Here is a 144,179-nt window from a genome sequence, read left to right as displayed (position 1 = left end):
TAGCCATGCTCACATTATTTCAATGTTTATTTAGCCATTAAGTCTTACCTAAATTATGGGTTTCCTTATCTTTACAATTTTGGCCTTTTAGTCCCCTTGCAGTTTGATTGTGGTGTGAAAGTTATGCCCTGCTTGCTGTGTTCCTAATATGCCCTCCTAATTGATTAATTGCCAGATTCCATCCACACCCAACACAGTATATAACAAGGCCTTCTTTACGGGGGAGCACATACAGGGGGCTGCACATACAGGGGGTTCTTCCAAAGAAGTGGGGTTCTGAAAAAAAGTGACACTTCTGCTCTTGCACTTCAGCGATTTGCACAAAGCTAACCATATTAGATTGCAGGTGATCTCATTTTCATATTATCTCACCTTCTCTGAAACATGCTCTCTTTACCTCTCCTCCTCTTCACAATTGCAGCCTCTCTCCTCAAGCTCTCTTCTCTACATCCCTCTGCTCCACCACACAGTCTGTACATATCACCCTCACTTCTCCCCTCCCCCTACTACTGCACTCATCACCTCTTTCTAACTCTAAGCCCACTTGCTAACATACCCCCCAGGATACTAAAGCATGTCCCCTCATACAAATCATATTCTCATATTACCTCCCTCACTCTTCTGCTTCTCCTAATCGCTGGAGATATTTCCCCAAACCCTGGGCCTCCCTTATTTAACTGTGCCCAACACACCCATCACCATCACCCTACACTCTCTGGCAGTAGTCGCAATCTACACAATTTAGTCTCCATTCCTCTTCTTCCCAACGCCAGCCTCCCTCTCTCCTGTGCCCTCTGGAACGCCCGCTCTGTCTGCAACAAACTCACTGCTGTTCATGACCTCTTTGTCACTAATTCCTTTAATCTACTTGCTCTCACCAAAACCTGGCTCCACGTATATGACACCCCTTCTCCTGCTTCCCTCTCCCAGGGTGGCCTTCACTGGACTCACTCCCCTAGGCCTAATGGACGCAAGGGAGGTTTAGTGGGATTCCTCCTATCCCCCCAGAGCACCTTCCAGGTTATTCACCCTCCTCCCTCTTTTTCCCTCTCATCATTTGAAGCCCACTGTATACGTCTATTCTCTCCAACTTCCCTAAGAATTGCTGTGATCTACCGGCCCCCTGGACCATTATCGACTTTCCTTGATGAGTTTTCTGCCTGGCTACCCTACTTTCTCTCTTCGGATATTCCCACAATCCTTCTCGGTGATTTCAACATCCCTGCTAATACAAACACTCCTGCTACTTCTAAACTTCTTAGTCTAACCTCTTCATTTGACCTGAAGCAATGGGTACAGGCTTCTACTTACTCTGATGGCAACACCCTTGACCTTGTATTCTCCTACCTATGCACTCCATGCAACTTCTCAAACAATCCTTTTCCTCTCTCGGACCACCACCTTATTAGTTTCTCTCTCCCCCTGTCTTCCACCACCTTTCCCTCCAATCGCCTAACCATCACCCGTAGAAACTTTCGCAACTTCAACTCCTGTCTCCTCTATTCTGCTACTGACCACCTCTATGACAAAATCTCTCCCCTGTCCTGCCCCAACCAAGCCATGTCCATCTACAATAAATCTCTGTCCTCCACCCTGGATAAGCTCGCTCCCCTCACTACACGCAGAATCAGGCCTCGACCCCTACAACCCTGGCAAACAGATGACACTAAAATTCTCAAAAAACGTAGTCGCGCTCTTGAGCGTCTGTGGCACAAGACTAAGTCTCTCAAAGACTTCAACCAATACAAATCTGCCCTCCAAATATACTATTCTTTCCTCCACACTGCCAAGCAAACCTATTTTACATCTCTTATTAACACTTTCTCATGCAATCCCCGTAAACTCTTCTCTACCTTCAACTCTCTACTTTGTCCTCCACCGCCTCCACCCACTGACTTACTCACTGCCCAGGAAATCGCTAATCACTTCAAAAACAAGATTGATACAATCCGTGATGAAATCTCTATTCTACAGGTATCTCCCCCAGCTAAGACCCCATGTCAACAGATACAACTGACACTCCCCCTATTCAAATCTACTACTACAGATGAAGTTGCTAAACTCCTTTCTATCGCCCACCTAACCACCTGTACCCTGGACCCTATTCCCTCTCAAATGCTACGGTCACCCTCTGACCCCATCCTACACTCTCTAACCCACATCTTCAATCTCTCCCTCACCTCTGGCATCTTCCCCGATGCTCTAAAACATGCACTGGTCACCCCCATACTCAAAAAGCCGTCCTTGGACCCTACCAATCTTAACAACCTACGCCCAATCTCCTTGCTCCCCTTTTCCTCTAAACTCCTTGAACGCCTGGTTTACAACCAACTGAGTGACCACCTCATTAAAAACAACCTTCTTGATCCCCTTCAATCTGGATTTCGCCCTCAACACTCCACAGAAACTGCTCTTTTAAAACTCACAAATGACCTACTAACTGCAAAAACCAATGGACACTATTCTGTACTCCTACTTCTGGATCTTTCAGCTGCCTTTGACACGGTTGACCACCCCCTCCTCCTCAAAAAACTTTACTCCCTCGGTCTCCGTGACTGTGCTCTTCAGTGGCTCTCATCCTACCTTTCCCAACGCACCTTCAGTGTCATTTACAATTCTACTTTCTCCACTCCTCTTCCCTTCTCTGTCGGGGTCCCCCAAGGTTCTGTTCTTGGACCTCTTTTATTTTCAATCTACACCTCTTCCCTGGGTCACGGCTTTCAATATCATTTCTATGCTGATGACACACAAATCTATCTCTCCACCCCTCAACTCACTCCATCAGTCTCCTCACGCATCACTAACTTACTAACCGACATATCTGTATGGATGTTACACCACTTCCTCAAACTCAACTTGTCCAAAACCGAGCTTATAATATTTCCTCCCCCACGTTCCTCTTCCCCCGACTTCTCTGTCAAGAGCAATGGCAAAACCATCCACCCGTCCCCACATGTCAGGGTACTAGGTGTTATCCTGGATTCTGAACTCTCCTTTCAGCCCCACATCCAATCACTTTCCAAAGCTTGCCGCCTCAACCTCCGCAACATCTCTAAACTACGTCCCTTTCTAACCAATGAAACCACAAAGCTCCTGATTCACTCCCTGGTTATCTCTCGCCTTGACTACTGCAACTCACTCCTCATTGGCTTACCTTTAAACAGACTATCCCCCTTCAGTCCATCATGAATGCTGCTGCCAGACTCATCCACCTTACAAACCGCTCAGTGTCTGCTACCCCTCTCTGCCAATCCCTCCATTGGCTACCACTCGCCCAACGAATTAAATTCAAAATACTAACAATAAGTTACAAAGCCATCCACAACTCTGCCCCCAGCTACATCACTAACCTAGTCTCAAAATACCAACCTAATCGCCATCTCCGTTCCTCCCAAGACCTCCTGCTCTCTAGCTCCCTCATCACCTCCTCCCATATCCGCCTCCAGGACTTCTCCCGAGCCTCGCCCATCCTCTGGAATTCCCTACCCCAATCTGTCAGACTGTCTCCAACTTTATCCACTTTTAGGCGATCCCTGAAAACTTTCCTCTTCAGAGAAGCCTATCCTGCCTCCATCTAACAACTGCACTATTTTCTCCATTAGCTCATCCCCCACAGCCATTACCCTTTTGTATCACTTGACCCTCCCTCCTAGATTGTAAGCTCTAATGAGCAGGGCCCTCTGATTCCTCCTGTATTGAATTGTATTGTACTTGTACTGTCTGCCCTAATGTTGTAAAGCGCTGCGTAAACTGTCGGCGCTATATAAATCCTGTATAATAATAATAATGTATCTACTCTTAAATATATAACAACATGCTTCAAACACTGTTGTTGAAAGAGAGAAAATATATGAAAAAATGTGTTTTTATAACAATGTAGCCACCTAAAAATTGTGTTATGTGATACAAAAAAACAACAATGTTGCTAGAATGTAAAACCAGCAATATTATCGCACCCACTCCACACACCAAATCATATTATTTAATTGGTCAATTAGTGAGAGCTCTCAAGCATATAAAAATGAAAATGAAACTCCTATTCATTATTACGTGTAAAAATGATCATAAACAAAAAATGTCCACATGAAAACATATATTAAGTTGATGATGAACCACAATCTTCTACTCTTGAATAAATTGATGTTCTTCCCTCACAAGATATGGTAAAATTAACCGCTTACCGGATCAGTTGGATCTCAGGTTATAGAGATCTTATGGGCTTCTTGCATTAGCCTGCCGGCATCAGTGATTTCCACCTGAATAGCGATCAAGGGAGATTCCTCATCCACTTCTAATGATCAGCAAGCAGGCACTTTCCTTCTTGTTTAAATCACTGATTTCCACAACTACGGAGGGGAGGGTTAATTATCTCCCCTAGACCATCCACAAATCCAGACCCCTCAATGGAAACAAAACGGGGGAGACTCCATAATGCAGATGTGTAACATTGGTTTATTAAAAAGTCATTTATAAAAATCACTTAAAAAAACACTTGAAATACTCCACAGCAATTGGTCACAGCAACGAAACACAGCACACTGGAAACTGCAAACCAAAAAACTCAAGTCGCACAGCAAATGGGAACCGGATAAAACATGTAGCTAAAAATAGCACACATGCAGCAGAGGATCAAACCGACTAACTGCATGGGGAAAAAAACATGATGGCGTCACAGCCACTTGCTCTGCCTAACGCGTTTCCCCTCAACAGGCATCCACTATGTAGTTGACTTTTATATATGTAGTTAATTTTTTTTTATATATATATATATATAGTTGATTTCCTTGACTAAAGGATAGTTTCTATTGGAATTACAGTATTGAAGGCTTTTTTCCAGTGCTGTTATCAACTGTAAATTCCTATTAGATGATATGAAAATTCAATTCCATGATAATTATGTATTTAGTGATTGATGGGTCATCTTGGTTGAACTGCTGCACAACTTAAGGATGAAGTTATCAACTGTAAATTCCTACTAGATGATATGAAAATTCAATTCCATGATAATTATGTATATAGTGATTGATGGGTCATCTTGGTTGAACTGCTGCACAACCTAAGGATGAAATTCCTGTCAAAAATAAGTGTCCAAAATGAATTTATGTGGACCTTTGTTAAAAGTATAGATTCTGGCATATTTAACACATATATATATATATATAGCATTGACTGGAAATGCAAATCAAAAATGGATAATTAAAGGTATTTGTACCAATATAAATATTTTTAGATATGTAGATTTTTTAATGGAATATATATATTTATCTTATCTTTTTTGAAAAATATTTTTATCTTTTACCTTCTCCTTTTTCTGTTCCTTTCTAATTGGATAGGGAAAGACAGTAAATTTTAAATATTTTTCCGTGGTTCTTTGAACAATTTAGGAAGAAAAATAACTGTGTGCTGAATGACAACAGGATGTAAATGCTTAAATGTCACTTCCGGTGTCTCTCCTGCCTTATAAGTATATAGACGCGATGTGAGTCCAGTTACGTCTCCGTTCTCCGATGCTTGTTGAGGGGAAACGCGTCGGGTGTTTTTTTAAGTGATTTTTATAAGTGACTTTTTAATAAACCAATGTTACACATCTGCACTATGGAGTCTCCCCCAGTTTGTTTCCATTGAGGGGTCTGGATTTGTGGATGGACTAGGGGAGATAATTAACCCTCCCCTCCATAGTTGTGGAAATCAGTGATTTAAACAAGAAGGAAAGTGCATGCTTGCTGATCGTTAGAAGTGGATGAGGACATCTCCCTTGATCGCTATTCAGGTGGAAATCACTGATGCCGGCAGGCTAATGCAACAAGCCCATAAGATCTCTATAACCTGAGATCCAACTGATCCGGTAAGAGGTTAATTTTACCATATCTTGTGCGGGAAGAACATCAGTTTATTCAAGAGTAGAAGATTGTGGTTCATCATTAACTTAATATATGTTTTCATGTGGACATTTTTTGTTTATGATAATTTTTACATGTAATAATAAATAGGAGTTTCATTTTCATTTTTATATGCTTAAGAGCTCTCACTAATTGACCAATTAAATAACACGATTTGGTGTGTGGAATGGGTGCGATAATATTGCTGGTTTTACATTCTAGCAACATTGTTGTTTTTTTGTATCACATAACACAATTTTTAGGTGGCTACATTTTTATAAAAACACATTTTTTCATATATTTTCTATCTTTCAACAACAGTGTTTGAAGCATGTTGTTATATATTTAAGAGTAGATACATGAATATCTTTCACTAATTTTCACATATATCAAATAATTTTTGTCACAGTAATAGTGCTGAGAACACGATATTTGTTAGATACATTGTTTCACTAGATACTCTGTTTGGATGCGCACTTGTCACTTTATACAACTCAATATTGAACCCTACGAACTAAGACTGGGATGCCCTTAAAGTTCATGTGCGTTTGACAATATAGTGTAAAAAATATATATATATATATATATATATATATATATATATATATATATATATATATACACACACACACTTAAGCATGTTATTTTCTACTAAAAGAAGCTGTACTTGGTAATGTCTGTAAAATGTCTATGCGCTAATAAAGTTTTTGAAATAAAGCATAAAGTATTTTCATTTGAACCATTTTTAACAGCATACTTAAACATACAGCATATTTGAATGAATTTGAAATCTTTTTTTTTTTTGGTTTTTGAATAGTGGATAGTCCTTCAAGGAGGGCTTGAGCTGTAAATGTTCACCATTTGTTTGTCGTGACTATATACTCTAATAACTAATTTCTCTATCATACCTTTCTACATCATTATAATATCACATTTTACTGTTGCAGTGCTTAGCAATGAATGGTATTTTGCCAAAAATAACCAAAGAGATCTCTTGTCTCAGCAAAGGCAGTAATAGCTCCTAAATATTTAATGCTTCCATATAGAGCATAGGCCTGCCAAATTACCAGAACTTAGAGGACCAGCTTTCTGGCAATAGTTTTTCTGCCTTAAACATTGACTTAGTTCTAGTAGTAGATACTTCTATGTACAATTATGGTAATAGATGCAAATGTATAGCATGCATTTATCTAGTCCTGTGAGAAAACGACCCTTCCAGGACAAGATCGCTTTATGGATGGCCATGCGCTTTTTTAAGCTTAATAATAACAATAAATGTATTATTAGATCATTCAAAAAGAGCTTCCTTTTAAGAAGTGAGATTATCATGAAGTTCTTGATACAGCCTCAATATCTGCCATTTACCAACCCAACAACCATCTCCTCGAAGCCTGGTATGTAAATTTCTGAAAAATAACTTTGTCGATTCCATTAGGCTGCTTTCACACTGGGGCGGTAGGGGGCGTCGGCGGTAAAACAGCGTTATTTTTAGCCCTGTTTTACCGCGGTATTCGGCCTCTAGCGGTGCGGTTTTAACCCCCCGCTGGCGGCCGAAAAAGGTTTAAAGCCACTCGTATAGCGCGGCTATAGCCGCGGTATAGCCGCGCTGTCCCATTGATTTCAATGGGCAGGAGCGGTGAATACACCGCTCCTTCACCGCTCCAAAGATGCGGCTTGCAGGAGATTTTTTCTTCTGCCAGCGCACCGCTTCAGTGTGAAAGCCCTCGGGCTTTCACACTGAACAAACAGCGGAGGCTGTTTTGGGGCGGTTTGCAGGTGGTATTTTTAGCGCAATAACGCCTGCAAACCGCCCCAAAACAGCCTCCGCTGTTTGTTCAGTGTGAAAGCCCGAGGGCTTTCACACTGAAGCGGTGCACTGGCAGGAGAAGAAAAAATCTCCTGCAAGCCGCATCTTTGGAGCGGTGAAGGAGCGGTGTATTCACCGCTCCTAAATCGCTCCTGCCCATTGAAATCAATGGGACAGCGCTGCTATAGCTGCACTAAAACCGCACCGCTAGCGGCCGAATACCGCGGTAAAACAGCGCTAAAAATAGTTTTTTACCGCCCCAGTGTGAAAGCAGCCTTAGTGTATATATTACTTTCTTACCACAGAGACAACATTTAACATATTGCTATCTAAATCTTTCATCACATACTTCAGACATGTACTGAATACATCTACATTCACTCTTTGGGGTTTATTTACTAAAGCCGGAGAGTGCAAAATCAGGCTCACTTCTGCATAGAAACCAATCAGCTTCCAGGTTTTATTACCAAAGCTTAACTGAACAAGTTGAGGTTAGAAACTGATTGATTTCTATGATTTTGCACTCTCCAGCTTTAGTGAATGTCACCCTTTAACCCAATTAAAAGGGTGATTAGTGTTTTGTTAACTTTTGCCCCGGAGCTGGGCTGTGCGTGTTTATAGGCACACAGTGCGGCTTGGGCCCGCCCCCCCCCACTCTCTGCTTACAGGATTTGATTGACAGCAGCGGGAGCCAGTGGCTCCCGCTGCTGCCTCTGTGAGCAGAGAAAGAGAAGAGAGCTGCTGCAGACAGACACAGCACTGGATCAAGAAAGGACTCAGGTAAGTATACAGTGGGGTTGGGAAGAGGGGACATTCTTTACCTTAATGCAGGAAATGTATTAAGGTAAAAAAAAGTCTAGCCTTTAGAACCACTTCAAATTAAAGCTACAAGCATTTATAGACGACATGTAACATTACAAATTACATACTAGCAATCAATTTACTAAATCTTCCCAAGTACAGCTACAAATAAAACAGTGCTGCCAAGACCACCATTCAGATCATTTTGGGATTGGAAAATTTCATTCAGATTATGTCTGGATTAATACAGAGCTAAGACATTTATAAATAATTAGCATTCTCAGTGAAGATTTACTTTTGCACTTATGACAGTGTGACCCCTTTCAAAAGACCCTTGTAACCACAGCTGCACCACTCTACTTTCATTCTCTTCTTATAATCAATGCCATCCTGTACATGAAGCAGAGTAACAGATGTGCCCTGTGCATTTGCTGAACTCCCTGGAGGTATTATTGAAGAAAGGGACATGTAAATTGGTTAAGTGATTGTCAAGCTGTCATTGATAAACGCATATAGGGTTAATTATAAGAAAGCATTTTCATGTCATATGTAAAATTCAGTCTGGCTCTTTTTTTAACCCCTTTTTATTTATTTTTTTAAAGGCAGGAAGATTATGGCACAGATGCATTAAATAGATTAATAATGTAACCAAAGGAAAGAATAATAACACAATTTACAGTATAGAAATCTATCTATCTATCTATCTATCTATCTATCTATCTATCTATCTATCTATCTATCTATCTATCTATCTATCTATCTATCTATCTATCTATCTACCAGAGCAGCGTTTCTCATCTCCAGTCCTCAAGGTGCCCCAACAGGTCATATTTTCAGGATTTCCATTATTTTGCACAGGTGATTTGATCAGTTTCACTGCCTTGGTAATTACCACAGCCGTTTCATCTGAGAGGAATCCTGAAAACATGACCTGTTGGGGTGCCTTGAGGACTTGAGTTGAGAAACACTGAACTAGAGGATGCTAAGATTCTTAAAGGCGTTGTAAACCCTCGTGTTTTTTCACCTTAATGCATCCTATGCATTAAGATGAAAAAACTTCAGACACTGACCGGCCCCCTAGCCCCCCTTTTTACTCACCTGAGCCCATTAGTTCCCTCGGCGGAGACGCGCTCACCTTCTCTGCCGGGGTTCTCGGCTCTTGATTCGATTGATAGCAGCGCAGCCATTGGCTCCCGCTGCTGTCTATCAAATCCAATGACACGGGGGCGGGGCTGAGTCCAGCATTCTGTGTCTATGCACACAAATGCTGGACTCGGGAGCATGCCCGCAAGGTAACCCCCGGGGAGAGCGCCTCTCCTAGGGGGTTTACCGATGCATGGAGGAGCCGCGAGCGCCGTCGGGGGGAATCCAGAAGATGAGGTTCGGGGCAACACTGTGCAAAACGAACTGCACAGTGGAGGTAAGTATGATATGTTTGTTGTTTAACCACTTCAATACCAGGCACTTTTGCCCCTTCCTGCCCAGGACAATTTTGAGCTTTCAGTGCTGCTGCACTTTGAATGACAATTGTGTGGTCATACAACACTGTACCCAAACTAAATTTTTATCATTTTCTTCCCACAAATAGAGCTTCCTTTTGGTGGTATTTGATCACCTCTGCGGTTTTTATTTTTTGCTAAACGAACGAAAAAAGACCGACATTTTTGAAAAAAAAAAGTTTTTCTTCGTTTCTGTTATAAAATGTTATTTTCTCCTTCACTGACGGGCACTAATGAGTTGACACTGATAAGGTGGCACTGATGAGGAGGCAATGATATGTAGAATTGATGGGTACTGATAGGCGGCACTGATATGCAGCACTGATGGGCACCGATAGGTGGCACTGATATACAGCACTGATGAGCACTGACAGGCGGCACTAATGGGCACTGACAGGCGGCACTGATGGGCACTGATAGGCGGCACTGACAGGTGGCATTGATGGACACTAATAGATGGCACCAATGGGCAGCACTGATTGGGCACGTACTGACAGGTGTTAATGCTGGGCACTGTGATGGACACTGATTGGCACTATGGTGGGCACTGATTTGCACTGTGGTGGGCACTGATTGGCACTTTATTGGGCACTGGCAGGGGGCTATGAATGGGCACTGACTGGGCACCGATTGGCAGCTTATGGGTACATTTGATGGGGGCTGTGCTGATAATCAGTGTGCTGATTATCAGCACAAACCCCCCCTCTGACAGGGAGAGCCGCTGATCGGCTCTCCCTGTCAGCGCGAACCGAGGAATGCCGTTTACCGGCACTTCCTGGTTCTCGCGATGATCAGCTGTGATTGGTCACAGCTGATCACGTAGTAAGAAGCCTCTGTCAGAGGCTTCTTATCACAACCGGAGATGCAGCATGTCAGACTGACACACAGCACTCGCGATCGTCGCACTGCGCGCCCCTGCGGGCGTGTGCCGCCATGTTATGCTGCTGAACGTCATATGACGCCCCTTCAGGATAACAGAACCACTTCCTGGCTGTCAATCTGTTATAGGCTGGGCGGGAAGTGGTTAAAAAAAAAATGAAGGTTTACAATCACTTTAAGCCTGGTATTTAGGGACCGAATATCGGTCAGTTCAACAGAAATAGGCTGACATTCGGCCTGTGTGTACACCAGCCTATACCGATAGAAGTCTACTGAACGGCTAGCTTCTGAACGAACGGGCCTGCTGGAAAACTAGCATCCGATCGGCATCTGATCAGGGCTGGCAGCCAATGGCTATGAACACTGACCCAGTGTGTTTTGGCAGGGGGGGATGAGGGGGCAGTCACCTTGTCAAAACACAATAGCTCAACACAGAGATCGCTGTACTAACATCGGATAGTTAGTACAGTGGCTCCTCGCGAGCTTCTCAGTTTTTTTTTTCGTTCAGCCCGCTGGGTTGAACAAAAAAAACTGATAGCGTGTACTAGGCATTAGCTATGCTCTCTGGAAGAAAGTTAAGATTCCAATAGAGGTGGTAATGGTAAGTATAATACAAGTATTTTAAAGGAAAACTGTCATTAGGATACAGGTATCCCAACAATGTTTGTTTAAAGAGGCACTGTCTCCTGTTCTGTTGGAGCCTTCAACAGGGCAGTTCATCTAATGGAGCAGGTATCTGAGTACAGGTAGAATATGGCTCATGCAACAGTGCTTGAGCTTGAATGGCCAATTGCCAGGTCAGTATAGTGTCATGTGATCAGTTATGTGTCAGTGATGTCATTCACCTGGGTAAGCTCTGACACCATCATATACCTGAGCGTACCCAGAGTGGACTCCTGCAGTGGGTAGTGCAAGGGAATGTGGATTGGTAAGTATACCTGTGGGGGGGGGGGGGGGGTGTAGGTGACAGTGGGTGAGATTTTCTAAAGCTGGTGCACACACAATCAGTTTTTTTTGGTTTTGGATAAAGGGAAGAGGGACTAGAACACTTTGTATTACTTCATGTGCCACTGTTAAGTAGATTCAACCTCTCTATTGGTCCTGTGTACCGTTATCATTGAAAGTGAAAGTAAAAAAAAAAAATCCCAAATTTTGGGTTGTCCCCAGAAAAGTAGTAGAGGGGAAATCTTCCAATGGGGACACTAGTCCTGGTGATCTGGGGGTCCCCAAGGAATTCCTTTAATTTGCAGGGATTTTCTCTCAATTCTTGTTTGGCTATGGGACAGGAAGTAAAAGGAAATCTCTGCAATGTGAGATGGTGAAAAAAAATGTGACAGGGATTATACTGTAACCCTCCCTTGCTCTATCCATAATGAAAAAAAAAAGTTTTGCCTATAGTTCTACTTTAAGCTTTGACAATAAAACCTAGAAGCTGATTAGTTACTATGTACAGCTACACCAGATTCTGTGTGCACCAGTTTAAGTAAATCTCCTCCATTGTCTCTTTATTTCAGTATTATTGTCCACTTTCCAGCAGATGAATAGAAGTATCTTCCCTTTCAGAGGTACGTGAACAGCAGCACAACGGGGTTGATTTACTAAAGGGAAATAGACTTTGCATTTTGCAAAGTGCAGTTGCTCTCTTGAAGTGCAGTTGCTTCAGAGCTTAGTAAATCAGTTAAATCTTGATTTTGCAAAGAATATCCAATCACGTGCAAGGAAAATTTAAAAAACAGCAGTTTTCCTTGCACATGATTGGATGATGGAGGTCAGCAGAGCTTCTGCTCATTTACTAAGCTCTGGAGCAACTGCTCTATTTGCCTTTATTAAATGGAGAAAATTGAGTACTGTCCGTGATACTTTTTTTATTTGCGCTAACATACAATTTTTCAGGACAAGCTTTCGGTGTGTGCCCTTCTTCAAGGTCCAAGCAGTACTCAAGTACTCGAGTACTGCTTGGACCTTGAAGAAGGGGACATACCCCGAAAGCTTGTTCTGAAAAATTGTATGTTAGTGCAAATAAAAAAAGTATCACGGACAGTACTCAATTTTCTCTGTCACAATTGCACTAATACGGCTACAATCAAATCAAGTATGATGGAAGAATCCTTTATTAAATCAACCCTATTGTCTCTTTCCTCCTGGCACACAATCTTTTTACCATAGCTCTCAACAACTTAAATTCCTGACTAAAAGCTTCTAGGCACAAACCCTTTTATACATCTCAGAATATAGGAACAGAGCTTACAAAGTTGGGGTGTCCCTTTTCTTCACTCTACTGCCCAGACTCCACTGAGGCACATGAAGTCTTTGCAACACAATCACAAACAGGTTCTCCAGACCCCCAACTGGAGCTACCTCGTTGCATTCTCAGCCGCCCACTAGCCCATTTGTCATGTGATTTTGGTCTTTTTTTTTTTTTTTTTTGCAGCAGACATCCAACCCAGCTAGCTCAAATCTTATAGGGCGTACACACGGTCGGACTTTGTTCGGACATTCCGACAACAAAATCCTAGGATTTTTTCCGACGGATGTTGGCTCAAACTTGTTTTGTCTACACACAGTCGCACAAAGTTGTCGGAAAATCCGATCGTTCTAAACGCGGTGACGTAAAACACGTATGTCGGGACTATAAACGGGGCACTAGCCAATAGCTTTCATCTCTTTATTTAATCTGAGCATGCGTGGCACTTTGTCCGTCGGATTTGTGTACACACGATCGGAATTTCCGACAACGGATTTTGTTGTCGGAAAATTTTATCTCCTGCTCTCCAACTTTGTGTGTCGGAAAATCCGATGGAAAATGTCCGATGGAGCCCACACACGGTCGGAATTTCCGACAACATGCTCCGATCGGACATTTTCCATGGGAAAATCCGACCGTGTGTACGGGGCATTAGAGCGGAAGACAATGGACTTCAACTAGCCCAATAGCTCTTCTATTGCATCCTAGATAGTCTACTCCTTGCACTCCCAGACTGGGTAAGATTATCATATCCTGCATGAAAACCTCATTCCTAGTTTGCTAATGGTGCTTTGACTTACCTGAAGGATGAGCTTCATGTCTCAAGTTAACACTTATCATGATAGCATGTTACACATACTGTACATCGCCTCCCTATCAGAAAGCACAATTTTTATTTTGTTGCAATGGTTAATCTGGTTTGTTGGTTTACTCTAAAACTGGTCCTAGTGTTTCTGACTGACACATTACAAACCATTGTGGGAAGGCACTGATGTGAATTGTTTAACCACTTGCCTACTGGGCACTTTTACCTCTTTCTGACCAGGCCAATTTTCAGCTTTCAGTGCTGTCACACTTTGAATGACAATTGCACGGTCATGCAACACTGTACCCAAACAAGATTTTTATAATTTTTTCACACAAATAGATCTTTCTTTTGGTGATATTTAATCACCACTGGGTTTTTTATTTGTTTGCTAAATAAACGCATAAAAACCAAAAAAAAACCCTTTCATAGTTTGTTACACAATTTTGCAAACAGGTAATTTTTCTCCTTCACTGGTGTGTACTGATGGCCACTGATAGGCACTGATAGGCTGCACTGATGGGCACTGGTGGGTACTGATTGGCAGCACTGATGGGCACTTATTAGCAGGACTGGTGGACACTTATTGGCAGCATTGGTGGACACAGATTGGCAGCACTGGTGGGCACTATAGGGACTGCACTGATAATCAGTACCCTGATTATCAGTGTACATGTCCCTTTTGGAGAAGCCGGTAATCAGCTCTCTTCTCCGTTCCTCATGCTGTCAGCATGAGGAAAAGAGTGCCGATAAACTGTTTATATTTACATCTGTGATCAGCTGTGATTGGACACAGCTGATCACATGGTAAAGAGCCTCTGATTGGCTCTTTACCCAATCTGTGTTTAGCAGTGTCCTCTGGACACTGTGATCACAGAGTGCGCCGCGCACCTGGCGCGATCATGGGAGGCTGTCATAGGATGGCCTCCAAGAACTAGTCGTCCGCGCTGTAGCTGTCATTCGGCTATAGTGTGGTCGGAAGGTGGTTAATGCCTTCTGTAAAGATCTGCAGTAGTCAGTGGTACATTAATTTAAAAAAAAGTATAATCTTGGACTAATGTAAGCATATCTCATACCCGAGGTTGTGCTTGGGAAGCTGAAAATCATTGTAGTAGTCGGTGCTACTACAGGGATAGCCACCATCTTCTGGGTCCTGTGTGAGCGGCTTCCTCTCTGCACAGTAATCACAGGTGTTCGCTCACTTGGCACTGCCTCCATTCAAAAAATGCCTTGTATTTTTGTTGAAGAATACAAAGCTATTTGTGATTGGGCAAGGTAGACATCATGATTTTAAAGCCCATTCTCTTCGCCTTGTGCAATCAGAGAATGCCTTGTATTTAGTGAAAAAAATACAAGGCGTTCTGCGAATGGAGGCAGCACCAGGCGAGAATGAACCTCTGTGGTCAGTATGCAAAGAGAAAGCTACTTACACAGAATCTGCAGAATCTGAGCAGGACCCGGAAGACCAAGGCAATCACTAGAGAAGCACCAAATACTACAAAATATATGTTTTTGTGTTGAAGCAGTATTTCTGTACATTAATAATCTTTAACATTTAGTTTGCAGTACAACATACTTTAACTAACTGTTGAGGGTAGATACTGATTGCATGTTGCTGGCAGGTTAGCTTTTCTATGATGTATAAAATGAATGCCCAGTGATTGGTTCAGAGATCAATGGGAGGATGAATTAAAGTTTCTAAAAGGAAAGGGGTGTTCTCCATTAACGATGGGCAGCAGCTGTCTGTAGCTCTCCATTAGCTGGTAATTACAGTGGTCTGGCTTGGATGTTCCCCAAGGAGGATGTAATGCATTTATGTTAGCTGCAATATAGCTGTCATCTTTTCCCCTCTCTCCCTCCCTTTTTTTCTGACCTAGCTGTCAGTCTGCTCTGGTAATATGTGTCTTTTCTCAGAAATGATGTCACACAATATCTCCAATGAGAACACAGTATTTAATGCATTATGGCTAAAGAATTCAACACAAATGACCTATTGAAGTCTAAATTGCAAGAGCATTCTTATTGCCTCCTTTAACTCAAATTTCCATCGTCCCTTGCTGTCTGTGCTGCCTGCAGATGTACATCTGGAGAGAAGGTTTACCAGAAATTAAAATATTTGGGTACTGGCCTAATATATGTTGGGGTATGGTGCATCCACTGCTTCTCAGATGAGAAACTTTAATGCAAGTCATAGTAGGCCATGACAGCCTCTGATATGTTTTACATATAAGACCTCTTTCACACTGAGGCAGTTTTCAGGCATTTTAATGCTAGAAATAGCCTCTAAATAATGCCTGAAAACCACCTCCCATTCATTTCAGTGTGTCTTTTCACACTGGGGCGGTGCGCTTGCGGGACGTTAAGAAAAGTCCTGCAAGCAGCATCTTTGAGGCGGTTTGGGAGCACTGTATACAGTGCTTTCAAAATGCCCTGCCCATTGAAATGAATGGGTAGCGTTTCAAAAGCGCTTCGGAAGTTCCGCAACATGGGCGTTTTTAACCCCTTCTTCAGGGTTAAAACTGCCGCTAGCGGCTGAAAATCACTGCTTAAACAGCACTTAAGCGCCAATAAAACTTTAGCACTAACCCACGGGCGGCCCAAATGTGGAAGAGGTCTTAAGCCTCGTACACACGATCGGATTTTCCACAGACAAAACCGCTGACTTTTCTCCGAAGGGCGTTGGCCCCAAACTTGTCTTGCATACAAACGGCACACAATTGTCGGCCAACAAACACGAATGTAGTGGCAAACGATGTGGTTTTTCAGCTCTTTAATGCCACCCTGGGCTCCTTCTGCTAATTTCATGTTAGTAGAAGTTTGGTGAGTGTTGATTCGTGCTTTTCATTTCACGCTTTTCATTTCGTGCTTTTCAGTTCGTTTCTGAATGGCCGTTCGTCAACCAGCCATGTTTCGGAACTGGAGGAGATAACATGTTATTTATTATTGGCCTTGGAGTTATTGCTTTGACCCAAGTCCAGTCCAGGAACAGGAGGAGGAGGATTTCTTGGACCAAAAATTGGTTGCTTTATTAATCGCGACCAATTATGTCATCTGCCTTTACTGCAGGAGCTCCAGGAGAATAATCCAGATGATTTTCGGAAATTATCTCCAGATGACGGACCCCTGCTTTCACCAACTCTTGGCACTGAGGCTTTTATTTTATTTTTTGGTTGAATAATGTTTTGATTTGGTATATTTTCTATATTTTTGGATGCATAGAATGCATTTTTTTGGTTAAGTTCTATTGGCAGATAGCATGTCTAATTTTATTTGTTTTCTTTTTTTAATGCACAATAAAAAAAATGTGGAGAATAATACTTGGCTATGTGTTTTACTTCAAATGACAGTTTGGAAGTAGGCAGTTACATTTAAAAAATACAATGTAAAATTAACAAGAGACACCAACATAGTTGTATCTTTGATCTTAAAAACTACGGGATAATAGTGTTGTGGTAACTTGCACACAAAAAAAAAAAAAAAAAAAAAAAAGCATAATAATATTGTCCTTGATATCACTAGAAAAAAAAGCCTTTGAAAATTAATTTGCCATAACTCAGTATTACCAGCAAAGCAGTTTCATTATTATCCCATTAAAGAAGAAGAGAATTGTGCGCTGCATTTCGAGATTTCATAATTTGCAATGTCAAGAATATTAATTCACCATACCGAACGCTAGTTTACAAGACCGACAGCTTCTGGCTCGCCCTTGCTTCCGAGCGTGCGTGTTTGTACTTTGGACTTTTGTCTGATGGATTTGTGTACACACGCTTGGAAAATCTGAAAACAGACATTTGTCCGCAGAAAATTTTAAAGCCTGCCGTCCAACATTTGTCAGCGGAAAATCTGACAATTGTCTAATGGAGCGTACAAGCGGTCGGATTTTCTGCCAACAGCCTGTCATCATTTCCCGTCGGAAAATAATAGGAATAAAACCTGTGGCCACTCATTAAAATTAGAAGAAAAGAGGTTTAACCTTTCTTTTGGTGGTATTTAATCACAGCTGGGGTTTTTATTTTTTGCTAAACAAAAAAAATGGAAATTTTTGAAAAAAAAAAATCATGTTTAATAGTTTGTTATAAAATTTTGCAAACAGGTAATTTTTCTCCTTCATTGATATGCGCTGATGAGGCAGCACTGGTGGGCGCTGATAGGCACAGATAAGGCGGCACTGATAGGCACAGTTAAGGCGGCACTGATGGGCACAGATAAGGCGGCACTGATGGCCACTGATGGGCGCTGATGGGTGGCACGGATGGGTGGCACGGATGGGTGGGACTGATGGGCACTGATAGGTACCACTGATGGGGGGCACTGATGGGCGGCACTGATGGGCACTGGTAGGTGGCACTGATGTGCAGCACTGTTGTGGGCGCTGATGGGTGGCACTGTGGGCACTGATGGGTGGCACTGTGGGCACTGATGGGTGACGCTGGCGGGCACTCGTAGGCGGCACTGCTGCCTATTGCTTTGTGACAGATGATCGCCATGAGCGGGACTGATGTCCCGATCACGGCCACCGGTGATCGGGTTTTTTTTCCTCCTCACGCTGTCAGCGCGAGGAGGAAAAATAGCCGATTACCGGCTCTGTTTACATCACATGATCAGCTGTCATTGGCTGACAGCTGATCATGTGGTAAGGGGTCGGGACCGACCACTTACCCTGATCTGTGATCAGGCGAGTCTCATAGACTCGCTGATCACCGAGCGCGCCGCGCGCACCCTGCAGGGGGCGCGCAGGCCGCTCATGCATGGGATGACGTCAATAGACGTAGTCCCGGCAATTTAGATCCGCGCTGTTGCCGTCATTTGGCAATGGCCCGGATCTGAAGAGGTTAAACTATGTAGAGGGTTCTTTACTGTAAGAGCGGCAAGGATGTGGAATTCCCTTCCACAGGCTGTGGTCTCAGCGGGGAGCATCGATAGTTTCAAGAAACTATTAGATAAGCACCTGAATGACCACAACATACAGGGATATACAATGTAATACTGACATATAATCACAAACATGGGTTGGACTTGTGTCTTTTTTTCAACCACACCTACTATGTAACTATGTAAAATCGTGTGTACGAGGCTTTAGTGTTTAGTCATAGAATTTCCTAGCAGATGTTTTGTGCACAGCAAAGGATGTGCTTTGCCTTGGTTTATTTCTGTAGCTGACGATGACCTATGTCCTGTGCTGCTATGATGCTGGTTGTACATTTGGGGAGTTCTAAGACCTGGAGAAGCTTATATATCTTTTGGTATTAAGTATTGGCACATAGAAAATGTAATGTGGTGTTAGCATGCAGGATGACGTCTCTTGGCCTGCAGCATGTCATTGTTAATCAGCGGGGCTAATCTGAAAATGCAAGTGTGACTAACTATTACATGAAATTGGAGGAAAAGAAATATTTCTGTGTTTTCAAGTATCACGTTTACTTTGACTATCTTCTAGTTTGATAAAGCAGGAGTTTTTGGTTGACATATATTGCAAAACATATTCAAGCTAGCCAACGTCATGGAAATAATTCCTTTTTGTCTAGTCCATATTCCATGAAAATTGTCACATACTTGCATGTACATAGCTTTAATTAAGATATAGGGTCATTATGGGGTAAGCTGACATAGATGGATAAAAGCTACAAAAAATGTCTGATCAATGATTTGCATTATGCAGTGGACCTACAATGGATGGAAACATCTTGCTGAAATCCAAACAGCATTTTCATATATACAGCATATGAGCATATCATTTAATAAAACACAGGAGGTAAGTGTAGGGGTCGGGGCTCGGCCATCGATCATGGCCTTACACATGTTTCTATGCAACACTTATGCATATGTCTGAATGTACATAATATTGAACAAAAGACATAAAGAAGTTATTTAAAAGAGGTGAACATTTTAGGAGTTGTCTATAATGTCTTCATGTTTATTAGGTACATTACATGGAATTAATTATTGCTGTATAGTGATTGTGAATACAAAGCATGTAGACTCTATAACTGTTGTTGCAGGAAAATATACTAAAGCAGTAGTCTGTCTAGCATGAGAAGAGATAAGGAAGAAAAGATTAGGGAGGGTGAGGCTTGTTACTACTACATGTACCATTTGTCTTGGTGCTAACAAAGGAGATGAAGGCAATGCTAAAGGAGCTTGGAGAAAAAAAAAAGGCACGTAAAAAAAAAGCCAGCACAAGGAGTTCTAATTTATTTGCTGTTTTTGTTTTTTTCTAAAAGTCAAAGAATCATACAGAGCACAGACATGACAATCAGATTATATAAATGATAGCATGATTACATAATCAGCAATGATTACGGCAAAGGCAAAAAGCAATTGAAGTGAAGGATGCCCCTGAAAAGCCTTAGTATAAGCATTCTACATAAGTATTTTTCCAATATCTATAACTTTTATAGGATTTATTTCTGTCATGTTTAGGATCTCATGCTTAGGCTGGCCATCGACAGAGTGAATTTAATTTCTGTAGCCACAGTGTTGACAGGGGAATCCCCCCCCCTCCCCCTCCGTGCCATTGTATTCTCCCAGCGGGAAAAGCTGTCCCCTCTGGGAGTACACAGTGATTGTTTCTAGCAGCTATAACTGCCACTAGTAATAACCACATGTAAAATCCAGAAGGCTAGTTGTACCCCAGTTGATCGATTGATCAACCTGGATATTTATTATTTATTATTTATTTCAGTTACTTATATAGCGCCATCACTTTACGCAGCGCTTTACATATACATTGTACATTCACATCAGTCCCTACCCTCAAGGGGCTTACAATCTAAGGTTCCTAACACACATTCATACATATACTAGGACCAATTTAGACAGGATCCAATTAACCTACCAGCATGTCTTTGTAGTGTGGGAGGAAACCGGAGTACCCAGAGGAACCCCACGTAGGCACAGGGAGAACATGCAAACTCCAGGCAGGTAGTGTCATGGTTGGAATTCGAACCAGCGACCCTTCTTACTGCTAGGCGAAAGTGGATACATTCAGCCTGCCCATACATGGTTCGAATCTCGGCCAGTTCCTACTGAACCGCTTTCTTATTTTTAATTGTTCCAAATCCTCAACTACCATATTTCTGAAGGCATCTAAAAACTTATTATCAACATTTTGGGGGTTAAAAACAGATTTATTTTTTAGGGACAAGTGGTGAAAACTACTAGCGTAGAGTTAGGGGTCTTGGATCGGGTTTAGACAAAAAATATTTCTCTAAATTCAATGTGCGTATATACTTCTGAATTTGGACATTGGTGTCAAACTTATTTCAACTTTTAATTGGTGCAAATTTGAGCCCCTTGTCCAAAAGCGTAATCTCTTCTTTAGTGAGATCTACATCACTCAGATTATAGATCCCAGTCCCTACTGGTGTTTGCTTTTTTTGGGTCCTTCTTCCTGCTCTCCTCCCTCTCTTTCTATTCCCTGCCCCCCTCTTCCATTTCCAGTTGGGGTGGGATCGTTCACCTGAGATGGGGGTCTCCCTAAAAAAAACCCTGAAAACCCTCTGGTGGATTGGATAGGGTGGAGTAGTGATTATCCACCGGTACATTATACATGTGATCATTGGTGCCAGAGGCTCCTTGAACCTGTGGATAATTTATTTGTGTGGAATTTCTCTGATCCCAATGTTCATTTGGGGGTTGGTAATAACCTGAATGATAATTCAGATTATAATTGGGGTTAGAGTGGGGATGAGAATTAGTATTGGGGTTAAAATTCCCCCTCCCCTCTTAGGTGTCCCCCTCACATTCCCTCTTCCCCTCCAGTTACTTCTGGAGGGTGTACGCTGCGGTTGGGGTTGGTTGGTATTGCTCTGTGTACCTCCCTCATAATTTTGGGGACCCACTGGTAAGGTTGGGACACCACTTTCATTTCCCCTTTGTTACCAATTTTTGTAGGCTGTGCAGTTCTCTGGGTGGATCCCTGGACTTCTTCATTATTACTACGCTGCCATTTAAAAACTTCTTTATTCTTAAAAACCCCTGTATCCCTGATATACTTCTTTCATTTCTTCTCTTGCTTCTCTTTGTCAAGTTTCTCTAGCTTTTTCATCAGCTCTCCTGGTTGTTTAACAAACTCTGAGTCATTTTTAATCTGCTCCAGTTTTTTCTTGATTTCCAATATCTGGCTCTCAAGTGTTCTCATCCTCAATTGTTTTCGTTTTAATAAAAACTCTAAGAATTACCCTTGGCATTGAAAAACAAATACCAGTCATTCAGGGAATCTTCATTCTCCAAACCATCGTTAGGAGGAAGATCCCATCTTAAATGTCTGGGTACTAAACCATTGGCAATATACTGCTCAAATGTTACTAGATCCCACCATGAACGTTTTTTTTTTCTCCATTAAGAAACCAAGTCTCTTAATGAGATGGGAGAGGTCATCACTCACTCCCTTATGTTTGTCCCCGGAGAAAACCTCATCGATTTTCACCTCCCGGCGTTCCAAAAACTGAAACACCTCCATAAATGCGGCTTATAGTAAGCCGAAGATAGATATCAAACAATAAAACAAATTTCTATCAGCTCAAATATTAATAACCTTAATAACTATGTAGTGATATGAATAATAGGTGATATAACAAAATCCCACAAAAAAACAAAAAAAATGAAAAATACCCCCCCTCCCACCTGGCTGCTGCACACACAGAAAATGCGCAAATGATAATAGCCTTAATCACTAAGTAGTGATATGTGTAGTAGGTGATGTGAGTGAGTGAGTGAGTGAGTGAGTGAGTGAGTGAGTGAGTGAGTGACTTGTATAGCACTACCTATGCGAACTGAATCGCCTCAGGTGACAAAGTCCCACCACAAACCAAAAATTGAAAAATACCCCCCCCCCCCACCTGGCTGCTGTACACACAGAAAATGCGTTCACTTCATGTATAGAATATATATAACGAAACAGTGTTGTGCTTCCTAAATAACTACCAATAAATCCCTAAAGAGAATAGATGATTAACTTGCAATAAGGCAAGATACTGAGTGCATAAAGGAAAAATAAAAAAATCAAAAAACTATGTATAAAGAAAAAATACAAAATAAAAAACTAAATGAGCAAGGCACACCAAACAGAGTAAACTACAAAAAAGTTTATTAAGCTATACAAACCCCTGGGTGGTTGTGTACACTTTTTTCTGTGTTCAGCTTTGTATAGCTTAATAAACTTTTTTGTAGTTTACTCTGTTTGGTGTGCCTTGGTCATTTAGTTTTTTATTTTTTATTTTTCCTTTATACATAGTTTTTTGATCACACCCCCTTTAATATATGTGGTGAGTACTACTATATTTCTATTCTGACGGGATTCCCATTCTTTCATATTTTTCAAAGATACTGAGTGCACAATCATATATTCATGTTCCCTGACTGGGAATAGTAAACAATACACAATAATGAAATATATGTGTTCCCTATATGGGAATAATGAACAATAAACAATAAGATAAAGTCCACACACTCAAAAAAAAAAAAAAAAGAATTGACTAAAAATAAGAGTCCAAATGCACAAAAATAATCCTCAGTCTTCTGCACAAAAACGCACAACACACCACTAGTGCATAAACGTTGAAAATGCAAGTGCTCTCCTCCACCTCAATATCCTAGCTGCTCACCTCACGTTCTGACCCCTGTTTCACCAGAAGATCAGAAAAAGCAGGTTCCCTCTCAGGGATATAAACCAATCAGCTGGTCATGGAGCTCCTATCCCATCCGTGCTGCCTCCGGCTGATTAGATGGATATCAGCCAGTACAAATTCCCTCAATGGGGTCCGGTGCACATAGGAACAGAAAAGGCAAAATCTAGTGCTCTCTGTATATCTCTGTGGGCCGGACCAGGAAGTGATGATGCAACACACTTGATTAGAGATTATTAGTCTATTTAAACAGCGGTGAGATGTCCAGTCTTCAACCCTTACTGAGGAAGTCATGGTGGCATAGTAGCCCATTTGACGTAACGTGTATAAAGGGGGAAGAAGTCGCAGTGGCAACGTCATCCCGCGAGCATCTTGACGTTTCTATGCATCCTGAGCCTGCACTGCTCAAGTGCTGCGTTTGTGAGTAACGTTTTAATGTTTTTATGAGGAAATAAACTGTTTTGATATACAGAGAGCACTAGATTTTGCCTTTTCTGTTCCTATGTGCACCGAACCCCATTGAGGGACTTTGTACTGGCTAGTATCTATCTATTCAGCCGGAGGCAGCACGGACGGAATAGGAGCTCCATGGCCAGCTGATATGTTTATATCCCTGAGAGGGAACCTGCTTTTTCTGACCTTCTAGGGGTCAGAACGTGAGGTGAGCAGCTAGGATATTGAGGTGGAGGAGAGCACTTGCATTTTCTACGTTTATGCACTAGTGGTGTGTTGTGCGTTTTTGTGCAGAAGACTCTGAGGATTATTTTTGTGCATTTGGACTCTTATTTTTATTCAATTCTTTTTTTTTTTTTGAGTGTGTGGACTTTATCTTTATTGTTTATTGTTTACTATTCCCATATAGGTAACACGTATATTTCATTATTGTGTATTGCGCTGACCGGAGTGTTCTGAAGGGGGGGCCGTCCCAACTGTCAGAACTCAAGAGAACAGCAGGGCAGATTGCTGTAATAACATCCCATAATTAGTTAATTAGTACAATGGCTCTGACCTGAGCTGTCAGTTTTTTTTTTTCGTTCAGCCTGCTGGGTTGAATGATAAAAAACTGTGTGTACCAGACTTAAGTGTCATGAGCCTTGCTAATGAAGGTGCCTTAAATATGCCTGTAATATTCATGTTTAAAGGTAAGGTCATATGAGGATTTTACCTGAAATCTTACCTGAATGAATGGTATCTAGGCTTTGTAGGTGATCCTAGAAAAGATTTTGAGAAGGTTTTGAAATTGGTCTCCCTATTCCTGTGATGAAGCTGATTCATCTCCATTTTCTTTTCACCATGTGACAGTCAGCTACTCTTGGTTGCTTATTTCCTTCATTCTCTTTGACTTTCTTACTTCTGATAAAGCCTTATTTGAAGAGTAAAACATGTTAGGTTTGGGTGATTTGATTTTGGGAGCACCTTCTGACTTTATTTTCATTTAGGTTTGTATGTTTTAATTATTCTCCTGACACGTTCACCCCGCCCCCCTTCTTCATTTTTGTGGGGTGAGACATGCCTTTTGTCAATGCAGTCTTGATTAATAGAGAAGCTTTTTTGTAGAGATGGTGATAAATGGGGCTCGTCCATTAGTGGTGGTTTGTGTCCACATGGATAAGTGTACCCGTATTACATATCTGAGACATAGATATTTTTATAGGGCAGAAGACAGATAGCCCACATCTTCAGCAAGATAGTATTTACTAGAATACTTTCTCTTTTTCTTGTTCATCTAATTTTTATATGTAGCTAATAGATGGGAGAGACAGATCCCCCACCTCCTCATACCGGCTGGTGTTGGTGAGTAGACCTTGAGTGTACATATCCTCTTAATAGCCTGGAGCCTTTAAATTGAATGTAAGAGGATATAATAACCCTCATATTGTCTATATGTGTATATCAAGGGAAGTTAGTCATGAGTTAACTTGGTAAGTGTAAATATTACCACATAGAGATAGAACTTTGTTTCATAGTGGCATTGACTTCACCATATAGGGATACCTGTTATGGTCATTTACATACCTTTTATGATTTATAATAAAGATTACGTTTTAGATAAGCACACCTTTTAGTGCATAGGGAAGTGCACCCTTGTCTAGTTCTAGTTAATTTTTGATACAGTCAAATTTTATCAATATCACAGGCTTTTGTATATTCATCTCCATTTACTTTTGTGATCAGACATTCAGCACTTCTCTATGTGAGGATCTGCTTAAACCAATTAATTAGCACAAATTTGTACAAATGTGCATAACTGTACAAATTCATCTGTAATTTACGCCAAACTTAGTAATGCTATAACTTAAAAATTTATTAGCATTATTATTTTTCGGATAAAGCTTAATAATGCTAAAACGTAAACCTATGTTATGGCTTTCAGTAGACTTTTATTTACAGTAGGTTTGCATTGCTATAATTGATGTGGAGAGCAGGTATTTTATGTTATCAAGCTATATCACACAGTACTAGTGAATTTGCTATATCATCTGCCAGGCTTCCTAAATGTAGGATAAAGAAAGTCACAAAGTTCTTTCTCAGCAGCACTGGTACTATGGGGTGTGGTAGGATGAATGCAGACACAGGCTCCCCTCCTCCCTCATTTCTACATAATAGAAACATGGTCCCATAAGGAGGGGCAGTCACTGCACAATCATGATCCAGGCTGCCTTATAAAGCAACTCACTGGAGTCACAGTCTTTCTATTCAGCATCCCAGAACAAGCAATACAAAGCATCTTTCCAGAGTACTAAAGGGCAGAGAGAACATATCTCAGAATGAGTCACTCTGGATTAAGATCCACATCATCCACCTCATACCGCCGCACTTTTGGGGCTCCTCTTCTGTCTCCTGCGTCCTATTCCTCTTCCTCGAGGTTCTCAACTGCCAGGCAATATGCTAGCCCCTCTCCTGCTGCCTCTAGCCGTTCCTCACCCTCAGCCTTCAGAGTACGGTCCAGCACTCCAGTCCGAATTGGTCTGGACCGAATGGACTTCTCAGTGGCCGAAGCCCTCAATCAAGAGTTCCTGACCACCCGCAGCAATGAGAAGGCTGAAATGCAGGAACTGAACGACCGCTTTGCCAGCTTCATAGAAAAGGTTCGATACCTGGAGCAGCAAAATGCAGTGCTGGTCACAGAGATCAACCAAGCCAAGTCCAAAGAGCCCACCAGGGCAGCAGATCTGTGCCAACAAGAGCTCAGGGAGCTCCGCAGACAGCTGGATCTCCTAGGCAAAGACAGGGACCACATTCAGGTGGAGAGAGACAACCTGGCAGAAGACCTGAACCTGCTTAAGCAGAGGTGAGAGTCTCTGGGGTGGGCAGGGTGTGTGGGTAACACTAGGCTCTTCAAAGACATCAGCAAACCAAATCCCAGCACCATGTGCTATGTATATTATTATGGATACAATTTATGTTACTATTTATTTATTTGAGGTACATATATAGCACTGTCAATTATTATATTAATTATACATTATACATCCATATCAGCCCCTGCCCTCAAGGAGCTTGCAATCTAAGATCCCTAACTCATAATCATACATACACATACTCGAGCCAATTCGGACATGATTCATGCTAAATGGATGTAATTTACACCAGCTAGATGTGAGAATTGCAGCTCTATGGGCATCAATTGTTATGCTATTTTTCTGTACACTCCAAGTTTGCTTGGACTGTTGGGATTTGCTGTTCCTCAACATCTGCACAAGTAAATTAATCAAGTGTTTTGTTTTTTTGTCCTTGTCATATTTACAACAATATCTTAATTTTATATAGTTAATTTACCGGGTTAAAAATCAACTCTAGGTAGTTATGTAAACACCCGTCAGTTTACTTTTAAATTATTTTTAAAGAATTTTTTTTAGTTTGCCCATATAACTATCACCTTTTGTATAGGGGGCCATATAGCACATCAGTGGTATGGTCATTGTTTTAGATTTTATCTAGTAAAAGTTTCAATTCATGTGTTTTAGTAATGTGTCTAACTTTTTGCATGGAATTGGTCTCTAAACTGTCCTCTAAAGGACATATACTGTATATAAACTGATAGTAAAGGTGCTTATTTAGATGTCATATTTACAGTCCATCATTTTTGGTCATTTTCTGGACAATATAATTGATACAGTTGTTTTTAGGACTAAAAACACTAAAGAGATACTAAATGAGAGTTATCCAGGCTAAATTTTAATTCCCAAATGCTGTGTTTCAAACTATAATGTACCAACATCTTAAGTTTCATAAATCTTCTAAAGTGTGTTTTGTATTTGTTGGAAATAAGAAGTGTCTTTTGGAGGTCAGATCAATTCCTAACATCATTATTAGATACCGGTAATTATAATAAGCTAGTATAACCATCTAAGGGGATAGGATGTATTATTGTTTCCCAAAAAAAAGACTGTAATTTGCTCCTATAAAGCGTAATGTAGTTTAACCTATAGTTTGGATCTGAGATATTAGAATATGTAATAGGAGAGCACCTAGACAATCATGCAACTGAAACAAAAATTAGATACAAAAACAAACAAAGGGGAGATATTAATCAGTAGTATCAGGTCTGAATGTAAAGATGTCAGGGGCCAATATAAAATAAGCATGGCTTTTACATTTATCATCTATTCGGAATAAAAAAACACGCGTGTTGTATTGATGTCTCTTCAGATAATACAGCGCTTACGTATACTTATTTTTGAAGAGGTGCATTGTGAGAGAGCTTACACTGTATTGCATAACATTTCTAGGCTTTTCCTTCAGTAGCATTTCACCAGTGTTCATTTATTCATGGACCTAATACACAGGTCAATGTGAAAATACCACTGGTGAACAACAACATTACTAAGTTGCTAAAGGTATAAAAGTAGTATTATCAGAGTAAAAACACAACTGTCTGGCACCCTTGTGTGAAATGTATCATTTCAATATAAAAAAAGAATAGAAGAGAATGTAAAAAACAGGACTAAAGTTGTCAGTCTTCCCTCCATAGCGTTCCAGCCCTCAAAACCTGGCAATAAGGTTAGGGAAACAAAATGTTTATTCCTTTATTGTAATTTCTATATTTTCTTCATTAAATCATGCACCAAGTATAGTTATTTTGGTACCGAAAGCATTTTTTGTATTAAAATTATTTAATTTTCTTTCATGGATCCTACAATTAATAAAATAATTTGTTACAAATGATCTGCTAAATTATCTATTCTGATAACTGAGAAGAGGAAATTGAACAACCTCATCACATCCCTGTCTGACCATGACCATGTGATGTAATGTATAAGGGAAAGAGCGCCCTCAACAGGTAAACCACTGACTTACCAGAAAGCTTCTTTATTGAGGGTGTGGTTCTACAAGCATATTGCAACAAGTGGTAAGTTGCTGTTTGTACAGTATATTACTTTCCCATCATCCACTCTAGCAGAGCTTGTACCATTTATGGCAAACAAATCATGAATGTATGGTTTGTAATAAAATATATTTTTTACAACTGCATTTGTTTTTAAAGAAGTTTTACTTTATGCATTACATACTTCTTTTATGGGAGTTAAATTCCTCATCTACTTCTGAAAGTCATATCATAGCTAACATAAGCAGCACATCAGTGAAAAGTGAACATCTTAACACGTAAAATATAAATGGGATGTTGGTTTGTCTCCATCAAGCCATCAGAGAAGAGTTTTTCATAGATAGGAGGAGTCTGGTTGCCAGGCATCCTTTATCTCTTTGTTCTCCTCTTTTTCCCAGGGACCACCAAGTGGAAAGCTTTGCAGCACTAGTGCAGTTTCATTACAAAATATGAAACAAATTACTTAGCATTTGGTGTAGAGCACAAGGGGGTGTAATTATTTTATTGGAACGGTTATAATGTGCAGATATCCAAAGACACTAATCCCTTTGTCCAGTTCTTTAATTGCATCAGAATTACAATTCATGTTTAATTGTGGCCAAATTATCTGAAATAAATCTCATATGGTGTCAGAGTACTTAAGATGAGCTAAAACAAAGACAGGTTGCATAAACTGAGGGTGAGAGAATAGTTGGCATGCATCCATTTCTCTGTCTGTGTAGACGCTCCTTTTGTGAAGTTGGACAGTTGAGAAGGACATTAATGGTTTTCAGTGGACTTTTTGCATTAATGAAGAAGAAAATAACAGTGCATTGTCTGCACTGTTGTGTTCAGTCTATTGCTAATAAGAGAGTTGCACATGCATTATGATATTCTTTTAGCAATACAACTTGGAAAAAATGAAACATGTCCATAGCAACCAATGCACTAAAATGCTTTCTATAAGTTCAATAAATGGCATTGTGCAAAATACTTTTTTGTAAAAAGCACAAAGTTATTTACTTAATAAACCAAAACACTTTATTCCAATAAATGCCCTAGCTGTTTTTCTATGTTGTATAGGTCCACCTCACTTCTTTACAGCTCTGCACCAAAGCCACCCAGGGCAGGATTAACATTGACCTAACCATAACATTTTATATCTTAGCAGAGATAATTGGAAAATTGTTGGAAAGTCATTTTGGATCGAATAAAGGAAAGCATCTCTTCCTTTGTCATTTCCTTTCTCATCTTATCAATGTGCTAATGAAATATTTCAATAAAACCTTTCCATTCCATTACATACTTTATTTTATTTATTGCATTGCATGATTTGCCTGACTTGCAGGGAAAGGTGATGACGACAATGGGTGTGTCTATATGCAATTCAGACAAATCATGAAATTAAATGAACAAAAGGGGCGGGCTGGGGAGAAATAACTGGATGATAATGGATTTCCTCCAGCCAGGAAAAGAAGAAGTGTGCAATGAGTAAGCAATTTCAATATGAGTCTGTTCAACTGCGGTAGACTTTTTACTGAAGATCAGATAAAAAAAAATTTTCTCCCCTTCAGCCTTAATGACCTAACTTAGCTGTAACAAAATATGTCCCACTGGATCCTGGAGAAATCTTATGTGAAGAGATGACAGGTCCTCTTCCTGGCACTGAACTTCTGGAGCTGAGGGAGTTAAGCTTCGGGTTTCCAGGCTAAACTCAATAGAAGCTCCCAATGAGGACCCACCCCCTCCTCCCCTCTTATCCATTGAGAAAAGCCTGTGCATTGTTTGCGCTGCATATACCACAATATGTGAATGAGAGGAAGAATCTTTTCATTCCTCAGACTTTCTCCCATTCACAAATTGTGGTACAATCAGTGTGATCAATGCATAGGCTTTTCTCAGTGGAGAAAGGAGGGGACGGGGTCCTCGTTGGGAGCTTCTTTTATTGAGTTCAACCCAGACACAGTGCCAAAAGTTCATTTTCAGGAAGAGGACCTGTCATCACTACACAGAATATTTCTATAGGATCCAACAGCCTGCATGGCATGGGACATACTTCATTACAGGTAAGTTAGACCACTAAAGGTGCAGAGAATTTTTTTTTTTTTCTATCTAAAGTTCAGTTTTAACAAAAAACTTGTGGAAATCATTCAGTTAGCCTATTTAATTGATATCTAATCTATCATAACTGCAGGTAGAAGCAGAGTGATATCCATCAAGTTCAACCTTACACCTGTGTGTGTCCCAGAAGACAAGCTGGCCATTCACAAAGTGCCACGGGACTTGCACATGCGCAGTCGGAAACCAACAGTGAAGCCGCAAGGCTCCACTGCCGGTTTCCCTTAGTTGGAACGGCGGCGCCTGTACCCGATCCAATATATATATTTTCAAACACCCTAGAGAATAAAACCATATGGTTGCGATCTTTCCCAAGCCTAGACCAGCTCTGTGACGTCAGCCAACAGCGGGCTTCAGGCTGCTGTCTGCTGAAAACAAGTCACATGTGTGCAGAACGGACTGGACTCCTGTGATGCACAATAGGAGAACAGCCAAACGAGCTTTCCTTAAAAGGTTGGTAAACTGCAACATATTAAATGTTTGCTTTTGGGTTTAGATTTACAATTTTACAAAAACAAAGAGGTTCAAATGACTAAATAATGCTAGGAGTCAACATAAACACAATTATTACAGCAGACAGGGCAAAGGGTCCATTTGTTGCTTGCTAAGGAAGTGTGCAGGCCTGGGTGGTATTCTCTCAGCACAAAGGGGAATTTTCATTTTTTTAAATTGGAAATCCCTTTCAATTGCAGCTGAGCAGCAATTTGTTTCTCTCATCTCTGTCAGTAGAGGAGACACCCCATGACAGTACCAAGGTAAGCAAGAGCAAACAGGCCTCTTTGTGAGTAACAAATGGCCAATGCCTCCCAACATGACAAAATCCAAAATCAAGATAACTGTACTGATGTTCCTGATCTACTGTACAAACATAATAGTCACCTTTACTTTGCCCAGATAGTGCCAAAATACCTATTTTAGAATGAAAACACCTGCACATGCAAACATTTGTGGGTCTGAAAATCAGAACAAATTTGGGTAATGTGATAAGCATCATTGTTTGTTCATTTATGTTTACAGGCTGGACGAAGAAATGCACAAAAGAGAAGATGCAGAGAATAACCTTGTTCTGTTCAGGAAGGTAAGCCATATCTTAGAAGACTAGAGATATCAGCCAAGCAAATCATAAAAAAGCAAAACAAAATGGGATGAAAAGATCACTATCAAGTTGCCTACTACTTGTCCAAGCAAGATAGAAGCTTACCAGTATGGTAGATAAGTAATCTCTTTGTTGGTTATCTTGTAGGATGTGGATGATGCAACCTTGTCTCGTCTAGAGCTAGAAAGAAAGATTGAGTCCCTAATGGATGAAATTGAATTCCTGAAGAAACTTCATGAGGAGGTATGTATGAGCCATGTCAATATGAGTAAAGCCGGGTATACACCAGGTGGGTAGACCCGCTTCTGTTGAACAGAGAGCCGTACATATATATTGAAAGTTGGCTGCTTCCAGCTGAACTAGCTGACTTTCTGTGCATGTGTACCATGCTTTAGAGTTGTGCAGATATTTAAAAAACTAGCACATACTAAAAACAAGCAATTTCCTAGTTTTATTAAAAATATGCATTCTTCAGAATGATGTTCCTGGTAAAATACCGTAGTACAAATAAGATGCAGTTTGGAGAGATACACACACACACACACTTTTGATAGAAATGGCATACTATAATACTTTTACTTTTTCACATTCCACTTAAATTAAAGAGGAAGTTCACTCCTCCCATACATTTTTTTTCTTTTCCCAATTACTTTGTCCACTTAGTTGTCTTCAAAAATCATAGTCACATGCCCAGCGAATCTGGCATTGTCCTTCTGTAATCTGCTTCTCCTGATACCATCTTCCTTTTTGAGATCAGGAATCAGCGGTCTCTTCCTGGTTCAGGCAGCTGGCCACCAGATGATGTGCCAGGTTTGCTCTCCACCAACCATTATGTTGAATGCAATGGAAGCTGATGGCTTCTGAGGTGTGATGTACATGTCCAGGAGGCTTCAGGAGAATAGAGGTGGGGAAAACGAGTCAGGAGAAGTGTAAAAGAATAAAAAATAAATAAAATGAAAAAAAAAATAAAAAATAAAACACTTTTTCAAACGCTTTGTATCATACCTCCCAACATTTTGACATGGGAATGAGGGACACCTACTACAAACATATGTAGGCATAGGACACGCCTCCTGCCACACCCCCTTAAAGGAGAATTAACCAAAAAAAAAGGTTAATTAAATCCACAAGGGATTTTTTTACCACTGCTATTCCTTTATATTGGCTTTAAAAATTTACAAATGCAGCAATTTAGAATTTGGATGGCAGGTTTAGCACTGGGAAACACTTTTTGAAAGATAAAAAGTATAAACTATATGGATCAGATCAAAATGAGGGACATATGAGGAGGAAAGAGGGACAGAGGGTCATTGCTCCAAATCAGGGACAGTCCCTTGAAATCAGGGGCAGTTGGGAGCTATGTTTGTATGAGTGAATGTCTTTTTTAATAGGACTACTATTATAGTACTGAAGAAGACTGGAAAGGCAAGACAAGTTTGACCAAATAACTATTTGGTCAAATAGTTATATTATAACAATTTTTTCTACTATATACTGTTGCTTGTACACACATACAATAAAGACATACATAAATCAAGCATTATTCTTACCAATGCTATAATCAAGCAAGGTTTCAAGAATTGCAATACAAATAGCGCAGACAAGGGGAACCAGCAAACAAACATTGTAACTGAGCTAAAGCCAGAAAGTCCAAGTTCAATAACCTGAACTTTCTGGTCCAAGAACCTGTTGCTGTGGCTTGAATGGCAAAAGCTCAGGCTCACTTTAACGATACAATAATTTAACAGTCATTGATAGATACAAAAAACAGGTTTTAAAGACAATATAACCTGTTACAATCTATAATCTCATGTTGTGTATTAAATCTTTTTAATATGTAGGAACTTCAAGATGCGCAAGCTCCAGTGCAGGCTCCAACCGTACGCATGGAAATTGAAGCTACAAAGCAGCCGGATCTTACATCTGCTCTTCGTGATATTCGTAGCCAATATGAGAACATCGCTGCCAAGAATCTACAAGAATCTGAGGAATGGTACAAATCTAAGGTATGAGGGAGAAACCTAATATGTGAGATAGACACAAACACGGGGTAATATAGGTATTTATATACGACAAGGAGCAATGAAGCAAGAATTATTATATAATAATGTATTTAGTGCTTATGATCCTCTAAGACAGTACTGCATATCATTGGTCAAGTTCTCTGGCAGAAAAGTGCCCCTGGTGAATATTTTAAAACAATAATAACCATAAGCAGATTGATTAAAGTAAGCCTGCACTCACAAATTACGTAGACTGCTATCACTAGCTTTTCCTTTAGACTTCATTTTCTGCATATTTGCTCCAGGTCACTGACTCAAAAAGGTTTGAGGCTAGTCAGAGTTCTTTTCCAGGCCCGCAGATTGATTTTAAGGCATTTTAACTCCACGGATCAACCTACAGTAAAAAAGTGGATATCTTAAATGGGGGACACCCTACGCCTTGAACGGTATATATGGCAACACAGGGCTCTTATGGGAAATTTGATAGATTGTGGGCCCCTTGGCCGGATACCCTGGGTCCGAACTTGTGTTAAATCGTTTATTGATTGTATAAAGTGTAAATTGCTATTGCTTCTACCAATGCTTGTGGGCAGTGGCGGCTGGTGCTCAAAATTTTGGGGGGTTGGCTCAAACAAACTGAAAAATTAAACTGTTAGTAATGCAGGGCTGTAAATAGCCATTTATCAAGTGAGTATATATCATTACTGCTAGATAAAACTGTGCCCATCATATGCAGCCTCACTGTGCCCGTCAATTGCAGCCTCCCTGTGCCCGTCAATTGCAGTCTCCCTGTGCCCATCATATGCAGACCCACAACGCCCCAGCCATGTTCGTTGCATGAACTTGCAGGGTAGTTGTGGTGCACCCTATTCATGGTGAAATGCCATTTAATTTTTGCTATTAAATAGCACTGAGTGGCTGCATCTCTTTTCAGGTGGGGTGGTCGGGGATGGTAAAACTTCAGCTCAACTGCCTGCTTGTACCGCCCCTCCCAGCTGTGTGAATGGGCCCCTTAGGTCTTCTTTACAAGTATGGTCTCAGATCTGGGCATTCATCTCGAAGGGTCCACGTATTGACTGTCTGCCTGACACCCTTTCCATCCCAGGTTATTTTTTATCACTTTTACCTGTTCAGCGGCTCAGTACATTCTCTGCACTCATTTAATGTGGCCATAGAATAGATGATTCCTTTTATTATTTCATTCCTAGTATGGCCAACTTATGTGAGAGCAGAGAATGTTCTGAGCTGCTGAACAGGTAAAAGAGATAAAAAGTAATGTGGGATGGAAAGGGTGTCAGTCAGTGATGGGAATGGTCAGATCTGACACTGGAGGATGCAGGGTGTGTGTGATCAGTGAAGATACATGTGAGGGGAGAGCAAACAGCAGAAAGTGAAGGGAGGGGGTGGATCGGTGTGATTGGGAAGATGTAGAGACTTCCATTACACGGAGAGAGGGGAAGTAAAGTTGGAGGTAGGGATGAGCTTCGAGTTCAAGTCGAACTCATGTTCGACTCGAACATCGGCTGTTCGCCAGTTCACCGAACAGCGAACAATTTGGAACACCCTTTAAAAGTCTATGGGAGAAATCAAAAGTGCTAATTTTAAAGGCTTATATGCATGGTATTGTCATAAAAAGTGTTTGGGGACCTGGGTCCTGCCCCAGGGGACATGTATCAATGCAAAAAGAAGTTTTTTCGGGAGCAGTGATTTTAATCATGCTTAAAGTGAAACAATAAAAGTGTAATATTCCTTTAAATTTCGTACCTGGGAGTGTCTATAGTATGCCTGTAAAGGGGCGCATGTTTCCCATGTTTAGAACAGTATGACAGCAATATGACATTTCAAAGGAAAATAAGTAATTTAAAACTACTCGAGGCTATTAATGAATTGTCGGTCCGACAATACACATAAAAGTTCATTGATAAAAACGGCATGGGATTTCCCCACAGGGGAACCCCGAACCAAAATTTAATTTAATTTATCTCGTCCCCCCCTCTTTTCCTGTGGCCTGCCAGGTTGCGTGCGTGGATAAGGGTCTGGTATGGATTTTTAGGGGGACTCCCACGCCATTTTTTTTTTAATTTTGGCGCGGGGTTCCCCTTAAAATCCATACCAGACCTGAAAGGCCTGGTATGGAATTTCGGGGGACCCCATCCTTTTTTTTTTTTTTTTCATTTTGGTGCAGGGTTTCCCTTAATATCCAAACCTGAACGGCCTGGTATGGAATTTGGGGGGGGCCCCACGCATTTCTTTTTTTTTTTTTATTTTGGTTCGGGGTTCCCCTGTGGGGAAATCCCATGCCGTTTTTATCAATTAACCTTTATGTGTATTGTCGGACCGACAATTCATTATACAATTCATTATAGCCGCGAGTAGTTTTAAATGATTTTTATTCCTTTAGAAATGTCATTTTGCTGTCAGACTGTTCTAAACATGGGAAACATGCACCCCTTTACAGGCATACTATAGACACCCCCCCAGGTACGAAATTTAAAGGAACATTACACTTTTATTGTTTTACTTTAAGTATTATTAAAATCACTGCTCCCGAAAAAACGTCCGTTTTTAAAACTTTTTTTTGCATTGATCCATGTCCCCTGGGGCAGGACCCAGGTCCCCAAACACTTTTTATGATAATAACTTGCATATAAACCTTTAAAATTAGCACTTTTGATTATTCATGTTCGAGTCCCATAGACTTTAACGGTGTTCGCGTGTTCAAACAAATGTTTTGCCTGTTCGCATGTTCTGGTGCGAACTGAACAGGGGGGTGTTCGGCTCATCCCTAGTTGGAGGTGAAAGGTGTTGCTGTAGCAGGAGTCAGGACAGTGACAATAGCATAGCAGGTGCCCCTTCTGCCCCCCAGTCCTGGCCCTGCATGTACTGTACCTTCTCTGTGTGTTTCCAGGGATCCCTCTGTGAGCACTGCTGGCTGCTGAGTCTGTCACAGAGAATGGATGGAGGACATGAACTGCTGCCTCTGACTGCTGCACAGACCTGAGCCTGCCACCGTTCTTCTTCCCCTGCTGATTCCCTCAGCACTTACTTGCTGAAAGAGGCAGGCAGTGCGTGAGCCAATTCACTCCTCCACCAGCAGCACAGGGGCCGAGAGAGCTGGGACTTTAAACTTACTATCGGCAAAAGTAGCCGGTGTAAATCCGCATAGGAGCCGAAATAGAAAAAATAGTCCCTCCAGTTACAGTCTCCCCGGCTCTCCTTATGAACTGATGCCCCCCCCCCCTCAGCCCAGGGGTCCCCCCTTATCAGCAGCCCCAGATAGAGCACTGGATGGATGGCCAGTTGGTCATCTACCTGTATGTAGGCTGGGCAGCGATTGCCCTGGTCACTCCACTGTCCAATCCTGTGTTCTCTGGGCTAGGTCGCAGCAGGCGGGGAGGTGTACAGGAGTGTCTGATGGCCGACCAGCCAACTCAGAGAGGCTCAGTCCTTGTGTTTCACCACCATGGGACCAGGAAAATTGACCAGTGAGACCGGAAGTGAAGCAGTTCAACTAAAAGCACCTTCACATCCTCCACGGCTCTGCCAATCACAAAGAATAATTGTATAGTGGGAGTGTTGGGGCGCACGGTTCTGTGTCCTGAGGAAACGTTAAAGGAAGCCAATCAAGCTTTTCCAGCTGCAAGCACATGATTGCAGAAACATCATGCTTCCCATTGACACCTATGTGTCCGGCGCTCGCAGGCACTTAAAGGAACATTTTTATTTAATTTATTTATTACATTTTTTTGATCACTAGCTTTGGGGGGGGGGGGGCGCGGCGCCCCTGGAGGGGACGTTCTTTTTGTTTCACCGAACTCTCTGGCGTGGTAATCTGCGGAGATGGCTTCTGCTGTCTTGCATGTAGTCTGCTGAATCGGCAACATGTATTCTATCTGTATGATGTACAATCTCTAGCATTGCTGCTTTTATATTTCTCTGTTCAATAAAGGTTTCTTTCTGAGAAAAGAAAAAAGGCTTGAGGCTAGAGACAGCCAAGCAACTGGCATTTTCAGAGGGGGGCAACAAGCCTTGATCTTTTGTTCAATATTACGACATGTTTCCTGTAATGATTAAGATTTTATAGTTTAAATGTTTGTCAACCATAGATAATCTCAAAACACAGCCTTTGTGTGGCACTGTAGCTTAGTGATCACTAATCAAGATATACATTAATTAGTAATTTGCTTATCATAGTACCAATGATGCACTCCGTGGGGTGCATTTATAAAAAAAATGTGGATGGCAATCTGCCTAGTAAAAATGATGGGAATGGGGAAAAAAATAAATAGTGTTATTAGGCAATTTCCTGTGCTGGACAATGTTTTTCGATGATTTAAAATGGAAAATACAGCGTTTGGCCACTAGACGGAGCGAAGTATTGTAGGAATTTTCTATAATATTTAGTGCCATCTTGTGGCCAAATTAATTTTTTTTAAATTTAAAATAATAGAAAAACATTCACCAACACAGGTAATAACCGAATGCAAAAATTTTGCTCCATGTGCACAATAAATGTACATGCACTTTCCCTAAGTGAATTGCTATGCATTTAAAAAAAATACTGCCCTTTGTGTATGTTAAAGTTATATTGTTACAGTTTTTACAGTGTTTTATTACTACAGGCTCTCTGAAGGCTCTGAATAGATAGCAATACCAGTGGTGACATTAATGAACACCTCAGACATCAATACTTTTTAAATACTTTATAAAAACAATATTATTAATATATTAACATATATTTTTTCACTCCTATGGAACAGTTTGCTGACCTGTCAGATGCTGCAAACCGCAACAATGAAGCATTGCGTCAAACCAAGCAGGAGATGAATGAATCACGACGACTGGTCCAGAGATTGACTAGTGAGGTTGATGGGCTGAAAGGAACAGTAAGTAATCTTTTGATAAAAGTTAAGTATTGGGTAATTACTGGTGACTAACATTCCCAAAATGAAGTAACCAAAGCCTTGATGATGGATATCTTCTCTCTAATATTACCTGTCATCCTTTGCAGAATGAAGCTCTGCTGCGTCAGTTGAAGGACATGGAGGAACAGTTTGGGTTTGAAGCAGCAAATTACCAGGATAATATTGGACGACTAGAACAGGAGGTGCAGCATATGAAGGAAGAAATGGCACGTCACTTGAGGGAATACCAAGACCTGCTCAATGTTAAAATGGCATTAGATATTGAGATTGCAACCTACAGAAAACTCCTTGAAGGCGAAGAAAGCAGGTGAGATGAAGTGTACACCCAAAAAACACCTAAAAACTATTCTACCTAATGATGTCTCTACTGGTATAGTCTACCTACTTATAACATGGGTGGGACACTAGAACTGATGCTAGAAGACTACAATTGCAGTATTTAAAGGGTGTATATACTGTAGTATATTTTTGATTATTTCACTTGGAAGTTTTTGTTGAAAAGTGAATCTGAAAAAAATGGTGATGTGACTTTAAAACCTTTAGATGCCTGCTGTACAATGTCTCATGATCTTATTTCACATAAAGATAAGTAGGCAGTTCCTTTGGGGGCTTTTTTCCCCCAGACAGTGCATTTAGCATCCCTGCTGACCAAAAATCAATTTCAGAATATATGATATGCAGGGGCCATTATGTCAAAGAATTCATATAGCTCTGAGCTTGCTTAGAGAACCAGTAAATCTCAGAAGAATCCAGGCATAACAAACTGTAAGCTGATCTTGCTTATGTTTATTTATTTATATTCACATACATACAGTGTGTATAACAGTTGGTTTCTCTTTAAAAAAAAAGGGATTTCATTTTGAGCTTTTGAAAGTTAAAATCTTACCTAAAAGTAAACATAAAACTTACTTGCCATTACCTATTATTATATTATTACTAGTCTTGAAAAGCCTCTTTGGGCCTGTCTCTGAATAAGTTCCACTCTGCTAAATACCATTCACCATAAAAGCACTCTGATTAGACAGGGGGATTTTTTTTTTAACCACATGAAGACCAAGCTTTTTCTGGCACTTTTTGTTTACAAGTTTAAATCAATATTTTTTGCTAGAAAACATTAACAAAACATTAAATATTTTAGCAGAGACCCTAGAGAATAAAATTGGGATTGTTGAAATCTATATGTCACACAGTATATGCGTAGCGTTTTTTTAAACGCAATTTTGGGGGGAAAATACACTTTACTGAATTTAAAAAAACAATATATGCCCCAATTTTTTTGTAACATGTGAAAGATGATGTTACACCAAGTAAATAGATATCTTAACATGTCACACTTTAAAATTGCACACTATCGTGGAATGGTGATTAAAATCTCCATAAGCAATGCTTTAAAAAGTTTTACAGGTTATCTGTTTAGAGTTACAGAGGAGGTCTAGCGCTAAAAGATAAAATTATTATTAACATTCGTGGCGATTTTTCACACATGTGGTGCAAACAACGTTTACATATGCGTGCATGACTTATGTAAGTGTTTGCTGAGGGAAAGAGGAGCTTTAATTTATTTAAATTTTTTTAAATCAGTTTTATTCCTATTACGAGGAATGTAAACATCCCTTGTAATAGAAAAAATAATGACAGGTCTTCTTTATGTAGAGATCTGGGGTCAAAAAGACCATACATCTCTTCTTTACTTTTAAAAGCAAAGCAATATAAAAAAAAATTTTGATCTTTTGTTTAAAAAAAAAAAAAAAAAAGTGTTTATTTCCACCCTGGACCGGAAGTTACATCACACGTCACTCCAGTTCTCCAAGGGCATAGAGGCAATCAGAGACGATCTTGTCTTTCATTGCCTCTGTGACCAGCCGGCCGCACTGTGGGATTGTTTCTCCGGCGCGCGCTGCTTCAAAAAGTGATCTAGTGGCTAATGATAACCCTGGTAAACCACTTGCAAACCGCAAGGTATATACACTGTATGTATAGCGGTCGGCAAATTAAATAACATGTCACGTGCAATGGTTTTGCACAGTGCAGTCCTGATCTTTTGGGGTCCTCTGCTAGCACTTCTGGCTCCTTCCCACTAATGAGTGCCCTCCCATTGCAAGCCACTTGCTATGGAGGCACTAGTATGGACTCACTCCCGAACCGCACTCTGTGTGTTCATTGACACACACAGCAGCTCAGTCCCCCCCTCCCCCCCGCCCACTCTCTCTTTACTAACTGTGATTGAAAGCAGCAGGAGCCAATGACTCTGTCTGCTGCCTCGATCTCCAGTAAGGAGAGAGAGAGCTGCTGCTCATGGGCAGAGGATGCATTAGGGTAAAAAAACCTTCCACCTTTAGAACCACTTTAAGAAATCAGACCCCAGTGATAAAGTGAAACTGTGAAGCCCATAAACTTTGTGCTGTCTGCCCTTATGGCCCGTACACGCAATCTGAAAATCGGACAAAAAATACTGCTTTCGACATGATCATACGATAATCGGATCATTAGCACAGAGCTTTCAAGAGCCGATCACGACAATTCATCCGATATTATTCGATCGGACAATCGCGAAAATTTTTCTCGTACGATACCAGATTGTATGATTTTTGTTTAGTCAGTACAGTTGTCGTCCAAAAATACAATACAAATACATTACAACACATGACATCCTATTGTCTTTTTTTTCCTGTCGTACGAGAATTTTCGTGACTTTAGTAACCTATTCAATTTCCACTTGCGACTATTAAGCGAAAAAAGTCGGACGACCTGTTGTCCGATTTTCATATCGTGTGTACGGGTGATTAGGCTGGAGTTTAGAAATAGAGCATAGGTTCACTTTGGTGATAAAATTGGCACTACTGAGTCTAATAAACAGGAGAGCACGCAGATCTATTGTGTCCTGTCACAGATGACATTGATGAAGAAATTGAGATTAAGCAGCATGGCGTCAATAATACATAATTGGTTGCTATAGGCTACTACACACTAAAGACGTTTGTACTTTTATTATATATATTTATTTGTAGATGATGTAAATGATGGTAAACTCTTAATAAATCTTTATTCATACAAATATGTATAAAAAAAAAAAATCTTCTAATGAAACTTGTCTTGTATTTCAGGATTACTGTCCCCATTCACTCAATGACATCTTATACTATTAAAAGTCCAGGTTAGTAATTCTGAATACACTAATACATCTCCATGTATATTAAAACATCTGCTGTCATGTAAGTGTGGGTTTAAACTGCTATGAAATCATTCTTTAGACCAAATGTCAATAACAAATTGAAGGGAGAGAGAGTGGCACATAATTGTGAAGTGGAAGAAAAATTATAAATGGCTTTCAACATTTTTTACAAAAAAATATCTGGAAAGTGTGACATGCATTTGTGTTCAGCCCCCTTTGCTCTGATACCCCTAACTAAAATCTAGTGGAACCAATTGCCTTCAGTAGTCACCTAATTAGTAAATAGAGTCCAGCTGTGTGTAATTTAATCTCAGTATAAATACAGCTGTTCTGTGAAGCTCTCAGAGGTTTGTTAGAGAACCTTAGTGAACAAACAGCATCATGAAGGCCGGGGAACATGACTCACAGGTCAGAGATAAAGTTGTGGAGAAGTTTAAAGCAGAGTTAGGTTATAAAAAAATATTCCAACATCTCACGGAGCATTGTTCATCATCCGAAAATGGAGTATGGCACAACTGCAAACCTACCTACCTACATGGCCGTCCACGAAAATTGACAGGCCAGGCAAGGAGAGCGTTCATCAGAGAAGCAGCCAAGAGGCCCACGGTAAGTCTGGAGGAGCTGTAGAGATCCACACTGGGTCTCACTGGGTCTCACGACCCGCTTCCTGATTGGCTGGGAGGTGAATCAGTGTGACAATAGCGAATACTCATTTGCTATTGTCACACAACTGGGTGCGCTCAGGGCGAAGTGCTCTGCGCCCGAGCCCACCCTTTTCTGAAGCCTATCAGAGCCTCTAATCACATGCTTCAAAAAAAAAAAAAAAAAAACCCTCATTGGAATCCATGCACCCGGCATCTGTCGCCCTGCATGTAGATTAGGGGGCCTGATGCATGGATAGGGGGGAAGCTCTGTTGTGCCCCTAATAGATGGACCGCCAATGCTGCAGGCAGTTCCCAGTTTTTTAAATTATTTTCATAGGCCTTGTAACAGAACCCCGTCACACTCCACTTGAGTGCCTTCTTCAGTATACAGCCTCCTCCAGTCTAAACATCAGATATCAGATATTACAGCCACATATTGTAACTAAAAACCAGCTTTCGACGTGATTGTACGATAATCGGATTGTTGGCACAGAGCTTTCAAGAGCCAATCACGACAATTCATCTGATATTATTCGATCGGACAACCGCGAAAATTTTCCTCCTATGATAACAGATCGTATGATTTTCGTTCAGTCAGTACAGTTGTCGTCCGAAAATACAATACAAATACATTACAACACATGACATCACTTCCGATTTTTTTTTTTCCTGTCGTACGAGAATTTTCGTGACTTTAGTAACCTATTCAATTTCTACTTGTGACTATTAAGCAAAAAAAGTTGGACGACCTGTCGTCCGATTTTCGGATCGTGTGTACGGGCCATTAGGCTGGACTTTAGAAATAGAGCATAGGTTTACTTTGATGATGAAATGGGCACTACTGAGTCTAATAAACAGGACAGCATGCAGACACAGGGTGACTTAGACATAGGAGGTGCATGGGGAGCTGGAACAAGGGTTTCCCAACCTCTCCAAGGGATTCTGAGTTCCATGGGCCCCCCCGGCCCAAAGTGAATCCCGTCACAGGCCTGCTAGTATTTGTTTGCTCTGTTGCTCACACCTCAGTTGGACTGCTTTGGACATCCCAAAGGTGAAAAACTTCCTGTCCCTTTCAATGAACGAAAAAATAAAATCGGATTTTGTACTTTTGTATCTTTTTTATCTGAGTCTATTGAAGAACATACCCACATGTAAACAGTAGTATAACCTGAGGGCAAAATGTCCCTCAATAGACTGCAAGAAAAAGGATATTACAGCAAGTATAAAATCCTATTATAGCATGTGATGCCTCTAATTTGATGTCCAGCTCAGTGTAGACTTTTGAGAAAAGTAAGTGAGCCAATCAAACAAGCAAGAAGTTTACTTTACTACCCCAGTTTGCCATATTTTAAATTAATAGAGGAGTTTGGCAACACTTCACTTCTGGGTCACAGGAGTACACTTACTTTTACTCTCCTGTGACCCAGAATCAGCTGAGAGCAGGCTAAACTCCACAGTCATGTTACATGTTACAGAGCCGCTCCAGGCTCTGGAAGAATCCCGACCATATTGTCGGGATCCACTCGGATGCCTGATTGGCAGCTGGCTCAGCCTTTTAGCATTATAGGTAGAACAACGCTTTAAGTAAGCTCAAGTTCCCACATTGATCATATGTATCTTTATGTATCCTTCAGGACCTGCTGAATTAGATCACAGCTCCGAGATTCACACCAGGAAAACTGTTGTCATTAAAACTATTGAGACAAGAGATGGAGAGGTAAGCTAGGCTGCAAATATCTATTGGCAGTAATATTATAGTGTGACTGGTAACAAATAATATTTTTATACAAATAAGTGACTTATAAGTATTCTTTTATACATATGACTCATTTTTATAGTTAAGAGCTACATTTTCACAACAGTAAAGATTTTTCAACATATGGCAGATAATAGTAATTATTATTATACAGGATTTATATAGCGCCAACAGTTTACGCAGCGCTTTACAATATAAAAGGGAGACAATACAGTTATAATACAATAAAATACAAGAGGATTAAGAGGGCCCTGCTCAGAAGAGCTTACAATCTAATAGGGTGGGGCAGGTGGTACAAAAGGTTGTAACTGTGGGGAATGAGCTGTTGGAAAGTGGTAGGAGATTAGCTGGAGATGTGATAGGCTTTCCTGAAGAGATGAGTTTTCAGGGATCGCCTGAAGGTAGCAAGAGTAAGGGATAGCCGGATAGGTTGAGGTAGCGAGTTCCAGAGGATGGGAGAGGCTCTGGAGAAATCCTGGAAACGAGGATGGGAGGAGGAGGTGAGAGAGCTTGAGAGTAGGAGGTCTTGAGAAGAGCGGAGAAGATGATTTGGGTGATATTTGGAGACAAGATTGGTGATGTAGCTCGGGGCAGAGTTGTGAATGGCTTAGTATGCTGTGGTTAGTATTTTGAATGTAATTTGTTGGGTGACTGGGAGCCAGTGTAGGGATTGGAGGAGAGGGTTGGCAGACACTGAGCGGTTGGTAAGGTGGATAAGTCTAGCAGCAGCATTCATGATAGACTGAAGAGGGGATAGCCTATGGAGAGGTAGGCCAGTGAGAAGGGAGTTGCAATAGTCAAGGTGAGACATAACAAGGGAGTGAATGAGGAGCTTGGTGGTTTCAATTGTTAAAAAGGGGCGAATTTTAGAGATGTTACGGAGGTGAATTCTACAAACTTTTGACAATGATTGGATTTGAAGCTGAAATGACAAGTCAGAGTCTAGGATTACACCTAATACCCTGGTGTGAGGGGAGGGCCTGATGCTTGCATTGTTGATTTTGATCGAAAAGTCATGGAGGGGGGCACGGGCATGGGGGGAATATTAATAGCTCCGTTTTAGATATGTCAGTTAGTAAGTTAGTAATGCGAGAGGAGACTGAAGGAGTGAGGTGAGGAGTAGACAGATAGATTTGGGTGTCATCAGCGTATAAGTGGTATTGGAAGCCGTGGGCGGTTATCAAGTGACCAAGGGAGGAGGTGTAGATAGAGAAGAGAAGGGGTCCAAGAACAGAGCCTTGGAGGACCCCCATAATGTTTGCGAATTGTAAAATACCTTACAGTAGGTATTGTGGGAGATGCTTAGAAATCTAGTGTAAGCTAAAAACTAGATAGATATATTTTCCTTTGTGTATTTGATTTTTTTTCACTTATTTTTGCAATAAGGCCCCATTCACACTTTGCATAGTGAGGGGACTGCCCCCCTACCAGAACACTCCAGTCTGCGCTCTCTGCTTATTGGGAGCCGATTGGCAGACCAATTTTGGTCATGTACCTCTCGACAAAAGCCGGCCAAACGGCTTCTGTCAGACTGGCTGCAGTACACATGGGCCTAATGTTGGCAAGTTTCTATTGAACCGGCCGATCCCACCCGACATTCTGCCCATGTGTACTAAGCTTTAGAGTGTACAGTATACACCAATCCCAGGCTGATGCAAAAGCAGCAAGACAGAATGGTGTTTGGCTCCTTTTTTATCACATGGATAAAGTTGGTGGATTTTTAAACTAGCTTTTTGGCATTGAATGATTGCTGCAAATAATTTGGCTACAACACCACCCTGCGTCGTTACATCACTTTACTATATGCCTAGAGCCTGATGTGTGGGGATGCAGCTATAGGTGTGACAACAAACAGCTTCTTCCTCAGAGAATGGGAGAAATTAAAGTGGTTATAAAGGCTCAAAGTTTTTCTTACCTTCATGCCTTCTATGCATGAAGATAAAAAAAAAAAAAAAAAAATCTTCTGTGTGCAGCTCCCTCTCAACCCCCTTATACTTACCTGAGCCCCATTTCAATCCAGTGATGTGCATGACAGCAGCAGCTCTTCCAGGTCTCTTCCTCCACATTTGCTGAGACAGCAGCAGGAGCCATTGGCTCCCACTATTGTCAATCCCAGCCAGTGAGCCATTGAGGAGAGAGTGGGGGTGGGACCAAGTCACATTATGTGTGAGTGAACACGCATAGCATTGGCTTGGGAGTGAGCCTGCTCAGGTGTCCCCATAGCAAGCTGCCTGCTATGAGGGCACTCGGCAGGAGCCAGGAGCGCTGGCAGGGGACCAAAAAAGCAGAGGATTGGGGCTGCTCTGTGCAAAATCACTGCACAGAGCAGGTAAATATGACATGTTTATCATTAAAAAAAAAATAATCTGCCTTCAATATCACTTTAAAGCGTTTGTTACCCTAAGAAAAAAAGATTATCCTGTCCCTTTAAGGCATGAATAACAGCACAGTGCTTGTGCTGTGTAATTTGGTCCCTTGTATCACCAGAAATACCTGGCTGATCCTGCCAGTTTCTTCCCTTCCCCCTGTAAACTGATCATGGTTTATCATGGCTGCTGAGCCCTGACACTGTGGTTAGTTTACGTGCCGCCATCATCCGCTCGCTCTTCTGTCTGCTCGCCCCCTGCCTGTCAGCTCCTGACAGTGCCCGCCCCTCCCCTTCTGCTGCTCATAACTTTATCATTTTCTGGCAATCCCCTGTGTTAGATAATGCAATGTCTCCAGTGTCTGTGCTTTATTAAAAAAATGCCCCTGTATACCTCATTTCCGAGTGCCGCTCACATGACCGGCCGCCTCTCTCCTCCTCCCGACTGACATCAGCGGGGGATTCTCAGCCCCTGCCACTGTAGCTGTCAGATGGAGAGCTGGAGACATTGCATTATTTAACACAGGGGATTGCCAGAAAATGATAACGTGGGTTTACAACCATTTTAAGAGTAAAGGTTACAGTTGTATGTCCAGAGCAGCAGATAGTACCAGAATTTGTAGCCATTGCAGCCATATCTCATCTACACAACATGTATAGATGTGACACAGCAGCTGAATTCTTCCCTGCTGCATCCATTTTTAATAGTGGAGAAATTAAAAAAAGATGGATAAAAAAGAAACAAGAAGGTACAAAATACATAAAATTGCTGCAGCAGTACACATTTTGCAACATCAAGAAACTGCCACCGACAGTTACAGTGCACCTTTTATGTATCCAAGTGAAATAATTTCAAAACAAAAACAAATCAAACAGATAAAAAAAAACTCCTGAGGTCGACGGTGATGTCCGCGGAACTTGATGATATGCACATTCTTTAGGTCCCTTTACCACTGAGGCAGTTTTCAGGCATTTTAGCGCTAGAAATAGCACCTTTAAAGTTCCTGAAACGGCCTCCTATTCATTGCAAGGGGTACTTTCACACCTGGGCGGTGCGCTGGTGGGACGATAGAAGAAGTCCTGCAAGCAGCATCTTTGGGGCGGTTTGGGAGCGCTGTATACAGCGTTCCCAAAACAATCCCGCCCATTGCAATGAATGGGCAGCGCTTCCGAAGTGCCTGAAAAGCGATTCGGAAGCACAGCAACACAGGAGTTTTTAACCCCTATTTTTGGGGCAAAAAGCGCCCCGCTAGCTGCCAAAAAGCATTGCGAAAGTGCCGCTTAAACAGTGGTAAAGTGCCACTAAAAAGAGCGGCGCTTTACCGCGAGCGCATGGTCGGCCCCAGTGTGAAAGGGGTCTAAGTGATGTTCTGTCCTGGATCCACCTAACACAGTAAGCAAAAGTGGCTGGCCAGATTAATAGTATAGACTGGCAAGACCTACCAGGACATATGCAGTTTACCTGTGTGCACGCTGCATGTGCACTGAGTGATTAAAGTGCATTTTACTTGGATTTATGTTCCACGTCATACACTCTTTAAGCTACAATAGAAGTCCTAGGAGAATTATGACCCCCCACCCCATGAGGTGTAAGCATGAGTGACATACTAAGATATTTTAGTTTTGATCCATGTAGAAAGGTGAACCTTAATCCTTTGAAGTAGGAAAATTCACCAGGTGATGTTTTTAACTTTATATGGTACCCCTGTGCATATGGAATCTGAGAGAAACCCTCAGGCTCGGTTCACACTGGGGCGACTTGTCAGGCGACCTAGTCGCCTGACAAGTCGCCTCCCGTTCTGTGCTATGGAACCGTTCTAATTGGAGCGACGCAAGTCGCTCCGACTTAGAAAAAGGTTCCTGTATTACTTTGGGGGCGACTTGGGGCGACTTGCATAGACTTCTATGCAGAAGTCGTCTCGCAAGTCGCCCCGCAGTCGTTTGCAGGTCGCCTCGCTGAGGCGACCTGCAAGTCGTGCCGCCCATGTGTGAACCGAGCCTCAGAGTACACCTTAATCTGTGTATTCACTTACACTGTGAAGTGATCTGGAACTGTTCTTTTCATACAATATTATTGAAAACGTTTTTTTTTTCTTATATACTATATTCCATTTGGACATTCTTTATTTCGATTTGTCTTTTTTTCCACATTTTTCATTTGGATAAACAAAAAGGTGCACTGCAATTGTTATTGCTGACAGTGATTTGTTGAGGTTATATTTATAACACTGAACCAAATTTTTTGAATTTTTTTTTGTGAGGTGAGATATTAATTAAAAGCGTTTCTAAAGACAATTTTTAAAAAATAAAATCCAACATTGTAATAAACATATTATACTCATCTGTTCTGTGTAATGGTATTGCACAGAGCGACCCTGAACCTCCTCTTCTGGTGTCCCCTGCCAGCGCTCTCGGCTCCTCTTCTCTGTATGACCCCATAGCATATGCTTGCTATGGGAGCACACATGCGGGCACGCTCCCGAGCTAGGCTGTGTGTGTTCATAGACACATACAGTGCGACTCAGCTCTGCCCCCTCCTCACAGAATTTGACTGACAGCCAATGGCTCCTGCTGACCTCTGTGTCCTATAGCGAGATCAAAAAGAGGGGAGAGAAGACCAGCAGCTGGCCACAGTGGTACATTGACGTAGGACTCAGTTAAGTCTTTTTGGGTTAGGTGGAGTACAGAAAGTAGCAAAATATTTTTTTCACTTTAATGCAGGAAATATGAAAAATAAAGATACCTGAGTCTGGACACAACATAAAAGAATAAGTAAAATAGCTGTTAACACAATTTGCTGGTGGCAAACATATACAATATAAAAGAAAAAGTGTAGCACTTAGTAAAACAACATGACATGATAAGATTACACCACTTCAACTTTTTCATTAAGGCTGGGTTCACACATGTGCGGTGCGAATTGAAGCTCCGTTTTCACAGCTAATTGACAAAGTTGTTGTTCAGCATATCAGGTCCGTTTTTGATCAGGATCAGGTCAGGTTTACATCAGGATCAGGTCAGGATTGTATTCTGTGCACAATGGAATGCATCTGCGAATCAGATGCATTCCCATACAAGATAACGTGCTTGCAATTCGCACTGCAATGCCCAGAAAACACACATGTTTTTTTGGGCAATGTGGAGTGCGAATGCAACGCACATGTGTGAACCAGCCTCATTCAAATGAAAGTATTTTAAAATGTCATGTGAATTGGATGCGGTGTAATCCACATCCAATTTGCATAGGTGTAAACCTAGGCCTAATCTTTGGCAGTAAAACCTGGAAGCTGATTGGTTTCTCTGCAGAGTTGCACCAGATTTTGCACTCCAGTTTTAGTAAAAAAAAAAAACAGAGCTTGGTATTGACCACCTAATTGCAAGCAGTCAAAACATGTACCCGATTTACCAGCATACACCATCAGCTCTGGGCTTCTCCGCAACAATGGATCTCCAAAGAATGTCAATCAAGAGAAAAAGCAAGGCCCTCTCATAGTGTAGTAAATTTGTTATATTAATTTAAAAAATAACTCACATGGATCGAATATAAACACAGCTTGGTATCAGTGCAGTAAGGTAATTGTTTCAAATTGATAAGATGGCCGTGCAGGGAATACATTAGGGAACAAAAAGTTTTAAGCTTTAGCATTACTTTAGGCGCTGGCTGCTAAGTTTTCGCTTTGGTTATATTCGTAAACGGTAACTATATATTTGACATTTCTGAAAGGGGGACTGTTGAGCATGTGGATAACACACAGGATTTATTTTGGAGCCCTAAAGCTGGCTATACACTAGTAGATTTTCAAATGAATGTTTGTATGAATGTTCATATGAAAATTCTGATAAGTACTTTTGATGACTTCACAAATGTCATTCAAAAGTACTTCAAAATTTTGTTTGCTTTTAAAATGGATTTTTCGAACATGTACATTGGTTAGGTTAGAGGCTTATGGACTTTTTAGGCACATAAACAATTATTCATAAAAATTGATCATTTTATTCAACATCATTTAGAACATTTTGTCACAAAGTATCAAAAGAATATTGCAAAAAATAAAATAATGCACCCAAAGGGTAGGGTTGCACCAAGATCAAAAACTCTTAGCAAGGTATTGGTTTACCAGTTCACCCCTTCTGTTTCCTCATGGTAGGGCCCGAGGCCCTCGGGCTGGTTTCATGATTTCAGGAGCTTATAAGGTGCATCTGAATAACATGAAAACATATAATCAATACAGTTTTTTTTATTTGATCTTGGAACGTATAGACTTTCCCTCATACAACTACTCAGATTGGTTTTAGAAAAATTGAACAAAATGTTCTGAAAAGGAATATTTTCAAACAAATTTCTACTAGTGTATGGCCTGTACGGATTTGAACCCTTATTCCATCATCCTGTAGTCTTCCAGAAGTATTATGTGCAGGCAGGCGTAGCTCTAGAGAAAAGTCACAAAACACACAATACCTGACAGAAGTTGCAGTCCCACCTAGAGTCTCTATCAATAGCTTGCTCAATCAGGAATGATGAAATTGATAGCACAGTTGCATTAAGATACACATAGTGAACTTTCTGACTTTAGCAAAGTAATGATGTCTTTTGAATAGCTCTTACAGCAAATGATTTAAAAATTAAGCGGGTGCAGTTGGTATCTAGGTGGTGGGCTTATTAGGTTAATGTGTGATTTTATAGTATTGCTTCTATACCTTGTCCATTTTCCATACAGCAGGTGGTGACTGAATCCAGGAAGGATCAACCATCTGATGGGGAGAAGTAAAATGCTACTTATCAGTTAAAGAGAAGAAAGGTCCTAACACCTCTAAATACCCTAAGCCTAGACCAAGGAGCGGCCTGTGCTATTTGAGTGACTTTCATTTTGGTTTGAGTATCTTATGTACAAGGTTCAGGTTTATCAATATCCACTTACATCATGGTAAACCATCTCTTAAGTGCCTGTGTCCCAGACTGTGATGTTACCTATTTTCTATTCAAATGCCTTCTGAAATGTTGTGCAAAAATGTAATATCTTCACATTCAATATATTACCTAGGAGCATTGTATCATCATAGTGAAGTAACCAACCATTTGATCAGTCTACATATATTGACACGTGTGGAGTGATATTCTGTTGGCATATGTACTAGGGAAAAGATAATCATTTGTCTTGTTAAATTATACAAACATGGCAGGTTCTTCTGTGATTAGCAGTATTATTTACCTGTGCTGGCCTTTCCTGCCCCTTTGTTGACATACACTTGAATGTCAAGCTTGCTGGTCAATTTGTTAAAGATATGATAGCTGTAAAGCGACTTTGGTGCTATAGAATCCATGCCCCTTTGTACTGGTTGGGACACTACCCGTATGCCTTGTAGCAATGTACATGTGCCATGTTTGCTTAACCAGCTAATAAAATAATTGCAGCAATCAAGCAAAGCGTGTATCCTTACTTATTGAATGTGTGTACAGTTTACAAAGAATTATCATCAATTAAAGCGGTTGTATACCCACAAAATTTTTTTTTTTTTTTTTAACCCTGTAAAGCAAAAGGCATAATGAGCTAGTATGCACCGCATACTAGCTCATTATGAAATACTTACCTTAGAACGAGGCGTCAGTATCTTACCTGGTCCACGCCGAGGGAGCTGTCATGTTGCCTCGGCGTGTCTTCCGGGTATCGCGGTTCCAGCAATGTGAGTGGCTGGAGCCGCGATGTCATCACTCCCGCGCATTCGCGCGGGAGATTTCTTACTCGGCAAGGTCCGGTGTCTTGTCAAATACAGTCCCCTATCATATAGTGTCCGCCCTGTACTGCGCAGGCGCAGTACAGAGGACAAACGAGATGCTGAAAGTCTCCGAAGTTTAACAGCTGATCATCAGCTGTACACGGCGCCTGCGCTTTTATTCTCACCCTATGTCCAGGTTCATTCCCTACTATCCAAATGGACATAGAGTGAGAATAAATAGTTGCCGAGCGCAGCGAGGCCGTGCCCGAAGCGTGGCGAGCGAAGCGAGCCCGCGAGGGGCCCTCTTACACAGCCATCACTAACAAGTGCCCGAGCGCCGTGTACAGCTGATGGTCAGCTGATCAATTTCGGAAACTTTCGGCATCTCCTTCTGCTCCGTACTGCGCAAGCGCTGCGCCTGCGCAGTACGGAGCGGACACTATCCGATAGGAGGACAGTATATGTCAGAACACCGGCAGCTGCCGGGCTTCAGCCGAGAATCCCCTGTGCGCATGCGCCGCTGCAGTCAGCGGCGCATAGCAAGGGGAATATCTCCTAAACCATAAAGGTTTAGGAGATATTTTTTTTACCTACAGGTAAGCCTTATTATAGGCTTACCTGTAGGTAAAAGTAAAAAAAAAGACTATACAACCGCTTTAAGAGTTCAGCAAAGATGATTTTTGTTTGCTTTAGCTTTTGAAAATAATTGTATACTTAAATGCTTACTCCTGATTTTGGTTGGTGGAAAAAAAATGACTAGTGGGTATGAAGAAGAAGCCTTCCATGGTAACTAGACTGTTAAAGACAGATGGTCATATCTCATATATTTTTTCATTACAGAGCAGACAAGTAGGTGTAGTTTACTATACATTGTTATACTAGCATCGTTCATTTTTTTAAATTTTAGAGCAAAAAAGAATAGATAGTATGTATACAGTCATCTACATCTATAGTCATAGCTTATAAAAAGTGCTTTGCCTAAACACTGTCACTATATCAACAGTCATAACGACTGGTACAAAAATGAGAGACTAGTGGGTAGAGGGTGTGCAATATTTTACTGTAAGCTTTTTCTCATGGATTTCAATAGAGCAGGGAAGAGTTTGAGCCTCTACCGAGTTTTTAACACTCCTGAAATTAAAGCAACATACCAGGAATCAACTGTCCAGACACACACCCACTATAACACAAACTAGGACAAAGGACAGAGTCAACGTATCTGCGGTGTGTCCCACCCCCCAAACACACCCCCTCCATTAGGGCCACAAAAAACACAACAGAATGATGTTTTTTAGCCATGCCATTATAAGTCCTGATATCGTTATCAAAGCCCCAGAAACACACTTTGGGGTTGATTTACTAAAGGCAAATCCACTCAGCACTACAAGTGCACTAGAAAGTGCAGTCGCTGTAGATATGATGGGAAGATCTGAAATGAGGGGAAGCTCTACTGATTTTATCAGGCAAGCTGTTTTTTATTTTCCTTGCATGTCCCTCTCAGATCTACAGCGACTGCACTTCCAATTGAACTTGCAGTGCACAGTGGATTTGCCTTCAGTAAATAGCCCCCTATATCCATTCCGATTCCAAACTAAACTACCTCTTTAAAAATAGGTCCTAATCAGACCATGGGTGTACAAAACATTGTTGATGTCTCTCCAGCTCAGTGCAAAAAAAACCCCCCCCCCCCCCCCCCCAACAATCCAGATAGAGGTGGACAAAAAATTTTCCAACATGCGAGAGGGAGTCAGTCTTTAATCCCTAATCTTAATTTGTACATTTTGAAAGTGGCTCTCAAAAAATGTGTTCCACTTTTCATAATCTCTGGATCCTGTTGGAACATCTACTCTGCTCTTCGTTTTTTGCTTGGCTGCTGGTTGGACCCTTTACTGACACCACAAAAAAAAAAAATACAACTTTCGAATCGATCGTACGTACACAGCTTTCATCTGAAAGTATCCAAAGGGACAAGCACGAAAATTTCTCATACGATACCAGATTGTACGATTTTTGTTTAAAGTGGTTGTAAACCCAGGATTTTAAAGCTTACCTGTAAGAAAATTGAAAAACTCCTAAATGTGCACCGTTTGAGATATTCTTGCTAGCAGCAGCCAGTGACAGCACTGGCGCATGCACTCTGAAGGAACGGCATACCCGTGCCTTTCCTTCAGAGCTGTGTGCCGTGCTAGAGACTCCCGAACCCAGAAGGATGACCAGGTGAAGATGGAAGCCTCTGCAGCGGTGACATCGCACCACAGAGGGGCATTGTTTAAGGGAAGTCTTTCATAATGTGCTAGTATGCGGTGCATACTAGCACATTATGATATTGCATTGTAGGTGGGAACTTTGTTTAACCACTTCAATACTTTCCCCCCTTCCTGCCCAGGACAATGTTCATATTTCAGCACTGTCACACTTTGAATGACAATTGCGCAGTTATGCAACACTGTACTCATTTTCTTCACACAAATAGAGCTTTCTTTTGGTGGTATTTGATCACCACTGGGGGTTTTATTTTTTGCTAGACAAACTAAAAAAGACCGAAATTTTAGAAAAAAAAAAAGTTTTTCTTTGTTTCTGTTCTAAAATTTTGTTTTCTCCTTCACTGACGGGCACTGATGAAGCTGCACTGACGGGCACTGATAAGGTGGCACTGATGGGCACCGATAGGAGGCACTGATGAGCATGATAGGCGGCACTGATAGGCACTAATAGATGGCACTGATAGATAGCACTGATGGTGAGGTACTGACAGCCTTTACTGATGGGCACTGATTGGCATCTGTAAAGGGCACTTTGATGGGCACTAATTGGCAGCTGATGGGCAGTGATTGGCAGATGTGGTGGGTACCTCTTATGGGGGCTGAGCTGATAATCAGTGCACTAATAATCAGCGCAGACCCTCCCTCTGACAGGAGAGATACCCATTGGCTCTCCCCGTCAGCACGGACCAAGGAAAGCCGTTTACCAGCACTCAGAGGCGGCTCTAGACTTTGTGAGGCCTTAGGCAAAACTTAGACATAAGGCCTCACTCACGCCCATAATGGGAAAAATATAGGTGGTAAAAATTAACTGTATAAATGCATATATTAACAGCCTTAAATCCTATGAACTATGAAATCACAGTTTCTATAAATTTCTCTGACCAATTATTCTTTAATTAAATATCATCAAACATAGGATGTATATGCACCCCTCACATTTTGTAAATATTTTTTTATATCTTTTCATGTGACAACACTGAAGAAATGACAATTTGGTATAATGCTATAATGTAAAGTGGTGAGTGTAAAGCTTGTATAACAGTGTAAATTTGCTGTCCCCTCAAAATAACTAAACACACAGCCATTAATGTCGAAAAAGCTGGCAACAAAAGTGAGTACACCCCTAAGTGAAAATGTCCAAATTGGGCCCAAAGTGTCAATATTTTGTGTGGCCACCATTATTTTCCAGCACTGCCTTAACCCTCTTGGGCATGGAGATCACCAGAGCTTCACAGGTTGCCACTGGAGTCCTCTTCCACTCCTCCATGATGACATCATGGAGCTGGTGGATGTTAGAGACCTTGCGCACCTCCACCTTTCGTTTGAGGATGCCCCACAGATGTTCAATAGGGTTTAGGTCTGGAGATATGCTGGGACAGTCCATCATCTTTACCCTCAGCTTCTTTAGCAAGGCAGTGGTCACCTTGGAGGTGTGTTTGGGGTCCATATCATGGTGGAAAACTGCCCTGTGGCCCAGTCATCAAAGGAAGGGGATCATGCTCTGCTTTAGTATGTCACAGTACATGTTGGCATTCATGGTTCCCTCAATGAACTGTAGCTCCCCAGTTCCGGCAGAACTCATGCAGCCTCAGACCATGACACTCCCACTACCATGCTTGACTGTAGGCAAGACACGCTTGTCTTTTTACTCCTCACCTAGTTGCCACCACACACGCTTGACACCATCTGAACCAAATAAGTTTATCTTGGTCTCATCAGACCACAGGACATGGTTCCAGTAATCCATGTCCTTAGTCTGCTTGTCTTCAGCAAACTGTTTGTGGGCTTTCTTGTGCATCATCTTTAGAAGAGGATTCCTTCTGGAATGAAAGCCATGCAGACAAATTTGATGCAAAGTATGGCATATGGTCTGAGCACTGACAGGCTGACCCCCCACCCCTTCAGCCTCTGCAGCAATGCTGACAGCACTCATACGTCTATTTCCCAAAGACAACCTCTGGATATGACGCTAAGCACGTACACTCAACTTCTTTGGTGGACCATGGCGAGGCCTGTTCTTAGTGGAACCTGTCCTGTTAAACCTGTGTATGGTCTAGGCCACCGTGCTGCAGCTCAATTTCAGGGTCTTGGCAATCTTCTTATAGCCTAGGCCATCTTTATGTGTAGCAACAATTCTTTTTTTTCAGATCATTAGAGAGTTCTTTGCCATGAGGTGCCATGTTGAACTTCCATTGACCAGTATGAGAAAGTGAAAGCAATAATACCAAATTTAACACACATGTTCTCACATTACAATGGGGAGGAAAAATGGCTAATTGGGCCCAATTTGGACATTTTCACTTAAGGGTGTACTCACTTTTGTTGCCAGCGGTTTAGACATTAATGACTGAGTTATTTTGAGGGGACAGCAAATGTACACTGTTATACAAGCTATACACACACACTACTTTTCATTGTAGCAAAGTGTCATTTCTTCAGTGTTGTCACATGAAAAGATATAATAAAGTATTTACAAAAATGTGAGGGGTGTACTCACTTTTGTGAGATACTGTATATACATCTATCTCTATTACAGTGAGACTGTGTTACAGGCGATGTTCAGAGACTGTATGCGGACATTGATACAGGCGATGGTCAGAGATTGTGCGGACAATGATACATGAGATGGTTTTATTATGGTAATGACAAGCAAACTCTTACCTGGCTAACACGGTAACAAACGTTGGAGCCACAGACAGTGTGCTGACAGACAATCACGCCACAAAGATGCAGGAGATGGTCAGAGACTGTGCGGAATATGATACAGGAGATGGTCAGAGACCGTGTGCGGACAATGATACAGGAAATGGTCAGAGACTGTATGCAGACAATGATACAGGCGATGGTCAGAGACTGTATGCAGACAATGATACAGGCGATGGTCAGAGACTGTATGCAGACAATGATACAGGCGATGATCAGAGACTGCGTGGAAACGATACAGGATGCTGATAGGGGAAAACAACAGAATGAGCATAAATAATAACTTATCAGTGTAATGCTTCTTCATTATTAGCAGGTTTAGAGAGGGGGTAAATAACACTGCTGTATTAGTTAACTGTAATAGAGAAGGTGGTGCACCATTCTGGCTGTACTGTCTGGCAGAGGAATATGAATCACAAAAATGGGTGCACAGAATTATAAATCTTTTAGTAGATGAAAAATGTCACATATGTGTGTGAATAGCTGTTTGCCTGACGTTCATTTTGAAAGCAGAACTGCAGCAAGATAAATTAAAAAAGCCCATTAAAAATAAAATAAGCCCTCCAGTTTGAACGGCAGCCAGCCTCATTCAACGGCCTTCCTCAAAGCCCACACTGGAATGTACATGCCCTCAGCCTGTCATTCAACAAGTAAGGAGAAGCGGCACAATGGCAATCCAATCCAGTGGCGGCTGGTGCTCAAAATTTTTGGAGGGGCACAAAAAAACTGAAAAATTCTGAAAAAAAAACATCAATTGCAGCCTCATTGTACCATCAAATACCACTGCGCCCAGCAAATGCCGCCACTGCACCCAGCAAATTCCACAACTGTGCCCCATCAAATGCAGCCTCACTGTGCCCAGCAAACGCCACCACCGCACCCAGCAAACACCGTCACTGCGTCCATCAAACGCAGCCTCACTATGCCCATCAAAAACTGACACTTTGCCCATCAAACACAGCCACTGTGCCCATTAAATGCAGCCACTGTGCCCGCCCCATCAAACGCAGCCACTGTGCCCCATCAAATGCTGCCACTGTGCCCCATGAAATGCTGCCACTGTGCCCCATCAAATGTTGCCAGGGGGCAAATTACGTGCAGCCGGTCTGGAGAGTCACCAGCCACTTATGGTGGCGCCAGTTCCCCCGGCCAAGTATGCCCATAATATTTACAAGTGCGGCGCTACATACAGCAAGCCCCTGCAAAGTGCCGCCCTAGGCCTGGGCCTAGTCAGCCTAGGCCAAGATACAGCACTGAGACAGGGTACAGAACATGAGACCGTAGACAGACAGGGTACAGACCATGAGACAGACAGGGTACAGACCAGGGGACCGTAGACAGACAGGGTACAGACCATGAGACCGTAGACAGACTGGGTACAGACCATGAGTAAGACAGGGTACAGACCAGGAGACCGTAGACAGACAGGGTACAGACCATGAGACCATAGACAGACAGGGTACAGACCATGAGACAAACAGGATACAGACCAGAAGACCGTAGACAGACAGGGTACAGACCATGAGACCATAGACACACAGGGTACAGGCCTCGAGACAGACAGGGTACAGACCATGAGACCGTAGACAGACAGAGTACAGACCATGAGACAGACAGGCAGGGTACAGACCATGAGACCGTAGACAGACAGAGTACAGACCATGAGACAGACAGGCAGGGTACAGACCATGAGACCGTAGACAGACAGAGTACAGACCATGAGACAGACAGGCAGGGTACAGACCATGAGACTGTAGACAGACAGGGTACAGACCTTGAGACAGACAGGGTACAGACCATGAGACCGTATACAGATAGGGTACAGACCATGAGACCGTAGACACACAGGGTACAGACCTCGAGACAGACAGGGTACAGACCATGAGACCGTAGACAGACAGGGTACAGACCATGAGACAGACAGGGTACAGACCATGAGACCGTAGACAGAGTACAGACCATGAGACAGACAGGCAGGGTACAGACCATGAGACTGGAGACAGACAGGGTACAGACCATGAGACCGTAGACTGACAGGGTACAGACCATGAGACAGACATAGGGTACAGACCATAAGACACCATAATCACCCCTCCAAATTATTTGGACCAGTGCACAAAGCAAGGTTCATAAAGAAATGGATGAGTGAGTTTGGGGTGAAGGAACTTGACTGGCCTGCACAGAGTCCTGACCTCAACACGATAGAACACCTTTGGGATGAATGAGAGCAGAGACTGCGAGCCAAGTCTCCTCAACCAACATCAGTCCCTGACTTAACAAATGGGAAGAATGGTCAAACATTCCATTAGACACACTCCTTAACCTTGTGGACAGCCTTCCCAGAAGAGTTGAAGCATTTATAGCTGCACAGGGTGGGTCAACTCAATATTGAACCCTACGGACGAAGACTGTGATGCCATTGTGTGCAAAGGCAGGTGTCACAACACTTTTGACAATATATAACTATTTTTGTACAACTGAAAGTAAGGTGCAAGGAGTAGGGAGCTTTCGGGCATTCAGATACCCAAACTTTTGCCTGTTCGGCAGGAGCCAAACATCATGTATAGAAATGGTATTTCTACTGCTTCTACAGTACAGTATATACAGCAGCTTCCCACTGTCAGTGGTTCCTAAGCAAATGCCATGTAAGCAAAGAGTCAGTGACATTACTTCTTAAATATGGCCACTGGCCGTATCTGCCCCATGTCAGTCCCTTCCTTTTTATAGCTGATGACAGCTTAGTACCATTGGGATTGGTTGTTTGCACCCGGTCCTTTTTTTTCCTCGCGAGCATTGCGATTTACAGCCAGGGACTTTTTTGGTAATTTTTATTTTACTAAAATGGACCTGTAACCTGCTAATAGACACTCAAATAGAAATAAAAATTATATATCTGCACTAAGTGATAGATGAATTAAACGATGTGAAAAATTTGTCAATTAATGACCTGCAGCTAAGCACTATAACTCAGATACAGGGCACAAAATAAAAATACAAAAAATAAAGTGCAGCGCTAGGTATAAACACAAGATGATCCTGTGCAAAAAAGCATATATGAAAGTAAATACATCGCTGTATTATTAAAGTGCAATATGACCATATACATTAAATAGCATACATTCAAATAAAGTGCAACTCTACAGTGCACATATTATGAATTGTCTTATACGCAACCAAAATATTTAGTTTTAGTGCAATCCCATGTGACAAACGCAAGATAAAAACAAAGTCGCACAAAAAAAAAAAAAAACACAAAAGTGCAAACAATATGCAAATAGTAAAGTGCAACACTAAATTTAGGCACAAAAAGACTATGCATGAGAACATATGTGAAGAAAAATATTTAGTTTTAGTGCGATCCCATGCGACAAATGCAAGATGAAAACAAAGTTGCATTAAAAAAAACGCACAAAGGTGCAAACAATATGCAAATTGTAAAGTGCAACACTAAGTTTAGGCACAAAAAGACTCTATGCATGAGAACATATGTGAAGAAAATATAACACAATAATGAATGTGTAATGTAACCATAATCTTAAGTGGCATAAATTCAAATAAGGTGCAACTATACAGTGCAAATGTGATGGATTGTGTTATTGCAGCATTGCATGTGTGGGATCTGTGATGAGCGAAATCATAAATCATACAAAAAAAAAAGAGGTATTAATGAAGTTGTGAAGTGAATCAATCACTAAGACAATAAGACATACATAAACCACAATTAACGAAATGGCATACATTATCGTTTGGGGGGACGTTATGGGGACATTGTGCGCAGTCTCTGACCCTCTCTTGTATCATGTCCGCCGTCTCTGACCCTCTCTTGTATTATGTCCGCAGTCTCTGACCCTCTCTTGTATCATGTCCGCAGTCTCTGACCATCTCCTGTATAATGTCCGCAGTCTCTGACCATCTCCTGTATCATGTCCGCAGTCTCTGACCATCTCTTGTACCATGTCCGCAGTCTCTGACCATCTCCTGTATCATGTCTGCAGTCTCTGACCATTTCCTGTATCATGTCTACAGTCTCTGACCATCTCTTGTATCATGTCTGCAGTCTCTGACCATCTCCTGTATCATGTCTGCAGTCTCTGACCCTTTCTTGTATCATGTCTGCAGTCTCTGACCCTCTCTTGTATCATGTCTGCAGTCTCTGACCCTCTATTGTAGTATTTTGGGGGCAGTCTGGAGCTCCTCTTTATGTTGTCTGCTGTAATTTACACTTTATTATTATTATTATTATTATTATTATACACTTTGCTACATGCAGGGAGTGTCGTCTTATTTTTTTTTTTAAGAACAGATAAAATAAAAAAAATTGAGCTCTTCTGACTGCTTGAATTTTTTGGATGAAAACCGAGCGCAGTAATCGTGATGCATCGTGATGCATAGCGGAATCGAACCGATTCGTGGACAGGATAATCGTAATCGGAACGAATCGCAAGGTCAGTGAAGATGCGCACCCCTAGTAAATACCAATCAATTCCCAAAAGACAAAACAGCGCATACTGCCATCTTGTGGAAAAAACAAGGTAATCCACGTGAATACTGTACCTAAACAAAAAATATATATATAATGGCTGAGAATAGCCAGCTGCCCTGTGTTGCCACAGGTTTACATACGACAAAACATGTACCAATTATAAAAAAGTGAGACAAGCCGCAAACCAAAATAATATATTCCTGAAAAATGGACATATAAAGGACCATAGTATAAATTATGAAAATATATAAATTCAACGATAATTATAACCTGAATCACAGTACAGAACATATTCATTGATGTTAAATGAACCCAAGGGACATAAATAGTCCTTAGGGAAAAAAAACCTTTTTATGTTATGTGGTGAATATTCACTTATTAAAGGAATATAGAAATGGGAGATTCATACAAGCAGTGGAGGGGACATCAACTATTATTGATAAAACAGTTGATGTCCCACTCAACGTTTAAGCCATTCGGCACATGGGACCCCAGTTTGTATATCCAATTTGTTTCAGATCTGGATATGGCACGTCTTCCGTTGCTACCCCGCCAATGCGGTATATATTTCTCAAATGCAATGAAAGTAGGGCCCCTGGGGTCTCTGTTGTGCTTTAGGTCATAATGCTTTGAAACACTGTGCTTATCAAAACCTTTTCAAATGTTAGCTATGTGTTCTCCCAACCTAACATGTAACATTCGAATGGTGCGCCCCACGTATTAAAGCCCACAGGGACACCTCAAAAGGTAAACAACACATTTAGTTGTACATGTAATGAAAGATCTAATAGGGTATGTAACTGCCGTGCCAACTGAGGTGAATTCTGTTATTTTTCTACCATTGCGGGCATTGATTTTTCACACTTCGCATTTTCCACACAGGTAATACCCCTTTAGATCTCCAAAGAAGGTTGATCTAACTAGGTGCTATAGAGTGCTCAAGTTAGGAGCACCCCTAAATATGACACAAGTTTGGTCATACAGTAGAGGACCTAAGACACGATCGTTCTTAATGACCAGCCAGTGTCTCCTAATAATCCTTTTTATTGCCCAGTGCTGGCTGGAGTAAGTAGTAAGGAAAGCCAAGCCAAAATCCTCTTTGTTATTCACTCGAGGGGGTCTCTCAAGTAAGATCCTGACGATCTCTATTGTTAATCTCTACTATAAAGGAGTCCAGAGTCTTACTGTCATATCCTTTATCTAAGAATCTTGTTCTCAAAAAAAGCCTCTCTAGAAAACTCATCCAAATTGTTACAGTTACGTTCTAGGCATTAAAACTGGCCCTTAGGGACCGCCGACAACCAGGAAGGGTGGTGACAGGAGTCCAAGGGAATATACCCATTCCTGTCCGTTGGTTTGAAGAAAGTAGAATTCTCTCTTCCTGAATGGAAATCCTCAGATCTAGGAAATGAATTTCAGTGGGACTTATGTCATAGCTGAGAATTATTCCCCTACATACTTCCACATCTGTATGGTGGACATTCTGAAGACATTTTTCTGAGCCAAAATGCATCATTCAGTATGTGGACGACATCTTGCTTCAAACTGAGACAAAAAAGCAGCATTATGCTCTGCTGGAGGAGCTCCTGACACTAATTGAGAATGCAGGTCTGAAATTAAACCCCAAAAAGGCACAATTGATGAAGGATTCAGTATGTTTCTTGGGTGTGATAGTTTCACAGGGGGGAAGGACTCCAGACCCAAACAAATGTGAAACTATCAGGAAATTACCAAGACCAAGCACTAAGACTGCGCTGAGACAATTCCTGGGGATGGCCAGTTTCTGCAAGGACTTCATCGAAGGCTTTGCAGAAAAGGCAAGACCCATGTATGATTTTCCCAAAGGAGACAAGAAGGAAACAGACCCTTTAGACTGGTTGGGAGAGCATGAGCAAGCTTTCACCAAGCTAAAGGTGAGTCTGATGCAGGCCCCGGCCTTGAGCAATCCGAATGCCGATTTGCCCTTTGCACTACAGGTGTATGCCTCTGCAGTAGCAATAACAGCAGTGTTGCTGTAAGAGAGGCAGGGCAAATGGGTACCTGTTGGATACTGATCCAGGGTACTAAGTAAGGTAGAGAGGGGATTCGATTAATGTGTCAGAGACCTTTTGGCAGTGCACTGGGCAGTTCTTGCCACAGAGCATGTTGTGGGATTTGGCAAAATCATCCTGCAGACACCCCATTCTCCGATTAAAATGCTTTTGGAACGTACCCTTAGTGGAGTATCCTCCCAAAGGGTAGCCAGATGGCTAGTGGATTTAACACCCAGAAACCTTACCGTGACCCACAATGCCACCTACACTCTACCACAATTGATGCAGTATGAGGGGGAGCAGCATGACTGTGGGGAGGTACATCGGACCAGAACACAGGAGGTGTTTAGGTTAGCAACAGGTAATGAAGACCTTAAAATCTGGGTGGATTGATCAAGGTACTGGGATAGAGGATGTTTTCACACAGGGTATGCCCTGTGGTGCCCCCAGACCAATGAGAGAATCATGACTAAAATGCCCGCAAAGCTTTTCTACCCAAAGAGCTGAACTGGAGGCAGTAAGAGAGGCCATCACACATTTTAGTTCAGGTCCCATAACCATATTGTCTGACAGCGCCTATGTAACAAGGTCTTTGACCGAATACATGCCTTTGTGGCACTCAAGGGACTTCAGTGATGCCTCCGGGAAAGGCTTGGTACATAGTGCGTTGCTAAGAGATATATGGGAAAGAGCGAGTGTGGAGCCTCATTAAGGTGAAAGCTCACCAAAGAGGTGGAGAGGAGGTTACCATGGGCAACAACAAGGCAGATGAGCTGGCAAAGGAGGCGACCCTGATAGGAGTCAAATGGACACCCTATGATGCTGACGGGAGGCAGGCCTTGGAGGAACATAATTTTGAGGAGCAGGAGGTGAAAGCAGGTTCTCATGAACTCTTGCCAGTGCTAAGGACGCCTACCCCGTGTTTAGCAGATGAACAAAATAAGGTTCAAGGCCTTGAGCTCAATCAAAAAGCAGTTTAGAGTAAAAGCGACAGATGCTCCCCAAATTATGTATTACAAGACGATCTACTGTTAAGAGAGACTTCAGAAGGACGAAGGTTTGTAGTGCCCTCCCAGCATCAAAAAGATTTAGCCCGTGAAAATCACAGGTTAACAGGCCACATGAATGTTCAGGGTACCTTGAAATTTGTGCAAGCTAGATACTGGTGGGAGACAATGGGTAACACAATCTCGCAGGTAGTCCAGGAATGTTTGATCTGTGCACAAATGAACCCTAGGCCAAAGGGACAGAAACTAGTATTAGCAAGGGTACCGGTAGCTAATGGACCCTGGGAAAAACTACAGATTGACTTTGTTGGTCCATTACAAAGTGCCCCTGGAGGATACAGGTATCTGCTGGTAGTTGTGGGTGTCTTTTCAAAGTGGGTAGAAGCTCTGCCCGTGAGAAAAGACTCTGCTACTGCCACAGCTAGAGCTTTATGGACCAAAGTATTTTCAAGATGGGGATTCCCCAAAGTCCTGGAATCAGATAGGGGGACTCACTTTACCGGCAGGGTCATGAAAAATATTTGTGAACTGCTGGGAGTAGAACAGAGATTCCATGTACCATACCATCCACAATCTGCTGGGATGGTTGAGAGAATGAATCGCACCCTGAAAGAGAGGCTTAAAAAGATGGTACTGCAATCAGGAAAGAACTGGCCAAACCATCTGCCTTCAATCCTGATTGCAGTACGAGGGTCTGAAGCGAAAGGTACATAATTAACCCCATATCAGTTAATGATGGGGAGAATGATGAACCTCAGCCATCCAGCAGACTCAATACTTAGTACCCCCATGAGAGAGCGTGCTGAAAGGGACACATTTCTGGTCCAGCTGCAAGAACAGGTACAGGGGTATTTGCAATTCGCTGCAAATAACATGGCACCTAAAGAGAAGGAGCAGCCTGAAAGGCCTCCCGTTAGCTTGAAGATTGGAGACAGGGTTATGGTGAAGAACTTTGTTTCCAAGTCTTCATGGGATGCAAACTGGATCGGACCTTTCACAGTCACCATGACCCTTAGTGATCAGGTGGTCAAAGTAAAGCGGCTCATTGACAACAAGGGTGCAAAAGGCATGAAAAAGAGGGAGATAGAGAAGTGGGTTCATGCCGATCAATGTAAAAGGTACTGCTGATAAGAACTGATTCCGCTCTTGTTCTTCTGGAACAAAGATTGGCAAGGTCTCTGGAGAATGGATGGAAGGATCATAATTGTCATGTTGGCGATCCATCTGAGCCATGTAACATCTCAAATTTAATCTGACGAACATTCAGGGGATGATGCGGAAAGGGAAAATCCTGAGGAAAACTATGCATCCACTTCTGTTGTGTTATCAATGTTGGACTTGGTAGGCCAGAAGGGGAGGCAGGGGGGAGTTGAGAGAAGGAGAAAGGTTTGGATTTTATCAGAGTCCTAAGTTACCAGAGACTTGCCAATGGGGTCACCATAGCAATTTGCAATACAAAGTTTCTTTTGCTTTTGGACGATTTAACATCTCGAGGACTTGCGTATAAACAAGACTTGCAAAATATCATACCGGAATCCCTCCAGTAATTTGTGGATGCAACTATATATATGAATGAAACTGGTTATTGGTTAGGGAAAATTCCCAATCTATCCAAACCTTTGGAAGCAAGGGACGTAGGGTATGGGGTTTTTGGCGAGGAATTAAAAGAAGGGAAATATATTTTTGTGTGTGGCATATATTGGCATAACCAAATTGATATGATGCAGATGCCCAGGAGGCTGACACTTAGGCATAGTAAGGTGTCTGTTGGCCAAACTAGGGAGCTCCAGATGACACATCAACGGGGTGAAAATTTCCTCGTGGGGGCGGGATCTCAGTCTTATCAGTCTTATAGAGAGGCTCTCGGTTACTCGACATGTGGGATACCAGAACTGGACATGGGGGAGATACGTCTGGTTGATGTCTCACCTGAGAAGTTGAAACCATGCACAGGTGATGCCAGTGACTACACTCAGGGGCATGCTCCGTTAGAGAAAGGGGAACCACTACAAATAGTTCTAAGCTCTTCCAAAACACTGGCTACCAGGATACAGTATGCCTTCTCTACATGGCACTTTAACGTCTCACAGTGGTTGATCAAATCCTATTACGCTGTATGTGCTGAATATACACTGAATACACCTTGGTGGTGTCTCTGAAATCCAGACACAGGAGTGGAATTATGTGGTACCGCATATTGCCAATCTGTCTGTGGATGTCAACTATAACCGCCCTGTTAGTCTGAGAGCCCTGAACCTTGGTAAGTGAATGAAGATACAGGAATGGTTAACAGATTGGGATAGAGATGAGAGCCTTATGAGGATGCTGCAGCAAGAGAGAGAGCTAATGCTACTATAGCCATCTACCATGATCAGAATAAAGTAAAGGAGGTAGTGCATTAACTAGAAAATTATGCTGGAGGATATTGGTGGGAGGTAATATTCGGACATTCCAGTAAGGCCAATAGTATTTTAAATGATTTGATACACCCCATTGTAGTATTACTCATTATTGCTGCAGTTTCGTCATTGGTTCTGTTATGTTGTTGTTATGTGTTATTGGACTTTGAAATTTATATAGGAAGGTCTCACATTTATCTATGCAAGCTGACAAATTGATGGTAAGGTCTCTTCATACAAGTTAGAGGCCTTGCTGGCAATTCAGAGGCCTGAAATACCGCTGGCGTGCCAAAATTGTGGTAGGAAAGGCCATTGTTAGCAAGCCTGCCTAATCCCAGCCCGTATTCACAGTAAAGGATTATAGGAGGTTGGGAGCGGGATGCGTAATTTGATGGGTCAAATAAATATATATATATATATATATATATATATATATATATATATATATATATGCATATATTATGGTAATGGGTTGATTTATGTTATGGTATAGTGTGACATATGTGTATTTTAAGTTAGTAATATGGGTGAGTAAGGCTCTCCTCGAGACTCTGTATTTGAAAGCTGGTTAATACGTTGTTCTGAGTGTGTGCTGGTGAATGGTGAGTGAATGGACACCCCTTGCCTGTAGTGCATGTGAAGATACCGGAAAAGAGAAGACACAGAATGGTGACATGGAAGCTGCCACTGACGAATGATGGTGGTGTGTCACTCAGTGGCAAAGCATATGTTGGGAAGCACAACAGCTTAAGACCATTACGGACGGTTCCATAGGAGCTGTTTCTGAAGTACTTGTTGGGAAACGCAACACGTTTTGAAGCACATGTTGGGAAGCGCAACACATTAAGACAGTTATGGACTGTTCCATAGGAGCCGTGTATGAAGAAGGGTGATATGCGCCCTTTAGGTGCAAAGCGGTTTATGTTGGACGGCAACATGGTTTAATATCATGTTTCTGGAGTTTCACTTCCTGGTTGATGCAGACAGGTGGCCTTTGGAATGTAACACGTTGCACATCAAAGCTTTGTAGCATATCAGATTATTCATCTGAAAAAGCAAGGCTGAACAAAAGCTTGGCTCCTGACCATCTGATGTGATAACGCTATGCAAGCGAGTTTCAAAGAGGGCCATGACTGGCTGGATGATTGATGAAGATGGGTTACAGAGATCAAAGGCATTGAAGATTGACCCATAGACATGATACATGGACAATGCTGCCCCTAGAGGCCAATACAGCAGAATGGACAGCAATATAATATATTGAGGAGGACTGCTCTGTAAATACATTGATTCGTCAAAGGTCTAGATGGGCCGGCAATAGGGTTGGGTCTGAACGCTGTATGATTGAAGTATAAAAAGGGCTGAACGAGACAGAGAGCTCTCTCTACCATTTTTGAGCCCAGCTGAGGAGACAATATCTAGAGGACAGCCTTGCGATAAGTATATTGGATGTTCTATTGTTATATGCTTTGTAATATCTTCTTGGGAAATAAATAAAACGTTGTTTTATTAAGCAGTGTGTTTGTTTTCATAGGTAACCTTATATTATTGTGCTATCAACAGTAACTATCAGTTTTATAGATTAGCTAACTATAGGAATGGACAAATTAATACATATATGGAATAAATAGAGGGAATCCGTAATCACTCTTGGATAATAGTTAGTTTAGAAGTTATTTCAATTTCAGACTATATTTCACATTGGGTCCCAACGAACATTGTTTCAGATAGAGGCGTGCAGTTCGCCTCTCACTTCTGGAAGGCATTGTGCAAGTTTCTAAAGATTGAACTGTCTATGTCCTCTGCCTATCACCCTCAGACTAATGATCAAACCAAGAGGAAGAACCAAACGCATGAGCAATATATCCGGTGCTTCACCACTTTTGTCCAAGATGACTGAGTAGCATTACTGCCCTCAGCGGAGGTCGCCTTCAACAATGCCAGTCACTCGGCTACAGGTCAGTCTCCATTCTTCTCTAACTAAGGATTCCACCCGACCTTCCTACCTGATTTCATTCCCGATTCCACGGTCCCAACAGTTCAGAACACCGCTGATTTCCTGAACCATAACAACAAATTACTACAGCCATGATCAAGGCACAGGCAACTAATAAAAGGATGTTTGACATGAAGAGGAGAGGGGAATTGTGCCTTCAATAGGGCGATCAAGTATGGCTGTCTACCGCCAACCTCAGGATGACTTGCCCCACAAAGAAACTGGCACCCAAATTCCACTGGTCCCTTCCCGGTCAAGAGGAAATTAAATGAAGTTTCATATGAACTTTCCTTACCTGATTCACTTAAAATCCACCCAGTATTTCATGTTTCACTACTAAAGCCTGCAGTGCCGGATCCCTTCCCAAACAGGGGATCGAGACCACCTGAACCAGTAATTGTTAATGGGGATAAGGAGTTTGAGGTGGAGGCCATCTTGGATTGTAGAAGAAGAGGAAACCAGATTTAGTACCTGATCAAGGGGAAGGGGTATGGTCCAGAAGAGAACTCCTGGGAACCCAAGCAGAATGTCCATGGCCAAGAGTTAATCCAGGCCTTCTTTCGCAGCCATCCTCAAAAGAGAGCTCTCCTGGGCACCCGGAGGTTGCCCTTAAGGGGGGGGGCAATGTAGGGACGTGCTGCCCACATTAGAAGATGTGTGCCAATGCGCATGCGCAAATTACGGACATTGCGCACAAATGTGTGCATGCGCACGTGTTAGATGCACTTTGGCGGCTAATGGCCTATAAAAGACGCTTCAGGGGCACTAGGTCCTTGCGGTTTGATCTGCAGCTGTTGCCTGAAACCTGACTCTGTGCTTGTATCCTGTTCCAGTGTTTGACCCGACTTCCTGACCACGCTTCTATTTCCAGTCCTGACCTTTGGCTTGTTTGACCCTGCTTCCTCCTGTTTGCCGGCCTGATCACCTGTTGCCAAACCCAGCCTGGACTCTGACTACTCTCTGCCTGCTGTTTATGTTGATTGCTCTTCTGTGTATGACCTGGCTTGTCTGACCCTGCTCCAGCCTGCAGTTCTGCATCCGTTGCTCTGCATCCACGGCATGCCTGAACCTGCTGACCTGCGCCTACTGCTCTCCATCTGCAGCATACCTGCATCTTCTGATGTGCACCTGCTGCCCTGCACCTGCAGCACTCCTGCACCAGCTGTTCCGGCTTCTCATCTGGCCTCTAAAGAGAACCCTGCAGGCACTCTTACCCCACCGTGCTCTTACCACAACTGTCTCAACTCCAGTGGTCTCCGAGCCGGGGTTGTACGAGAGGTCTCCCTCTGCACGTCAGGCTCACACCCAAGGTATGTGACACTTCCACCAAACCTCCTGCTCAGTTGGTAGGCCCTCTGCCTGTAGTGCCTGTCTTGGTGGAGGCAATTTATACAACAGCCATTCTTGATTCAGGTGCTCAGGTTACCTTGCTGACCAGAAACTTTTACAAGAGGTATTTGTCATACACACCCTTATGAAAGTTGGAAGATATAGAAATCCAGGGTATTCAAACGGAGGATTACCCTTGTGATGGATAGCTGCGGATCAAGTTGTCGTGTGATCCATTGAGGACTGGGAAGCCTCATAAATTTGAGACACTAGCCATTGTATGCCCTTGGCTGCCAGGGTCCACAGGAAGTTCATTGATCGTTGGTACCAACACAGATCTGGTGAAGCAGCTGTTAGTCCCTGTTGTTCACAGATGTGATCCCTCACCTCTTTCAGCAGAAAAGCGAGAAGTTCCTCTGTCCCCTACAGTGGATGAAGAAGGATCCACAGCAGAAGCAAAAGAGACTGATCTGCAGGAGGCAGAAGCAGACAAACAGGAAGAAGGGGCTAGTGAACCTACTGTGCCAGAGCTAGTGGAACAGAGAAAACGAAGAGTCATTCCCCAGTTCAAGAGACCAACCTATGATATGTTGGGTGAGAGCTCCACAGAAGTTGTCCACTCCCCTCAAGGGACTCTTGACATGCCTGACCTGTTTACCACTGCTTTGGTGAAGGGCAACCCTGACTCACCTCTTGGCACAAACTAGTAGGGTCACCCCTATAAAGGGTGGCCTGTGGGCAGGACAACTTCATTTCCTATGTTAATTGGTGGGAGGTTCCTCTGCCAGGTTCTTGCAAGAATTTAAATTGTTGTTTCATGAGTACATTAACCTGTTTCCTTCCACGTGTTTTTTAAAAGCATGTGCCAGGTCAAGGACTGTTACTTCCTTTAGAGGACCAAAGGTTCTTTGGTGGGGGGAGTGTATAGCGGGTGTCTCACTCTATAACCCGCAATCCTGGCAAGCTGGCCGGAACAATGTACACAGGCTTTCCAGCGTGAGTTAAGGAGAGCTGCCTGCTAGCAGTTGTAAGGGGGATTTCCTCCCCTCCTTCTTCCTGTTTTCACTGGCTGAGTTAATATAATGAGAGCTGACACACACAGAGCTCTGCATTCAGTGGCCTCTCTTGTGCCCCTATTGGCCGGAAGAAGAAAACCAATTTAGGGCACAGGTACAACAACCAATGGAAGAGATTGTACTGAACTGCAGGGAGAGCTGCAATGGATTCTGGGACATGCAGTTCCCACACAAAACGGCCCCATAAACTGGTATACAGGGAGAAATACAAATCCCAAGATGCTTTGACAGGAAAGAAAAAAGACTCAATTTTGTGTCCTGAGGTAAAGTTCTATCAGCCTTGAGGGAGGGAAGAGACCAGACCTGTGGGAAAGATGCTGTCTCTCAGATGATCTCTCTGCGCGATTCAGCCCTCCATTGCCAGTTGGGACGTCCAGCCTGAGAGAGGGGGATCCCAGATGTATATCGAGGCGCATCTCTACGAACGGTGAACTGAGGGGACTGATCGGGTCGCCGGGAAAGTCTGCCAGTTCCAGGATGTTTGCTTGGGCCCTGTTTGCAGGAATTGGTGAAAGGGCATTTCTGCCCATCTGCAGGGAACAGAGACACTGCACTACAGAAGGAGTTATTTGAACACTCTATACAAACATCATTGCCAGTAGTCATCTTGCTGCCATTTGTAGTACTACAGGGATAAAGGATAAGGCTATCCATTTCTGGGACATTGTCTACAGGCATAATTGTCCTCTCACCTCGTTGAACAAAATCCTGTCTGTTTCACTTGATAATCTGGGCCAGTTATGTTGTTTGCCCTGCTATCCAGGAGTTAAAGTGCACCAACAAAAGTGGCTAGCTGAAGACACCAAATTGTATCTTTACTTACAAAAAAAGGACTGAAGCTGTTAATGCCATACGGATCCATACACATATTCAGGGCTCTGCATATGCATTGGGTGTGTGGGACGGTTTATCTATAAAGTTAATCCATTGTTTATTGACTTGAATAGGTGTGTAAAGTTGGGCCTGTGGTGCCAGGGGACAGTAGAGAGAGGCTTGCCACAAAGGGAGTCATTCCTCTGCTCTCCTCCTGCCTGGACTCATAGAGCCTATCTGAGAAAAGGCTCTGTTTCCACTACTGCGAGTTGTTGTGCGACTTGACACATGTCAAAATGAAGATATTTGCCAGCACACCACGGAACAGCGAAGATAGCATCCAAACGTGTAATTTATTGCATGATCATGCAATAAATTACACGTTTGGACGCTATCTACGCCGTTCCGTGGTGTGCTGGCAAATATCTTCATTGTGACTTGTACCAGTATCCAGCTGGTTGTTGCTGCAGCACCCATATTCATGAGCCCATCCAGGAATGTGTGCGATGGGAATATGAAGTATTAGTAGTATTAGTATTGTCAAGTCGCCTGACAAGTCATAACCCATGCATTTCAATGGTCCCGTTCTAATTGGTGCGACTCAAGTCGCAGCGACTAAAAAAAAGGTTTTTGCACTACTTTGTTCCGACTTCTGTGCGACTTGTTCTCACATGGTTTTCACCGGTCGCATGACATTGCATTAAAAAATCGCATTGCAAAGTCACACTGTAAATTGCGCGACTTTGGGGTTGCAATAGTGGAAATAGAGCCTAAAGGTAAACAATCTTAATTTGAAGTACCATATTGTGCTTTATTTACCATTCAAGTGTGCCTCTGCTCTTGGGGACATTCTAGTGTTTGGAATCCCCTGAAAGCAGCTTGAGAGCTATATTGCTCTTAATCTCAGTTATTGTTCTCCAGTTGATTATTTTGAATATTTATTTTTACTGTTTGTACACTCTTTTCCACGGAAATATTGCAGTAAAGACAAATTTCTGTGTTTTATCATAACCTGTGTGTTTCTCACTGTTCATTGCACCTACAATAATGCCAGGGGTGCCAGAGGGGCTGAGGCTGTTATTGGGGTTGAGAGGCAATAACAACGGAATGAACTAACTTAAGCAGCTCCTGCGGGGGTATCGCTACACCTGTAATGCTGCATCAGTGGATTGCAATCACAAGCGCTGCATGCGGCTGAGGTGCTGCCCCACAGACTTGCACTGATCACACATGTCCACTGAATGCAACATGCTGTTTAATTAATGTCTGTGGCTACAAAGCATAGAATGTCAGCATGTGTAAAGCTCTGAGCAGCTGTAAGTCTGTGTTCAGGTGGGCAGTCGATGGCGATAAAAATGTGGTTCAACCCCCCACCCCTGACTGCAAGTCTGAATAACCCCTAATAGTTATCATTCAAGGCATGCCTGGAATTTAACTATTTGGTAAAACTGTTAAATTGGTGGGTTTAGTTCAGGTTTTAATATATACCTGTCTCGTGCCACTGATCTTCACTGACTACTTATACTAAAGAAATCTTCTGCATTGAATGCATTCCAGGTGTGTCTGATGTCTGGTTTCCCAGTGATCGCTGTGGTTCTTTATGTGGGCTCCTATGTCATAACGGTTCCCTGTGGCAATCAGCAGGAAGAACCACAAAGTCTAATGCCGCGTACACACGGTCGGACTTTTCGTCTACAAAAGTCCGACAGCCTGTCCGACAGACTTCCGACGTACCTTCGGCGGACTTGCGGCAGACTTTCTTACGAACGGACTTGCACACACACGACCACACAAAAGTACGACAGCCTAGTACGCGGTGACGTACACCAAGTCCGACGAGACTATAAAACGGAAGTTCAATAGCCCGTACGACACCCTTTGGGCTCCTTCTGCTAATCTCGTGTTTATCTCGTGTTAGTAGAAGTTTGGTGAGAGACGATTCGCGCTTGTGAGACTCGTATTTTTCAGTTCGTTTTAACTGTTGTTCAGTCTGTGCTTGTGAGGTTTGTATCTGCTTTTCAGTGCGTTTGGTCAGTTGGCATTGAGAAATCTTTGTTTTATTGGCCGCTCGTTCCTGATTTTCAGGTCGTTCTTCACAGGCCTTGCTGTTCTTCAGTGCGTTCTGTTTAGTGCGTTCTGACCAGCCGACCGTTTTGAAGCCATGTTACCTGTACGTACTCGTCGTAGAGCTCGTGCATTGTATGTGCTTGGTGCTGTAGTTTATTCTTCAGCCCAAGACCAGTCCATGAACAGGGCGAGGAGGAGTTCATGGACCAAGAATTGGTTGCTTCAGCGTGACCAGTTCTGTCACATGCCTTTGCTCCGTGAGATCCGTGAGAATAATCCTGAGGATTTCAGGAACTTTCTCCGGATGACGGACCCCGTTTTTGACCGTTTGTTGGCTTTGCTGACCCCCTATATCAGCAGGCAGGATACCTGCATGAGGCAGCCCCCCCTCCTCCTCCTCCTCCTCCTCCTCCTCCTCCTGCCACAACTGAAACACCAGAGCCACAGCCTCAAAAGAAGGCTACAGGGAAGGCTGCAGGGCAGCGTGGAGGAAAGGCTGCAGGGAAGAGAAGAAAATGATGACCTGGGTTCAGTCTGGTCTGACAGAAGACGCAGGCTGTTGTAGGACCACAGTCTGGGGACATCTAGATCATCTGCTGGTGCTGTTGATCTCTGGGATTCTTGGACCAGATTGTGCTCCCTCTTATATGGACTCCGCAAGATCCCAATTTTCTGGTACACCGACTTTTTACAGCGTTGACTTCCTCTTTATTTTATTTTGACCATGAATAAATGGATCATTTTTTGAGTTTAGCAAAAGACTTTATGTTTTTTCTTTGAAATCATTGATTTTACACACAATGTTAAATTAACAAGGGACAACAATCTCATTGAGTTTGAAAAAAAACACACCAAAAATACATTACTAATGTTAATAATGTTCAAGTGGTAAGTCTTGAAAATCCAAAAATTTACGTAACCAAAAACGGTGCTTTGGGTTAACTTTATCTAAAAACTAAAAAATAATCACTATAAAAAAAAAAAAAAAGAATAATGGGTTCTTTGTGGTAACTTTACAAACCTAAAAAAAAAAAAGGGGAAAAAGTATTATTAGTATGGAAACATTGTTTTTAAAATGCATACTATATCATTCATGAGATCAAAGAGAAAAAGAATCCAGAAATCAGTTTGGGAGAACTCTGATTATGAACAGCAAAACACCTTCGTTCTTTATAGAGCTTTCGTAAAGAAGAAATAAAATGCGCTGCATTCAACGATCACAGATTTTGCAGCGTGATGAATGTGCTACCTACAATACGAACACTAGTTTTACTAGACCGAGTGCTTCCGTTTAGTTTTTGCTTATGAGCATGCGTCGTTTTTTTGTCCGTCGGACTAGCATACAGACGAGCGGACTTCGGGGTCCGTCGTACTTACGACGTAAAGATTTGAAGCATGCTTCAAATCTAAAGTCCGTCGGATTTGAGGCTAAAAAAGTCCGTTGAAAGTCCGGAGAAGCCCACACACGATCGGATTACCAGCCAGCTTTAGTCCGTCAGCGTCCGTTGGACTTTTGTAGACGAAAAGTCCGACCGTGTGTACGCGGCATAAGGGTTTGTTCACACCAATTTAAGTGCTGCAAACATGCGTTTCCATGCGTGTTTCCCACATCACTCTGGAGCATGCTTGTAGGTTGGGTTGCTGGTTATCCAGGTTACTCAGGTAGGAAGGGGTTAAATCTTTCTTTGCACTTTCCTAGGCATTTTCTGGGCTTTGCCCTCCACCCTGTGCTGTATATATAAGAGAGATGGCTCTGCTTGGGGAGTGTGGAGCCTGCATGGGAAGAATCAGGAGGCCAAGATTGAGGATATAGCTACAAGCAACATCTGGATTGCACTTCCTGAGCATGGACTCTGTCTCTCAAGGGCTCTTACCTCTGGGAAGGTATGCACTGGGTAGCCTGGGTCTAGTTAGTCAGGAATGAACTGCATCGTTGGACTGTGTTTTCTGTGTTGTCCAGTAAAGTCTGTTCAACTGATTTTTGCCTGGTCTGAAATTATTTCAAGGGTTGCATGGAGGTACGTGGTGTATCTGGAAGAACAAGGCCTGAAAAGCACACATGAGGTGAAGCGAAAGGAACAGAAAGCCACCACAAAGGGTTAACTCATCCAAGGAGCTGGGGGGAAGTGTGTAGTTGCTAAGGGTAACCATAGACTAATGGGAATGTAATAGCAGCCAAATAGCAAAGAGTTCTACCAGGCATGGGTGATAGGTCCTCCTGTAGCAAGAGGGTCGGTGCTCTGACTTTATCCCTAAGGCTGAGTTCACACCTATGCGATGCCAGACATCACATGTGATTCGTACCGCATTGCTGTGCAGATTACATGTGATGTCTATGTGATGTGAATTCAGCCATACAGTTTGTATGGCTAAAATCGCATCTCATTAGCACCAAAATAGTGCAGGACCCCCTTTTTTTTTTTTTTTGTCCGCACTGGAACCAGAGCGCATGGATGTTCAGACCCATGCAATCTGATTCCATCTGATTTCACATTTGCAGTTCTGCGAACAGATTTGAGGGTGTCATTAACTTTATATTGACACCCGCAGCGGTTTGCAGAGAGCAGAGAGTCAGATACGATGCGGGAACCCGCATTGCACCAGTGTGAACCCAGCCTTACGCTGGGTTCACCAAAAGCAATCGGGACTGAACCCACAGTATGGAGACCCCAAGGACCTAGCCGCAAGTGCGGGAGAGCTGAAGGAGATAATTAAGTGCACACATGAGGTCCGTGCTTAGTGCACGGCGGGACCCCATTCTGTCACAGGAGTGAGGTGACAGAGGAAAGCTGGACTGGTGGAGCGGGACACAAGCTCAGCGCCCTCCCCCCACCCTCGTAAATGCTACATTCTGGTAGAGCTGCATGATTAATCTTTAAGAATCTAAATCGCAATTCTTTTCCCTTCCTGATCTTAAAACAGCATTTCCCAATTCTAAGTGCAGAGAGTTCTCTGACTGCTGGAAAAAAAAAAAAAAAAAAATCCAGGCAGCCTGCCAAGTTTTATCACAACATCCAGATAACTATAAACAAAGTAACATTTCATTCTTGAATCAAAGGGATGAACCTCTGTCTGTAGATGAGGGAAGTTTATCCACCTAAGGCCCGGTTCATACTTGTGCGATGCCAGACTTCGCATGCAATTCGCAGCGCACTGCTGTTCACATTACCTGCGATGTCTGTGCGGTGTGATTTCAGCCATACAGATAGTATGGCTGATATCGCACCACATTCGGTCCAAACATGCACAGGACCCTTTTTTCTGTTTGGACCAGAATCCGATCGCATGTGTGTTCACACATATGCGATCCGATTCATGTCCTAACTGTCAATTCGTAGTGCGATACGCGAGTTGAACTGGGGGTGTCGTTAACAATGTATTGACACTCCCCAGCAGTTCGCATATGGCAGTGTGAACTGCCATGCGAGTCAGTGGATTTGCAGGGTTCTCGCATCGCACAAGTGTGAACCGGGCCTCAAGACTAAACATTTTTCTAACACTCGCTGCTTACAAGCTAAAATCGATATTTATTGCTAGAAAATTAGGCAGAACCCCCAAACATTTTATATTTTTTTTTTAGCAGAGACCCTAGAGAATAAAATGGTGGTTGTTGCAATATTATATGTCACACTGTATTTGTGCAGCAGTCTTTCAAATGCAATTTATTTGGAAAAAATACAAAAAAAAACAAAACAGTAAAGTTAGCCCAATTATTTTGTACAATGTGAAAAATGATGTTACGCCGTGAGAATCATGATCTTTATTCTAAGCAAAAAAATTGTGACTACTTTTTTAGCCAAAATCGTGCAGCTCTACATTCTGGTAGACAAGGTGTGCAGCGATAAGGGATCTGTATGTTGCTACATAGCTGCACAAGGTGTATGGCTTACTTCTAATCCAATGTTAAAGCGGTAGTAAACCGCTGTTTTTTTTTGTTTTTTTTTTGGAACCTGCAAGGTAAAGTCATAATGTGCTAGTATGCATCGCATGCTAGCACATTATGTGAAACTTACCTTAGAACGAAGCCTTCCAGCGACAAGCTGTCACTGCTTACAAGGCTTCCATCTTCACCCGTCTTCCTTCCGGGTTGTGTGAGTGGCCAAAGCCACGATGACATCATGCGAGCCTCCGTTTACAGCACAGGACTCTGAAGGAATGGCCCAGGTGGCCGTTCCATTAGAGCGCATTTGCCGGTGAGGTAACCAGCTGCATGTACTATAAATATCTCCTAAAGGGCACACGTTTAGGAGAAATTTTCAGTAACTATAGGTAAGCCTTACTATAGACTTACCTATAGGTGCAAATTATACATGAGGGTTTACTCGTACTTTAATATTGAAGCCCACATGACTGCGGCCCTGTCTGGTCCCGGGCATTAGTGAGCTCGTATATGAGAAAGTTACCCCCACACGCAGGAAGAGTAGATCCCGCCCACACACTACTCTTATTATACACGCATGGGTGCCATTAATTGACAATGGCACCCCAAATGCATCTAGCAAACATGCACGTTTTTGTGCATTCTCGCTTGGCATCCCAATGAAATTAATGAAAAAATGCGCCACATTGGAACTCGCAAAAACATAGGCATGCATTATGGTGTGAACTGGCCCTAAAGGAAGATCTGACACTCTTGGAAATGTTGGATGCAGAAGATTCTTTATGTATCAGTAGGTAAGAAACTCTGCAAGAGAGTGATAGTCTATGGAAGCAGGAAGACTGGTTTTTCATTATATCCAAACCCAACTACAAAAATGTATCATATTGCAGCTTACCACTCATTCGATTTGGGGGCTACATTAGTTTTATTTTTTCCAGGCTAAATATATATATTTCAGAGATACATCTCCACTACCCAACATTGCCCTACCGACAAACAACAATCATGGCGTCTCGGGCTTCAAGAATCCCACTGAGCATGCGCTCGTGTTCATACAGCCCTTTTTGTGTGATTCCCTCAAGTCTCGCCCCTAACGGTTTCCAGGGTAATGAGATCTTTTCATTCCGATGCCCAATCAAGCTGAAGTTACGTGTGGATAACCCGCCTACTTGATGTCTTGACGTCTTTTTCGGTTTCCCATTGGTTAGCCGGACTCTGTCGCACTTAGTTTATGCTAGCCAGTTACCCAATCAGAGGGTGCTGCTTTTTACGAACTGCGAAAGTTGTGGAAGGGCCGTGTTATCAGCTGAGTGTTGGGGCTTGTCGGGGCCGAGACCGGCGCTGGGCCCGGAGCAGAGCCTGGCTCCATGTGCCGAGGAGCGGGGACGGTCCGCTGTGTATGTATTCCTTCTGTAGTGTGAGCGTGTAGAGCCAGCATGGTGTGTGTGTATATAGGTGTGGATGGGAACTTGGCCCAGGACAATGGAGCCATACCTCACCCTGCACTCATGTGGGCCCGGTATTCTCCTTCCTTCATCCTCTAGGGCAGAGCTCGCCAAGCAAAGGGCCACTTCACTGTCCTCCAGGATTCTTACTTGTGATCAGTGGAAGCAAGAAATGCCACATCATTGGATTTAATGGGAGGAATAGTGCCTTATTGATGCTGTCAGAGTTCTGGTGTAAGTGGGAGAAATAGTGCCCCATCATTGGTGTCAGCCGGAGTAGTGCCCCCCCCCCATTGGTGTCAGCCGGAGTAGTGCCCCCCCCCCCCCCATTGGTGTCAGCCGGAGTAGTGCCCCCCCCATTGGTGTCAGCCGGAGTAGTGCCCCCCCCCCCCATTGGTGTCAGCCGGAGTAGTGCCCCCCCCCCCATTGGTGTCAGCCGGAGTAGTGCCCCCCCCCATTGGTGTCAGCCGGAGGAGTGCCCCCCCCCATTGGTGTCAGCCGGAGGAGTGCCCCCCCCCATTGGTGTCAGCCGGAGTAGTGCCCCCCCCCATTGGTGTCAGCCGGAGGAGTGCCCCCCCCCATTGGTGTCAGCCGGAGGAGTGCCCCCCCCCATTGGTGTCAGCCGGAGGAGTGCCCCCCCCCATTGGTGTCAGCCGGAGGAGTGCCCCCCCCCCATTGGTGTCAGCCGGAGGAGTGCCCCCCCCCATTGGTGTCAGCCGGAGGAGTGCCCCCCCCCATTGGTGTCAGCCGGAGGAGTGCCCCCCCCCATTGGTGTCAGCCGGAGGAGTGCCCCCCCCCATTGGTGTCAGCCGGAGGAGTGCCCCCCCCCATTGGTGTCAGCCGGAGGAGTGCCCCCCCCATTGGTGTCAGCCGGAGGAGTGCCCCCCCCCATTGGTGTCAGCCGGAGGAGTGCCCCCCCCATTGGTGTCAGCCGGAGGAGTGCCCCCCCCATTGGTGTCAGCCGGAGGAGTGCCCCCCCCATTGGTGTCAGCCGGAGGAGTGCCCCCCCCCATTGGTGTCAGCCGGAGGAGTGCCCCCCCCCATTGGTGTCAGCCGGAGGAGTGCCCCCCCCATTGGTGTCAGCTGGAGGAGTGCCCCCCCCATTGGTGTCAGCTGGAGGAGTGCCCCCCCCATTGGTGTCAGCCGGAGGAGTGCCCCCCCCCATTGGTGTCAGCCGGAGGAGTGCCCCCCCCCATTGGTGTCAGCCGGAGTAGTGCCCCCCCCATTGGTGTCAGCCGGAGTAGTGCCCCCCCCATTGGTGTCAGCCGGAGTAGTGCCCCCCCCATTGGTGTCAGCCGGAGTAGTGCCCCCCCCATTGGTGTCAGCCGGAGTAGTGCCCCCCCCATTGGTGTCAGCCGGAGTAGTGCCCCCCCCATTGGTGTCAGCCGGAGTAGTGCCCCCCCCATTGGTGTCAGCCGGAGTAGTGCCCCCCCATTGGTGTCAGCCGGAGTAGTGCCCCCCCCATTGGTGTCAGCCGGAGGAGTAATGCCTCCCCATTGGTGTCAACCGGAGGAGTAGTGCCCCCCCCTCCCCATTGGTGTCAGCCGGAGGAGTAGTGCCCCCCCCCCCTCCCCATTGGTGTCAGCCGGAGGAGTAGTGCCCCCCCCCCTCCCCATTGGTGTCAGCCGGAGGAGTAGTGCCTCCCCCCACCTCATTGGTGTCAGTCTGAGGAGTAGTGCCCCAAGTGTGGGATAAAGGCAAGAAAAGGGTGACATTTGGCCCCCGAGCCGCAGTTTGGTGACCTTTGCTCTAAGGCAGGGATGTGCAATTAGCAGACCTCCAGCTGTTGCAAAACTACAAGTCCCATCATGCCTCTGGGTGTCATGCTTGTGGCTGTCAGTCTTGCTATCCTCATGGGACTTGTAGTTCTGCTAAGAGCTGGAGGTCAGCTAATTGCATATGCCTGCTCTAAGGGTTTCTTTAGGCTTGGTTCACCTCTATGCATGTGTGGTTGATGCGTTTTTGAGGCCCATTATCTGACATGCTCTGCATTTGTGTTTTTGGAAAGTGTTGATGTTGCCAGGAGGAGGTGTCTGTTATCATTATTAAAACATACCAAAAATGCATGCACATGTGTTTTTCATGCAATTTCCATTGAAGTTTATAAAGCCAAAAACTCACTGTGCTGCATGTAAAAAAAAAAAAAAATATCCCCGCATCAGTGTGAACATGACCCATAGGTACTAATATTATTATTAATATTCTACAAATCTCCAAATGCACAGCAAAATGCATAAGCGTGAACTTACCCTTAGTTCACACCTATGAGTTCAGGGTGGCCTGCGTTTGTGCGGACACAGCAACCCATTACCTTGAATTGGCTTCTGTACTTGTGGAAAATTCAGGCATAAGGTCCTTGCATCTTTTTAAAACTGCAGTTGTAGGAAAATTTCTTGGCGCTTTTGCACCATGTGATTTCCTGCACTGTGCGTTTTAAATGGGTGGGGGGGGGGGGTGCGCAATGAAGAATAAATGGCAATCCCACACCTCTGTAAAAGAGCAGCCTGTGTTGGTTATGGGGACTTTCACAGTGATGCAGTGTGGCTTTCCTGCAGCGGGGGTGCAGTGTACCCGCAGGTTACCTGTGCTTTCCCATAGATCTCTATTAGATCTAACAGTTTTGGTGCCTTTTCTGGAATGCAGGAATTATGGTGCGCTTTCAGAATATGCACCAAAACCACTGTATGCAATAGAAGTCTAAGGCAAAGTGCAGATAACTCGTGTGAAACCCACTGGATAACCGCACCGTTTCAGTATGAAAGAGCTTTAATTGTTTTATTTCAATTTATTTTCTATACTAAGTTTGATTTACATGCATTTACACATGTGTGTTCATGCATGTTTTTGGTGCAGGAAAATGCAGAATGCTGTATTTATTTATTTTTTTCACATGAAAGCACTGCAGGGTTGTAAACTAGGCATATTGGTATACATTCATTTTTCTTGGATATGTATTTTTGCTGTGTGTTTTGCCGCTTTTTAAAAACATATTTGACCGCATCTAGAGCCCTAGTAGACCGCTTCACTTTTGCTACAACAAGCCCTTGTTTATAAAACAATCACTTTGTATAAATGCACTTATTACTCCTAATAATTGCATCCCCCCCCCCTTCCCTAATTAAAGCGGTTGTATACCCACAGGAAGTTAAAAAAAAAAAAAACCCTGTAAGGCAAAGGCATAATGAGCTAGTATGCACCGCATACTACTAGCTCATTATGAAATACTTAACTTAGATTGAAGCCCCCGTATCGCTGGCCGGCCCACGCAGAGGGAGCCGACATTTTGCCCTCAGCGTGTCTTCCACATTTGCGGCTCCAGCGATGCGAGTGGCCGGAGCCACGATGATGCGCATGGGAGTCTTCTTCCCAGCAAGGTCCGGCAGCGTCCGCCAGACCAACAGCCGGGTATGCACAGCGCATGCAGCGGCTGCATGCAAAGGGAATATCTCCTAAACCGTACAGGTTTAGGAGATATTAATTTTACCTACGGGTAACCTTTTATTATAGGCTTACCTGTAGGTGTAAAAATTACAAATGAGGGTATACAACCACTTTAATACTTTGTCAATTGTAAGGGCTTGTTCACACCAGCAACTACACATGCAAGTGAGCGACGTCATGGCAGCTTGCCCATTCAAATGGCCAGAGCACAAACCTGGAAAGAAGACCAGGCGTGAATGAAAGCGCTGGCAGCGATGAAGGCACGCTGCAGGAGGGCTTTGTTTTAAAGCTATGTCTGTCATAATGTGCCAGCATGCAATGCATACTAGCACATTATGGCATTAATGTGCAGGGGGTCTGGCCATTTTTTTTTTTTTTTTTAGAGAGTACTACCGCTTTTAAGTATTAGTGCAAACCATTGCCTGTTAAAACGCAGCACTGCATGCTATCACACATCAACTCCCACGTTGCAGTATGAGCAGACTCTTAATCTATGGTAGTATTATGTATGTAGTTTCTGTAGTAGCTGTTGTCACTCTTCTATTTCTTTCTCTAAAATATTTTCCTGTTTGTGTTACAGTAAGAGATGCCTGCAAATATTTGTTTCCATTGACAACCCTATGCTATTGCTGTCAGTGTTATGAAAAGTGTACAGAGGATATTTGGAATATTATTATATATGGTTTTAATTTTCCTATAGGTCTTGTTTATTCAAATTCTTATGTTTGGAGAAGGCCCTTAGTGGCTTTTTAAACTTACTTATAAGTGGCACCTACACTGTTATTTGGAAATGCAGTCATACAATGATGCTCCCATGGATGTATCCAAAAAGCTCTCCATTGCTGAAAGAAACTGCCAGGGAAAAGGAAAAGAGAATTGTGTGACGTCTTCAGCATGTCTTCAGCAAAACAAGCAAAAGCAAACCGTACAGAATACAGAGCTACATGGGCCAACGAAAAGCAAGCTTCCAGTTCTGTCCAAAACCAGGGTACCTCCGGATTTCCAAAAGATGCATCAGAGCTGGCAAAGCCATTTTCAAAGGGTAAAATGAGAGCAAATCTAGGAAATGTTTTCAGCCACATGGCATTAATCTGTATATTTAAAGTGACCCAGTCAGCGTTGGGTCCAACCAAATCTAAATCCAGCCTGTAAAACAAGATGCCCATATAATATATTTTTTTTTTCTAGCACCAGCATAGCAGCATACTACCACAGGTATGCTGCCATGGATTTGTGCTAGGAAAGGAAAATTTGATACAATTTTCTGTTTTCCAGCATTTCATGTTTTAAAACTCTGCTGTATAGTAGATCCTGAACTGCTGCATGTATTGAGACACTACCAGGTTAACAGTTGGGGATCTACATGCAGTGGATCCCCCCCCCCCCCTTTCCCTGTTGCAGGCAGCCCCGCTCCCCCCTCACTGGCTGTGATTGACAGCATCCGGAGCCAATGGCTCTAACTGCTGTCTGAACTAAATAGGAGGGAGAGAGCTGAGGGGGCTTCTGCTCTTGCGCACACCGCTGGATTGAGATCAAGTTCAGCGCCCGTCAGCCGATGGGGTGCTGACATTGCTGGACTCCAGGACAGGTAAGTGTCCTAATTTTAAAAGTCAGCAGCTATAGTATGTGTAGCTGCTGACTTTTAATTTTTGGAGGGGGGAACTCCTGCTTTAGGTTTTTTTTTAGGTTGCTCTGATGCCACTTTTTTAAGACTGCGTACAAGTACCGATACTTTTTTTGTGTTAATATGACGTGTGACAGTGGCACTGATGGGGCATGGTGTGTATGTATGTGTATAATATATACATACACACACACACACACACACACACACACACACACACACACACACACACACACACACACACACACACACACACACACACACACACACACACACACACACACACACACACACACACACACACACACACATATATATATATATATATATATATATATATATATATATATATATATATATATATACATACTCTGCTCTAAAGACATGTGTGCATGCTGAATCATAGCTGTAAACACTTTTTGTTTTTTGCGTATTTTTGGAACTAGGAAAGGGATTTTGGAGTTGATTCTAGTTCATGTAGTTGGGATCTAGTAAGCTTGATGCCTATGTGTGTGTGGGAGTTATGTTTATATTCTATCCTTGTCCTTTATACAAGTCAGTAACTATATAACAGAAAGCTGCTGAGTCATAAGAGAGACAAACATACTTTGTCATGCCTTTTTCAAGGGATTGCTCTACTTCCTAGTATTATTTTATGACAGCTGGGAATCACATGGTTATGCCAGAATGTTTAGTGCTGCATATTTGTATAGTGACTAAATATAACCTAAAAAAAAAATGTCACTCTAAAAATTAGATATTCTCTAATTGTGTTTTTATGTCTTTCTGATGGTGTTTTGTGTTTACTTTACCCAGGGAAAAGCCGTATGCAAAAAATCTTGCACACGTCCCCAGCCTTTCAACTTTTCACAGAGGGGAGAACGCTCCCGAGTAAAAGTTCCAGATGTGAGCAATTCTGGAGCATCGTTGAGTGGGCAACCATCTTGTAAGTCTCCAGCAAGTCACAAAATACGGGAACCCCTAACAGATGTAGTTCTTGGCCAAAACAAAAAGGAATCCAGTGTTGTAAAGGGTATGTAGTCTGTCTTTGTAATGCTCATGACTTTATTACTTTCCATTCACTAAATATGAAGTATCGTTGAAGTAGCTAAATAAATAGAATAGAACAAACTAATAATATTTAGCCCAAAAGTTATCTGTGCTGCAGAAGGGTGGCTAAGTGGTTGTATTTTAGCCTCAGGATCCTGAATTTGATTTCCACCTGTTAAGGTTATCTGCTGCTGTCTCTAATTGAAAAGTGTGGATATGCATGCATTTAGAAGTAAACACTCTGAGACACGCTCATCACGATTACTTGTTACACTTCTAATTTATTTGAGGCGGTGCTAATGTTTTATACACAAAAATACCTCATTGCTGTGTTAGTCTAATATGTACATCTCATTGGTTAAGATAGAAGAGAAAATGGAGAAACTTCAGGTCGAGGTTTGGTTGTTGCTGGTTCTGTCTCTAGTTCCGCATTTTTCTGATACGTGGGATGCAGGGTGTACACGCCATTTTGAGAAGATAAAGAAACAGAGCAAATCTGTAATACTTATATAATGAGTAAGGAGAAAAACATGTATACACATAAGAAAATAGACGTTTTCAGATTATTATTATCATCTACATTACATTCGTTCACACACCAAAGACACTCCAGGTTTTCAGGCGTAATTAAACAAGCTGAAGCTGTAAGCCGATTGGCTAACATGCACAGGTGCACCAGATTTCTCACTCTCCAGTTTTAGTAAATCAACATCCATATGTGTCACGTTTTCTATGTAGTCCTTGTGTTTGCTCAGGTGTGTGTACCTGTAATAGGAATAATTATCTGGGGAATACTTATCAATTCTGTCACACAGCAAGGCATCACTATTTAGAAGCAGTAAAACTTATGCAACAGATTCATTACATGGCTCCAGCTGAGTAAAAATTTCCTTCTTTGGCTGCTCTAAAATCGCACTGCATCAGAATGAAACTTGAACCTGACCATTTCTTGCTACTTAAAGAGGAAGTAAACCCTGATGGGCGTTACTTCCTCTTTGTTTCCCTGCAAAGGTAAAGCATAATGGGCATTGCATAGTAGCCCATTTTGTGACACTTACCTGCAGTAGAAGCCCGCGATGTCCCCGTCTTCCTTGCTAGTAGCGAGCGTCCATTCTTCACTCCTCTTCCTTCCGGGGCTGCGAACTCAGGCTCTGTGACTGTAACTCCAGCGCATGTGCAGAAGAAATCGCCCTACGGCTATTTGCAAATATCTCCTAGACCATGCAGGTCTGGGAGATATTTCAAGCACATACAGGTGGTATTATTATTATTATTATTATTATTATTATTATTATTATAATAATACAGGATTTATATAGCGCCGACAGTTTACGCAGCGCTTTACAACATTAGGGCAGACAGTACAATACAATTCAATACAGGAGGAATCAGAGGGCCCTGCTCGTTAGAGCTTACAATCTAGGAAAAAGGGTCAAGTTATACAAAAGAGTAATAGCTGTGTGGGGGATGAGCTAATGGAGAAAATAGTGCAGTTGTTAGATGGAGGCAGGATAGGCTTCTCTGAAGGGGAAAGTTTTCAGGGATCGCCTAAACGTGGATCAATTTGGAGACAGTCTGACAGATTGGGGTAGGGAATTCCAGAGGATGGGCGAGGCTCGGGAGAAGTCCTGGAGGCCGATATGGGAGGAGGTGATGAGGGAGCTAGAGAGCAGGAGGTCTTGGGAGGAACGGAGAGGGCGATTTAGGTTGGTATTTTGAGACTAGGTTAGTGATGTAGCAGAGTTGTGGATGGCTTTGTAACTTATTGTTAGTATTTTGAATTTAATTCGTTGGGCGAGTGGTAGCCAATGGAGGGATTGGCAGAGAGGGGTAGCAGACACTGAGCGGTTGTAAGGTGGATGAGTCTGGTGGCAGCATTCATAATGGACTGAAGGGGGGATAGTCTATTTAAAGGTAAGCCAATGAGGAGGGAGTTGCAGTAGTCAAGGCGAGAGATAACCAGGGAGTGAATCAGGAGCTTTGTGGTTAGAAAGGGATGTAGTTTAGAGATGTTGCGGAGGTTGAGGCGGCAAGCTTTGGAAAGTGATTGGATGTGGGGCCGAAAGGAGAGTTCAGAATCCAGGATAGCACCTAGCACCTAGCACCCTGACACGGGTGGATGGTTTTGCCATTGCTCTTGACAGAGAAGTCAGGGGAAGAGGCACGTGGGGGAGGAAATATTATAAGCTCGGTTTTGGACAAGTTGAGTTTGAGGAAGTGGTGTGACATACATACAGATATGTCAGTTAGTAAGTTAGTGATGCGTGAGGAGACTGATGGGGTGAGTTGAGGGGTGGAGAGAGAGATTTGTGTGTCGTCAGCATAGAAATGATATTGAAAGCCGTGAGAGGCTATCAGCTGACCCAGGGAAGAGGTGTAGATTGAAAATAAAAGAGGTCCAAGAACAGAACCTTGGGTGACCCCGACAGAGAAGGGAAGAGGAATGGAGGAAGTAGAATTCTAAGTGACACTGAAGGTGCGTTGGGATAGGTCATTTTGTGAGTTTTAAAAGGGCAGTTTCTGTGGAGTGTTGAGGGCGAAATCCAGATTGAAGGGGATCAAGAAGGTTGTTTTTAATGAGGTGGTCACTCAGTTGGTTGTAAACCAGGCACTCAAGGAGTTTAGAGGAAAAGGGGAGCAAGGAGATAGGGCGTAGTTGTTAAGATATTGGTAGGGTCCAAGGACGGCTTTTTAAGTATGGGGGTGACCAGTGCATGTTTTAGAGCATTGGGGAAGATGCCAGAGGTGAGGGAGAGATTGAAGATGTGGGTTAGAGAGTGTAGGATGGGGTCAGAGGGCGACCATAGCATTTGAGAGGGAAATAGGGTCCAGGGGACAGGTGGTTAGGTGGGTGATAGAAAGGAGTTTAGCAACTTCGTCTGTAGTAGCAGATTTGAATAGGAGGAGTGTCAGTTGTACCTGTTGACATGGGGTCTTAGCTGGGGGAGATACCTGTAGAGTGGAGATTTCATCACGGATTGTATCAATCTTGTTTTTGAAGTGATTAGCGATCTCCTGGGCAGTGAGTAAGTCAGTGGGTGGAGGCGGTGGAGGACAAAGTAGAGAGTTGAAGGTATAGAAGAGTTTACGGGGACTGGATGAGAAGGTGTTAATAAGAGTTGTAAAATAGGTTTGCTTGGCAGTGTGGAGGAAAGAATAGTATTTTTGGAGGGCAGATTTGTATTGGTTGAAGTCTTTGTGAGACTTAGTCTTGTGCCACAGACGCTCAAGAGTGCGACTACGTTTTTTGAGAATTTTAGTGTCATCTGTTTGCCAGGGTTGTAGTGGTCGAGGCCTGATTCTGCGTGTAGTGAGGGGGTAATCTAGGCTTACCTGTAGGCTAAAGTGGTTGTAAAGGGTTTACAACCACTTTAATCTATTTAGAGTGAAAATCTCTCATCTTCAGTAATCTGTAGCAGTTGACTTGCCCTGAAATTCAGATGCATAGATGGCCAATACACTGTAAACATATTACAGAGACTTTGCAGAGATACTGGATTGCGTCTGTGTCATAAATGTCCCCTAATGTGTCTGGATTGCATTTTGATCCATGTCGGTGTAATCTAGTGAAGTTCAAAAAGTACTATAGGGTGGAAACGTGTAAGTGCTGTATTTGTGTTGTATATCTCAATAGGCTGAAGGTGGAAAAAAGACTTCAAATGAAACTTGTCAGGGTAGGGGTTTAAAATGGATCTTTGATACCTGCAAACGCAGTGATATGCTTGCTCTCAAAGAGCCGTTTGTAAAAAATCGCCTCTGCATTTGATTGCTAGTTTTAGTAATGACTTAGACCCCATACACACTATTAGATTTTCTGCAGATTTGATGTGAGCTTGTTGTCGGAAAGTCCGACCGTGTGTATGCTCCATCGAACATTTGCTGTTGGAATTTCTGCACAGAAATGTTTGCGAGCAGGTTCTCAAATTTTCCGACAACAAAACTTGTTGTCGGAAATTCTGAGCGTGTGTACACAAATCCGACACAAAAAATTCCACGCATGCTCTGAATCGAGTATGAGTAGCGCACTGGCTATTGAACTTCCTTTTTTATAGTCCCGTGGTACGTCGCCGCGTTCTTGACGTTCGGAATTTCCGACAACATTTGTGTGACCGTGTGTATGCAAGACAAGTTTGAGCCAACATCCTTTGGAAAAAAAATCCACAGTTTTGTTGTTGGAAAATCCAATCGTGTGTACGCGGGATAAGAGTTTCAATTGGTATGCAATCAGGCAGGCCCATGCACTACATGGTTTTGGTCAATCTGAAGACAAAAATCTAAGGTCCCTTTCACACTGGGGCGGCGTAGGCGGTAAAGCGCCGCTATACCCCCCGCTAGCGGCCGAGAAAGGGTTAAAAACCACCGCAAAACGCCTCTGCAGAGGCGCTTTGCCGGCGGTATAGCCACGCTGTCCCACTGATTTCAATGGGCAGGAGCTGGAAAGGAGCGGTGAATACACCGCTCCTTCCCCACTCCAAAGATGCTGCTGGCAGGACTTTTTTTCCCATCCTACCAGCGCACCGCTCCAGTGTGAAAGCCCTCGGGGCTTTCACACTGGATACAAAGCAGCGGCACTTTTGGGTTGGTTTGCAGGCGCTATTATTAGCACAATAGCGCCTGCAAACCACCCCAGTGTGAAAGGGCAGGTGCAGACCGGAACAGAGCCCACTTAACACTCCTGTTGCAGATTATGTAAGTCTGAAAAGGAGGGTTGAACACTGCTGGTATTGTCCACAAGAAACTTTATTGGCGACCGCTTCAATAGAACATGGTTCTGCCTGAGCAATGTTCAATAAAGTTTCTTGTGGCCCCCCCACCATCAGAAGTTGAGTCCTCCCTTATATCCTAGTGCACCCCCTTACTATGTGCTGCTGCCAGGATGAAGCTGGGGGCGGAGCTGGGAATCAGTGCTGGATCTGGAGGAGGACCAGAAGAGGGTTGGAATCAGCTGAATGCTGAGACCAGGAGAGGTGGGGACGAGGGGTTGCTGTGGATGCACAGAGGCACAGAAGGAGGAGTTCTGTCCTCTTCTCTCTGCAGCCGACTGCTGAGATGGGAGAAGAGACGAGCCTCTCCCTTGCTGCATGGAGAAGCGCAGGGTCTGGTAGAGAGTTCTATTCTCCTCTCTGCTTCTGACTACTGAGACAAGATTGGGGGGGGGGGGGGGGGACAAGGGGGGCTCTGCAACTACAAGGGCCACATTAAAATGGCCTGACAGGCCGTGTTTTTGACACGTGCAGTAAAGCCTCTTGAATACTTTCCAGTGATCAGCGAGGAGTGTGACCCTACTAAACAGTAGGAACACTTAAAGCATTATTAAACCCCAAAGCAAACAGCAAACATTTTATTATATTGCAGCTTACTTAGCTGTGGTGGCTGCATTAGTTTGCAAGTCTGTTTTTCAAAAGAGCAAGCTCTCTTCCAGGTGTATCCGTTACAGAGAGGAGACAAACCATTTACCACTGACGGGTGCTTACAATGATCAGCTTTTTTTTCGTGTAAAACCTTTATTCCAAAAGGGGGAAAAAAACAATAAGGTATTTTTCATTTTTTTTCATTTATTTTTTTTTCTTGTGCATTTATATCTGCTAGTATATCTAACACTCCCCTCCCCGCAGACTGACAGTGCTGTTGTCTGCTGTGCTCCTTTTGTCTTGAGTGGGGCCACTTTAATACAGGAGATGTTGCTGGCCAGATCACCAGGTGAAAACAGGGAAAAGAACCTTAAAAAAATAAATACATAAACCACTAACGCAGTCACCACATCTGATCGATGAGCTGCATTATATTACATTTTTTTTGGTTTAATTACACTTTAACAATGGAAGGGCATGCTGCTAGTACCAGGAACAAGGAAGCCTGTTCAGAAATGGTATTAGAGAGCTTTCTGAGTTGTAGAAATCCTGGGATCCTCTACAGTACATGTCAAACACAAGGCCCTTGGGCCAAATGCGCTTGCACCTCTCCTGCAGCACTCCCCTTGTCTCTGCCCCTACCTTGTCTCAATAGTCAGTAGCAGAGAGGACAGAACTCCTTTGCCTGATTCTGCGCTTCTTTGTGCAGCTGTAAAAAGGCTCATCTCTGCATCCCCCCCCTTCTCAATAGTCCACAGCAGAGAGGAGGACATAATTCCTCCTACAGATCCCAAACCTCTCTGCAGCCGCAGCCCCGCCTTGTCTCTGCCTCCCCTTGTTTCAGCATTCAGTGGACTCCGGAAGCTGATTCCTGCCCTCCTCTAGTCCTCCTCCAGACCCTGCACTTTCTTCTTCCCAGATCCACCTGCAGCTTCTTCCTAGCAGCAGCACAAGGTAAGGGGGTGCGTTGTAATGTAAGGGAAGGTGGGTGACCCTTGACTTCTGATGGTGGTGGGGTTCTTGACATCTGGTGTTAGGTGGGCTTGACATCTAATCTTGCAGATCTAACCGGCCCTTTGAGGGCAACCATAATGCTAATGCGGCCCGTGATGAAATTGAGTTTGAAACCCCTGCTCTACAGGGTAACGGTTTGCAGGCACCTGTAAGTGTAAAATTTACGAGCTATGTGCAAGCCAAGGGTTGTGTGAAATACAGATGTTGATCTGAAATTGGCAATGCTGAGGAAGTTGTTACTGGAGAGTACTTGCTCTTGCCTATTCATTTAAATCAAGGGAGCCCTTCCTTTTGAAGAGCGAGGGGCACTTTAGCGACTTGGTAACCAGTCACGGGCCACAATGAGCGGAGCATGCAGATGACAGGTCTGTGTCCACTCGGCATATGCAGAGCTGACACGAACACAGCCCGCTCTACTCTATAGGCCCTCTGATCCACCTACAGTACATAGAAAAAAGGGATGGATCCCCTTCTGGTTTTTTTTAAGCTGATCGGATTGGAGATAGGCAGGTGTAAAAGGACGCAAATCTGTTTACATCTGCCACTCTATAGAGGGGAATGAAGGGTTCAATTGGATCTGTCTGAAAAATGGACAGGCGGACCCAATTGGACCGATCCTGTGAAAGGGGCCTAAAGCTGCTTTCACACTGATGCGCTGCAGTTTACCTGCACCGTGGGTGCAGCACAGTCCACCTGTGTTTTTTCTGCTTTTAGAAAGCACACAAAACCTGCAAGTAATTTCAGAAGTCTATGCCTCAGTGCAGGTAACCCGCAGGTGCACTGCACTGCACTTGCAGATCAGTTTGAAAGCAGCTCAGTTTAATAAGTGTACCAGTGTAGAGAACAGATATGCCCACTTCTTCCTCAGGATTCCTGCAGGTATGGCTGGCGGCTGCTGCTGTCTGTCCCCCAGGCCAGATATGGCTGGCGGCTGCTGCTGTCTGTCCCCCAGGCCAGATATGGCTGGCGGCTGCTGCTGTCTGTCCCCCAGGCCAGATATGGCTGGCGGCTGCTGCTGTCTGTCCCCCAGGCCAGATATGGCTGGCGGCTGCTGCTGTCTGTCCCCCAGGCCAGATATGGCTGGCGGCTGCTGCTGTCTGTCCCCCAGGCCAGATATGGCTGGCGGCTGCTGCTGTCTGTCCCCCAGGCCAGATATGGCTGGCGGCTGCTGCTGTCTGTCCCCCAGGCCAGATATGGCTGGCGGCTGCTGCTGTCTGTCCCCCAGGCCAGATATGGCTGGCGGTTGCTGCTGTCTGTCCCCCAGGCCAGATATGGCTGGCGGCTGCTGCTGTCTGTCCCCCAGGCCAGATATGGCTGGCGGCTGCTGCTGTCTGTCCCCCAGGCCAGATATGGCTGGCGGCTGCTGCTGTCTGTTCCCCAGGCCAGATATGGCTGGCGGCTGTCCCCTAGGCCTCAGACATTGCAGAACTTCAAGCTACATGGGGTATAATTTTTGAAGCAAAAGCAAGGTGTAAACAGGACTAAGCTAACTATTTTATTTAGTGACTGGTGCTTTGACTAGTGTTCAGAGAGCTTTTAGCCGTTTAATTTGTGTTGAAGCCGAAGCAAGTGTAAATGAGCCCTTAGAGGACCAGTTGCATATAGCAATGTCCGTTGCCATACTGCACAGTAAAATGAACTTTTTAAAAAATAAATTAGAAATAAAAAGGAAATCTTTATATCTGTGGCTATGCTGACCCCCCCCACCACCACCACCACCACCACATCCTCACTACCACCACCACCACATCCTCACTTTGAGAAATATAACAGTAAAATGGAGAATTGTAGTATTCTCTGTGGGACACTTACTGGTTTCCCTGGTTTAACTCTTGCTAGCCCTGTCAGGGCTGTGTGAGCAGCAGTAGTATCTGCAATCCAATCCTGACAGTACCTGTTCATCTTTCTGCACCCTGCAACCCCTTTAGAGAGCCAGCATGAAGAGGGAAGGAAAACCCAGAAATGCCACACTCTTTCTGAAATCCTGAAGAGCGGGTTACTGACGCCTGTGGCTTGGCTGTGAATTGTATAATCTGATTAATCATCCAGCCTGCATTGACTGTTCATGGTTACGTGATAGCAAGGTGCAAGTTGTTGACTACGTGTGTTATTAGAACTGCGCACAATATTTAGAAAGTCAGTCAGCCCTTCTTGTACTTCCCTCTCAGATTTTTCCCTTTGTTTCCATATACAACTAAATATATTAATCATTATCCTACCCATAAGATTGTGATAATTCCTTGTATGAGTTCTCATGCTCTATGGGGTTGGGCGGCAGTGACCCACACTATACACATGGATGATCCCCCTGGTTGACAGTCGAGTCAACTTCCCTGTATGGCTTTCAATGAACCAGCTGACAGCTGCTCATCGTCCTCTTCCTCCCTCCTCGATCGGTGCTTGCCGCACCAATCATCCCTGACTGCTCCTCCAACCCTGTGTGCTCCTCCTCCACCCTTCCGTCCTCTCCCCGCAGCCGGCTTCCCTCCTCTCCTCTCTCACCGGCTGCGGAGATGTGTCAGGATGTCAGGTAAACCGGCCCCTTCCTAGTCTGAATTAAAGGCAGTGAGCGATCCCTACCGATTCGTTCCTGTGTCCTCTGATAACTGAGCAGAGAAAACTTTGCTTCGGTTTAGGAATGAACAGGAGCCTCTGTCTTCTGTCCATTCATCTTCAATGCTGAGGCTACAGAGAAAGGGACTGGGGAATCTGTGTCCTCAGCCCCTTTCTCTGACTCAGAGGAGATGTCAGGGGTCTGTTTAGACCCCTGATATCTCACCAAACCCGCACAACAGGGCTGAGGTTAAGAAATTAAACTGTAAAAAAAAAAAACTATAAAAAAAATAAACTACCGACACCATCCCCCACCCCCCGAAAAATAAAATGAAAAACAAAATTTGAATTAAAAAAAAAAACATAAAAATAAACTGCCCCCGACCAAAAAAGTCAATTGCTCTACTGACACAGTCTACTGGCCCCCAAAAAGCATTTTGAAAAAATGAAGAAAAAAAATACAAAAAAAATAATTTGTAAAAAAATAAATAAATAAAATTAAAGAACCACTGACACCGGCCATTGCTCTGACACCATCCTGCGCATTTTACCCACCACCATACATTCCACACTCCTCTCTTGTGCATACTACCCGCCGCCGTACACGCCACGCTAGTCTCCTGGGCATGCTACCCGCTGCCGTACACTCCACGCTCATCTCCTGCACATACTACCCACCACCGTACACTCCATTCTTGTCTCCTGCACATACTACCCACTGCCATATACTCTGCACTGTACATTCCCTATTTAACATTGCCGAATTCTGCACTCTGCAAGACGGTTATCTCAGATACTATTAAGACATGCCCAACATTTAGCACAATATAAGCCATGCCCACATTTCACCATGTCGTGCATTTTATTTTGGTCAGTGCCTAGGGCCCACTTTTTATCTTGCGCACAAGCCCACTGATTTCTTGATACGACCCTGTTTATTGGATATCATTTTTTTTCAATCATGGTGGCTCAATATCATATATAGGGATATTACAAAAGCAGCCACTCTGGAACAGCCACTTCTCAAAACTTATTTCCACCAATCAAGGAGGTTTTAGATGTTTTCATACCTCCTCCCAGGAGCTTTGAAACTGGTTAAATTGAGGCTGAGGGCTTTTGAGATGAGTTTTGAGGCAGGTTGCTGCTTAGAAGCTATGTATGGGTCCCTCTTGACCCCTCCCATCAGCCATGATTTCTCTGCAGTGCAAAGAGAAGTACAGTGACAGGGTATGAAATAAGGGATGTAAGGAAAACAAATGTTTTATTTAAAAGAGGAGCTCCACCTTAAAAAAAATATTAAAAGCCAGCAGCTACAAATACTGCAGCTGCTGACTTTTAATAAATGGACACTTACCTGTCCCAGGGTCCAGCGATGCCGAAGCCGATCAATCGCTCGGCTCTCGGCTGCCCCCCGCCGCCATCCTCGGTCAGGGAATCGGAAAGTGAAGCGCTGCGGCTTCACTGCCCGGTTCCCTAATGCGCCTCTGCACTGGTCCCCGTTGTGTTCTGGGAACTGTGTGTTTCCCAGAACACAACGGGAGGGGGGGGCATTTGCGGATATTCTGCGGCTGTCTAAGCCCGGAAGTGGCTGCAGATACCTGTATTAGACAGGTATCTGCACCCCCCTCCCCCCTGAAAGGTGCCAATTGTGGCACCGGAGAGGGGGAGGAATCCGATGGGCGGAAGTTCCACTTTAGGGTGGAACTCCGCTTTAAACATATCCTTAGCATGTAAATGAAGGGGGAAGGAAAACCCTGGTAAGGCAAAATATAGGCAGCATGAAATATGTTACTCTCAGGATGCAGTGTCTAGGCTTTGGTCATTTCCCAGGCCCAAACACTGTCATTTGTTGGATTGAAGCAGGTCATTAACCCCGTGTAAGTTGACGATGCAGTGGTAGAGGTGGGCACAGCCAAAAAAGACTTGCAGATGTCTGCTTAATGTGATTTTAAAAAAACCTGACCCGATTCCCCCAACCATACATTCGATGTGGATGTGGGAATCCTCCCCGCTGTGCCATTGTATTCTGACAGTGGGGAGACTCCCCTGCCGTCAAAATACACAAATCAGTCCTGCAGTCTATTGCCAGCAGCACTGATCGAGCAAGAATATACCAACAGGGTTGTTGAGCAGAAGTCAGTCTGTAGTGGCCACACGCGGACCAAAATTTGCCCAGTCCCTGCTGAACCGGACGAATTTCTAGCCATGTATGACCAACCTTATGCTGCGTACACACGAGCGGACTTTACGGCAGACTTTGCCCGGCGGACGGGATTTCGTCAGACAATTCGATTGTGTGTGGGCTCCAGCGGACTTTGTTTGCTCAAAAGTTGGACGGACTTAGATTTGAAACATGTTTTAAATCTATCCGTCGAACTCGAGTCCAGTCGAAAAGTCCGCTCGTCTGTATGCTAGTTCGACGGACAAAGAGCCATGCTAGGGCAGCTATTGGCTACTGGCTATGAACTTCCTTGTTTTAGTCTGGTCGTATGTCATCACGTACGAATTCGACGGACTTTGATGGATTGTGTGTAGGCAAGTCCGTTCATTCAGAAAGTCCATCGTAAAGTATGTTGAAAAGTCCGCCGGGCAAAGTCTGCCGTAAAGTCCGCTCGTGTGTACGCGGCATTAGTCTCCACAAGGTGATTGTGTAATAGGGTGATAGTGCAGCTAACACATTAAAGGGGTTGTAAACACTCATGTTTTTTTTACCTTAATGCATTAAGGTGAAAAACCTTTTGTGGTGCAGCTGCCCCCCAGAGCCCCCCTTTTACTTACCTGAACCCGATCGTTACTGGTCCTCATTGGATAGATTGACGCAGCGGGACTCAAGAGCGTGCCCCCATGGAAAGCAGCTCTCCGTGGGGGCACTCCAGAAGGGGAGCCAGGAGTGCCGCAGGGGGACCCTAGAAGAGTAGGATTGGGGCCGCTTTGTGCAAAACCCTTACACAGAGGAGGCAAGTATAACAACATGTTTCTTTAAAAAAAGAAAAAAAAAACCTTTACAACCCCTTTTAATGTTAGACTTTGTGTAGTAGATTCTATATAGGTATCTAAAAACTTTATAAACTATATAGAAAAGTTTATTTGGTGCAAACCATACTTAAAAATGCACAAGATGTAAGTATTCATGTTTCTTCAGGTGGTTCTGAGGTGGATTTTAAAGCTGATCCAGCTGCCCTGGCAAGCATCCTTTCAAATATCGGTGTGTCTGCCGCCCCTGTTGGCAAAGTTAGCTTGGCGCAAAGGGTACCTATGAGAGCTTCATCAATTGCTCATCCACTCAACAGCAGCAAGAACACGGTAAGAGAAGGAATTTACATGTTTGTAGTCATAAGGCATTTGTGTGTGTCCTGTGTGAAAAATCTTTTAATTTTGTTTCAAAGGGAGGGCCATATTTGAAAATTTAATTTGGATAGAGAGCAGTTTTTTGCATTGCAAGCTAGTCAGGCTATTTTCAGTGATTCCCTGTTCTACCCACTACTACTAGACTCCATGTTGGCTTGTTAATATGTATTAACCACTTACGGACCACCCGCCATCGTTGTACGATGGCACTTTGAAGAGGCATATCGTTGTTATGGCTAGCTGCCTAACCCCGGTATCCTCTTCTTCAGCGGGTGGTCCACTTTAAGATAAAAGTGGTCTGTGCAGCAGATTCGCTGCAAGATCACTTTTATTGGCGGCTCTCCCGTGCCCTCCGCCACTTACCGGAACCACCAGGAGCAGCGGAGGTGATCACATCCACTCCCCTCTGTGGTATGGAGCTGAGTGAGGGGAAGGAAGATGGCCCCCACCTGTCTCTATACCATTGCAAAACATCACTTCCGTCCAAAGCTGTTAAAGGGACTTTTATTTATTTTTTTTATTGCCTTTTAGTGTAAATATGAGATCTGAGGCCTTCTTGACCCCAGATCTCACATTTGAGGTCCTGTGATGCTTTTTGTGTGTGTGTGTGTGTGTGTGTGTGTGTGTGTGTGTGCATGTGTGTATGTGTATGTGTGTATGTGTGTGTGTGTGTATATATATATATATATATATATATATATATATATATATATATATATATATATATATATATATATATATATATATATATATATATATATGTATATGTGTAGCAAAAAAAATGATTTTAACTTGTAAACAACAAGTTTGAAAAATAGACCCAGTCCTTAAGTGGTCAATATGGGACTTTGTGTTGTGTGTGTGTTTTTTTTTTTTTTTTTTTTTTTTTTTGCACTAAAATGCATGTATTTTTATTCTTTGAAGGTTATGTTCACCACCAGAGTATCATGTTCCAGCATCTGCAGCCTCTCCATCCCCCCCCCCCCCCCCTTTCTCTCACTCGCTGTCACAATTTGAAAACAGCAGGGCTTTGCCCACATGGCTGTGTCATTCATTCAAAGTTCCTTTTTAATGAATGCCTACAAGTACTGTGAGCCATTGTGACTGACAGCTTGTAGTTCTCAATGAACTATGAGGGTGCTGGTGAGTGCTCTAGTAGCTCATTATTTATTTATTTTTTTTTTTTTAAAGAAGTACAGCCAAAGCTCATTTGGCTGTACTTCTCCTGTGGATCACAGGAGTGCAGTTCGTTCTGTACCCCTGTGTCCTGTTTCCAGCTGAAAAGCTGAAGCCCGCTGACGTCAGAGGCGGTCCAGGCTTGGGCAAGATCGCAACAATGGAGTCTGGATCTTCCTAAGCGCTTGGACCGGCACATGGCTAAGCTTCTGAGAACCTGAGCTGGCTGCTCCTGCCCCTACACAGCCCAGTGCCAGTGAGTGCGGAGGGGAGCAGAGAGCTGGTGACTGACAGTCACTAGCTCTCTGCTCGCAGAGCTGTAAGAACCGAGCGATCAGTGATGTTCAATCGCTCATTTCTCATTGTTAGAGGTGTCAGGGAACAGATGCAGCATCAGATCAATACTGCATCCACCTAGGTAAGTATAAATCTAAAAATAAAAAAAAAAACCCCATACATTTTTTTAAAGGTGTACTTTATCCTTTAAACATATCAATTTTAGACCCCTATTTTTTTATTATAGTAAAACTACTAAGCCGGTGTTAAAACATTTTATGGCATTTTTTTAAAGACCCCTTTCACACTGAGGTGTTTTTACAGGCGCTACAGTGCTAAAAATAGTGCCTGTAAAGCGCCTGTAAAAAGCCTCAGCTGCAAATCCAGTGTGAAAGCTCGTGTGCTTTCACACTGGGGCGCTGCGCTGGCAGGGCGTTACAAAAAGTCCTGCCAGCAGCTTCTTTGCAGCGGTGGAGGAGCATTGAAAACAATGGGGCAGCGCTGCTATACCCCCGGCAAAGTGCTGCTGCAGAGGCATTTTTAGGTGAATTTAACCCCTTTTCGGCCGCTAGTGGGGGGGGCTAAAACCACCCCGCTACCGGCTAAAAATAGCGTTGCCTGGGGTGGCTCCGTGTGAAAGGGGTCTAAAGCAGAGCTCCACTCATTTTTGTGTTTAGTAAAAGAAAGCAGCTACAAAAGCATAGTTTCTGACTTTGAATAAACACACTCGCCTGTCCCACAGTCCAGCGATGCGGCCGCCCGCCTCTCTCCCTCGCAGCGCCGGCATTGCAAGGGTGGGCATCCGGCTGTGATAGCTTGCAGCTTCCAGGTGCGCACTGCGGAGGAGTGCTTAAAGCGAAAACTTCCCTTTTTGGCTAGAGCTCCACTTTAAAGAAATATGGAGGCTGCCATCCTTCTGAAAATATTAATTGCCTTAATTTCTTTCTTGTACATTATCACACTGCAAAAATGTGAAGCTGGCCTCAAATTTAAGAAGCAAATTGGTCTTTTAAGAATTCATGCTTGTTCAGAGAGGAAAGATTGTTGCAACAACTTGAAAAGTGTTCCTTTTTAGACTGAAGAGTGTATACGATGTGTAGGTGTATCTTTCTGTGTAGGCAGGTATTATTGAATGTTATTGTGTGTTGCTCATTTTAGCACCTTTTATATTCTTTAACAATGTAGATGATCAGAAGCTCAATGTACACAGTGCCAAATTGCCAAACTGGGCCTTCAAATATGGATAGGATGTCCTGCTTTTCCAAGATGACTGTTAAAGGTATGTGGAAAATAGCGTGCATAATGGGCAACAATATATATGTATTCCAGGTAGATGCTTAAGTATTGTACATCTGCAAGTAAAGCTTCACTTTAAATTATAAATTCCATTATCTCGGGTCAAACATTGCTTTCCTGTCCTCTCTACACTGTGGCTGCCATCTTTTGGCTCTTGAGAGTGGTTTAGTAAACGCCTCTTCAGAATCGCACATACACCAGGTGACGTGTTTGTCCCAGCACAAGCAACTCCCTCATATAATGGCAGGCCCCAGCACTGGAAAAGGAGCCATCATTTAGACTTGGGGGGGTAATCATTTGACTGGTTTCATTTTAAGTAAGACTTCTACGGCAATAAAATTAAAATGGTGACAGTTGTTCTGTAGCCTACAAACTTGCGATTAATTCTTTTTTTTTTTTTTTCCCCCTTAATGTAATCTGCATTAAGATCAAAAACTTCTGGGTGCAGCTCCCTGAGAAAATCCCCCCCCCCTTATACTTTTGCCCTATCTCGATCCAGTGGGAGCCGTTGTCCTGCTGCTGTTACTCATAGCCATTGAGCCGATGAGGAGAGAGCGGTGGGAGGGGCAAGGACCAAGCTGCGCTGCATTTGTGAATGGACACTGTCTATTTAGAGGAGCTGGGCTTGGGAGCGAGCCAGAGGCTTGCTTTTGGGGGCACTCGGCAGGGGGGAGGAGCCAGGACTGCCAGCAGGGAAACCAAAAAAGAGGATATGAGCTGCTCTGTGCAAAACAATTGCAGTAAGTATAACATGTTTGTTATTTAAAAAGCAAAAAAACCACAACCTTTAGAAACTTTTATCGCTTGTCTGTCTTTTGTTCCTGATATTTTTTCAGGAGAAATAAGTTGTTTAGTCTGCCCAACCAGTGAAATGACCATCACTTGCTTGATATACTGTGACCTTCCTAGTACTGCTTAGTCTAACAGTGTTCATTGTCCTTTTAGCTTATGAACAAAAGCCTTTATTTAGAATGCAGAATAGGAACCCTATCCCTGAAACCTCTGTAAAAGAGCCTGGAGGTTTGAAGAAAGATGTGCTTCACCCACAGGTTTGCATTATTTGCTTTGAGTGTTCTTCACCTAATATATTTTTTTTATAAACTAGTAAATCAAAATTTTGCTCTTTGTTCCTTATAGGAAAACCCAGTGTTACAGCAGATGAACCCACATCCACATGTGCCAACATCTGATGAAACTTCTTGTTCACTCACCACACAAGACAATTTAACAAAACTGACCTCTCTTCCTGTGAAAACTGATGAGACCAGCACTGTACTCTCAGCACAGCAGTATGTTTTCGCTCTGTTTCCAGTTATAAGTATCGCCTTCATTTAGCCCACTGCCACGACTTTTCATGTGACCTGTAAGTTCAAAGTTGCGTGACAAGTCGCGCCCTATAACTGCAATGGAACCGCTCTAGTCGGTGAGACTCACGTTCCTGCACTACTTTTGGTGTGACTTCAGCACGACTTGCACTGACTTCTGTTAGTCGTATGCAAGCCAAAATGAGATCGCGCAGGAATGTTGGCTTCAAAGTTGCATTATAAACAAGGGCTAGAATAGCAAATATGTACTGACTGGGCCTAAAGGCTAACTCATCCAGTAGTGAGATTTTTCAGTAGGGCTGCGTTGTTGACCTGCCCATAAGGCCACCATGAAAGCGTTTATATTCTTGTTACTGGATTGCACATTTTATTTGCTTATTTTACAGTATAATCCACCTGTGGCAACATTGCGTGACTTTGTTTTGAACTGGAATTTTGGGAGGGGATATCTTGCCACTGTAGTCCCACAGCTATAGAAGAGTGTGTGTGTGTGTTTTCAACTTGTGAAAAACCATATTCATTTGAAATAAAGGTTTTGGGCTTAAAGTAGAACTAAAGGCAAAAACCCTTGATCCCACGAGCGCACGGCTAGCCAAAGAGGTTCCTAGAAACCAGATCATCTCTGATCACCTCCACGGTCTTGGAAAACTGGAGCAATGTCGTCCCTTCCGGTACAGGGCAGAAGTAAACAACTCTCTTCTTTCTTTTTTTATTTTTTTGGGATCTTTTGCTTTTAAAGGTAGAGCAGAGATTTGGGGACTTATTCAACCCAGATCTCTCCATTAAGAGGACCTGTCATTCCTTATTTCTATTACAAGGGATGTTTACATTCCTTGTAATAGGAATAAAAGTGATCACTTTTTTTTCTAAAGTGGCCTCCATTCCTCTGCGCTTGCGCTCAGAAGCAAACACATTCGTAAGTAGCGTACGCATATGTAAACTATGTTCGCATCACACGTGGGGTATTGCCACAAACATTATAGTGAGAGCAATAATTCTAGCGCCAGATCTCCTCTGTAACTAAACGGGTAACCTGTAAAAAAAAAAAAAGAAAAAAAAAAAAAAAGTAAACCATCGGAGATGTTTAAATACCGTAGTTTATCATCGTTCCATGAGTGTGCGCAATTTTTAAAGCGTGACATGTTTGGTATCTATTTACTCGGCGTAACATCCTCTTTCATGTTTACACAAACATTTTTTCTTTTCTACCGTTTCCCGTCCAGCCGCCGCAGTTACACTGCGGCAGGTTGGCTCGGCTGCGTGAATCACTGTACTGGTACAGCGGGCCCTTTAATGGCTATAGTGGGCGCACGCGCTTGTCCCAAGGCGTGTATTGTGTGGTTTTTTTTTTTTTTTTTTTACCTCTTTCACACATTTTTTGTGAAATGGTAAGGGTACATTTGTACCCCGTTACCATTTCAAACGGGGGGGCGGGATCTGGGGGTCCCTTTGTTAAAGGGGGCTTCCATATTCCAATAAGCCCCCTGCCCGCAGACCCCCACAACCACCGGGCAAGGGTTGTGAGGATGAGACCCTTTTCCCCATCAACATGGGGACAAGGTGCTTTGGGGGGCTACCCCAAAGCACCCTCCCAATGTTAAGGGCATGTGGCCTGGTATGGTCCAGGGGGGGGGGGGGGGGTGCTCTCTCGCCCCCCCCCCTCCCTCCTTTTCCTGCGGCCTGCCAGGTTGCGTGCTCGGATAAGGGTCTGGTATGGATTTTTGGGGGGACCACACACCATTTTTTTACTTTTGGCGCAGGGTCCCCCTTAAAATCTGGAACTTGGGGGGGACCCCCACGCATTTTTTTTTAAATTTTGGTTCGGGGCTCCGTTTTTATCAATGAACTTTTATGTGTTTTGCCGGGACCGACCATTCATTATAGCTGCAAGTACTTTTTAAATGACTTTTTTTCCTTTAGAAATGTCATTTTGCTCTCGGACTGTTGTAAACAGGGGAAACATGCGCCACTTTACAGGCATACTATAGACACCCCCAGGTACGAAATTTAAAGGAATATTACACTTTTATTGTTTCACTTTAAGCATTATTAAAAAAAATGGCCGAAAAACGGCCATTTTTAAAACTTTTTTTTTGCATTGATACATGTCCCTTGGGGCAGGACCCGGGTCCCCAAGCACTTTTTAAGACAATACCATGCATATAAGCCTTTAAAATTAGCACTTTTGATTTTTCATGTTCGTGTCCCATAGACTTTAATGGTGTTCGAACAAATTTTTTGCCTGTTCGCATGCTCTGGTGCGAACGGGGGGGCTGTTCGGCCCATCCCTAGCTCTGATCACTGTAATAATGTCACTGGTCCCAAAAAAGTGTCAAGTGTCCGTCCTGTCCGCCGCAATGTCGCAGTCCTTCTAAAAATCGCTGATCACCGCCATTACTAGAAAAAATAATAAAAATGCCATAAATATATCCCCTATTTTGTAGACGCTTTAACTTTTGCGCAAACCAATCAATATACGCTGATTGCAGTTTTTTTACTAAAAATATGTCGCTGAATACATATTGGCCTAAGCTGATGAAGATTTTTTTTTTTTTTTTTTTTTAATTTATTATAGCAAAAAGTAAATATTGTGTAGTGTGGGTTTTTTTTTTATTTTATTCAAAATTGTTTATAGCGCAAAAAATAAAAACCGCTGAGGTGATCAGATACCCCCCCCAAAGAAACCTATTTGTGGAGGGAAAAAAAGGACCTCAATTTTGGGTACAGCGTCGCATGACTGTGCAATTGTCAGTGACTCAGTGCCGTATCACCAAAAATGGCCTGGTCATTAAGGGGGTAAATCATTCTGGGGTTGAAGTGGTTAAAGTCTGTGTGTTTTTTGTTTTTTTTCTCAAAAAATTGCGTTTGAAAAAACGCTGTACAAATACAGTGTGACATAATATGGCCAAAAAAGTTTGGGGGTTCTAAGTTATTTTCTACCAAAAAATACTGATTTAAACTTGTAAACAAAAAGTGCCAGAAAAGGCCTGGTTGGCAAATTAAACTGTAAAGAAATTTTTATCTACTATGTTAATTACAATTTTATTCCTTCATTCCAGGTATGAAACCTCTTCCGCAGAAGTAAATGAAACTGCAGGGAAAAAAGACTTGGTAAAAAACATAGGTAAGAATTAAAATACAGATAAGTTTCCATGGTAGGGATTTTTTTTTTTTTTTTTCTTTTTAAAGTAAATGCTGTAAACTACTTTAGTAGCAAGAAATTAACATCCTGCGCTCACGACTCAGATCAGCCCCAATTCATGCATCTTCGCACCTCAGATCACTGTACCACCCTGCTCATCTGCCCCACCACTGTACCACCCTGCTCATCTGCCCCACCACTGTACATCTGCCTCACTTCTGTACCCCCCTGCTCATTTTCCCCACCGGTGTACCCTCTTCTCATCTGTGATATGCAGAGTGGTGAAAGGAAGCAGAGATGAGACACATCTACCTGTCCTGGCACACATCCTGCTGATCCAACTCTCACATCCAGCCCATGTGCTTGTGTGTGATGTCACATACAAGCATCTGGAATGGATGCGCAATGATTAGCTTAGGTCAGGGGCATTTTCTGAAAGCTGTAGGCCTGTATGCAGGATCATAAGTTGGGCTCTGCGTCACAGGAAAGGTTGGGTTATATAGATATATAGAGATATATCTATATCTATATCTATATCTATATCTATATCTATATATATCTATATATATATAATTTTTTTTTTTTTTTTTCCATTGCGCTGAATACTGCCTCTGGCTTAAGGGAACACAGAGTGCAGGGGTTCAGTAGTAAGTGATGTATAGGTTCAGGAATAATTTCAAAAAAGTTCCCAGAAGCGCAACAGTAATTCCACAAACTGTCACCTGATTGTGGTTTTCTCAAGCACAGTGAAATCTCTTCCTTCTGAGATTGGTAGTGGCAACCAAGCGAGTTGTCTTCCTCCAGATGGTGGGCAGGGCTAGCAGGACTGATTGGCTTTAGCGGTGGCCAATGACAGTCCTCCTCCTTGTAGAAACGGGGACCCCCCCCCCACAACAGAGCTGCACCCAATCTCTTCCCCATCACAAAAGCTGACGATCGCAGATACAGCAAAGTTAGAGAACAAAACAATGTTTCTTATCTTTTGCAATGTGTGGGGGCACAGTGCCTTCCCCTCAGCGCAGGTGTGGCATTGGTGAACTCTGAAATTGGAATGCATTAGTGTCTCACTGACACTTCCCTGCGCTGCTGATGGGGAGGGAGTCGAGTGCTGACAAGAGGCTTCATGCGCCTCTTGTAACACCAGTGCCGGGGGTTGCCTACCCCTGCTCTATACAATATTTTGCCGACAGAGTATAAAGCACATGTGTACTTCACAGAGATCTTTATTTTTCCTTGTCAAAAGAAGTTTATTGAGTATACAATGTTATAAAGATACATAAAGTAAGTTTACAAGGATCTATAAAGTAAGCTCATTGTTTTACAGTAGGGTTTATATAGGTAAATATCATGAAATTTCAAATATTAAACATTGGGTTCACGTAAACCTAAATTAAAGATATATATCATTTCCTTAGTTACTTTTGTCAGTATTTAAATGATTTATACCTACTATACATATTGTTTACAAGTAGAATGTATATAGGTCAAATAAATTCTGATAATGAGCTTTAATCGTAAGGTGGAGAAAAGGAAAGAGAAAGAAGAAAAAGGGTTGAAAGGTAGAGGTATGGTCCACAAGGTTGTCCCGTTCGTCAGCTTATTATTCTTTTTAGTTCTCTTTGAAGCCTTAGAATGGGTGTCTCTGTAAGTCATTTAATCTGTTACCATGGCAACAGGACAGAGTCATTGAAATTTGACAGGAACTGTTGTTTTATCCAAGGATGCCAAAGTTTTTCAAATTTTGGAATTTGATTTTGATCGATGGCTACCATCTTAGCATGGGACATTGTATTATTCATTCTGTGAATTGTTTCTGCTAGTACCAATGTAGGAGATTTCCATGCCTTGGCCACTGTTTGTTTTGCAGCCGTTATTAGTTGGATCATAAGTTTGAATTGAGAGAGTGTTAACCATTCCGGTTTTAGATTAAGTAAAGTTATATATGGATCTGGTTGTATTATTTTTTTAAATATTTTAGATGCAATCACGAAGACTTCCTTCCAGAAGGTTTGGATTACTGGGCACGTCCACCATATGTGTAAATATGTGCCTATTTCTGGGCATCCTCGAAAACAAAGAGTTGAGGTATTAGGTGAATATTTTGCCACTCTAGCGGGTACAAGGTACCAGCGAGTTAGGACTTTATAATTTGTCTCCAGTGCCAAGATGTTGGGTGAAGATGACTTAGATGTGAGCCATATATTAGACCAGTCCGTGTCTTCTAAAGTTCGTCCCAGGTCCTCCTCCCACCTCTGAACGTAAGAGGGTCTATTAAGATTTGCTACTCCATATAATTGATTATAAAGTGATGAAATTGTACCTTTAGCAAATGGATCTTTTGTACAGATTGATTCAAAAATGGATAATTGGGATAATGGTGTATCCCCCTTTAGGAATGGTGTATAGAAATTTTTGATTTGGAGATATCTAAAAATCTCAGAGTTTGGTAGATCATATTTTTCTCTAAGCGATGGGAATGAAAGGAATGATTTAGATGCTATGAAGTAATTTAGTGTCTGAATGCCTGATGTTGTCCAAGCTTTAAAAGAATTTGGGTAGATCCATGCCGGATAAAAGGCCGGATTTCTGATAAAAGAAAGGAGAGGATTGTGTGGAGATTGTAACTGATATTTGGTTTTTAGTTTATCCCAGAGAGATAAGAAGTGTTTAGTTATGGGATTATGAATTTTAAAGCGGTCTTTAGGATCAAGCCATAATAAATTTGATATTAATAGAGGGTCATTTTCTGAAGCCTCTATAAATACCCATAATGGGATTTCCTGTTTTGCATGGTATTTGGACAGACTGGCCAAATGTGCTGCTCTGTAGTAGTTAGTAAAATTAGGGTATCCCAGGCCTCCTTTATTTTTGGGAAGATGTAGTGTGTGTATAGGTATGCGTGGTTTAGAAGAGCCCCATATAAACGAAGTTGTTCTTTTTTGTACTATTCTCAAAAAATAGGAAGGAATTGGAATGGGGAGGACTCTGAATAGATAAAGCAATTTGGGTAGAATAGTCATTTTGATTGCATTAATCTTCCCTATCCAGGATAAAGGAAGTTGCGACCATTGTTTTATTAGATTTGTGATCTGTCTTAATACAGGAGGATAATTGGTTGAGAATAAGTCAGAATGAGATGCTGTTAAATGAATTCCAAGATATGGGATTGATTTTTCTGCCCATGTGAATGGGAGTGCAGCCCTAGCCGGGATCAATTCCATGTTTGTGAGTGAAATATTAAGCACTAGGCATTTCTTAGGATTAATCATAAGGCCGGATAGGGCTGCAAATCCATCAAGAGCTGGTATTAAGTTAGGACCAGAGACCTGTGGTGATGATAGAAAAAGTAATATATCGTCTGCAAATATACATAATTTGTGTGTAATACCTCCTACTTCAATGCCAGTTATAGTTTGGTTTGTTCTGATGTATTGGGCCATGGGTTCGAGTATAAGGGCAAATAATAAGGGAGATAATGGGCAACGCTGTCGGGTACCTCTTTCGATATTAAAGGCTTCAGATTTGTATCCAGCATATTTTATATAGGCTTTGGGTTTATTATATAATGCTTTGATCCATGTTAAAAAATGGGGTCCAAAACCCCATTTTTGTAATGAATATTGCATATACTGCCAGGATACTGTGTCAAATGCCCTCTTAATATCGAGAGATAGAAAACATAAAGGGATTTTCCGTTTTTTAGCAATATGTGCCAATAACACTGCCCTGCGTATATTATCGCCTGCCTGTCTATTTGGCATGAAGCCTACTTGATCTCTATGTATTAATTTTCCTATAATGCTATTGAGGCGTTTTGCTATTATTTTTGCTAATAATTTAATATCGAGGTTTAACAGAGAGATAGGCCGATAATTTACACAGGAAGTATCATCAGAAAGGGGTTTTGGGATCATACAATTGCCATTAGTGTTTCTTGCCGAAAAGAATGTCCATCTAGAAGTTTGTTAAAAGTTTCAGTGAGAATGGGAGAGAGTATTTCTGAGAATGTTTTATAGTATAAAGCCGAGTAGCCGTCTGGGCCTGGTCTTTTGTTAAGTTTTAGGTCTTTTATGGCGTTAGCAACTTCATCTATAGTTATAGGCTCATCCAAACTGCTTTTTTGATTCTGAGATAACTCAGGTAAGGTTATTTTTGAGAAGAAGGATTCAGCTTCTGTAGGATTAAATTCATTGTTTGTCTTGTATAAAGTTGCGAGATGTGAGTGAAATTTATGGACTATTTTAACTGGATTACAAGTGTAAACATTTTTTGATAATTTCAAACGTATTGGTTTGAAAGATTTGTTAGTTGAATTTAATGCCCGAGCCAAATATGTACCTGGTTTGTTTGTATTCATGTAGAAATTGTGTTTGGAGCGTTTGAGGGATTTATCAACTGACTCAGTGAGAAATAGATCGTATTCCAATCTAGATTTTTCCAGATGAGATTTTGTACTCTGAGATGGATTATCTTGAAATGATATGTAGGCTGCATTAAAATTGAGTTCTAGTTTTTTTGCTAGATTTTTGCGTTCCCGTTTAAATAGTGCCATTTGTCTTTGTATTGTACCACGCAAGACAGGCTTATGAGCTTCCCACAGTGTTATTGGGGAGATGTCTGTTGTATTATTAATTGATATGTATTCCTTTAAAGCTTGTTCAATGACCATCTGATGTAGTGGGTGTTTGAGCATTATGTCCGGTAAGTACCACGTTGGGTCATGCGCTTTTGGTATGGCTGAGGCTATAGTAGTGTATACTGCATTATGGTCAGACCACGGAATCGGAATTATATCTGATGCAATAATTTCTGGTATCATTCCTATTGTTAGAAAAATATGATCTATTCTGGTGAAGGTTTGATGAAGGTGCGAGAAATAAGTGAATTTCTTTTTCATTGGGTTACTTTCTCTCCATGAATCTACCAGATTGTATTTGGAAAGAAGTTGAGAAAAAGGTAATCTAGAGGTTATTTTGGATGGTGTAAAAGGTGATTTATCTAGAAATGGGAGGAGGACCTGGTTCGAATCCCCACACATTATCACTGTTCCTATTTTGTGTGTATTAATCACTTGTAATATATGTGAGAGGAATGGTGTAGGTTGTTTGTTAGGAGCATAGTAGGAAATCACCGTGATTGCTGTATCCATTATATAACCCATGAGTATCAGGTATCTACCTTCTGGGTCTTTAATTTCTGATGATAAGGTGAATGGTGTGGATCGGTGAAATGCAATTAGAGTTCCCCTTTGCTTGGTACAGGCAGAAGCCGTGTAAATTTGTTGATAAAAAGGAGAAATATATTTTGGAGTAGAATCTTTGGTGAAGTGTGTTTCTTGGAGGCATACTATGTGAGCCTTCTTGTTATGGAAAGTACGGAAGGCTTTGGTCCTTTTTTGAGGGACATTTATTCCCTGAACATTCAGGGAAATTATATTCAGTGGTGCCATGGCAATAGATCAAATAGTTTTGACTTACTTTTTGTTATGCAGAGCTGACTGCGCAGATCAACCTGTGTGGACTGAAGAGATGAATAGATAGAAAAGAAACCAGTGAATTCTGGAGTAAAGAGTAAACAAAAAACATATGAGATTAGATGATACATTGTATAAATTATTTTTTGCAAGTAATCACAATTTACCCGTGAAAGAGAATAAATATCTCTCTCAGGGGAATAAGTGCCTTCGTCACACTCCCACATAATATGGTTGGGAGAATGAGGAGGGCTAATGGGGGTACACGGATCTTCCGCTTACAGGAGAGAAGTTCTATGTCAAACGACATCAAAATGATGTTTCATTAATTGGAGTGCAGAATATAGTTTTTGTTGAAATTATTTATTCCAGGGTGGTTGTATATGGTTAGTCTTGCCCTAGGCTAAATAAGTCAGTTAGAAAGGTACTGTTAATAACTTTGGTATTGATGAAGATAGTTTGAATTATTTTGGGATTTTAACCCTTTTAGAGTAAACAATTACATATTTTATTCATATGTAACTGTTTAGATATGTTAACTCATAAAATTGAGGTTGTATTGCTTCAGATTAGAATAAACAAAAACATAATTCTAGGAACTAGTTAGGTAATAATATATTTGTTTTAAGAAAAGAAAGAAAAAGCTTCCATTACTTCTGGATTATTGAACATTTGTCCTAAAAAGTAATAAATCTATTGTTATTACCTGATAATATATAACTGAACAAGAATTTCCTTATTTCACTTATATATTCTAAGGCTATATGAATCAGAAGTAATAAGAAATATAACTGGAATGTAACATGATCCCACACAGTGTGTGACTATCAGAATGCAGTTACATTCAGTTATAAATACAGGTTTTTTATAGAGAACCATCTTTTAGTATAATAAATGAAGAGATATCAGGAATTAGGATGTCAGTCCATTGAATCTTCTTGGTCCATGGATGATGTGGCATAACGGCCACTTTTGTGAGAATGATGATTCCCATTTTGTTCTGAAATTTTCTGGGTGCTGCCTGAAGGTGAAGATGATGCCATTCTTCTGCGTGTGGGAGTGTTGCTGCTTGTGGGTTCTGTCAGATTTAATTTTAAAAGGGTTTGTTGTAGTTCATCTGCTGATCTGCTTCTGTAAATTGTACCTTGGTAGTTAAATCTGACTGAAAAGGGGAAGCCCCATTGATACATAATGTTGTGGCGTTGCAGTTCCATTAGTTGGGGTTTCATGGATCGTTTTTTAGTAATAGTAAGTTGGGATAGGTCAGCAAAAATTTGATAATTGTGTCCTTGAAAATTAAGTTCCTTTTTTTCTCTTGCAGCAATTAGTATTTGTTTTTTCGTTCTGTAATAATGAAATTTTGTGATTATATCACGTGGGGGTCCATCTTTCTTTTTGGCTGTGAGGGCTCTGTGTACTCTGTCCAGTTCTAAACGTTCAATAGGGATATCTGGCTTTAGTTCTTGTAATAGAGCAGTAATAGTAGATTGCAGGTCTGTCACAGTTTCAGGTATTCCCCTTATGCTCAAGTTTGAACGTCTGGCTCTATTTTCGTAATCTTCGAGCTTAGTTTGAAGTATTAAATTCTCTTTTTTTAATTGTTCCAATTCTGTTATATTTTCTTGGGTTGTAATTTCAATTTCATCCATTTTTATTTCTAAGGCTGCGGTGCGGTTTCCCAGCTCTCTTATTTCTTTGGTTAGGCTTTTTGTTATTTGGTCTGAGGTTTGTTTTAAAGCCTTATGAAGCATCTTTTCAAATTGTAATAATATTACTGGGGATGCTGAGGAGTCTTGTGGAGAAGTTTGTGAGAGGATTTGTTCTGTATCTGACTCAAATGGAGAGTCTTGCTGTGACATTTTCTGTCTGTGAGAGCTCCCTGATGCTGTATCTTGTGAGGTGACTGGAGCTGCTTCAGCTGCAGTGAGTGCCTGTGAGCTCTTTGTGAGGTGATTTTTATTTCTGCCACGGTTTCCTCCCAGTACCATATTTCCTGCCCAAACTTTCACAGTTTGTTCCCTGGGGCAAAAAGGTTCAAATGGATACCTTTTGAGCCTGCAGGCTCCACTTTGTCCTTCTCTTCTCTCCTCAGCGGTGTGGAGCTCTAACAATGCATGTCTGCTCTGCTAGGCTCTGCCTCCTACCCTCCGAGATCTTTATTTTTATGCAAGAATGAATCCTATCAGAATGGCCACTGGGTAAATGAATTCATCAGCAGATCGGAATCACTTAGTATGCATGCATACCTACATACATACATTTTGAAGTATTGTGGATGTTTCTTTGTTTCAGATACTTGTTCTGTAGATTTTGTGGCAGATTCCCAAGCTCTTGCCAGCATCCTCTCCAACACTGAAATGAACAGTACCAATTGTCGGAAACTAAGCCTGGCACAGAGAGTACCTATGCAGGGCAGAAGCTCCATGTTCAAGGGTGCGATGGTAAGATCACTTTTAAAACTTCCTTTAGGCTTTTTTTGGAGGCACGGTATCCTTAATTTAATATTCACATTTTTACTTCTAGGCCTTGTCTGGAACCTTTCTGACACAGGCGGCATCACCAAAGCCTGCCTGCGGTCCAAAGTCTAACGTGACAGTGGCACTTAAAGGTACAATGACATTTACATATTGTGCAGCATGAGAATGTGAAAATGCGCGTAAATACCCACACATACATTTTTATTTTTTAAAGTCTGAAAAAGTAGATGCTCAAACAGGAGTATCGTGTACAAGAGGCCTAAAAGTGATTTTAAATCCTATTTTATGTTTAAGATGCCAGTGTTTGGACTTGCCTCATGTGCTGCTGTGTTCTTCTGGCCTATTTGTTATTTTTTACTGGTGCCCTGATCACTTGCTCTGATTTCCATTGTAAGTGTGGCCTGTTGGCTTGCTGGGTCCTAGTGTAGCCAGACTTACAGTATGTTCGTGCTTCTTGAAAGATGACTGCAGCCCTTTGTTATTTGTATATTGTTTATGTAGTATACTGTTATAAAGGATTTTTATTATGTGTGAACGTTATCTGCTCTAATGTGTAAACCCCTGTTCACACCGGTGCAAATTCAGGTGTGACATGGGATTTACAAATCGCATCTAATGTATTTCTTTGGCGCTGTCTTAATAGGTACGGTTTGAAATGGCACGGTTTGAAAAAAATTCCTGCACTACTTTTGACGATTTTCATGTGCGACTTGCATTGATATCTGTACATGAAATCACACAGATGTTGGCAAGCTGCACATGAAATTGTGCAAAAGTAGCGCAATTTCAAAGCAGTTTTAAAGCCGCATTTAGTGTGGCTTAATGAAAGTGTAGGCTTAATGAAAGAAGCTGTTTTCAGATGAAAATTTTCTATGCTCATGTACTATATGCTTGTCCACCTGACCTCTTGTCTTCAACAGAGCTAATGTTCAGTCCTTGTCGTGTTCCTCTGGTAACTAGTGACAAGAACTCTGGAGGGTCAGCCAGGAGAGTGCTTCAGCCACAATCTTCCACTGCGGTTTGTATTCTGGAGTAATATGTCTGCCTTACACATCTATGTTTCTGTAAAATAAGCCTCCCCCTGAGCATTCAGGAAGTTCAGCACATTTAAATCCCAGATACCATTAGTCAAAAATTGGGTGATCCCTTCCAGAGATTAAATGCAGGGGAATGGTCAGGTTTAAGTATTCTCTGAATGTCCCAGGGACCCACAGTTGTTGTAGATCCAACAATGTAAAATGTGAAGACCTTACAATTTTTACAAATATTTTGGAGACATTTGAAATCTAAATAACGTAATCACTTGCAAATCCCTTTCTTGTTGCATTAAGGAAACCTCTGCTAAAGTATATAGGCAGCTACTGCTGACCTTTTCTCTGAAAATGCAAGTTTCTTGGCTGCTGATCTAGTGATTAAAATACTTTGTTCTAGGTCCGGAAAAGCAAAACACATATATGAGAGTCCCTGGGCTGCACAACCCAAGAGTATACAAAAAAAAAAAAAAAAAAAAGGAAAAATTTCCCCAGGGGATTTTTAAGGCAGCAAAAGATTAATTATGCAAAAGTCTTTTATTAAGTCAGAAAGTAAATGATCGATACAGATATACAATAAATTTGATTTTAAAATTCAAGCTCTGGTTTTCGACACAAACAACATCATAGAACATCATTCATAGCAAAAACCCCCTCCAAGGAAAACATGATTTGCCAATTACATTTACAACATTACTATCCACATGAATACCCCAATGCATTTTGACCCTTTAGTTTCTGGTATTCTTCAGGGGGATTTTTATTCTAGGGAGATGTATCAAAAAATTCTAATTAAGACATTGGCAGTATATGAAACATTGTTACAACGTTTCAATTTGTGCAAAATATAGGTCTCCATACATATAGAGGTATATTAACCATTGGGTAGATGAGCGAGTGAGGATGTATCGTACAAACCAGATTGCTAAAAAGCATTTGCGTTCAGTGATGCCATCGTCTCCGCACGTCCCCTCCGCGCCACCCAGGTGAATCCACAGTCCACCGGGCTTGCAAGGGGCCACGCTTTTGGACCTGGAGAGGAGGATGGGGGGGGGGGGGGGGTGTGAGGGACAAAGCACCTGCAATAGGATATTTAGAAATCTTAATAAATAATCATCCGGTATTCTGTGAGTGTCAAGTACTGCTTTGCGACTCCAGACTGGCTGGTACTGGGTCAAATAATAAATTCATGTTAGAGTTACCTATTCATTTTATTACATAGTCTATTCATTTGTTGGACTGATTTGTAAATTATTTTTAGTTAACAAAAAAAAAAAATTAGCATGAAATGAAAAAATGGGTATTACCTAATTGCTCAAAATATGAAGTGAATATGAAATAAGTGAGGTGGTGTAAGTGATAAGATTAGGAGTATAGGAATATGATTTAAACGTGATGCAAGACACTGGGAAACTGGTGTTGAAGAAAAATATAATAAATCATACTAGAAAATATAAAAAACTTGATGGTGAACATTTAGTGCCTTTGCTAGTGAGAAAAGCCATATGTTATGTGAACTCGAGTATAGAGTGCCAAACAAGGAGTGTGTGACGCTGTTTAGGGTCACACACTAGGGCCATGTCTGGATTAAATTAAAATGACAGTATATTAATTAGTTTGTAAGAAACCCTGAAATAGGGAAATATAAGTAAAGGAGGTATTCGCATGGAGTGCCAAACAAGCAAAGAGTGTATGACACTGGATACGAATATTCAAAGTATTTGAGGGTAAAGCCATGTCTATATAGAATTTGAATGACAGTATATTAATTAGCTTGGAAACAAACCTGAAAAGGGAAATATGAGTAAATGAGGTATTCAGTAGAATACAAATATCAGCCTGTCTGGTGTGTTCAAAACGCTGCACTTACTTGGTACTCCATCCTTATTGTGTATATTAGCAGCACTCCATAGATCACCTCAAGATCATCTGGGAGCTGCAAGTTTAAGAAAATTTGTTCTAGGTCCATTGCTGTCAGGGGTTCTGAAAAATTCACTTTGCCCACCCAATTAAAGTGGTTGTAAAGCCTAAACAGTTTTTATCTTAATGCATTCCCTACATTAAAGAAAAATGTAAAAAATTTTCAGTATGTGTATCGCCCCCTCACCCCTATACTTATCTGAGCCTGATCTTGATCCAGAGCTGTCCTGTCTGTAGCGGCTTTCTGCTCTTCTCCCCACTTTAATGGGCTTTGCTGACAGCAGCGGGAGCCATTGGCTCCCGCTGCTGTCAGTCAAATCCTTTGATGGGGGAGAAGGGGGGCATCCATTGCTGCTTTTTTATAGATCCTTTTATCTAACTGCTGTGACTGGAATTAGTATGTAAAGCAAAGTGTAGCTTGTATAACCCAAAGTTGCTTTTACATTTTGTCATTTTCTACATATGTTGCAGAAGTTTTCCCAGCCATACTCTGTCACATCAAAGCAACCGGTGTTTCCAAAAACTCCAAGAGCGCTGGCACTTGAGAAAGCAAATAAGTGTCTCGAGTCTGAGAAGACAGATGTTCAGGTATGTAGAAAAAAAAATTAGGAAGGTCATGCTTTCACTTTTTGTTCTAACAGCAAGCTGCTTTGTTTTTTATATGTAGACGTCTTCAAAGTCGATTGTAAAGTGGGCAGATGAGATGTCACCATCTTCCTTATCTGAGGTTTTAAATGTACAAGAACCTGACCTGGTGAGTATGTCTTAGGAATCTCTTATAAACAAACTGCTGTACAAATTGGAGCTGTGAAATCAGATTAAATATAAATTAACATAGGTTTGTGAATGATGCATGCCATATTTTTTTCCAAGAACACATCTCAATCGGAGAAGAAAAATTTGTATATAATGCAGCTTACCAGTCATGGATGCATTCGTTTACACCATCTATATCTCTGCCTGTAAACTTTGCATTGCTGAGAAACATTTCTTTTTTTTAAAGAATAGCTATCCTTGAACGTATGTATGTATGAACATATGAATGTGTTCTGTTGGGGTATTTCTGTCTCATGAACTTGTAAACTTGTTCCAGTGTTTTTACTATATAGGGTTCTACTAAGTGAACCTTACACAGGTGTATTTACAGTCCCACTTTTTTGTTTTTTTCTTTCCTCATGTATTTTTATGTTACAAAATCAAAAAAATAAACACCCTTTAAAAAAAAAAAAAAAGAATAGCTATCCTGAAACTCCGTGTATGAATATCTATGTATTCGTATGTGCTGTGTTTGCCTGACTGTATATCTCATGTTTGCTCCTGTAACAAGAATAATTGACTAGGACAATTTGTGCTTTTGTTATTAAAGATATGTAAACGTTTGGTTTTAAAAAAATGAAGTAAAAAGGACAAACATGTCATACTTTCCTCCTCTGTGCAGTTGGTTTTGCACAGAGTGGCCCCAATGCTCCTCTTCTGGGGTCCCTCAGCGGCGCTCCTGGCTCCTCCTGTTCTCGATTGCCCCCTTATAGAAGCGCTCTTCCTCGGGGGACTCGTGTGGGTGCGCTCCCGTGTCTTGCTGCTGCATCCATTGACAGACAGCAGGACTCGGCTCTGCTCCCACGTCAATGGATTTGATTGACAGCAGCGAGAGCCAAGGCTGCGCTGCTATCAATCTATCTAATCAGGACCTGAGAAAACCAGCTGGAATGGGTGTGCTCGTCACAGGAATGATCATGCTCAGGTAAAAGTGGGGGCTGGTGCACTAAAAGGTTTTTTTTTACCTCAATGCATGCCTTTACCACATGTGGCCACATATTTCTCTTGGATTGGGGTCTTGTTAACTAATTGGAGGATTACAATGATGCCCCCAAACCATGCAGAGCATATGTGTCTTTATTCAGGATAGTGGAGCAACAATTTAATGGGACCTGACCTTAAACTCCTGCTTAAATTTCAACTACTTTGTGTACAGTAGAAAAATAGCATACAGCTCAGCTGCATTTAATTGTTCTATACTCCATTGCTGCTCCTCCTGCTTTAACTGTAAGCAGCATGTAGTAAACCGCATCCGAAAAAAATAAATAGGCAGTTTTAAATCATAATGTGCTAGTATGCACTATGGTACTTTAAGCAGTCTTTACCATAGTGTTCAATCGCTGTGCCCTGAGGCTTTTAAATGTAGTACATCTGGGGTAGAGAGGTGTGTGTTTAGTTATGTGCAAGTACAGTGTGTGAGCACTGGTGGCAATCTGGATGTTGCAGAACATTATATACATTTTCCTAATCGTACATTAACCACTTTCCGCCCGCTCACCGTAATATGACGTCCTGGGCTTTGAGCGGGTATATCTGAATGATAACTAAAGGCAACATTATTGTTTTTTTTTTTTTTTATTTTGGATAGAATGGAGAGGGTTTAGAAAGCCTGTCTGTTCCCTCGTTAAGGAGATTCCTCCTCCTTGATTTGTTCTAATAACCATGATCATCGGAAGTGTATAAGTATAAAAATCCCAAATTTTGGGTTGAGCCCAAAAAAGTAATAGAGGGGAAATCTTCCAAGTTCTGGTGACCTGGCGGGATTTCCTCTTACTTTCTGTTTTTGGCTATGGACAGGAAGTGAGGGGAAATCTCCCCAAAGGGACACAGATGGGCAAAAAAAAAAAATCTGACGGGTTATAACCCTCCATTACTCTATCCAAAATGGGGGGGCTTTGCCTATAGTTTTACTTGAAGGGACACAGGATAAAGTAATTTTGGTACCTTTTGCTGTACTGCTACCTCGTTGTCTCTGGGTGGACACAGAGACCATGAGCCTCTGTTGCCAACTTCTGAGACAAGGTGGGGACAGAGGTGAGAGGTGTCACAGCTGCAGGGAGAGATGCAAGGGCCATATGAAATGGACTGGAGTGCTTAATTTGTCCCGTGGGCCTTGTATTTGGCACATGAAGCCAAAAGTTACCTTTGGGAACATGTTACATGTTGCACCTGTTTTTAGGGTGGAATATGTAACATGTTCCCAGTGCTGCAGCCGCTCACCGTTCCCTCTTCTCGCTGTGACAGCAATACAGGGAGAAGTTGCCCGTGCTAGCTGTCACTTTTTTGAAAGTGTGGGTGTGTAAATGAACTACAAGGCCCGACATACTTTGCGGCTGTCGGCTTGTAGTTGTCAATAAATTACTACGGTGCTGTAGTAGTTAATTGAGTCTTTCTGTTGGTGTGAAACTGCCTGGCCATACGATGTACAGGTTGCAGGAGAAAAAAAAAGTAAAATCCCTCTCCCTCTCTCTCTCTCCCCCCCCCCCCACACTCTCTCTCTCTCTCTCTCTCTCCCCCCCCCACACTCTCTCTCCCCCCCACTCTCTCTCCCCCCCCCACACTCTCTCCTCCCTCTCTCTCTCTCTCTCTCCCTCTCCCTCTCCCTCTCCCTCTCCCTCCCTCCCTCCTTTCCTCCTCCAGAGGTCATAAATGGGGGTGGAACCTCCTTTTACTTGAGCATATTATGGAGGAAAGTATTGAGAACACTGATTTTATAGCAGAGAATAGAGTTGGGAGGGTTGTGTACTTCAGGAACTGGATTTTACTTGTAAGTCAAAAATGCCTGTTGCTTTGTAGACAAAGTTCTCTTAATATAATTTTCAATCTGCTAAATAGCCCACACAGACGTAAAATAATGCTTCTTATAGTATATAATGTAGTTTGAAGCAAATGTATGTTGTGGAAAATGTTGAACTTTCAATGCTATTTATAACCATGGGATTTGTCAGGTTTTACTGTAATGTTTGAATTCTTTAATATCTAGACTACATTTTCAGGCAGACCTGGATGACATAGCTGATCTTTATTTCAAAATGACTTCTTCTGATCAATTTCCTTTTGTGTAGGAAGAAGTAGCTATGCGGTTATTTTTAGATGGAGATGGGGCAGGAGACTCTGAAAAGAAAAAGGTAACGTATTTTCCGTTTTATAGCAGGGAAATTTTGTCTGTATTGCCCATAGCAAACTGTTGTTAACTTGAGGATGAATGTGTTTACAGAAAACATTGACCGGATAATTGATTTACTTCATTGGTATGATATAAAAAGAACTTAAACTCCTAGAGTAAAGTTCAGATGACCTGTAAAGCTTTTCATCTGTTGTGAAAGTATAAACCACAAAATGACAGGACGCCCATGGTCATTTAGTTTCTAAAAGTGGCAAGGCTCAGGCAGGCATGACCTCTATCCAAGGAGAATTGATTTGCTTGTCTTTTAATATTTTGGTCATGCAGGAGTGGTACTTTTTTACATTACAAATGTGAGTGATTTTTCCCTGCACTACCCAACATGTATTAACAAAAAAAATGCAAAGAAAAACTCTTGATTGCTGCCAGCACTGGCTTGTGTTCCCACATCCACAAAATAAAATAACTAAGTGCAGCATAATCTATGTACAAACCATATTAAAGGGTAAGTTCGCCTTTACAGAAAAATCTGTAAGGTGAACTTACACTGGACCCACTCCTTATTTCCCGCTAACCTGGAGCCTGGCGATCACCCGCTAGGAGACCCCGTATAGCTGCCTCACTGGTCTGGGGCTTAGAAATCCCCTCGGCTTAATTTCCTAAACTTATCTAGTCATGAGGTAGGTATAGGAGCATTCTAATTGGTCGGCGTCATCACATGGGCGGCGCTGACCAATCAGAGCCTGCGTAGCTCGTCCTGTCGGCGAAGGGGGAGAGAAAGCCGCAGGGATTTCAAATCCCTGGACTGGTAAAGCGGCTATACGATCTTTCAGAATGCTGATCGCCAGACTCCAGTTTACCGGGACCAGCTGCAATGGGAAGGAGGTCCAGCACCTGGGCGTAAAGCGTTAGTTAACCCCACAAAAAAATATAGATTTTTAAATAACACTTTCATATCCTGGCAGAGCACACTGTACCTTTCTTTTATAAAAACGAGCGATGTAAATACCATTTTAGAGCTGTCTTCAGACCAGTCACGTGACTCTCGGCTGGTTTCCATGGCTACTGCAGGAGAGGCTGAGTGGCCATGTGATCTCCCCGGCTGATGTCAGAGGGAGATCATGGCCCCTCCTGCAGTGTCCATTCATCAGAGCTGTACAGTGGCTGCGAGTCATGTGACCAGCCTGAAGACAGCACTAAATCAGTATTTACAATGCTCGTTTTTCTGTAAGAAAGGTACAGTGTGCTCTGCCAGGCTCTAATAGAGAGTCTGGCAGAGTTTGAGTTATATGAGTTAACAAACCCTTTAATAAAGCTCAGATGAAACCAAAATTCCATTGTAGTGCAGTATTTTAAAACTCCATCTATTTTATTTGGCCACAAAAGGCGAGAATTAGAAGGAAATCTAATCACAAATACAGCACACACCTCTCATTTGCACTGGAATTATTTGCCACTTTACCAGTACATTGCCCCCTTAAGACATACGATCAGCATCATCTCCACATATGACAGAACCTTACTTCTGGTTGTGCGTGATGATGTCATGTAGCGCCCCTCTTGACGTATTTCGCCATGCCCCTCACAGCTTAATCATGGGGAAATGAGAGCTGTGATGTCTGGCTTCTCTATATATTGCTAGTGGTTGTTTACTGTGTAACCATTGCATCCCCGGCCTGACTATGGATCCACGGCTCTGTCGGCCATCTTGGAAGAGGGGAAAAACCGAGCTAGATGATCGCACATCATTTAAATTAAGCTATGTTTTTGTCATGTGGACCTATGTTAACCTAACTGAACCTGTTAAATGATTTGCAATACTACACACCTGTAAACCTTTCTCTTTTTATAGGAACCCACTGCAGTGTCTGATCCTTTGATAGTGTTAGAGCGTTCTTCAACAAAAGCACCACAGCAGAAAGAACTGGTCCAACCTGCTGCTCATAGAGCTAATGTTGGAGATTCTCAGAATTTTCAGCTGCACAGTCAGATGCACCTTGCACATTCATTACAGCCAAGTGCCAGTGACTCCTCTTCCAGCATTTTGTCTGGTATAAAATCCTCTGTGCCACTTTCTTTTCTTGCTCACCCTGCTGTAAAAGCTCTGCAGTCTTGCACCTTGGGTAAGAAGTAGTGTTTGGTACACACAGTAACTTGTAATAGTTTGATCCAAGCTAACAATTTTTAAATTAAATATTTCTAACACGTCATTATCCTTTACATAGGTCCTTCCTCTTTACCTGATATTGCACGATTACGATTACAAGCTGCAGTGTCTGCCAAGCAGAGATTTTGGGAAGCGCGTCTCGATGAGGAATGTGCTTTCTATACAACTCGAGGTGTTTCTGGCTCTATTAGAAGCTGTAGGGACCCCGTATCTATCTTTCTAGAGAAACAGGAAGACATGGTAAGTGATTGGCATGGTCCCGAAGCATACATTTTGATGTAGCAAAACTTAAACGTGGTTTCAAATTGGTGGCCTTGTATGGACGGTGAAACCCAAGGTGTCCCAAAGCGCTTCAAAGTGGGGATTATGAATAGCAAAAGGGACCAGATGAGGATCCCTGGTGCCATAGGTGGCTTGACATGGAGGTTCTATATGGGTCACCAGGTGTAGATTTGAGAAATCGGAATCGGGAGAGTGTTATTAAAATTGCATGAGCTGAAAACTGTCTCTTGTTGGTGCTCAGCACCAGACAATGGGCTCCATTCACAAAGTGGTACCTTGCCGCATCCGAATATAAGGTAAGATACCTCCCAGCGTTTTTCAAAATTTTTTGGCAGTCACTAAAAAATACTACTAAAATACCAAAGTTACCGAGTTATTTTATGAAGTCATGCGGTGTTTTAGTAGTAAAAACCTGTGGTAATTTACTGGTGGCAGCTGGTGTCCTTACCACAGGCTGTAAATAGCTGGTTGTTAACGAGCGGCGCACCCTTAATCGATGAGTCATCAGCTGTCAGTGGGGTTTCCCGCTGACAACAGAATGTGTAAAAAAAAAAAAAAAAAATGCTGCCAATGTATTTTGGGTCGGGTCTGTTATGGATTTTGAGGGGAACCCCCACGTCAAAGTAAAAAAAAAAAAAAAATATATATATATATATACTAGAGCCTTATCTGAATAATAACAGGCCACATTCCCTCAACATGGGGGTGGGGGGAGAGGGATTGCTTTGGAGTACATGGACTCATTGACCAAAAAAAAAGTGTAATGTAAAAAAGACAGTAGGCAGTTTTTGAGTCCTTTATTTAAAAGACAAAAAAAAGAAGAAAAAATCCCTCGATTTGTAGGTCCATCGTCAATCTCGATGGCCGCCGACCCAAAAAAACAAAATGCTTATCTGACAATTCTTAAATAACTAAAGCCCCTTAGTTATTTAAGAACTAGCAGACAGCGAAGCAGGCAGACGATGGGAGCTTTCGTCGGGAGTCACAAGAGTGCTATATACTGCTGATGAGAAAAGGTATTTAGCAGTTTTATATTTTCTAAAATAATAGCATTTCCATGTTCTGTGTACTGTGGGGGACCAGATATAGTGAATGCATGGTCCTGGGTTTAGTAACACTTTAGGTAAAAACGATGAGCTCTTATTTACCAGACTCTGCAAGGCCAGTCTAAAGTTACCAGGCTTTAAGGCCCGTACATACAATTGGCAAATCGGACAAAAAATACCTTTTTCAAAGCGATTGTACACTGATCGCACAGCTTTTGTCTGAAATTATCTGAAGGGAGAAACATGAATATTTTCTTATACAATACCAGATTGTAACATTTTCTTTTTAATCTGTACAGTTTTCGTCCAAAAATACAATACATTACATCACTGTTCAAAGATAAAGCAAGTGCTAATATTCTATATAGATCCTTAATCCTTATAGTGGTTAGTGCTTATAACCTTTGTTAGTGACCTTACACTCACTACATATATCAAACCATGTAATGCTGTGCAGTGAGTACAAATGCCATATTGAAACTTCAAACACACTACAAAATATCACATCAACAATGCAATGCATTGAATGTGTTGATATCCCACTAAAAATATTAAAAAAATAAATAAATAAAAATAGACAGATTTAAAGTTCTTTTTAAATTATTCCAACATCAAAGTCCTATATATTTGCACTTAATTCAGATTTGTTCCATCCACCATGCTGCTTCAGTGAAGTAAAAAACACAGATCAGAGTGCTCCACCACCAGTGATGCAAAAAACACTCACCAGTGTCTGATGACGCAAACATAGCGAAATGCATAGAGGTTGTATCGTTGTTGTTGTTATACCGGTTGACTGCAGGTGACGTCACATCTGTTCGGCAGTGGAATGCACGCCAGGAGTTAGTGTAGAAAAATGGTGCCGTCTGTTTCACCATCTGGCAGTAGCTTTATGGTTTGAACAATTTATACAGTGGGGACAGAAAGTATTCAGACCCCCTTAAATTTTTCACTCTGTTATATTGCAGCCATTTGCTAAAATCATTTAAGTTCATTTTTTTTCCTCATTAATGTACACACAGCACCCCATATTGACAGAAAAACACAGAATTGTTGACATTTTTGCAGATTTATTAAAAAAGAAAAACTGAAATATCACATGGCCCTAAGTATTCAGACCCTTTGCTCAGTATTTAGTAGAAGCACCCTTTTGATCTAATACAGCCATGAGTCTTTTTGGGAAAGATGCAACAAGTTTTTCACACCTGGATTTGGGGATCCTCTGCCGTTCCTCCTTGCAGATCCTCTCCAGTTCTGTTAAGTTGGATGGTAAACGTTGGTGGACAGCCATTTTTAGGTCTCTCCAGGGATGCTCAATTGGGTTTAAGTCAGGGCTCTGGCTAGGCCATTCAAGAACAGTCACGGAGTTGTTGTGAAGCCACTCCTTCTTCGTTATTTTAGCTGTGTGCTTAGGGTCATTGTCTTGTTGGAAGGTAAACCTTCGGCCCAGTATGAGGTCTAGAGCACTCTGGAGAAGGTTTTCGTCCAGGATATCCGTGTACTTGACCACATCCATCTTTCCCTCGATTGCAACCAGTCGTCCTGTCCCTGCAGCTGAAAAACACCCCCACAGCATGATGCTGCCACCACCATGCTTCACTGTTGGGACTGTATTGGACAGGTGATGAGCAGTGCCTGGTTTTCTCCACATATACCGCTTAGAATTAAGGCCAAAAAGTTCTATTGTGGTCTCATCAGACCAGAGAATTTTATTTCTCACCATCTTTGAGTCCTTCAGGTGTTTTTTAGCAAACTCCATGCAGGCTTTCATGTGTCTTGCACTGAGGAGAGGCTTCCGCCGGGCCACTCTGCCATAAAGCTCCGACTGGTGGAGGGCTGCAGTGATGGTTGACTTTCTACAACTTTCTCCCATCTCCCGACTGCATCTCTGGAGCTCAGCCACAGTGATCTTTGGGTTCTCCTTTACCTCTCTCACCAAGGCTCTTCTCCCCTGATAGCTCAGTTTGGCCAGACGGCCAGCTCTAGGAAGGGTTCTTGTCATCCCAAACGTCATCCATTTAAGGATTATGGAGGCCACTGTGCTCTTAGGAACCTTAAGTGCAGCAGAAATGTATTTGTAACCTTGGCCAGATCTGTGCCTTGCCACAATTCTGTCTCTGAGCTCTTCAGGCAGTTCCTTTGTCCTCATGATTTTCATTTGCTCTGACATGCACTGTGAGCTGTAAGGTCTTTTATATAGACAGGCGTGTGGCTTTCCTAATCAAGTCCAATCAGTATAATCAAACACAGCTGGACTCAAATGAAGGTGTAGAACCATCTCAAGGATGATCAGAAGAATTGGACAGCACCTGAGTTAAATATGAGTGTCATAGCAAAGGGTCTGAATACTTAGGACCATGTAATATTTCAGTTTTTCTTTTTTAATAAATCTGCAAAAATGTCAACAATATTGTTTTTCTGTCAATATGGGGTGCTGTGTGTACATTAATGAGGAAAAAAATGAACTTAAATGATTTTAGCAAATGGCTGCAATATAACAAAGAGTGAAAAATTTAAGGGGGTCTGAATACTTTCTGTCCCCACTGTATATACAGATATGCTAATTGAGCTGGTGCTGATCTGGGGACATTGATATGTAAGCGCATATGATTGGGGGATATTTTTTTTTTTTTTTAAAGGGAGATTTTTAAATAAAATTGTGTTGCACGATTACCCCGTTATTTTCTTTCTGGGTAATTGGTGTACATCTTGCTGAGGAGAGATAAATTGGGATGGGATGAAAAAAGGCTGATTATCTTGGTTATACCAATATGCGTGGTGGTCCAGCAGGCCTTAGGGCTCTGGTGAGTGTGTTAATTGCAACACTGGTGGTGGAGCACTCTGATCTAGGAGGAGTTTTTCACTTCACTGAAGCAACGTGGTGGGTGAAACGAACTTGAATTAAGTGCAAAAATATGGACTTTGATGTTGGAATAGTTTGAAAAGAACTTTAAAGGAGAAGTCCAGCCAAAACTCATTTGGCTGGGCTTCTCCTATGGGTCACAGGAGTGCAATTCGTTTTGCACTCCTGTGACCCTCCTGAAGTCCGCTCTCTGCTGATGTCGCTGGAATTGGTGCAGACACTGCGTGATCACAACAATAAAGTCTGGATCCATCAGGTGCCTGGACTGATGTCTGTCTCAGCCTCTCAGTGAGCCGATGAGAGAATGAGACGGTCGCTCCCCGCCCCTCCACATATTTTCCAGCACTGCCTTAACCCTCTTGGGGTTAAGCCTTAACCCACTGTTATACAAGCTGTACACTCACTACTTTGTAACAAAATGTCATTTCTTCAGTTGTCACATGAAAAGATGTAATAAAATGTTTACAAAAATGTTAGGGCGTACTCACTTTTGTGAGATACGGTATATATTTTTTCAATAGTGGGATATCCACATATTCAATGCATGACATTGTTGATATTTTGTAGTGGTTTGTGTTTTGTTGTTTTTTTTTTTTGGGGGGGGTTTTTTGGGAGATTTTTGGATTTTGTTTTGAAGTTTCAATATGGTATTTGTACTCGCTGCACAGCATCACATGGTTTGATATTTGTAGTGAGTGTAAGGTCACTAACAAAGGATATAAGCACTAATCTCTATAAGGATCTATATAGAATGTTAGCGCCCGCTTTATCTTTGAACAGTTTTATAATGGTGTGTTTCACACTTAAAGGGGCAGCTGGTACAAAAGTCTATTAGTTATAGGTGGTGCCATTTATATTAGAAAAAAACAAATATATTACATCACTTCCAAATTTTTACTGCGTCGTACGAGAATTAATTTTTGTACTTTATTAACCACTTCTTTTTTGATATGGAGACTAGCATCATTCAAAAATAACTGGACAATCATTTGTCCAATAATCTTGTGTGTTCCATGCTTTCTAATACAGGAGCTACTGTCTTTGTGAAATCCCAGGGCTTTGTGGCTGACCCAAAAAGTAGGGGCGAAAATAAATAAGAAATGTACGTCCCCTACAGCAAAATGAAAGTGGAACCCCCAGGGATATCCATGCACAGCCATAGGTAAAAATAAATACCCATAGGGGAGATGAGAGCAGGCCAGAAAGCCAGCTTGCAGGCAACCTCTGGGGTGGCACTGAGAGGTGAAAAAAAAAAAGTGGATGGTGTGAATTTTTTCCACCAGTGAATTTCTGAGTTTGGGAGCTTTTTTTAATCAAAGCTACACAAGGAGGTTTGAAAAGAAAAGGGGAAAACTAAAACCCTTTTTTTCAATAGAAAAAAAATAAAATGGTCAGCATAGTCACTTACCTGTATGGTAATAATTGCCACCTCAACTACCATATAGTAAAAGAAAGAAGTGTGATCTATGAGGATGAGCAGGTGATTGAAAGGTTTGCCCCCCTCCATTCAAACACTTGGTTTTATTCAATGAAGCTGTAGTAAGGCTTCTGTGAATAGAATAGCTGAGCAGGGCATAGCTGGGCACTCTTGCTGAACGACCTGTCACCGCTCCCTCAGTTCTATTAACCCCTGCCACACCGGAAGTTTATGGTGGCTGGTAGGGATGGAGGGGGGCTTTGGATGAGGAAGATTTTACCTAAACCATGATACAGCAGCACAAGGGACACATCACACTGATAAGTATTTTTTGGTTTATGCACGCAATGAAACGTGGTTAGTGTTTGCAGCTTATCTATATTTGTTTCACCTCACAGAGGCATCAGTCCATCTTTGGCTCACAAGACCCCCACATAATTAGACACTGATAAGTATTGTTCCTTGTGCGTATTACATGTATATTTTAACTAAACTTTCGCTTTAAAGAACCATATATGTTCTTTTGGGTCCTTTAAAAGTGCCAGATTGCTCCACATTATAATTTAAAAAGAAAAACTCCAGATAGTTGCTGATTGAATTGCACAAATTAAATGCTCAACAATTGGCTATACTGGCTTTTTTTACAACCAATGTTTTAATGTTTCTTCAGTAAAGTGAAATGTGTAAATGTGATTACTACAGTCGGCTTGTTTTGACTGGTGTGGTCCTCTTAGTTCTGTATTACTGAATAAGCCAGTTGTTTTCCTTTTGTAGTCTTTGAATAAAGTAAACCGAATACTTTTTAATTGTAATTAGTTTTTTTTTTTTTTTTTTTTCAAATGTCTCTTTTCTGACTTTTTTTTAATTTAATTTTTTTTCTCATTCTAGCACTTTACACCTATCTGTCCTGGAGAATCGTGATTTCTTATTGGTCTCTCGCATGAGTATAAGCAAAGAAAAGGATGCACACTCTTTTTTGGAAATGATCATTTTTGACGGAGTTAACAGTTACCAGGACAGTTGCTTTCTTAAACTGCATTGGCATCTAAATCCATTTAAGAAAAGACCTGGGTGCTAAATTAAATGCACTAGATGCTGCTAGGTTAAGGCCATCTCTGTAACCGGTACACTGTGTTTCTGTGTATACTCTGTGCACTATACAGAAGAAATATTGAAAGAATTTTCCAGTTCAAAGCATGCGTTTTATCCCTTCATAGGAATCATTACAGCAAAAGTTTTCTGCCTTTACCCTCCATTGCTGCTGCGCAGTAGGGGACTACTGCAACATTGGATGTGACATCTGGTAACACCTGTCCATGCAGTAATGACGCTGCTCTAGGAAATGACAGTATGCAGACTTGAGAGAGAATCACAAGGTGTAAACTCCCTTGTATCATGCCAGTAATTGGGTTCCCCAGGACTTTGTTTTATACTCCTTTTTCATTCTAAAGTAAAGTTAAAATAAAACACTATTTATATTTTGAAATGAACAATTTGTGTTTGAAGAAAAAATTATTTAAAAGCAGTTTTTTATAATACATGCACAATCAAATTTTTTTTCTTGTCCCCTCTCTCAGCCCCCATATTGTTCATCTACTTTGAAGTGCATAGAGAGAGTTGCGGCGAGAGGGAGAACCTGGCCAGGACAGAATGTGAAACTGAATCAACCAGACAGAAATAAAATATTTAAAACTACACATTTTGGCTGAAACTATGCTTTCAGTCTATGGGAAAAAATAAATCTATCTTACATTTAGCCCTAGTTCAGATTATTTTGGAATAATTGGCCTCATACTAAATTCTACCTGAGCTGTAAACCTATATGGCCCAGGAGAAATATAATCTATTTTTTTTTTATGGCTCTACCCGCTATGCTAAAATGAAGAATAAACCACTTTAGTTTTGGCTTTGTGATGGAAGTGATGTATACAGATCAGGTTCTATTATGTACTGATTTAATGGAAGGCTTTGCTTTTTGGTTTGTTAGTCTACTTTACCAAAACCTGTCTGGATATATCTATGTATTCATTGTTACTTTAGTTTAAGGCTGCTTCATCTAATAAAGCTGAAGAGCATTGTCAAAAGGGAGACTAGAATGAGACCTTAAAAACCCAGATGTAAAGATTTCTACAAAGGTGGTGTGGTAAACCATACCCAGTGGTGGTCTGGGTCTCTCAGCAATAGCTTGATGACTAAATAATGGGCTCACTTTACTTGTGATGAAAGACTGCAGCTGTTAAAGCAGAGATAAGGTGATAAAGACCTGGAGTGGGTTTCTTCGAACGAAATACATTATAGGGAATGTTGGCAATGATGCATGCAGGAAAAGTATAAAAATCAAAGCCTTCTTTTCCTAGAAGGTTGGATCTGGGAACTGGGCAAACTGTGCTACCCATCCCATTATGCAACTGTAATATTAAAAAATTGTCACTAGAGGGAGCTCTCAGCACATGGCTTATCACAGGGTCAGCACTGTATAATTTTCCCGCTAAAAAAAATCACATTTCTGGGGTAAAAGTTTTTCATAGCTGGCTAGTCTTATTGTACAGTCAACTAAGCTTAGATACAATGATACAAGAATAAAAATACCTTCCAAACAAAATATAATTAAACCGATTGAAATAAAAGTGGCATCGGTCAGCTTTGCAGTCTGCATAAAACGAAGAAATAAAACTCCTGTTATATACAGTCAGTACAGTCACTGCAAATCTGAGACCAGTTTATTAAAAAAAAAAAACACAAAAAAAAAAAAACACAAAAAAAAAAAAACAATTTGGGTTTCCGCAGTCATTGTGTTTGTTTGTGTGTGTTTAATTTTTTTAGGATATCCCTAGTCTCTGACAGTCTTTCTCTTGGGATCCCCAACAGTTTCACAGCAGCCTTAGAACTTACTGCAGTGTATGCAACATGCCTCACTGCCATCACTAAAACAGGCGACTTCCAGGTAGTAACAGCTTGCCTACCCTTCTCCCACACATTGGCCAGTATTTTGAATTGTTAAAGAACTCCATCTTCCCACACACTTTTTACAAGCTGGCACAAACTAACTATGGCCCTCACTAACCTGCGAGGCTACTGGATGTGTGGTATAAGCTGTATGTAACTGCGGCTTAATACAGCGTGCCACACTGTGTTCAGGGTGAGAGCTGAGACTTCCTGTCTCATACCCGGAACGCAGGAGAGTCTACCACAACAGCGCTCAGCCGCTCAGAGCAAACAATGTTTCTTTATTGTACATCATGGGACACAGGGCCTTAATTGGTTAATGGTTATAGGCCACCTTCAGGTGATGGATACTGGTTATACCCAATCCAAGAAGCTCACTCCTTATATAACCCCCCCTCCTTCCAGGAGCACATCATTTTTTTCGCCAGTGTCTAAGGTGTTGGTCACGAGTGAAGATGTGCTCTAAAGAGCTCCAGGAGGGATCCATGCTGGATTTAAATAGCCTCCATAAAGGCCAGATACATCCAAAGTGCCACTAAGGCCTAAAAGGATGGTACCTGGGGCCTTGTATCCGAAGCACGAGGTTTTGCCTGTAACGCCTCTCTTTGAAGGGCTTGACCCCAGGAACCCAGGGCTTTGGTCTTGCTACATTACCTAGCTTTCCTGGTGGGGTGCTTATACAGGTCCAAGGGTTGGAACCCCGTTTTAGGGACCCGGTCCTTGAAGGTTTGCTAAACGCAACCCACCGTGATGGGTGAAGGTTGGATTGTCTGTTAATTCAGCAAATCCTGTGGCGGGGATAAGGTAAGGGAAGAAACGTAGGTATTAAAAACACCTAGGTATTCTTCCATTAGGGAAAAAATGTTGTCATGCCTTAATTCTCCACTGTCTGTCTGTGGCCGCAGCAGCATGTGCAGGGAGATTCCTCTCAGGTAAAAGAAATATGCCAAATGTTTTCTTTTCTTTCCCCTGAAGGGACCAGGGGTTAGGGGGACATCAGCAGTGTACCCCCCTTACATTCCCAGCCCCCCGCAGTGGGGGGGGGGGGGTGTCGAGGTCCCGCTGGTACTGCTAATGGTGTTAACTGTTGAAATGCTGTTTCTGTTGACATGTACCTACTACAAACAGGTCTCTGACTACCGACCCCCCTCGTTTTGGATCTGTGGACCCAAAAACGACGCGCACAAGTGCGGGAACATTTTAAATGTAAAAAGGGCCAGAATTTTTTCTCGGAGGGGTGGGGCCTAAGCGCAGTGCCGTGAACGTCCACAAGGACGCACGGCAGGCATACACAGATAAACTACAGCTGTGACAGTCTCTCCTCGGCTGACGAGGAGAAAACAAGCGGCCTGCAACAGAAGGACACAGAGCTGTGGGACATGTGAGGATTGCAAACTGGCATTCCTGATACAGGAACGACACCTTTTTCCCAGCACTAGGCTGAACGTTATAGCGGCTTTAAATATCATGACTATTTTCAGTGATTAAGTGAAATTTTGTATAGTGCCTCTATTTTTATACTTAGGACTATGCCTTCCAAAAAAGACACCACAAAAAACAAAAAAGTAAAGGTTTCACCCCCAGGCGTTAGGATCTCGAGTCGCATTTCCACGTTATTATCCTTGCCTGAATTACCAGTTATGGCAAACCAGGGTGAGCCATTGGAACAAATTGATGGTGCAACTGCTTCTCACATCTCAGCCCCTGTATATGTGACTAAAGATGTCCTTTCCTCCTCCCTGCAGGGTCTGGAAGAAAGATTAGCAGCTTTAATCGCATCTTCCATTCAAATGGATAGGAAGTGTGCTAGATCCCCCTCCCCCACTTCAGAACCTTTGCAAGGGGAACAGTGGCCACAGGATGAGGTGTTACCCTCAGTCGATCAGGAGGAAAGATAAACCGATGATTCCTCTGCGGAGGAAGCAACGGTAGATGAACCTTTTTCAGACTGTGAATCTGAGAAATTGCTGATACAATCTCTTACGGAGATGGTTCGCCCCACTTTCATGCTTCCCCTAACGGAGTGTCCTGAAAGCTTGGTTTCTTCATTGGGTTCCTTAAAACCTTCTCAACCTTTGCATGCGTTTCCTGCACATGCATTACTATAACAGCTTATTTTTGCTGAATGGGATCACCCGGATAAGCATTTACTCCGTCCTAAGAGATTTGCAATTCTCTATTCCCTGGAGCAGAAATTCCCCAAAAGATGGAAAATACCAGCAGTTGACGCTGCGATTTCTAAGGTGAATAAAGGCCTAACTTGTCCAGTAGACAATGCACAAATGCTTAAGGATCCAACAGATAAAAAGTTGGAATCCCTGTATAAAATCTACTTTTTTTTTATGGCAGGTGCCGTTACTCAACCTGCAGTCGCTGCAATAGGAGTCAATCCCTAAAGGACCAATTTAAACAGGGCCTTAGAGAGCTTCCTGTGCAACAAGCTCGGGATTTGGCTGAACTACCAAAAGCATTATGCTTTGCCATAGATGCTATTAAAGATTCTATTCACCAGGCGTCCCGCCTTACGCTTATGCTTGTGCATATGCGTAGAATCCTGTGGTTAAAAAATTGGTCAGCTGAAGCACCATGTAAAAACCTCCTAACTGGGTTCCCTTTTTCATGGGGAACGACTATTTGGAGAAGACTTGGACAAGTATATCCAAACAATTTTTTGTGGGAAAAGAACTCTTTTGCCAGTCAAGTATAAACACCCTTCATTTAAACAGGCTCTTTCCCCTACACCAGGGGCTTCTGCCTCTAGGCAGTGGCGACGGTTTGACCACCTGTCGCGGTAACGCGGCTTGATCCACCTGTCAAACCTCCCTTGAACCCTTGGGACTTGAATTTAGTTTTGCCTGTGTTACAAAAACAGCCATTTGAAACAATACAACATATTCCCTTAGTCCTTCTAACAAGGAAGTTGGTATTTTTGGTTAATTAAAGTAATACAGAACTAGTGCGCACAACCAAGTTCTCACAGAATCAAGGGCACCGGGACAAAGATTAGAGAAGCTGCCAACATAAGAGGTGGCCTCACCCACCCTAATAAGTAGCGTAATAACAGTCAAAATTATGTGGCGCTAGTCTAGGTTTACCGCTCAATATAAATCTCAATAAGGTAATCTCAATGCTTCCTTAATACACAATACTCAAAAACTTCCTTGATGGACAATACTCACTTCTCCCATTAGGGGGCAGCCAAATAAACAAAGATGTTAAATACTAATAAATATAACAAAATTAACAATATATAAATATAGTGTTCCTCAATCAGACTATGTGAAAACTGTGACCAAAGGTGCTTTTAAAACACAGTCAAAATGATGAAAAATAAATAATGGTTCCTCAAAGTGTGTCATATAATGTGCATGATATTCCTCAGCTTAATAAATAAAACCAAAATTTACTACACAAAATAAATATTGCTGATAGATGGATGATACCAAAGCAACTGTAATGCAATAATAAATATAAAAGTGCAACTCTATATCACATATATAAAAAGTGATCAAGTGCAAAAAAGTGACATTAGTGCAGAGCCGTGCATATATATATAAAATTACGACTCTGAAATAGACTCCCAAAATCCAACACCTCTCCCCCCTAAAAATATTTCTTAAAAAAAAAAAAAAAAAAAAAAAAACTGACAATGAACTGTGATCAAGTCCAAAAATATAATGCTTCATGCAATGTGATTCGTAATGTCCATACAGATGGTTAATATTAACATGCCAGTAGCGTGACTTTGTGCTGGATTCATTCACTTGCAAAACTGGTGCAGCACACAGGTGTTTCCCCCAGCCTCTCACCTCAATCAGCGGCCCCCAATGGGCCAAGTCAGGCAGATAGTTAATATTTCTCTGTAAGGGATGATGCTCCAACAGCCGTCCCCCTTTTCCAAAGGGTGTACGTGGGTCAGACTCTCTAACTAGTCACCAGCGCTCCCACCGACCCCAGAATGATAATGAAGAAGGAGATGCTTCCATAGTGAAATACTTCCAATACAAGTTTATTATAAAAACGTAGTGACTTACATTAAAAACCGAAACTGTCAGCAAAAATGCAGCAGAGAGAATGAGGCTTCCGGGTACGGCCGTCCCCGAGAAGCGTCGGCACCTGGCTCCTCCTACCTCCTAGACTAGCGCCACATAATTTTGAATGGTATTTTTGGTTGCTATATCCTCAGCAAGGAGGGTTTCGGAATTGGCTGCTCTTTCTTGTAAAGAGCCATATTTGATTTGTCATGAGGACAGAGTGGTGTTATGCCCTCGTCCTGACTTTTTGCCAAGTGGTCTCAGGTTTTCACCTGAACCAAAATATTGTACTGCCATTGTTTTTTCCAAAACCATGTTCCAGGGAAGAAAGGTCACTACATTGTCTTGATGGGGTGAGAGCAGTGAAAAGCTATTCAAAGGCAACTGCTCAGATTCGTAAGACTGATGTCTTATTTATTCTGCCAAAGGGTCCTAAGAAAGGACAGGCAGCATCGAAATCCACTGTCGCTAAGTGAATTCGGCAAGTGATAATTCAAACTTATGATTTAAGCGGTAAGATTCCCCTTTTTCAAGTTAAGGCGCACTCTACCAGGTCGGTTAGTGCTTCTTGGGCAGTGTGTCATCAGGCCTCCATGGCTCAGATCTGTAAGGCTGTAACTTGGTCTTCAATGCATACATTCACAAAATGTTATCAGCTGGATTTTAGGAGGTATGAGGATATCGCCTTTGGGCGCAGTGTGCTGCAGGCAGCAGTATAGATCCTCAAGTTTGGGGGTACCCTCCGGGTTGTGTCTCCCTCCCCTCAAGTAGCATTGCTATGGGACGTCCCATTAAGTAATTACTTAAGGCTCTGTGTCCCATGATGTACAATAAAGAAAAATAGGATTTTTATAATGGCTTACCTGTAAAATCCTTTTCTTGGAGTACATCATGGGACATAGGGGTCCCTCCCCTCTTTTTTGGGATTTAAGTATATTGCTTTGCTACAAAAACTGATGTGCTCCTGGAAGGAGGAGGGGTTATATATGGAGTGAACTTCTTGGATTGGGTATAACCAGTATCCATCACCTGAAGGTGGCCTATAACCATTAAGTAATTACTTAAGGCTCTGTGTCCCATGATGTACTCCCAAGAAAAGGATTTTACAGGTAAGCTGTTAAAATAATAGGATTTTTATATCTATGAATACAAAGCTTCCTCTGGCAGAGACAGGCGGCTGATGCCACAACCTCTGCCAATCAGAGGAAGCTTATGTATTCATTGATAAAATACATTGCTTGCTCTGAGCGGCTGAGTGCCTCTGTGGTTCTGGGTATGAGACAGGAAGTCTCAGCTTGAGCCTGGAACACAGTGCGGTACACTGTATGTAGCCGCAGCTATAGTTTATAACACACATCCAGTGGCCCCACAGGTTAGTGAGAGTCATAGTTTTGTTTGGGCCAGGTTGGCCCAAACAAATGATGTAAGGTGTGTGGCAAGATGCAGTTGTTCTTTTAAATAATTTATGGTTCAAAGAAGTATAATCTTTTAAACAAAGGTTTCTTCACTTAAAGATACAAAAGACTGTACAAAGATAAATGGTGTAATAGGTAAAAAGGAATTAGTTTTGGTTCATAGACTGTGTTAACTATCTCAAGGTATGAACTTAAAGTGAGTTTTTTTTTTTTTTTTGTCATCTTAATAAAACATAACTTAGACCTCATTCACACACACACGTGTGAGGGTGGCGTTTGTCTGCACGGGGATGTGGAGGTGTGTTGTGAATCCCTGTGCAGGCAGTCCCGTTCATGTAAAGTGGGACACAGCCAATGCTCCCAATTTGATTGCCATGAATGCACACTGTGTGTGTTCAGGGCTGCGTCCTTATATGGATGTAAAATTGGGAGCAGCGCCTCTGTCCTTGCAGCTGCTGCATTTGAATTAACATGACTACATATCTATGTCTCAGACGGAGAGATAGCTCCTCAGGCATCTGCGGCTCTGCCACTATCCAAGGACACTTTTTACACCTCCCTACTCAACGGATCACACGGTCCCCTGCCCCCAGGGACATGTGCAGGCTGCAAATCTCCCCTGTACATCGTTAGAGACAGGCATATCCAACAGTTCTGCATCATCGCAAAAGGAATATATATACTTTCCAACTACACCATAACGTTTTGGACGTGGACTATTATGGAGCTCAGAATAAGTGACTATACATCACAGGACATACCCTCCTACTAACCACTCCTCCCCATGTACACATGTCGGCCTACTGGCTCACACAGACTGTGTTCCCGTTCTCTCAGGCTCTGATGAAGAGGTCACCCTCGAAACGCGTCAGCCTTTTTTAAACATCTGCCTCCACATGGGCATATCCCCACTTTAACCCCTCAGTGTATATTTTGTCACCTGTTTTTATGAAAGCAATATTTGTGTTATTCAGATGGTTTTATCTATTTGTGTGTATTCCATTATACATGATTAAACCAAATATGTTTTGATGTAAGCAGTTGATCACACGCCCTCCATCCACCTCTTTCCACATTTGAATTAACATGACTGGTGGACAAACACAACCCTTGCATGGGTTTGAACAAGGCCCTACATGCATTTGCTTTTTCAAAAACGTTGAAAGTGGTCTCTGGACGTGCTGACACACTCCCCCATTCTGCGTGTTCCCCCTGTGCCACCGGGGTTTATGGACCTCTCTGTGTGTGCACTCCCGCTCAGTACTACAACTGTACATGCAGCCTTCTGAGGGCTGTATACACAGGCAGCGCGATAGTAACACAAAGCCACTGTTCATTATTGCTGTACAGGAGGAAAGGTGTTGCTTTTGTATCCCTCTCGCACTGCCCTGTATGTGCAGCACTGGGAGTGACATTTAATCTCAGTGCCACATACCTGGTTGGAGACCGAAGTGCTAAGAGGGCTCCCCTTGCGCCGTCCACCCCTGAAGAAAGTACAGAAGGTGCAGTGCCCAAAGAAGAACGGGTTGCCAGTAGTGTACTGAAGAGCTGGACCAGTGATCACCTGATGATGAAGGCTGGGACAGGCCGCATGCACAGTAAGGCAGAAGTCTATTAGGAACTCGAGAAGTACTTGGCAGCAGTGCACGCAAGACACAGTAGTGGAAGCCAGGCCAGGGGTCCTACATGGTGCATCAGTCCATAGCTTATACAGGAACAAGCCAGGATCACACACAGGAGGGCAGGTAAGTAGCAGGTTAGCAATAACAAAGTCCGTAATGCAAGCCGGGGTCATACAGGGGTGATCGGACAGTAGCAAGGTCGGTAGAGCAAGCCAGGGGTCAAAGCCAGGAGTGGAGATCGGACAGGTTGACAACAGGAAATCCAAGGAAACCTGCACAGAGGCTTGAACACAGGAAGGCTTACGACAATCCAGCAATCTGGTGAACACAGAAGCAGTCTTTTATAAGCCAGTGAGTGGCCGCATTTTTCATAGTCCGTTCGCCATTCGTGCTGGTGGGAATGCACCAGATTTGCCCACTTCTAGTTTTGGCAACGTTGCCAGTTCACCTGCGGACATTTCTGACAGTAATGAACAAGTTTGAAGGTCTTCCGTACCCCAAAATGCCCAGCAAGCGTATGGTCATTGCAACGAGCCCCTTGCTCGCTCGGTTCCACTCTCCCAACACTCCTCTGCAGCTATTGAATCAGATTGCAACGTCTGATGGTTCGGTCATCCGTTGCTCCGGGACTAGAACTACAGCTCTGTGCCGTTCTAGTCCAGTTGTGATAGCTCAGAACAAACACCAGGCAGGCTGTATGTAAGTTCAAACAGGAATCTATCTTTATTGACAAGATACAGGCTTTTATACACCTCAAAGTGGAGGTGCAGACCTCCTGCTCATATTACTCTAACAATACAGCTGTAACCTAATTAACATGAGCTAATTAACTAATCCCTTTAGACAGCCTAGATGACTCAGACATGACCGTTAGGCCAGACTGGCCGTCTTGTAGTTCAGAAAATCCAATCAACATTATCACAATCAACATAGACTCTTCTTCACACAATGGCAGAGTTAATTAACACAAATAACAATGGGGATCTAATGACTCTTAGATCCCATAGTAGACTTATTTACAATACACATTTTAGCAGACAATAGACAGACAGGTGTTGGAATTTACATCAGCATCTCCTAACAGTATTTGTCCCAGCATTATGAATAAGCCACTATTCCAATATGGCAAATCCAGGGTCCCCAGGCATACTGCTCACAAAGAGCACCGATCCCCCAAATGCAAGGGCCCACGATCGATCGGCAAGAGGCTAGCATACAGTCCCCTCCAAAAGTCTCTCTCCCAGCTAGGTCTGTCACAGTCATCAAAAGTCTTGAGGGCTTGAAGTCTGACTTGTGGAACAAACATTTTGTCCTGATGCCACAGAAACCCCTCTTGACTTTTCAAGGAAAATACCTCTTGTTCAGTACACTGGATGGAGGCTTGCTTGATTTGAGGTCTTCAGGTCCGATTGGATAAGCAAAAAATTTTGTGCAGATGAGATTAGGGCGAAACAACTAATCGATTATGAAAATAGCTGTCAACTAATTTCATAATCAATAAATTGGCCAGCCGATTAGTTGCCCTGCATGCAAAATGAATTATTTGTTTACATATCAGGAAATACAGTGCAGCACACGTACAGCTCAGCACACCGTCCATACATGTCAGAAGACAGTGTAGCACACATACAGCTCAATACACCATCCATACATGTCAGACACAGTGCGGCACACATACAGCTCAGTTCACCATCCATACATGCCAGAAGACAGCGCAGCACACATACAGCTCAGTACATCGTCTATACATGTCAATAAGTGCCTGAGAACTTGTGAATGAGGAGCAATGCCTCATGGGACATGTAGTCCTGGGCAGGAAGTGAGTGGTTCTAAAGGCAGAAGTTGTTTTTTTTTTTTAATTTGCTATAGGGGTTGCTCTATATTACACTTTGCAGCTTGTTATTGGGGCACTCTGAGGGCAGGAGGAGCCAGAAGCTTTGGTGGGGGACCCCAGAAAGTGAGAATCAGGGCTGCTCTGTGCAAAACCATTACACAGAGCAGGTACGTTTAACATGTTTGTTTAAAAAAAAAATCACTTTAAAGACTGAGTGCAGGGAAGATCAGCATCTGAACCCATAGAAGGTGGAGGCTGAGAGACTGGAGGTAATAGAAGACATTACAATTACATTTAAACTTTTACCAGTATTGTGCATTATATATAAAATTATATCCATGAAAAAAGTCTCCGCTTTTAGTACTACTTTAATATAAAATATTTATATCTCCCTTCATATAGCTTCATGTCTGACTCTTAGTTAAAATGCCAATATATCCTACTTCTTTCACAGTAATAACTATATATTATTAGTTTCACAGTATAAGTGAACTCTCTTTATAGTAGCGATTACCTACTCTTTTTGTACTAAAAAAGTGCTAATTTTAGTTTTTTTTTTTACCCCATCATGACAGGTGATATAAATAAAGCATGCTGCTGCTACTAACCATCTTAGGCCTGGTTCACACCTATGCATTTTTTTGGTGCTTTTTGCAGAAACGCACTATAGTTCATTTAACATGATTTCCTATGGGACACGTTCACATCAATGCTTTTTTTAGCTGCTGCTTATTTTATTTCAATAGACTTCAATGGAGAAGATCCAGAAAAGCATGTAGTGCGTTGTTGCCCCGATTTTTGCGTTCTTTAATCTGCCCAACAACATATTGGCCAAAAGAAAGCATAAAAAATACAAATCACAGCAAAATGCAATGCAGAAACAGATCAAAAGCAAACAGCATAGGTATGAACCAAGCTCTATGCTGGCCATAAACGTATCGATTTTCAGATGAGAATATTCAGAATTGTTGTTTTGAAAATTTCTCTTGCTTTTAACATTCAGTTTTAAAATGAATGTAATTTCTGAACGAAACCAAATATACTGTCTAAAAATTCCTTTGACCAAGAAGTTCTCTATTCTGCTCCTTCGAATTTTCCAGTCACTTTGGTCAAAAACAAACATCGCTTTGACCCCACTAACAATTAGAAAATCGAACGAACGTTCCTTAAAATTAATTTTTTTTTGAGGGAAGACATTGTTTTTGTATGGCTAGCATAAGACACAGTAGCTTTTATCAAGCACCCTGCCTATGACAAGGGAGTCTGTCATACATAATATGTTACAGTTCTGTCTGAAAATCTGCAAACCAGTCTTTAATTTTTTTTTTCTTTAAATAAAAAAATTGATTTCAGAGTCTGATGATATTTACCAGATTCAACCTCTAATATATACAGTATATCTCTTCTGTCTGTTATTCTCAGAGTGAATTAGAGATTTTTCTCCCTAACCATATAGTTGGTTATTTATATTTACCACTGCATATAGATATTTAAGAATAAATTGCATTTTATTTAAACTTTACATATTAACTAAATTATATACCACACTTTTGTTAAGGTTATTATCTGATTAATTGAAACAATAATTGGCCAACTAATCGATTATGAAAATAATCGTTAGTTGCAGCCCTAGATAAGATGGTACTTGGTTCCACCACTTCGGGGGTATCTAGGAACATTCGGGAGAGCGCATCTGCTTTCCCATTCTTAGAGCCTGGCCGGTAAGTAATGTGAAAATTGAACCTGGAAAAGAACAAGGCCCATTGGGCTTGCCGGGGTCTTAAATATTTAGTGGTTCTGAGATATTCCAGGTTCTTATGATTCGTAAAAATCTTAACGGGATGGGCGGGACCTTCCAGCAAATACCTCCATTCTTCTAAGGCGGATTTAATGGACAACAGTTCCCGATCACTCACATCATAGTTTCTTTACAGCTGACGCATCTTCCAGGAGGAGAACGTAACGGGATGGAGCAGGGCCTTAGGCCCCCGGCGTTAAGACAAGATTGCCCCTGTGGCCACTTCTGAGCATTCACCTCCAACAGCTAAGGCAAGGCCGGGTCTGGATGTTGTAGTATTGGTGCGGAGGTAAACAGACATTTTAGTTTGTCAAAGATTACCTGAGCTTCCTAGACCACTGGAACCTGGCTTGCTGGTGGGTCAACTGGGTGATGGGTTTAATGATGATAGAGACGCCCTTCACAAATCTCCAGTAGAAATTGGCGAAGCCCACAAACCGCTGGATACCTTTCTTGTCCGAAGGGGCTGGCCACTCCAAGATTGCCTTCACCTTTTGTGGGTCCATTGTGATTCCATCTGTGGAAATAATAAGGCCCAGAAACTGGATAGACACCCTTTCAAAGTCACACTTTTCTGCCTTAATGTATAGTCCATGCTTCCTTAGGGTTGAAAGGACCTTCTTTACAGGAGTTCCAGGGTGGCGGAAAAGATGAGGATATCATCAAGGTAGACGATCACAAAGTTGTCAAGAAATTCTCAGAAAATATTTTCCACAAAGTGTTGGAACGTGGCTGGAGCATTACACAATCCGAACGGCATGACGAGATATTTGAAGCATCCGAACAGAGTTCTGAATGCCGTTTTACACTTGTCTTCCTCACGCATATGGTAAGAATGGGTCCAGTCTCTTGGGTAACAGGTCTGGAACTGGGCAAGGAACCATTGGTGGTTAAATGCACCTCGAGTCTTTTGCCTTATATCATGGAGGGGTATACAGAGTCTTTTTGCTAGAGACAAGTCCAGGAAGGAGCTGCATGCCCCGGCGTCGATGATTGCTAGAAGTCGGACCTCCCCTTCCACCTCCTTTAATGAGACCGGGAGAACAAGGTGAGAGTGGGGAAGATCCAGAGAACTGGAAATACGTGGGACTTCGTGGAGAAGACTTACTGGGTCTCACTAGGCAGTTGTGCAGAAAATGTTCGGCCCCTCCGCAGTAGAGGCAAAGATTAGCCTGCCAATGACGTCTCAATGACATCTCTGATCAGGAGTTAGGGAAGAAGGGACCAGGCCAATTTTACTGGTTTCCCTTCGGAAGCTGTGGAGGAGGAAGGTACAGGTGTGGAAGCAGGTGGGACCTTGGGCAACATCCAGTTAGGCCAGAAAGTTTTGGAGCATTCTAATCCTCGCTCCTGCAGACATCTGTCGAGCTGGATGGCTAGCTGGATAAGTCCTTCAAGTGTAGCGGGAGTGTCTACTCTTTGAGGGCTTCGGATAATCCTAGGCGGTACTGGTACCTAAAGAGCTGCCTCATTCTAGCCTTTATCTGCAGACCACTTGCGAAAATCTTCCTCTGGGCACCTACCCTGCAGAGTATGCAGGGCGGTTTCAGCAGTGGCCACATGTTGGGGGTCATCGTACAATTGTACCATAGCTTCAAAGAAGGAATCCATGGAGTTGAGAGCAGGGCTCTTCTGTTCCAGTAAATTATGGGCCCAAGCTTGAGGTTCTTTGGATAACAAGGAGATAATGAATTCCACCTTCATAGTCTCTATGGAAAAAGTTCTAGGCTGAAAGGCCAAGAACAACAGGCAAGCGTTCTTGAAGGCCCTGAACTTCTTCTGATAATCGGAGAATCGCTCAGGCATTGTTACCCCTGGTTCAGGAGGAGGGACAACCACTGCATGTGTAGGGGTGATGCATTCCTGCGTTGATGAAGCTGATGCAGTGCTGGTGGACTGGGATCCGCTTGAGCAGTGGACAACATTAAATGCTGCAGCCGACCCTCCAACTGGAAGTAGCCTTCTTGTAGTCTCTGCACTGCTTGCGTGAGGGTGGTGACTTGCTGGCACAGAGCCTCGAGTAGGAAAACGCCTCTGTCTGGATTGTACTGTCATGTACCTGGTCAGAGGCCAAAGTGCTGAGAAGGCTCCCCTTGCAGCTAAGTGCAGTACACCCCTGAGGATAGTACAGGAGGTGCAGTGCACAAAGAAGGACAGGTTGCCAGTAGTGTACTGAAGAG

General features: G+C 42.5%; 2 protein-coding genes across 2 annotated transcripts; both read left to right on the top strand.

Annotated features, from left to right (window-relative positions):
• The first annotated feature begins 26,181 nt into the window (after window positions 1-26,181).
• PRPH (peripherin) lies at window positions 26,182-52,340 on the top strand. The gene is made up of 9 exons (XM_073614031.1): window positions 26,182-26,833; window positions 31,985-32,045; window positions 32,211-32,306; window positions 33,905-34,069; window positions 38,827-38,952; window positions 39,078-39,298; window positions 42,096-42,145; window positions 44,442-44,524; window positions 51,647-52,340. Exons 1-9 carry the CDS (start codon window positions 26,310-26,312, stop codon window positions 51,695-51,697), a joined length of 1,377 nt encoding a protein of 458 aa, XP_073470132.1. The 5' UTR covers window positions 26,182-26,309; the 3' UTR covers window positions 51,698-52,340.
• Window positions 52,341-79,786: 27,446 nt separating this feature from the next.
• On the top strand, window positions 79,787-129,843 carry TROAP (trophinin associated protein). Its single transcript, XM_073614030.1, has 17 exons — window positions 79,787-80,090; window positions 84,280-84,621; window positions 86,020-86,236; window positions 98,314-98,474; window positions 101,157-101,250; window positions 102,213-102,316; window positions 102,405-102,556; window positions 105,652-105,716; window positions 113,500-113,648; window positions 113,731-113,815; window positions 114,605-114,702; window positions 117,107-117,223; window positions 117,303-117,389; window positions 120,517-120,579; window positions 122,428-122,698; window positions 122,801-122,982; window positions 129,239-129,843. The coding sequence occupies exons 2-17, from the start codon at window positions 84,370-84,372 to the stop codon at window positions 129,269-129,271; spliced, it is 2,130 nt and encodes a 709-aa protein (XP_073470131.1). The 5' UTR covers window positions 79,787-80,090; window positions 84,280-84,369; the 3' UTR covers window positions 129,272-129,843.
• Window positions 129,844-144,179: the final 14,336 nt, after the last annotated feature.

The sequence above is a fragment of the Aquarana catesbeiana genome, linkage group LG02, assembly GCF_042186555.1.
Source record: "Aquarana catesbeiana isolate 2022-GZ linkage group LG02, ASM4218655v1, whole genome shotgun sequence".
Classification (NCBI taxonomy): Eukaryota; Metazoa; Chordata; class Amphibia; order Anura; family Ranidae; genus Aquarana; species Aquarana catesbeiana.
This window is presented reverse-complemented; position numbering and strand designations above follow the sequence as displayed.

Bases quoted from the DNA above. Each gene is read 5' to 3' on its own strand.
- PRPH (XM_073614031.1), top strand. From the start codon at position 26,310: ATGAGTCACTCTGGATTAAGATCCACATCATCCACCTCATACCGCCGC. The intron at 32,046-32,210 runs GTAAGCCATATC...GTTATCTTGTAG, and splicing joins ACCTTGTTCTGTTCAGGAAG to GATGTGGATGATGCAACCTT. The intron at 42,146-44,441 runs GTTAGTAATTCT...TGTATCCTTCAG, and splicing joins TTATACTATTAAAAGTCCAG to GACCTGCTGAATTAGATCAC.
- TROAP (XM_073614030.1), top strand. From the start codon at position 84,370: ATGCAGTCATACAATGATGCTCCCATGGATGTATCCAAAAAGCTCTCC. The intron at 105,717-113,499 runs GTAAGAATTAAA...TCTTTGTTTCAG, and splicing joins AGACTTGGTAAAAAACATAG to ATACTTGTTCTGTAGATTTT. The intron at 120,580-122,427 runs GTAACGTATTTT...CTCTTTTTATAG, and splicing joins GAGACTCTGAAAAGAAAAAG to GAACCCACTGCAGTGTCTGA.